A 144,179-nucleotide genomic window follows, 5' to 3' on the forward strand; every position below is an offset into this window, starting at 1 on the left:
TTAACTTGCATGTTTTAATCCTTTGGTTTTGGTTAATTAGGTCATTTTAATTCATTTTGGTATTTTTCATGCTTTTGTAGGCTTTTGGAAGAAAATGAAGTAAAACTAGGTGATTTGAGCTCAAAAGAGAAAATGAAGACAATTGGAGCTCCCTGGTACTGCGATCAATCACAAGGTACCTGTGATCGAGCCCAATACCCGAGAAGACAAAGCACAATCCAGACCAAGAGTGATTGAGCGCATGCCAAAAGAAGCTCCATCGCAGACCTACGATCGAGCGCACCTGTGTGCAGGAGAGTTATCAAGTGGCGGCTGGATTGACATTATTTCCATATTAGGGTTTTCCAATTCCAATTTGTAATAGGTCTCAAAACCCTACGAATTCCCTAGGATTACTACTTTGTCTAGGACTTATAAAGCCTATAAATAGACCCTTAAGCCTCTAGAATTGGGGGACTTGGGAAGGAGAAGAATAGGAGCTCTTCAAGTTCAAGTCTCGGGTTTTTTCTTTTCTTTTCTTTTTCTTTTATTTTATGAAGATGTTTAACATCAACTCTATGTGTAGCTAATTTACTTAGTAGGGCTAGATTGAAGCCCTAGTTATGTTAAATTAATATTTCAATATTGGCGCCTTGTGATGATCTTGTTGTGCTATTTAACTTGATTAATACATGCTTGCATGAATTCCTCATATGTGTATGCCTGATCAACATGTGCATGTGGTATGAACTAGTTAGTTAGATCAATTTGGATGACCGAGTCCTGGGTTTAACTTAAGTAACAAAAGAATCCACACCGCGATTCTTGGGTTAATCAACATGGGGAACCAGGAGTATACACCCATGCCCTAGGCCTCGTGTGTTTGTCGATTTCCATAGAACATATGCTTTTATAAAAAACAACTTAGTATATACCATGCTAAATCCTTTAGGAAAGAAAAGAGTTAGAGTATACACCCATGCCTAACTCGTTGCTTAGGAAAATTTATAGCTTAAGGAGTATACACCCATGCCCTTAGGTTAGCAAACATTAGATATGCACAACATGATCAAAGCATAGGCATATTGTTATATTAATTGAATATAATTAGTGGTAGATATCAAAGCTCTACTCTTTTTATTATTATCAACTCAATCTCTAATTTACTTAAGTTATTTTTAAACGGAAATTCAGCAATTCTCGTGGGAATGATCATGTACTTGCACCATATACTACTATGTTGACCTTGTGCACTTGCAGGTAAAACATACAATTATTTACCTATTAATTTAGGTATATTTTTTATCAACAAGTTTTTGGCGCCGTTGCCGGGGATTGTTTGATTTTGTTTGGAATTTCTTTCCTTTAATTTATTTTTGTTTTAAATTTTTCTATAGCCTTTTCCGCAGTTCTGTGGCACTGGAGGTGCGATCGATCGCCCAACCAGGGCGATCGAGCGCACCAGTACAATCGAACGCACCTCACGGTGTGATCGATCGCACATCTAGAGAGCAGCACAGAACTGCGATAATTATAGATTTGATTCTTTTCTTTTGTTTCATGCTGGGTCATTCGAGTCTGCATATTAGTAAGTTTTCTTTTTCAATTTCGTATTTATTTTCCCTTTTTAATTTTAACTTTTCGTTATTTTATTTTAATTTTCACACATGTGGGGCGGCACTCCGATACCCCATGAACTATGTTCTTTATGCCATGACCCTTATCACCATGTTCGAGAATGTCTTATAATGTGACAAAGTTCTAACAAAATTAATGGGCATAAGAACACATCGATTTCTACACTGGGGAACGACCATTATTTTGATTCCTGTTACCCATCATGGAGCCAACAGTCTAATATTTCGTGGCAAGCTCAAGCCCCTAGAATTCAAGCACCACAACTTCATGAAGAGGAGCCATCTCCATAGTTCTATGGTCAATCATATTCATGTGTTAGTCCCAGTCTGAGGCAATCCATTTTCAAGATAATAGCTCATGAAGAAGAACCATCTCCCATATATGACTGTTCATATTCCTCTCCACCTCAACAATACCAAGAAGAACCACCTCCTCCAAAAAGGTCTACCTTACAAGAAGCAGTCCAACCAGCTCAAAAGCCAGAGAAGGATGGCCTGAAGGATCTTGTATGACAATTTGTGACTTCACAGCAGCAATCAATGGCTGATTAAAAACAATTCAATACAAGGATCGATCAAGCCATCCAAAGACTAGAAGTACAAATGGAAAAATTGGCCGGGAGACGAGGGCATCTCCCATCAACTGGCGTCAACAATACCAAGAAGAAGAGTGTCAAAGTCAGTTGATGGAAAATCCTAATGGACAATGCATGGAGGAAGAGTGCACTTACCATCATGAGCAAGCAATGACCACATTAAGGAGTGAAGAAGCGGTTGAAAATCAAGGGAAAGAGAGGAAGGAGGAGCAAACTGAGGTTCTAGAGGAACCACATCGGGGAAAGGAAGAGAGCATTGAAGACTTTTTCAACATCAGCTCCTATTCCCGAATTACCAAGAGTCCAAGAGAGAAGTCATCTGGGGTTACGTGATGAGCAAATTGAGGACATCAAGATAGCGAAGCTTCCTGAGTTTTCTTCTTACTATATTCCAGTTCATGATTCCCCACCGGATGAGCAACTGTTTGAGAAAACTCAGAGTGGTCTTCCCCAATCTAGAAACACTCAGAAGCACCGTGCAGCAGAAAAGATTCATTCCCTTTGTTGCAAGAGAAGGAAAGATTGGTGCTTCAAGTTTAAAGTGCCACAGTCAGGCTAAAGACGTTAAACTTAGCGCTCATGGGAGGCACCTCATAGCATATCCTTTTATTTTGTTGTTTGATTTATATTTTGTTTTGTTTTCTTTTGTGTTTAGTATTTTTGGTGTTTTTGGTGTTTTGTCGTTTCTTTTACATTCTGTTATTGCGATTGATTGCAACCTACGTGCGATCGAGCGCAGGTCTCCACTTGTGGTTTCATTGCATTCTGTTACTGCGATCGAGCGCACCCTGAGTACGATCGAGCCCAGTAACCGACTTTTGGCTGTTGTACATTCTGTTAGTGCGATCGAATGCACCTGATTTGCGCTCGAGCGCACATCACCCACACATGCATAGCCTTGCGCAAGTACGATCGAGGGCACCATGCGTGCGATCGAGTGCACTTGGGCAACATCACATAGCTATCTTTTTATTTTATTTTGTTTAAATGTGTTTTAAGTTAATTTTTGTTTTGTTTCCTTTTACTTGTTTGTGTGTTTTCTTATTTTGCAGGGACAAGTGTGCTTTAATTCAAGTTTGGGGGTGTGCTATGAGCCATGCTTTCCAAGTCTATGTCGACCATCTCCCGGGTACATTCCTTCCTTTACTTAGACACATTGGGGACAATGTGTCATTTAAGTATGGGCACACATGTTCACACACACTTTGTCCCAATTTCATGCTGTTTGTTTTGTGTGTTGTTTGTCTCTTTGAAAAAAAAAATAAAAAAAATTATGCATGTTCATGTTTATCCTAAAATTTTAGGTAGATCTAGAAAGAATTGTGGCTTGAATTCATCAGTAAGCTTAAAATTTTGAACACATGATCTGATGAGTGAATCTGTTAGTTGATTCCTTGTTTAGGACAGTTGAAAAATCACATGTTTGATCTGATCACACAAGCACATTAGCACATAACTTGTGAGGAATGACATGAGGTCTAATATGTGTGTTTCTGCATCTTGGATGAAATTGGATGACTTATTAGATGACATCATGGCATATATAGAGATGAAAAAAAAAAAAAAAAGAGAAAAGAAGAAATAAATGATCATTGATGGCTTTTCACTGAGTAACTGGACCTCTTGCTTCAAAGCATTAGGTGTTTACATCAAAAGGTGAAAATTTTGGATTTAACCAATGTCATGGTTAGCTGGTTTTGAAGCCTTTTTGACTCGAGTTAGTAGGTCCTTAGGGGTGTCTCTATACTTAATGCCCTAAAACCACCTGGTTTGGAGTCATTGACTTAACACTCGCTACAAGGGTCAAATAGAAAGTTTAAGGGAACCAACATTGCACAACCTGACCAAAAGGAAAAAAAAAAAAAAAAATGCCAGTGTGTCATTCTAATAGGAAATTCAGTGAATTCTGAGATAAGGAGACATTGCATATTGGAAAGATTCGGAAGCCTCTTAATTTTGCACCAGTTCACTGTACACAATTTTCGAACTTGTGATGCTTTAGCATGTCCTTTGTAAGTAATTGCACTTTGAGATTCCAAGTCATTGTGAAGATGAGGTTTATTTTTTTAAAACTTGCTGATGAATAAAAATCATAATCTTGAAATGATGCTTTAACTTTTGGAATAACATGAACTGTGCATGATGTTTGTGGGTAACATTTCTGGAAAACCCTCACGAGACTTCACTCGTCCTCTAGGGAATTCCTAGAGCTTTAAAAGGCTTGTTGTATATGTTAAATACAATCGTACATCTCACGAAAGATGGATTTATCTTTTTGTTTTCTGTTTTTCCATTCTTGTTTTTTAGTTTTGTATTGCTAAGGGACTAGAAATATGTAAGTTTGGGGGTGTGATAAGTGCTAAAATATTCATATTTTCAGCCCTTAACTTGCATGTTTTAATCCTTTGGTTTTGGTTAATTAGGTCATTTTAATTCCTTTTTATATTTTTCATGCTTTTGTAGGCTTTTGGAAGAAAATGAAGTAAAACTAGGTGATTTGAGCTCAAAAGAGTAAATGAAGACAATTGGAGCTCCCTGGTACTGCGATCAATCGTAGGGTACCTGCGATCGAGCGCAATACCCGAGAAGACAAAGCACAATCCAGACCAGGAGCGATCGAGCGCATGCCAGAAGAAGCTCGATCGCAAACCTGCGATCGAGCGCACCCGTGCGCAGGAGACTTATCAAGTGGCGGCTGGATTGACATTATTTCCATATTAGGGTTTTCCAATTCCAATTTGTAATAGGTCTCAAAACCCTACGAATTCCCTAGGATTACTACTTTGTCTAGGACTTCTAAAGCCTATAAATAGACCCTTAAGCCTCTAGAATTGGGGGACTTGAGAAGGAGAAGAATAGGAGCTCTTTAAGTTCAAGTCTCGGGTTTATTCTTTTCTTTTCTTTTTCTTTTATTTTATGAAGATGTTTAACATCAATTCTATGTGTAGCTAATTTACTTAGTATGGCTAGATTGAAGCCCTAGTTATGTTAATTAATATTTCAATATTGGCGCCTTGTGATGATCTTGTTGTGCTATTTAACTTGATTAATACATGCTTGCATGAATTCCTCATATGTGTATGCATGATCAACATGTGCATGTGGTATGGACTAGTTAGTTAGATCAATTTGGATGACCGAGTCCTGGGTTTAACTTAAGTAACAAAAGAATCCACACTGCGATTCTTGGGTTAATCAACATGGGGAACCAGGAGTATACACCCATGCCCTAGGCCTCGTGTGTTTGTCGATTTCCATAGAATATATGCTTTTCTAAAGAACAACTTAGTATATACCATGCTAAATCCTTTAGGAAAGAGAAGAGTTAGAGTATACACCCATGCCTAACTCGTTGCTTAGGGAAAGCCATAGCTTAAGGAGTATGCACCCATGCCCTTAGGTTGGCAAACATTAGATATGCACAACATGATCAAAGCATAGGCATATTGTTATATTAATTGAATATAATTAGTGGTGGATATCAAAGCTCTACTCTTTTTATTATTATCAACTCAATCTCTAATTTACTTAAGGAAATTATTTTTAAACGGAAATTCAGCAGTCCTCGTGGGAATGATCATGTACTTGCACCATATACTACTATGTTGACCTTGTGCACTTGCAGGTAAAACGTACAATTATTTACCTATTAATTTATGTAGATTTTTTATCAACAAATTCATTGTCATTAAAGTAAACACAATATTTTACCTCTTTTGTGTAGCTACCATAAAATGTTAAACGATCAATAACTTCATACGTAGAAATTGCACCTTCGCATTTTAGTAAGGGTGGCAAACACATCATGAATCCCCTAAACTCCTCTTGAACTTCTTTGAACTTTTCATTTGTGTAAATAGCTTGAAGTTGATGCTCAATAGAATGAAGAGTTATAAGTAGAAACATTTTATTTAACGAACCAAAATCATCTAGACGCTCATTCTCTACCATTCTCATCAAAGCATTGTCATAATCCTCAACAAATTTCTTCAACGGAGTACTTGACCTCACATAACCATCAAAAAAGGCATTCATACTCTCACTTTGTTGTGTAGTGGACATTCCGGCTCAAAATTTACCTTTCACATATGCCGGTACCCATTGATGCCGCTCACCATATAATTGACATAACCATGCATTCTCATGGAGATTATACCTTTCAACTACTTGTTGTCATCTTGTTTGAAATTCATAACAAGTCAAAGAGTCATATACACAATTTAATAGAGCACCATTAAAGTTTTCATATTGAGAGTAAGATCCAAGCTTAGGTGGAACTTTGTTCATTATATGCCATAAACCAAATCTATGTTTGGCTCTTAAAAATACTCTCCTAATTGCAGCTTGCATAGCTCTATCTTGATCAGTTATAATCGCATTTAGAGCTCGGTCTGACATGCATTTCAACCATCTTTCGAACAACCACACAAAAGTATTGGTATTCTCATTTGATAGTAACCCACACCCAAAAAGTATGGATTGACCATGGTGATTCACTCCAACAAAAGGTGCAAATAGCATCTTGTATTTATTATTCAAGTATGTAGTGTCAAATGTTATGACATCTCCAAAAGATTCATATGCTGAACCACTTCATGCGTCTGCCCAAAACACATTTTTTAAACAGCTTTCTTCATCAAGGTCTATGACATAGAAGAAGCGGTCATTTTTTTGTTGCATTCTCATTAAATAGTTACACAATGCTTCGACATCTCCTTCTCCAAGTAACTCATTCCTTACTTTGTTAATGTAATTTCGACAATCTTTCTCTCCAAATGAAAGATTCTCATATCCACCCGCTTCAATTGCAAGAGCTTTGTAATTTTTACTCAAATGGACTCTAGTGTCATCTAGTTGTATAAGCTTTCTTTTCACACGAGAATTTAACTTATTATGCATCTAAAATATTTTGCCTTGCTTGGTCTTACTATATGAGTGTGTTCAAGCACGACACTAGACAACCTAAATCTTCCATCTTCACTTAATTTTGCATTAATCTTTGCCTTGCACCCCATTTTCTCCATTGCTTTTGGCCTAACGATGTTAGATGCTTTGCTTTTTGACTTGCCCTCATGAAGACATGCAATGGTGAAGTATCTTATCTTTCCATCATCTCCAACTGTACGAGATCTTTTTGTTACACCAAAACCTACTTGCTTGGCATATTGCTTATAATATGATAAAACATCATCTTCAGAATCAAACATTATATCAACCATCGGTTCTTCAACCATTTGATTTTCACGAATGATTATAGCTAACCCATCATTGTCCTCAGTATCATCCACATCTAACTCACATTCAATTTGCTTTCCATTTATATGATAAAAAAAAAAAAAAAAAAAAAAAAAAAAAAAAAAAAAACCAAAGTTAAAAGGAAACAATTAACTTAAGTTTAACAAATCATACAATACAAGCAAATTGTTTTTTTAACTAATCAATTGGAGGGCCAAGAGGAGGGTTCAGAGCTTCATTGTTCCTCACATTCATCATTGCACTCAGTATCAATGTCACAAATTATAGGAGATCCTAACTGGATGGAGATAAATTAACTTTTTAACTTTTGTGCTAAAAGAACCTCTCTACCAAAGAAACAAAAGTCAAACAATATGCTTTAGTTCTTCATGCTAAGCACCAAGGTTGTTAACCCTTTAACATTCTTCAATCAAGTCAATCCACAATCAAGAAAGCTAAATAATTGTCCTATACAAGAAAGCTAAATAACTGTTCTTCCATTCAAAAATCCAAGATAAAAAAAAAAATAATAATAAATAAATAAATAAAAAATTAACACTTCCATTCAAAAATTCAACAATAATTTCTTTCCTTCTCAGAAAGGACTTTTCTGTGTGAGACTTTAAGTGCTTATTGTCTTCATGGTCAGAAAAAGAAAGAATCAACTAAGAGGGGAAAAAAAAAAGGAACACTGCCAGATATGATGTATGATTCTATTATGTTGCTAATTCTTTTAAGAGGACATGGTTTAGTTATTTTCTCTTGTTTATTGCAGCTCTTTTTGAGCTTCATTGATACTAAACAGTTTTAGGGGCAAGTTCGTTTTACCTCAAACCCATTATTATTGTCTGATGATTTCACTACGGGAGATGCAACTAATAGCATTTCTCTTTCAAAAGTACAAAAAGTAATCAAACAACCAGATGTCATCAACAACCCCTAAAATATCTTTTAAAAAAAAAGGAAAATTTACCTTTACAGATGATGTGTTGCAGGTGGTGGCGTCCAGTGGTGAAGATGGTGGGCGGCACTCTTATCTGCCGGTGGTAATTTGCATAACAAAGGATATGATTGGGTGCTTGTGATGCATGCTTTTTGTAGACAATTTAGTGACCGAGAGGCAGAGAAACAAGCTGAGCATGGAAAGCTGCAGATGGGCCTTTTATACGAATGTGTAAAAACACAATTTCCACACTTTTAGTGAGTAGGTGACTTCTTGAGCATGAGCAAATTTGTAGTGCTATGTTTTGATACTGGTAAATTTTATATGAATGTGTGAAATTTTTTTACTAAATCAAGCTTTTCATGTGGTTCATATGCACCTCTTGAAATTACTTATAGCTATTGGATGGTGCTGGCCATAGGCGAGTGATTCAGGTGAATGATGGTACCTAAAACTACATATTATTGATATTGCTCCTAGTTTTGTTCTTTTCAAATTTTAGGTGATTTGTATACTTCCTAATTTTTTGCTAATGTCCTTGACCTTGGTCCATTTTCTCATCATTTCGATATGCAATGGAAATACAGTAGGAGAGTTTCTTTGGGCTATTCCGCATCAACTTGCACCCAAGTTTTGAGAAATTCGTACTAGCTTAGTGGAGAATTTGCTTTATGTGAAATATGATATTATCATTTCCCATGTAAGATACTATTGAAAACACGTGTGTATGTATGATTTTGATATTCAATTGTTGAACATGTTCTAACTAATTCCACTGCATTTGTTTTCATAATTATGGAATTGCAACAACATAGTTTTTATGAGCTAACAGTTAACAAGGCTAGGCACAAAAGTAGACCGGTAATGTTCAATTTTACAAATTTCCATTATCTTTTTGTTTTGTTTGTTTTTTTTTTTTTTTTTTTTACGCGGGGGGGGGGGGGGGGGGGTTAGGGACATGTTAGTTGGCTGGTTATTTTACCCATGTTTCATCTGCCATAACTTTTTAGGTGAAAAAGAAAAGATTAGTATTTAGCATTTCTTTTAGTTGAGTATCTTGGGAATGATAAAATTGCTCTGATATGCCTTTTTGGGGGTTTTTATATTTTCTAACTCCATCTCTCTCTCTCTCTCTCTCTTGATATTGCTTTGTGATAATTGTAATTTGATTTTTAAACTTTCACGTGCATGGGAATTAGAGTTAATCACCGTAAGATCTCTACTATTGTTCCTGGCTTTTTTTTTCATTATATATATTTTTCGGGTAGGTGGATAAGAGTTACTACAGTTGTTTGTCTATTCTTATATGGGGTGTACTGTGCTCTTATTGATGTTTTTACTTGTTTCTAGAACTTGGATGGCACTTACACGTGGACTGCAAAGTAAAATATGTCATATACATTGTTTCTTCATTTTGGATGCTCTCAAGAAATTAACCCCATTGCATTTTTCAAATTGGAAGAAACAAAAATCTTCTTGTTGTGATTCATAGCTAGAAGTTTAGGTATTGCATTAATCTCATCTATCACCAACGATTTTATAATGCTCCTTCATCAGTATTTTTTTGTTTTATTAATTTTATGTATCAGAAATTTAGATTTTAAATTTGATCTCTAACTAGGCCAATACTTGTAGAGTGTTATGTTTAGGTATTGTATTAACACTTGTTACCCTAAGCTATTCTCTCGAAGATTGAGATTTAAAATCCATCATATCAAACAATCTTAGTTAGGTAACGTAGTAACTTCATATACATCCAATGCAATGACAGGATTTACTGTGTATTAAAAGTGTTTCTCATGTTATGTATTACAAACGCACACCGGTATGTAAGATGAGTACTATTGATGGACCAATATTATTGCATGATATAATTTATTTTCAGTACATAAATTGAAAATTTCTCATATAATTGAGCAGCTAATAATTTGTCCAATAACATGTTTATGAAATCTGTAACATACAACTTACAATAGACAAATATTCCAGAATTTCTTTAAGAAATAAGTAAAATCATAGTGATTGATCAGAGAGAATCTTATTGATATGTCATTTGAGGTACCTTATTTGATTGCTCAGAAAATGAAACAAGATAAAAGAATAGAGAAATGTTGGACTTTATTTTCACATAATTTATGTTTTTATACTTATGTTTTCCTTCTTCTGCTATCATTAAAGCTATTACTTAAATTACAATACAACATTGTTCAATTATGCAATTTTAAATATATCAATGGGAATTTTATGGTAACTCTTTTTTGTTTCATTTTTTCTCCCTTTACATACTATTAGCTATAATATAAGCTAAAAAATAATAATAATAAACCATCAAACTTTTTTTTTTTGTCTTTTCTCTCTCTCTCTTTCTCTCTCTCTTTCTTGTTGTTTCCTTTTTTTTTCTCGTTACTTTTATAATTCATCAAACCCCTTATACTTTATTTTCCTACAAATAGGAGGACATTACTAATATATAAAGCCTTGCAAGGCTTTCTTCGGAGTAAGAATTCATTATTTGGCTAAAAGATACATTGATTGATGGGCTTGGAGTGTCATGCCAAATTTTCAATATTACTATTGTTCAAGAGCCACCAAACAAAGATCAACCAATTTTCGCAACTCAAGAATTTCCAGCTTCATCCACTACTTTCACCAACGACTAAATTGCAAAGTGACGAATTTTGAAACAAATTTTAGTATCAAGCAATCATGCAAGATGAAGACAAACAAAAGTATTTTTGAAAATTAAAACCTATGATAGAAAACTTGTGCTAATTGTAATTCATAATAGTTTGATTGGATCAATTAGTTGCATGCTTGGATGGTGACATACTGTTGGTAATATTTATATATAGGTTATTAGGACTGTTGAAAGAGAAATATAAAAATCGATATGCTATTATATTGATAATTCATACATGCACGCTTTTAAAGTTTTGCTATTTAAGGAAATATGATTTACTCTAAACTTCATAACTTTTTAAGGTCCACAACGCATTATAATAAAGAAACATTTGATGGAATTACAATTTTTTGTACATATAGGTTGGTTGAGATAAACACCATGAACATGCAAGGCTCCAAGCTTGAACATAGGAGCTTTGCATGTACCTTGGCATTCGGATCGAACGTTCTTTGCACTATGACCGACCGTTTGATCTCAAGCCCAAACATTTGACCATAAGCCTAAACGTTCGAACAATATTCAGAATAGGTGAAATTAGGGTTTTATGATATTCTAGCTAGTTTGTTTCTCGATTAGAACCCTGCGTATTTGCAATAGATTATGCGAGTAACGATAAACTATATTTCGTTATAGCAAGAACTCAAGATGTCTAAGGATTTGAGCGAGCGTACGAGGAATACTTATGATTACTTTCCATAAGAACATGCGATATGTTAGCAGTATTTTATGAGCATAATTACTTTCATGAAACTAAGTGAATGCCTTAATAATTGATTAATAAGATGCATTGTATGACATGGTACATTGATATGTGTGGTATAATAGCTATGAGCTTACTATATAAACTTGATTTTATGGTCAAATGTGTGTATGTTTATATGAGCCTTTGATCAAATAATTGTTCATGACTGGCGCTATAACACCCCTGCTCCAAGTGGTATGATATTGTCCACTTTGGGCCAAGCCTGCACGGTTTTATTATTGGGTTTACCCCCCAAAAGGCCTCATACCATTTAGAGAAAGTATATTCCATATAAACATATCATCTTTTCCATGCCTAGGCAATGTAGGATGTCACAATCACCCCCTCTTAGGACCTAGCGTTCTCGCTGGCGACCCTCATGGGCTTGTGCACGCTCCCCCCATTTCAAGTTGGGCTATGGCTCTGATACCACTTGTAACGACCTAGGAAAAGCGCTAGCCACATCTGCGCTATCACTCCAAAAAGACTAGTCAATTTGGAGATTTCCTAGAATTCATTATAAAGCCCACCTAGCAACTAGGCAATGTGGGACTTAGCACCCATAACTATATGTGAGCTTCTTCTCATCTTTCCAATATGGGACCCGAGTGTTGCAAATTTCCCCTCTTGAATTCCTGAAGTCCTGGTCAAGGCCACATCATGCAATGCTCCAGTACCACATGACCTGACGTTAGTAGGTGGCTCTGATACCATTTGTAACACCACACCCCAATGACACACAATATTGTCCACTTTTGGCCCCCCTCGAACCAGACTTCCCAAGAGGTCCCCCATCTTAGTACTACTCCAGCAAAAGCACGCTTAAGTGCGGAGTTCTGATGGGATCATGACCATCATGGCTTTAAAACGCATTATTGTCAATAAGGGTATAGTATACATTTAAGCACATCCCCATCTCTATACACAGGTGATGTGGGACGTCACAATCACCCCTTCTTAGGACCCAGCATTTCCTCTGGTGACCCTCATGGGATTAGCCCATTCTTGGCATTCGTCCTAGCGAGTGCCCGCTAGCGACCTTCATGGGCTTGTGTATGCTCCCCCCATCTTAGGTTGGGCAATGTCTCTAATACCATTTGTAACACCCCTGCTCCAAGTGGTATGATATTGTCCACTTTGGGCCAAGCCCGCACAGTTTTATTATTGGGTTTACCCCCCAAAAGGCCTCATACCATTTAGAGAAAGTATATTCCATATAAACATATCATCTTTTCCATGCCCAGGGAATGTGGGACGTCATAGGCGCAGCCATGTTTGATGGATAGGTCACTACATGACATACATTATTAGTAGCATGGGCCATCTGAGATTGGACTTGGTCAGGCTATTAGTGTTATGGATGGTAGCGTGCAGTATCCGAGGCACCAGTAATGTATTACAGGTCTCTCAGGACAGCACCAACCCTGCTGAGAATGGGTAATATCTCGAGTAAACCATGTATGATAGTTATGACCTATTATGATATTAATTTGTTGCATTAAAACTCATAGGCAATTGTCGCTAGAATTACACCTACATTTCTTGAAAACCAAAATTATACTTATGGGGTGTAATAACAAAGGCAACACCTAATTTTTTGTATATAAACAAGAGCGCATTTCGTACTCGATTGTGAGATTTACTTATTAAGTTTTAGACTTATGCAGTATTTGCGACTTGTCAAGTTATTTGCTTTAAAAAGGTTTTTTAAAAGGGAGAAGCCATGAGTCTGTTTTGTAGTATCAGGTTTGATTGAAACGATTGATTTTGGTTAAAAGCTCCAAACTTATGATTGATGTTAATACAAGCATACCTATAATTTTTAGATATATCATATTTGTCATTTTTCACCTTCCGCTTACATTTACTATGAGTATGTTAGACGAACAATCAATTCAGTTAGTTACTGGTTAATTGAACTGGAGGAATTGCATGTAACCCTACCAAAATGGTCAATGCCAACTTTATAGGAGTTACACTTTTGGTATATCATATTTACTGAATTATAATTTTACTTTATTTTGTTCAGAAAATTCAATATATACTTCTTTAATAATCTAGATATTAAATTTATATTATATATTAAAATTATAATGTTAACAATTATAGTAATACATAACATATGAACCAAGTACATTGCCATCCTAACTAGTGTTGGATAAAATGTCTCAATGAAAGTTTAGTTGCATTTTAGAATCCAATTGCTTTGCATTGCACTCTAGGATATTCCATTATGCATATTGAGTTATTGTGTGCATTTTAAAGCATTCACAATTATTTATGTAAATTTCTATGCAAAATAGCTAACCAAAACTCATTTTATTTAGTTTTGCTCACTACCATTTCAAAACTACATACAATCATTGATTTAAATTTGTTCTCTATTTTATTAAAATAATCATTTTTAGAATTTTTATTCATTTTAATTAAAAATTCATCTCCACCAAAAACACCAAATGGAACCCATCACCAACAACAACATCTTGAAGAAGAAAAAAAAGCCCAAAAAACAACCAAACGTTGTTTCAAGCAACAACTAAACAAAATTATCACCTAAAACAAAATTGAATCAAAATTTGTTAGAAAGAAATTTGGTGATGGAACTTTGATAAAGACAATGGTGGAATTTTGTTGCAATAATAAAAAATGGGTTCTTTCATGCATCCGAATGAGCTGGTCCACCAAGCTCGAGCTGCTGTAGCTGAATACTCTGGAGTACATGGTTGAGTGGTACTTTCTGCTTCTACTTTCGAAAAACCTATCGGGGGTAGCAGTTTGTGTAGCCGTTAAGGTGGCGCTCACTGTTGCCTGTTGTCTGGTGGGGCGAGAGTGGTTAGTGGGAGGAGTGACCTTTTTCCTGGGTTGAATTGAGGTGATGTAATGCAGGAGTTTTTTACAACTCTTTCTATTCTGATTCATTAATAATAGTGACTCATTTTTCTCAAAAAAAGAAGAAGATGATTTAAAGAACTTTGAACTTGACCATAAATAGAATGAGCAAATTCCTCACCTTAAAACCCATCCATATACTTTGCATATATTGTTATTTGTTTCCCTATTCTATCACCAGAACCAAACCTTAAATCATAAGCTATCGATCCCAATTCATTCATGAGTCCCAAAACCCATAGACTTTTCCATACTCCCCAACACTAGGTCTACCATAATTCTCATCAAAGCCTCAACCTTCCTAAATATAACTATTTGTTTTGCAGCAATGCACTCAACTTGCCACCATGATTGCGAATCAACTTCAATCGCTTCTCATTCTCCTAAGAAATCCTCAAAGAACTATGATTATTTCAAATTTCATCAACCCTAGGCCTTTTAGAGTTCCTATCACGGTCATTCGCAAACCCATTACTATAAGACGATGGTGTAGCTTCAACAAATTGGATCAACTTTTTAGTGACTTGGTCAACTTTAACCACGATGATGGATCCTCGACAAAGATGATGATGAAGGTTCGTTGGGGAGAGACAAAAATGAAAAATGGAAGAAGAAGCATTGAAGATTTGTTGTTGGTTAATCTTGAATAGAGAGAAAAATGAAAAGGAAAAAAAGCTTCATTCAAGAAAGAGGGAGGGAGAGAGTAAAAAGTTGGATTTTTTTGTGGTTTTTTAATAAAAAGTTTTTAGTAATTTATATTTTTATAAGAGTGGTTGTATTATGAAAGTAATTAATACTGGTAAAGATACATTTCTTTTAGTTTTTAAAATATTCATGGCATCACATGACATCATTCTTCTAGAATGTTCATGTCTGCTTGCCTGTCCTGACCGCTTAGGGAACATGTACTCCCTAACCTGCCTCATGTCCGGACACATATCCTTCATGTTTATGCATCATTGCTAGTGTTGTTTACTAACCTTGGCATGTCCAGACAGCTTAGGGAACACTTACTCCTTGAAGCGCTTCATGTCCGGATATCTCCATCAATGTTCGGACATTGGTCTTCCAAAATGACAATTTTTATTGACATGTCCACACACCGTATGGAACAGATTCTCCCTGGAGTGCGCCATGTCCGAATATCCAATTCACTATCTTCACTTACAAACTTAAGTACACAACTATCCAAACCTCAATTAAATAAAAGGGGAAACTTCACTAAGCCCCCCTGAACTTCCGGCCGATTTTGCAGACCCCCTTGAACTTCCAAAACTCTCATTTTGGACCTCTAAACTTCTATTTTCTTTCAAATAGGGTCCTTCTATCTATCTGAAGCGTTAAGAGCAAATGGAATGCACAGCACGTGATTTTTTAGCCTTCACTTACCCCTTTTGCCCTCACACTCACTCTCCGAAATACCTAAAATACCCTCACTCGAAAGGGGCAACATTTAACCTAAATGTTTCGAAATCAACGTTAGAAAGTTGCGAAACACTTCTAGAAGGTACTGCCCGTGCGAACCATTGTAGCTGAAGTTTGGCTGTCGATTTGCAGTGTGTTAGTTAGAAATCCCATATAAATCAGTTCGAATCTACTATAATCAAGTAAGTTTCGTTATCCTTAAAATTTAGATTTAGGGTTTGTATTCGAAATTTTTTGAAATTTATGGTTGATCAATAATTTGTGTTGGATTGTTTGTGGGGGATTTTGCATGTAACGCCTCTAGATGCGATTTTGAGTAGTATTTATTTCAAGTGGGTCATATTCTCGTCGTTTTTTAGATTCGTTGTTTTCTGACAAGGCGTTAAAAGTTGTCATATGTGTGGTCAACTTGTCGTTAGTTTTTTTTTTTTTTTTGAAAATTGTTGTTTTTCTGATCTAAGTGTGGTCCCCTAGGTTGGAGTTGTGTTGGACACATGATTTGAACGAGATGAGTTTTATTACATTGAATAAAGTGGTCAAGTGGTCCAGTTCATTACCACTTGTTTGGTTGTTGACCTTAAAAGGCACAAATGTGCTTATACATTGGCAAAGAAATGCACTTTTTGTTGAAGTTGTTGTTTACAATACAAGCTGATAAAACCAAACGGGACCACAATGCATAGTGTGTAGCATAATGTACTATGCTCTTCGGGTTTTTTCTTTTTATTTTTTTTTATTTTTTTTTATTTTTTTTTATATAACTGTTTAGGATATTACTACTTTGTTTAGGTTTTTTTTTCTTTCCCTTTTTTATCACGAGGGTTTAGTTACTAGTACTTAAACTTTAGTGGCTTGTTTAAAGTTGTATTTAGGATTTTTTTTATCAATGTCATGTGGTCTGTTTGGTGGCTGCTTTGAGCACAGGGGTAAGATGGAGAATATTGTTAGGGTTTAGGGGCAAATTTTCTAAAAAGTTGTGTATGGTTTTTAATTAAACTAAGATTAAATGTATTCTTTGATTGGGTCCAGTTATTGTCCAGCACTTGTGATTGTTGTTGTTTTTATTTTGCTGAAATTGTTTGGTGGGTTGCTTTGTAATAATGATTGATGAAAGTTACTAGTACTTAAACTTTAGTGGCTTGTTTAAAGTTGTGTTTAGGGATTTTTTTTATCAATGTCATGTGGTCTATTTGGTGGCTGCTTTGAGCACAGGGGTAAGATGGAGAATATTGTTAGGGTTTAGGGGCAAATTTTCTAAAAAGTTGTGTATGGTTTTTAATTAAACTAAGATTAAATGTATTCTTTGATTGTGTCAAGTTATTGGCCAGCACTTGTGATTGTTGTTGTTTTTATTTTGCTGAAATTATTGGTGGGTTGCTTCGTAATAATGATTGATGAAAGTTACTAGTACTTAAACTTTAGTGGCTTGTTTAAAGTTGTGCTTAGGGATTTTAATTTTATCACTGTCTTGTGGTTTGTTAAATGTCTGCTCATTGGTATATGATTATGGCAAATGTCTGCTCCTTGGTATTTTTATAACTTTCGGAGATTGTATTAATTTTTTGTGATTGGAATTGTGTATGGTATTATATTAAACCTTTGACTGTAATAAATGTAGCAAGATATGTCATGGGGTAGTTTTAACAGGCAATATATGATTAATTATGTAGGGGGCAATGTTAGTAATTACCTAGACCCGTATGATGGGAACAAATTAAAATTTTATGATATAGAATACATATGTAGGACATATGGGTATAGATATGGGGACCTTGTTTATTACAGTGTACCAGGTTTTCCATTAGGCCAAGGGTTAAGACTTCTATCATCTGATTACAATGTAACTGAAATGGTGGCAAAACATCTAGATCATGCTTTTGTAGTGTTGTATATAGCAACTCATGGTGTAGCAGATGATGTAGTTGATGGAGATGAAGAAGAAGATTTAGAGTATGAGAGGGAATTTGTGTTTAGAAATGATGCATTCTGGGATTCAGTTCTTAGTAATGATACAGATTGTCTTGATTCTGATGAGGATACCACTCATCGTAGTGAGGCCATTCCTGAGGGGGTTGGAAATGCTGAAGAGGTTGTTGAGGAGGTAGATGTGGAAGGGGGTGTTGATGATGTTTCTAGGGAGGGCAATGCTGGGGAGGGTGGGGAAGAGAGAGAAGAGAGTGATAGTAGTGGAGACATGTATGATAGTGATAAGCTAGAATCACCATATGGTAGTGGTGATGAAAGATTAGTGCACTTATCTCGTAAGGATGTAACCAAAAGAATCCCTTTTGATCATAGTGATATGAATAATCCGACATTGGTTGTAAGTAATACATTTCATAGTGCAGTGGAATTTAGAAAAGTCGTGAGACAATACAATATTAGTAGGGGGAAGGATTTGAAATTCAAGATAAATGAAAACAAGAGGATTGTGATTGTCTGCAAAGATCCAAGGTGCAACTATAGGGTGTATGGGAGGCAATTGAAGAACGAGATGACATTCCTTTTAGTGTCCATAAGGCCCAAACACACTTGCATTAGGAAGTACCAAAATCATATGGTCATTTCAACTTAGATTGCTGAGTGGTGCATGGACTCTTTTAGGGAGCAACCAAACATGCCCATAAATGTTTTGCAGAAAAAGGTGAAAGCAAAATGAAATGTGGATGTCCATGTTAGTTCTTTGTATAGGGCAAGGAAAAGAGCAAGGGAAATTATTTTTGGGAAACTGGATGAGCAGTATTATCAGTTGTGGGATTATTGCTCCATGGTTAGGAGTACTAATGTGGCCTGTTGTCTGATATTGATGGTTGAGAGACCAATGCCTCAGGTGCCATGCAAATTTCAAAGGCTTTATTTTTCATTGGCAGCCATGAAGAATGGTTTTGTGGAAGGGTGTAGGCCTGTCGTAGGTCTTGATGCATGTTTTTTAAAGGGTACGTATAAGGGGCAGATGATAGCTGCTGTGGGCAGGGATGCCAACAATAACATGTACCATATTGCAATTGTTGTTGTAGAAACTGAGACAAAAGACAGCTGGACATGGTTTCTAGAGGCGCTTGTTATAGATCTTGGCCTTAGTCGACATGGATGGACTTTTATTTCGGATCGACAGAAGGTAAAATAATAGTTATTTATTATTCATATAATTTAAATGTTTAGTGTAATGCAAGTAATTATGTTTTCAACTATTGTGCAGGGCCTCATTCCAAGCTTAAAACAAGTATGTCCGCAGTCCGAGCATTGTACATGTGTTAGACACTTGTATGCTAATTTCAGGAACTCAGGTCATAGGGGTGTGCTACTGAAGGATCTTCTTTGGCAAGCTACGGCATCCTACACAAAGCAAGAATTTTACAGAGTAATGGATGAGATAAAGAAGATGAGTAAAGATGCACATGCCTACCTGGAGAAGATTGACCCCAACACTTGGTGTAGGGGATGGTTCAATACAAATTGTAAGTCTGGCCTCTTACACAACAACACTTGTGAGAGCTTCAATTCATGGATAAAAAAATACCGTGACCAAACAATCCTAAGTATGTTGGAAGGTATTAGAAGTAAGTTGATGAGAAGGTATGTGAGGAAGAAGGAATCAATCAGTTCAATGGAGGAGGCCTTAGGGCCAAAGATTAGGAAGAAGTTAGAAAAAGAAGAGGATGGAGCTAGTAATTGTTGGTGTACATACGCCGGTCAGGGTATGTTTGAAGTTGAGTGCATGGGGAAGAAATTTGTTGTAGATGTGGATGGCAGAACCCGTGGCTGCAGGAAATGAAATGTAATTGGTATCCCATGTTCTCATGGCATTTCTGCCATTTTACACCAAGGTGAAGACCCAGCCGAATATTTGAGTGATTACTACGACAATGAGAAGTACTACAAGTTATATGACTACACTGTCTTCCTTGTGCCAAGTGAAGATCAGTGGCTTATAAGCAACCAACCAAAGATTGAGCCAGCGAAGATGAGGGAAGCTCCTGGCAGACCTAAAAAAATTAGACAAAGGGGTGCGGATGAACCAAGAAATTCTTATTCAATTAAGAAGGGGGGCCACAAGAATCAATGTGGGTACTGCATGAAGTTTGGTCACAACAAGAAATCATGTGTAGCTAGGCAGAGACAAGAGGAACGAAGGTCACGTGTCCGAGATTACTATAGAGATAATGCATCAACTTACTGGAATTTGGACATGGTAATGGTTTATTCATTGAGAATATTTATTGTTTAGTGTTTACTACATAATGTTTAATTTATTAAATTGGTTTACATATTTTGTTTTTTGATTGTTTGTGTTTGTAGTTGGATGGATCTTCAATTGCCACTTCATCTACTGGCAGGAAAAAGAGAAAAGTGAACACACCATCAAGTTCAAGCAGAGCAGGGAGATCACAATCTAGTGGATGTTCAACATCCATAAGTCAAACACTTCCATATCCTGAATCCCAGCCTGCATTTAGGCCAGCCTCACATGTTGCATCACTGCATATCTCACATACTGCATCCCAGCCTACAGCACAGCCTGTATTTAGGCTAGCCTCACCGAATGCACCACTGCATGTCTCACAGCCGGCATTTAGGCCATGTGAAGAGATTGCATTACAGCAACAGTCACAGCCTGTGGGAGTAGCAACTTCTATCAGCCAGCATGTGAGAGATGCACCTTCTGCCACCTAGTCAGTCAGAAAAGCAACACATTATGCATACAAACAGAGTGTGAGTAATTTTTCATATTTTATAAATTAAACCCTTAAAAAAAAAATTAGGGGCCTGATTGTATGTGATTAATTGCAGGCATCTACCATATTTGGGAATAAGAATAAAAGAACACTAGTGTTGGCCACAAGGAGAAGGGCGGGTGGTAGGTTGAGGGAACATGTTAGGAGTAGAAGAGAACCTACCAAGCAAAAGATTATAGTTGACTTGACTGGTAACCCTGCTGGGCCACCCCCAATTCCAGGTGGTGGACCAGTATGCGCTTGGGGGCCTCCCAAAGCTGGTGGTAGTACATTTCGTACTGCCCCACCTGATTTTGACATACAAAAGGGAAAAGGCACGGCTCTTGACCATCCACCAGGTTTTGAGGAACATGTTAGAAGAATGGATAGGGGGGAAGATAAGTCCACCAAAATAGTGAAGGACAAAGGGAAGCAGAAGATGCAGTAACCATGACATAAAGAGTCGTTTGCTGAAATTGTTTGTCTCAGTTTGTACTGTTTTATTGGTAACTACTTGTTGTGTGTTGGGGTATTTTCTAAACATTGTAATGGATTTAGGGTTGATGATGACCATGTATGTTTTGGCAACATTTTATGCAAGCTGAAGCTTGGTGTTGTGTTTAGGTTAATTTGGTGTAAATTTAGGTGTAAAATTTGTAGTGCTTGCATTGATATGAATTGTAAGTTAATTTTTATGGCCATGTATGTTTTGAATACATTTGGTGTAAATTTTGGTGTAAATCTGGTAGTGATTAACACAAGCATGATATAAATTGTAAGTTAATTTTGATGGTCATGTATGTTTTGAACACATTTGGACCAAATTTTGGTGTTTGATTGGTAGTGATTGCATTGATATGAATTATAGGTTAGTTTTGATGGCCATGTATGTTTTGAACACATTTGGACCAAATTTTGGTGTTTGATTGGTAGTGATTGCATTGATATGAATTGTAGGTTAGTTTTGATGCCCATGTATGTTTTGAACACATTTGGACCAAATTTTGGTGTTTGATTAGTAGGGATTGCATTGATATGAATTGTAGGTTAATTTTGATGCCCATGTATGTTTTCAACACATTTGGACCAAATTTTGGTGTTTGATTAATAGTGATTGCATTGATATAAATTGTAGGTTAATTTTGATGTCCATGTATGTTTTCAACACATTTTATGCAACTTTTGGATTATAATTAAATAAGGAATGGTCTTAAGTAGTTGTGATTAAATATATGTACTACTTGCATTGATTTTGATAGTTGGATTAGGTTAGAAGTTTGAACACATTTGGTATAAATTTTGGTGTAAATTTGGTAGTGCTTGACAACATGTGGATAACAATATTTAGCCAATGTTTTATTTCCCAATATTAAGGTAACACAACAGCAAGCAATAACATCAATTGGGGTCAATACCATCAATTAAGAGGACAAATCCATTTCTTCACTAGAGTCAATTGTGCCAACAAAATCCATACAAACCATAACAAATATTATAACCTAACTAATACCTAAAAAACATTACCAAAATGGTCAATTTATACAAGTCTGATACAAATAAATAAAACAAAATGTCTATCTTAGCTGCTTAACATCTACCTTGATGCAAGTCCATTAGAAAAACGGAAACACATCAATACAGCAACAAGACACCAAAAAGATGCAAGTGCAACTCGAAACTTCAGTTGCATCCAACGATACTCAGTCTCAACCCTTTGAAGTTTAACTTCAAAATTAGCAGCATCAACTTCAATTTTGGACTTGTATTCAGCAAGCTCAAGCTTGCATTTGAAGATTTCCATTGCCCTTTCGGACTTCAACTCGTTCTGCCACTCCATCAACATCGACATCACTCGATCATCGCACACACAAATTTTAGGTTCAACCAATTTAAAATAATTGCAACCATGATTTTTTTCATTCTGCATAATTACGTAAATTAGGGTCACAAAAACTATGGTTACAAAAATTAGGGTTTACCCAATTAATATAGAATTTTGGCATAACAGGGATGAGCAGAAAATTCATGTGAAAAAATAAATTCTAAAACACATCTTACCAAATAATTAATACAAGCATAAAACTTTTTGCCATGATTTTTACTTGTTGATGCAGTTTTGATAACTGTTTTGCCCCCACATTTGCAAATTGGATAGCTCGATCTTGAATCGCATACCTCACCCTCGGAGTGCTCCATATTTCACCGTCGTCACCTTGTCGGTACTGGGTAATTTTGCCGGTGGATGATAGAATCGACTTTCACCGGTACTGGGTATCGCCGTCGTGTGGGATTCTTCACCGTCGAGACGCACGTGACTCCCAGCTAGATCCTCACCTTTGTTTCTTCGACTTCCTTTCTAATCTTTTCCAATGGATGGCTGGAACCCAGTGATTTTTTTCTACAGCTTGGGTAGTGGGTCTTCGTGCTCTCTCGTTCTCGGTGGTTTCTTGCACTACTTGGGTAGTGGGTCTTCGAGCTCTCTCGTTCTCGGTGGTTTCTTGCACGGCTTGGGTAGTGGGTCTTCGAGCTCTCTCGTTCTCGGGGGTTTCTTCCACAGCTTCGGTAGTGTGCTTAATATATATGGGTACTTTGTAAGTGTAAGGGCGAGTGAGGGCGAGTGAGTGTGAGGGCAAAAGGGGTAAGTGAAGGCTAAAAAATCACTTGAAAGTCACGTGATGTGCATTCTGTTTGCTCTTAACGCTTCAGATAGACGGAAGGGCCATATTTGAGAGAAAATGGAAGTTTAGGGGGTTAAAAATGAGAGTTTTGGAAGTTCAGGGGGGGTCTGCAAAATAGGCTGGAAGTTCAGGGGGGCTTAGTGAAATTTCCCCTAAATAAAATAAAGTTTTGGACACCAAATGAACCAATATAAAAACCTAATAAATGGATTAAACTTACTTAGCAATGGACTTACACATCGACCTATAAAATTTTGGTAATTTTATAGATATTAAAGTCGAGAAAGATTATGAAGACTCTTATGATTGTTTGGGTTTTTTTGCTTGAGTCTATCCGGAAACCTCGGTCTTTGGAGTTTGGTTGACTTTTATTAGTTAGTTATTGTAACGTCTCAATAACAATGACACACAATATTGTCCGTTTTTGATTCCCCAAACTAGACTTCCCCAGAGGTCACCCATCTTGATACTACTCTCACATAAGCTTGCTTAATTGCAGAGTTATAATGGATTCATGACCATCATGACTTTAAAACCCGTTGATGTCAGGAAGGGTACGAGTATTAAATATAAACACATCCACATCTCCATATTAGGCGATGTGGGACCCACAGTTACTTTTATATTTGATGTGTCGTATGTGGCACTTTTTCACAAACAATGTAAGAGTTATATATTTAAAGTATGTAATAGCAATGTTAATATTTATTTAAATTGAGATTTATATAGAAGCTAGCTTTGGTATGTTTATTGAGATGAGTTCGTGAAGTCAACATATAAGAAAATTTTTATTAGTGATTATATTTCCACTTTGATGTTAAATGTAGTAGTAGTAGTAACGCCACATGAAAAATTAGATATTTTCTACTTGCAGCTTGTTTTCCAAGTCAGGGTGCCATACTCATGGGCCTATGGCACTTGATGCCTAGAGTACCTAAGATTTCTCTCTTTCTTATCCCTAGGATTTCTCTCTTAACTTTGAGATCTCATGGTAAGGAGAAGTATTCATAATAAAGGGGTTGAGGATCTCATTCAATAATTTAATCCAAACAAAGTGAATCCACTTTGATACTATTTTGAAATTCAAAATTTAAACCCGAACACTCACAAACAAAAATTATACAGTAACTTAAACAATGAAAATTCCGTAGCAATATATATCAAACCACTAGAAAAGCAATATATACGCATGCACACATCAACACCAATATTTTGTTATTGAAGTGGAAATTATTTGAACATTTCAAAGGTAAAACCGCTATAGGATAGCCAAACTCAAAAAATTAACATTAAAAAAGATTCAATACACATGTATAAGACAATGTGTGTGTAAACATGCACCTCACTTGTCTCATGCCCACAACACCTCTAGCTTCTCACTAGCTAATCTTTTTTCTTGATCTCCTTACTGACACATTGATAAACTTTAGGTTATTGTTGATGTAGAATAAAATCTGATTTGATCAAACCCCCCCACCCAAAAAAAAAAATCTAATATTAGCTATAACATTTATCATAATAATGAAATACACAATTATCTAAACCCATCTTCTTTATATTTTCTTCCTAAATTTTCAGCCTAACAAGAATAAGAATATTCAACAAGACTTAATTTATTGTATCAGAAATTAGAAAAAGAAAAGAAAAAGAAAAAGAAAAAGAAAAAAGAAATCATAGACACCATTGGCATTAAATCCCAGTTGAACTACTGCCCCTCCTGATGGGTAATAATGTCATTCAACCCCTTTATATTTACTATTTATATAATTTTTTCTATTCTACTATATATATATATTTGTGTTGAGGGAGGGAGCAGGATCTATCTTACCTTACTTAAAGCAGAGAGACATACAATTATAGAAAATAATTCACTCCAGTCCTGCATTGCTTAAATTGACTAACGGTAAAACTCCCATCAAACCCCTTAATCTATTCCCAGAATAAATTTTACAAAGGTTAATTTTTAAATCATATGAGAGAAAAATAAATATCAGTTAAAAAAGAAGAAGAAGAAGGGAAATGTCTGGTAAATGAACAAAAGAGGAAAGAGCAAGAAAAAGGAAAAAAAAAGCCAGAAAAGGCTGCAAAAGAAAAGATTGAAAAAAAAAAAAAAAAAATTTTAAAAAAGAAGAAGCAAGTTAACAGCCAAAATAGCACCAACAAGCAATTGATGGCGGCTATAATGAGAAAAGGAGGAAAAGAAAAAAGAAAGCGACGAAGGGTGGAAGACTAATCTGTCTGTTCGTGAGAGAGAGTGTGAGGAGACTTGGGGAAGAGAGAAAAGCAGAGAATGAGGAAAAAGAAGAGGAAAGGAAAAAATTTGGGATGATGGGCAGGGCAAGAGGGAGGGAGGGAGAAGAGAGAGAAAGAGGGTCCTCGTTTGCCACGTGGAGAGTTCTAAGTGGTGGAGTGCTTTGGGCTTCAACAACTTACAGCAACAACAACAACATCGGCATCGGCACCAAAACACACACGCACTCTCTCTCTCTCTCTCTCTCTCTCTCTGCTGCCATGTCAGAGCGTAACCCCGTCCTATGACCCCGGCGAATCCGTATTTGTATGCTTCTCTCTCTAAAATAAAAGGGCTATCTCTCTCTCTCTTCATCTCTCTATTTATTCGTTTGTCTCCTATTCGCTTTCTCTCTCTCTCTCTCTTTCTCGTATCTCTCATCTATTTTCCAAGTTTCCATACCCTAATCTCTTCCCCTCTTCCGCTCTCAATCTGAGGCCGTCTTCCTCTATATTGCTCTTTGATCCGTTTATATGATTGGTAAGCTTCTGAATTCATCTTGGTACTATGTTTTTCTCTGTTTTTTGCTCATTTCTTGGTGGGTACTTTTGTGGGTATCTGTTTGTTTGTGTAATCTCAGCTGACCCATATGTGCTTTCATGCTCATTTTGGTGGGAATGTTGTTTGATTGTTGAGTTACTGGGTTATGGGTTCGATTTTTGGTGCAAATGTTGGTGTCTTTGTAGAGTTTGGTGAATTGGGTTTTGGAGTGGGTTTGTGGAATGAGCGGTTACTTAAATGGGGGTTCTGGGTTGAGTGTGAGTTGAATGTGTGTGCATGCTGAAGTTGGCGTGATTTGATTCTTTAATTTCAGCATTATCATTCTTCTTTGTGGTGTAGATAGTAATTTGATGACTAATGGTTAACTAGATTCAACAATTGGGTTTGTTGTATGTTTGGATTTGGCAGTGTCGTGTCAGTTTAGTAGTTGGTTCTCGGCATTTTTGAACGGGTTCTTATGTGTTTTCTAGTGCTACTTGTTTTTTGGGTACGTCAGACTATAGCAGATAACTGTGAATCTTATGCTATATTGAGTCAACTTATACTTGTGCATTGGTTATTGGTTAAAGAGTTAATGAGTTTGGTTCTTTTTGTCGTGATAGGGGTATCAGAATCTGAATAAGTCTTTCTGTAATGTGTTCTAAGTAATTTTCATGGAGCTAATTTCGTGCTTCTGCTTCAGGCATGGTAAACTACAGATGAAACTCTTGTGTGAACGAGTAGTTTGAAACTTCTGTATTGTATTATGTTCAATTTAAGCTCCAATTCTTACATTCTCTTTTTTTTTTTTTTTTTTTTGAACTGATTGACTTCTGGTCCCATAGTTCACAGATTGACTTCTGGTCCCATAGTTCCATTTCCTGTAGTTTAATTGATGCTCTGCTTATGCTCAACCTGATGAAATGTGTTTCGGTTATAAAAAGTGATGTCTTTATGTGAGCGCTGTACTCTTTAGTTACCTAAAGTTAGCATCAATTTGCAATCAACCAATACTCGAGCCATTTTATTTTTTCCTTTTGTCACTAGGTTCGCAAGTCGGGCTTTGTACTCTGATGATCTGTTTATCAAATATCTGATTCCAATATTTTTTGAAGTTGAACTTTGTTGAATTACTGTTTTTAGGCTACTCGTTGTGGTTGATTATTGAGCTTTCCTCAAATTTAGTTTTTGATATAAAAGCAGTTGACTACAGGGTTTACTCTGATTGTGTCAATAGCTATTCATGCCCTTTCTTTTCTTTATTAGTGTCTCTGTTTCTTGTTAGTGTTTGTCTTAATCTTTCTGCTGTTTGCTTCTAAACCTTGCCTAATATGCAAGCAGGAACAGAGCATTTAGGCCTTGCAGCAGAATGCTGTCTAGAAGCTCTGGCATGTCAATCTTATCGTGGACTCATGATATACTTCTGTAGCTTTTAACAACCAATGTAAGGCCCAGGTTGAAAGATGAAGGAAAACGGTTCATCGACTAGTAAAATGATTAACAGAAACTGGGTCTTGAAGCGCAAACGGAGAAAGCTCCCTTGTGGACCAGTTCTATCCAATGGCAAAGAAGAAGATAGTTCTGTGGTAGCTGAATCTCCAAAGAACACTTCTTCAGCTAAACGCAGGCTGAAGAGTGAAATTAATTCTGAGCGATTTTCATCTAAGAAGAAAGGAAATGATGGAGTGAGTTATCTTTTGTGCTTTTTAGCATTTCTCCCATTTATTTTGGTCATCATCATCATTTTTTTTTTATTCATGGCAGCTTCTCTTTCAGCTAGTTTTGAAAAATCTGGGCAGTAGATTGCTTTTCTCAATTTTTCTTGTGAATGTTTTTCAACATTTTACTCTTTTTTTGGTTAAACATTTATTGAAAGGGAATTTGTTTTTCCACAAACATTGTATTCCACATGCTGGAAGTTCGAAGCCGAGTTATGTGTAATGCAATTGATCATATTGACCATAACATTGCGTAATCATATCACCCCTTTCTCCTAAATCAAAGCACTTAATAGGGACTGGTGTTGTCAAAGTTACTATCATTTAGTGATGGCTTTAATTTTTCTATGTATTCCTTTACCTCTTCCTGTATGCAAGGTTTATGTAACAATTGTTTATGTGTTTTTTCTTCAAATATCTCAACACCTGCTGGCAAAGAGTATTTTGAAAAGCATTTTTGTGGGCTTACCAAAGTTCTTTTTTGAGTTCTTGCTTGTTTTTGGATTTTCTTGATGATGCTTCCCTTACGCATTTAAAAGTTTTGAAATTTATCCTTACCAATATATTTGGAGAGTTTGTACAAAGGATTAAAACTATGTAGCTTGTTCCTTGTAGTTACAAAATTTTCCATACTGTAGAAATTTTTAATCTGATTCCAAGGTTTGCATGCTATGTATGTGGTAGTTTGGGGCTTAGATCAATTGAGAGAGGAAAGCTTAAAACATTACCGATGGTTCTACAATTTTCGTTAACAAAGACGGAGGCAACCATATTAAGCTCACTTGAAAGAAACTTAGTTTAATTCACTTGCATTCACTCGCGGAAGTTATTCCTTTATGACATTTGAGCACTTTTTTTATTATTATTTTAATCCGATGAGACAGTTGTATATAATTTAGGATACTAATCCTTGTTAATGATAGCTTCTTTTGCTTTATCTGTCCCTTATGATATTGGCAGCATGTTAAGAATTCACTAACCACTTCTGTCTTTTGCTCTACTCAATGTCTGTCTTCCAGTATTACTATGAATGCATGATCTGTGATCTTGGCGGCAACTTGTTGTGTTGTGATAGTTGTCCGCGGACATATCATCTGCAGTGCCTTAATCCACCTCTTAAGGTATGTTTAGTTAATCTATCTTTGTGCTAGCTGACTGGTGTGCTATCAAATTTATTTATTTTTCATTTCTAGTGATTCATGCGAACATGCAGTTCTTTGTAGTTTTAATTTTTTTTTTTTTTTTTTTTTTTTTTTTTTTTTGTTTTGTTTTGTTGGTTGGTATTTTTAATCACGTGAAGCGCATTCCAATGGGTAAGTGGCAATGTCCAACCTGCTGTCAGAAAATTGATCCATTAAAGCCCATAAGCCAACTCGATAGCATTTCAAAGCGAGCAAGAACAAAGATGGTCACTGGAAAATCGAAAACTGGAATTCAGTCATCTGACATGGAAAAAGTCTCCCGCATTTTTGGAAGCTCTATTATTGCAAAGAAAAGGTCCTCCAGCAAAGGAAAATCTGTCAAACTCCTTGAAAAGAAGCCTGTCTCTTCCCAAATAGATGTATCCTGTAGTACCAAGCCAAGTCATCGATCCCTTGCTTTGCTAGAGGGTAGTTCGTCATCTGTGAATGTTGATGATGAGAAGAAATCCAATTTGTCTCAAATGGAGCCCCCTGTAGACAGGAAGTCAACCTCTCCTGCTAAGGAAATTTCATCTCATTCTAAAGTTACAAATTCAGAGGCAACTGATGAAACTCCTAAGGAGAAGCCTGATTTGTCTAGTAACGATGCATCTTCAGAAAAACAACTTGTTCTTGCTACCGGTGCTGCCAAGATGGAGCATAGAAAAAGAAAGCAGAAAGTCAATGATGATAACAGTGAAAAGAAGCGTAGAACTGATAAGGGAAAATTTAGAGTTAGTACTTCTAAGAAACGTGGATGTAAAGCCAATACTTCAAGTCCTGGAAATAGTAAATCACATCAGAAGCATAAGTCTATTAACAATGGTGTTTCCACAGCATTGTCAAAGGAAGATCTTGGAGCGAAGAATTTAGATTTGCAGAGCAAAGATGAGGTATCATATATTTTTGTGTGCGAGTGTGTATATGTTATACTTTGGTTATCTATGCCTTTCCAAAAAAGGTTATGTAGATATTTCTCCTTCGAACATTAGAAAGCATGGAGAATAAAAATGCTAGTTGCTCAATGCTTTATTAAAATGTCAAATGTATTGTGCTGCAGAATCTCAGTACCGAGTGAACTTAACACTCTCTCGCTCTACTGCAGAATCTCAGTACCGAGGAACTTAACACACTCTCTCTCTCTCAGTATCTATCAAAGAGTTTTACGTTGCACAAAGATGCTTATATGTTATATGTGTTGCTTGCATTCTTCTTTCAAGAGTTTGAATCTTAGGTATAGCATATGGAAACTTTGGAGAGAACGCAATGCTTGAAACTTCGAAGGACGGTGTTAGAGTTAAAAGCCATTATGCTCAAATCTCTCTATGTTTGAATGGATGCTTAAAACTATTCTCGCTTTTTTAATTTCTTAGAATTTTTTGATTTGTGTTCTGCTTGTTCTTAGTTGGGTGTTTCTCTTGTATACTTCCTGTGTACTTGGGTTGCACCCCTTTGTGTTTTTGAATAAGATTGGTTTACTTGTAAAAAAGAACAATATGGGAATAAAACATTTGGTTGTAGTTGATGCACCTATCTGCATATTTGCAAGAAAACTTTAAGGTGGTCTCACATGGCATAGGCTTGGAATAAATAATTTTTTTTTTTTTCAATCCCTTGATTGTTGAAACAAAGGACTACTAAATTTTTGTTTTGCTGTCTCAGACATCTGAGATTCTCGCTGTCAATTTGATCTCTGATATCTGAGATTCTCTTGGTAGAACTTTGGGGATTTGTGAACCATGTGTTTGTTTTTCTTTGTTTATTTACCTTCATATCTGCTGCTTATTTCTTATTAGCATATAGAGTGAAAAATACTTATTGACAAATCCTCTCTCTGTGTATCTGTGCATGCAAGGGAAATTACAGCTTAACATTGAATTATGGTGTAATACCTTAAGATTATACAGTTTTGTGACAGGATTGATCATTGCTTGAGTCACAGTTTGTTGGCACTCCGATTACCATTTTTCTTGTTTTCCATACTGCCTCCTATATTTTGTATCAACACGATACAATTTTTTTTGATAAGTAAAATGTGATACAATTATTTAACTTGTGTTCGTGTGTATGTATGTTTCTTTAATTTGTGATTGGTGACTTTCTCATTGTTTGCTTTTTATTTTTTTATTTTTTATTTTTATAAGAATAAGGTATATCTTTACTTATCACAAAAAAAAAAAAAAAAAAAGAAGAAGAAAGAATAAGGTATATCTTTTTATCATATTTGACCTCTTTATAATCTATGATTCCATGGTAATTATTGTTATTACCAGTGTTGTTATTGTTGTCATTGTTTTTTTCAATAAGTTTTGTCATCATTTTTGTTCCAACTGCAATATTTCTGTTATATTTGTGTTTAATATGATTAGTAAATATGTTTAATTTGCCGCAGAAACTTCCTCAGGAAGCAACAAACCTAACACAAGAGTTAAATAAAACTGGTCATGTGGATGAAACAGTAATCCATGTAGAACATGTCGCTGCTGAACCTTTGCAGGTAAACAAATCTCTTTAACATAAAATTCGTGTTATTGTGTATTAATGTCATAAATATAGACTACATGCTATTTTCTGTTTAAATGTGAACATGTCTTTTGTATTTTTTATGTCTACATGCAGGTTGATCGGGTTCTGGGATGTCGAGTTCAAGGTGATTACACGGGATCTTCACGTCACTTATCTGTGGCCATTGCTGATGACCTACGCTCAGATGACTTACTAATTTCTGAAAATCAAAACAGATTATCAGAGGAAAATTCTGCTTGTGATACTGATTTAGATGTAGCAGCTGTAGAAAATCTTACTGAGGGTTCTCAGAATATTGTCAAGAGTTTTGATAGGGAAGAAAGCATGAAGAATGAATTGAAAGTGGATAAGATACATGTATACAAAAGATCTGCATCCAGAGAATGTAAAAAGGGAAACACCTTTGAGTTTTTACAAAAAGGCATCAAAGATTCAGATTCTAGTGCCATAAATGGCAATGGTCAAGATGAATCTGCTGTAAGTACAGAAGATTTGGGAAAAGCAAATGAAAAGGTGGTTACAGAGGAGAATGCTGATGTTAGTCTGAGAGATCATGATAATGGTGAAGTTCCAAAAACTTGTGAAAGGGATGTCTCTAATGAAGCCAAAGATGACAAAGAAGCGGATTTAGAAATGGGAATGAGAAGCTCTTCAGAAAACAAAATTCAGGAGCCCGCTGTGGCTGAACCTGCATGTGTTGATGGGGAGAGGATATCTTATGAGTTTTTGGTTAAGTGGGTAGGGAAGTCTAATATTCATAATAGTTGGATTTCTGAATCTGAGCTAAAAGTTCTGGCAAAGAGAAAACTAGAAAATTACAAGGCAAAATATGGGACAGCTGTAATAAATATCTGTGAGGAACGGTGGAAGCAGCCTCAGCGGGTGGTTGCGCTCCGTAATTTCAAAGATGGTAGAGGTGAAGCTTTTGTAAAATGGACTGGTCTTCCTTATGATGAATGCACTTGGGAAAGATTAGATGAACCTGTTCTTCAAAAAGCTTTGCAGCTGATTGATCTGTTTAATCAATTTGAACACCAAACATTGGAAAAAGATTCTCCTAAGGATGCTTCATCAAGGGGGAGGGGTGATTGTGAGCAAAATGAGATAGTTACTCTAACAGAGCAACCTAAGGAAATGAAAGGAGGTTCATTATTTCCCCATCAGCTTGAAGCACTCAATTGGTTGCGTAAATGCTGGCATAAGTCCAAAAATGTGATACTTGCTGATGAAATGGGGCTTGGAAAAACAGTATCTGCTTGTGCTTTTATTTCATCACTGTATGTTGAGTTTAAAGCTACTCTGCCTTGTTTAGTGTTGGTTCCACTTTCCACAATGCCTAACTGGCTTGCTGAGTTTTCATTATGGGCTCCAAACTTAAATGTTGTGGAGTATCATGGGTGTGCAAAAGCAAGAGCCATGATTCGCCAATATGAGTGGCATGCTAGTGATCCAAATGAGTTGAATAAGAAAACTGCTGCCTTTAAATTTAATGTTCTTCTAACTACATATGAAATGGTTCTTGCTGATTCCTCTCATTTGCGTGGAGTTCCTTGGGAAGTTCTTGTGGTTGATGAGGGCCACCGTCTGAAGAATTCTGGAAGTAAGCTTTTCAGCTTGCTTAATACATTCTCCTTTCAACATCGTGTACTGTTGACTGGTACGCCTCTTCAAAACAATATCGGTGAGATGTATAACTTGCTTAACTTCTTGCAGCCAGCTTCATTTCCTTCTCTATCTTCATTTGAAGAGAATTTTAATGATCTTACAACTGCGGAAAAAGTGGAAGAATTGAAGAAACTTGTTGCTCCGCATATGCTTCGAAGACTTAAAAAGGATGCAATGCAAAATATTCCCCCTAAGACTGAACGAATGGTTCCCGTTGAGTTGTCGTCCATCCAAGCAGAATACTATCGTGCAATGCTGACAAAGAACTATCAGATATTGCGGAATATTGGGAAAGGGGTTGCCCAGCAATCAATGCTAAATATTGTGATGCAGTTAAGAAAAGTCTGCAATCATCCATATCTCATACCTGGTACTGAACCTGATTCTGGATCAGTTGAATTCCTTCATGAAATGCGGATTAAAGCCTCAGCAAAGTTGACTTTGTTGCATTCTATGCTTAAGATTCTATACAAGGAAGGTCATCGAGTCCTCCTTTTCTCACAGATGACCAAGCTTCTTGATATCCTTGAAGATTATCTAACTATAGAATTTGGGCCTAAAACATATGAGAGAGTGGATGGCTCTGTTGCAGTGGCTGATCGTCAAGCAGCAATTGCACGCTTTAACCAAGATAAAAGTCGGTTTGTCTTCTTGTTATCAACACGCTCTTGTGGCCTTGGGATCAATTTGGCAACTGCTGACACTGTCATTATTTATGATTCTGACTTCAACCCGCATGCTGATATCCAAGCTATGAATCGTGCACATCGAATTGGACAGTCGAAAAGACTTTTGGTATACCGACTCGTAGTACGTGCTAGCGTTGAAGAGCGCATCTTGCAGCTTGCAAAGAAGAAGCTGATGCTCGATCAGCTTTTTGTGAATAAGTCTGGATCTCAGAAAGAAGTAGAAGATATTCTGAAATGGGGAACAGAAGAACTTTTTATTGATTCTCCCAGTACAAATGGGAAAGATGCAGGGGAAAATAATAATAATAAAGATGAGAGAGTATTAGATGTGGACAATAAGCATAGGAAGAAGGCTGGTAGTCTTGGGGATGTCTACACGGACAAATGTACAGATAGCAGCAGCAGGATTGTGTGGGATGAAAATGCTATTCTGAAATTACTTGACCGTTCAAACCTTCAGTCTGGATCAACCGATAATGCTGAAGGGGATTTGGAGAGTGATATGCTTGGCTCTGTGAAGGTGAACAATTAGTCTGATGTGTTATGTGTAAATAATTGCACTTTTTTGTTTTTGTTTTTAATGGTAACATCTTTCATCAGTTGTTACTTGGAATCATAATTTATTGATGTTGCATTGACTCAAAACCCATGGTAATTTTTTGACGGTAAGGCATTTGTTTTTTAGGGAGATTGTTGAAATAGTTTTTTATTGCCTACTCTCTCGCTCTACTCTCTTGAACTTCTGATGGGACTCCGTTTGTTTTGTAAAAAGCTTCTAATAGTTGTAGAGAAATTTATTTAAATTCTCTCTATTTTGATGTTTGTTTCTGCTTTTTGATTGCCTGCTGATTAAACTTATTGTTTTATATATTTTTGATGTTTTGAGGAAGTTCTTTATTTGGTGACTATATCGACAAGCAATACATATAATCCACCATTCTTTTTATTGTAGATTGTAAATATAATGTTTCTGATTGTTCTTTCAACCAGGCGCTCGAATGGAATGATGAATCTACAGAAGAACAAGGGGGTGCCGAATCTCCTGCTGTCATTACTGATGATATCTGTGCACAAAATTCTGAAAGGAAAGAGGATAATGTGGCAACTGGTACAGAAGAAAATGAATGGGATAGACTTTTACGTGTGAGGTAAGGAGTTTCTTCTTGTCGTCAGCCAGTTCCATAATTTTTATGCATCACTCTATTACTGCTAGTTTGTGACACATGCACTTAGTGATAAGTTGCCCCATCCACTTCTGAAATTTCTACATTGTATCCAATAGAATAAGGCCTAAAACCCAAACCGTCCAACTTTAAGCCCAAAGCCATGTTAGTTACCCGTTTAATCAAATCCCAAACCCATCCTTAGGGTTCAGTTAGTTTGGAAAACCTGCTAAGCTCGTACAACTGCCATCGCTATAAAGCAGTTTATGGCTTTTTTCACTGTTTATGAATTGGTTTTACAAAGTGTGAAGGAGATCTATTGGTTCTTGGGGGTCTCATGTGTGGGTCACGAGGAGCAGTTTATGGCTCTTCTGGCAGTTATTGAAGAGCATCGTCATCTTGAGGACTCGGCTTCTTTTACTAAATGCAGTAGGGAGGGAGCTAAGAAGATTGGAGTGCTCCATCAATTATGATACTGAAGGTGAGAGTTCAAGCCTTGAAAAAGACAATGATAGGGGCCTTTCTCGTAGAAGATTGGAGTGCTCCATCAATTATGAAGTCTAGATTACTTTCTTGGAACGTGAGAGGGTTGAATGAGGGGAGGAAATGTCTGAGGGTGAGGAACTTGCTTAGAGAATGGAAGGTGGATATTGTTTGTTTTCAAGAAACTAAGCTTGAGGTCATTTCTCGTAGTATTGTGCGAAGCTTGTGGGGATGTCTTCATGTGGACTGATGTTGCTTAGACTCTAGAGGGGCTTCAGGTGGTATTTTGATTATGTGGGGCAAAGGGTGATGGAGAAAAGCCTTAATGCTACGTTTATTGCCCTCATTTCGAAGTCTCCAAGGGCTGTTGGCCTCAAGGATTTTTGCTTAATTAGTCTTGTGGGGGGCATTTACAAAATTATTACTAAGATACTAGCAAACAGGCTTAAGATGGTGTTGGAAAAGGTTATCTCTAAGTCATAATGCATTCATAAGAGGTAGGCAAATCCTTGATCCTGTTCTTATCGCCAATGAATGCCTTGATAGTAGGTTAAGTTCTGGTGAGTTGGGTGTTATTTGCAAAATGGATCTAGAAAAGGCTTATGCCTCAATTTTTATCTTTATGTTCCTTTTTTTGTCTTTAGTGGGGCCTTTTTTGTATACTTCCTATGTGCTATAGTTGCGCCCCTCTGCACTTTTCAATGAATCACTTATTTATTAAAAAAGAAAAAAAAAGGCTTATGATCATGTCAACTGGGACTTTTGTTGTATATGCTAAGGAGGTGTGGCTTTGGGAGGAAATGGTGCTCTTAGATAGCTCATTGCATTTCTTCTGTGCATTTCTCGGTTTTGGCGAATGGCACTCCTACAAGATTGTTTAGTAGTTCATGAGGTTTGAGACAAGGGACCCTCTGTCCCCTTTGTTGTTTCTCCTTGTGATGGAGGCTTTGGGTAGAATGATTTTGTTGATGTGAGTGGGAGGTTGTTGTCTGGTTTCTTTGTGGGTAGTTTTGGTGGGTTTGTTTGCTCTCACCTTCTTTTTATTGATGATACTTTGATATTCTGTGATGCTAATTTAGATCATCTTCCTCTTTTGTGTTGCTTATTCCTTTCCTTTGCTTTGAAGTTGCTTTAGGTTTGAAGGATTAACCTGGCTAAGTTAGAATTGGTTCCTGTGGGAAATGTAGATCATGTGGAAGGGTTGGTGGGTATTCTAGGTTGTGGGGTCTCCTCTTTGCCTCTGAAGTATCTCAGCCTACCGTTGGGGGCCTCCTACAAGGCTAAACATTTGGGACAATGTTATTGAAAAGATAGAGCGACAGTTGGCTAGTTCGAAAAGAATGTACTTGTCCAAGGGTGGTAGAGTTACCCTTATTAAGAGCACACTTTCCAATTTGCCTACGTATTTTATGTATCTCTTTCCTCTCCTTGCGAGTGTTGCAAACTGTATGGCAAAGCTTCAACATGATTTCTTCTGGGGTGGGCTAGGTGAAGAGTTCAAATATCACCTGGGTAGCTGGTCTAAGGTTTGTTCGCCACTCTCGAAGGGAGGTTGGGATTTCGGAACTTGCGGTTGTTCAATTGTGCTCTCTTAGGTAAATGACTTTGGCGCTATGCACATGAGAGAGAGGCTTGGTGGAGAGTGGTGGTGGACTTTAAATTTGGCAGTTTGTGGGGTGGGTGGTGTTCTATTGAGCCATTTGGTGCATTTGGGGTGGGGTTATGGAAGAATATTACAAGGGATTCGGAAATTTTTCATGTCACACTCGGTTTGAGGTGGGAGATGGCTCCAAGATTAGATTCTGGCATGATTGGTTGTGGGGATGTAGCCCTTAAGGAAGCCTATCTAGATTTATTTGGTGTAGCCTGCACAAATGATGCCTCTATTGCAGCTCACTTGGAAGGTTTTTGGTGGTTCCAATAAGTGGAACATAAGCTTTACTAGAGCGGCTCATGATTTGAAGGTGGATGTCTTAGCCTCATTCTTCAAGGTGTTGTATTCATTTAGAGTGAGACAAGGTAGTGAAGATAAGTTGTGGTGGGTCTCCTCCAAAAAAGGTAGTTTAACGTGAGATTCTTCCATTGTTCCTTGATTTGTAGTGAAGGCTACTGTTTCCCTTGGAAGATTGTTTGGCGGATTAAGGTTCCCTTGAGGGTGGCCCTTTTCACTTGGTCGGCGGGTCTAAGTAATATCCTTACCATGGATAGCCTTAGGAAGCGGCACGTCATTGTGGTGGACAAATGTTGCATGTGTCAGAGGGATGGGGAGTCCGTGAACCATCTTCTTTTTCATTGTGACATGGCTTATGCCATTTAGATTGCCTTTTTTAGTCATTTTGGTTTGTCTTGGGTTATACCTAAATGTGTAGTCAACTTGTATGCTTGTTGGCGGACTACTAGCAATATGTGAAGTACTACTGTGTGGAAGATAGTGCCTATATGCCTTTTATGGTGTATATGGAGAGAAAGAAATGACAGATGTTTTGAAGACTGTGAGAGAACTCTGGAGGAGATTAAATTATTTTTCTTCAAAAGTTTGTATCTTTAGACAGCTGCCTAGTTTCTCACTATAACAATTAGTTATTAGTAATTTCTTTGTTCTTTTAGCTCATTCTGGTTAAGGTGCTTCCTCTTGTATATTTCTTGTATACTTAGGGGTGCCTTTACGCTTTTAATGATATTTGCCAATTACTTATAAAAAAAAGTGAAAAAAAAATCGAGGCAAACCAAATATTGGGGTGTTCAGGCTTCTCTTGTTGAATTCAACCTATGTTCAAGCTCCATTCAAGCTTAATTCAAGTTTCTAGATTTATTTCAAGCTTGGCTGAGTCTGTAAATGAGCAGCTTCTTTTTGTCTTGGGTGGCTTAATTACGTAATATTGTTCAAAAGAATCTGGTTGCTTCCACAATGGTACTTGGGGAGAACGCATTTGATGAAGTCCCTCTTGTCAAGTTTGTTTACGATTGTCTCCTTTTGCATTCTTGCAAGTTTATTTTGGATAGATGTAAATATTATTACTCATTTCACATCTTGCCTATTAACATGCCATTATTTGCCCTTTTTTAACTGCATCAAAAGTTCTAACATGCCATTGCGTTCATGATTCCTTTTGAGCTGAAACGGGAATTGTTTGAGCTTAGCTTGTGTGTGAATCAGCTTGAACATTTGACTTGAGCTTGGCTCATATTAAGTAAACAAGCTTGAACTAAGTTGAGCCCAAGTTATTCATGAATGTCTTGGTCTGTTTGGAGCCCTACATAGATGTCCGGCAATTGTATCTGATTTTCATTAATTAGAGTTAGACCGCATTTGATCCTGGATCTGAACATGATGGATATGTTCCCTTTTAAGAAAAAGAAGGAAAAGCTGGTAATCATAAATTAATAAACAGATTTATTATTTATGAAACAAGTAGGAAATAGTATTAAAGCAGAGAAGGTACCAAAGCTGGATACTATATGTAGCAGAAAAAGTTTCACCACATGAAGAATGTGCTATTAAGTACTAGTTAATCTACTAGGCTTTTATTCATGGAAAACACTGAATTTGTAAATGGTGACTAGAAGTTTTAGAACTGTTATCTTGAATTCCTTTCTGTATATTTATATGCTTTGTAGGTGGGAGAAATATCAAGTGGAGGAGGAAGCAGCCCTTGGTCGAGGGAAGCGCCAGCGAAAAGCTGTTTCTTACAGGGAAGCTTATGCTCCACACCCAAGTGAAACATTGAGTGAGGTACTTTTATTTGCTTTCGGTTTTTAAGCATGGGGGTTTTCCAAGTCTAATTAATATTTGTATGTTATCAGTGATGTTAATGAAGATGTGACTAGAATTAGAAAGGTTGTTTCCAACAATGATACATATTAATCATTCTCATAGTTTCTTAATGAAACCGTAAATCCTTGCGCAGAAGTGATTCTTACCTCGTTACTGACTGGTTGAGCTTATGCGAGCTTGCTCCTCTTTCCTTTTCTATTTTGCCATTGTGCTTATTTGTGTTGCAACAACTCCTTCGCCTCGGGAAAATTACATTTGAATCTTGTAACTATTTTAAGAAAATTAATTTGTATTCACATTCAGCCCTCGTTTTGATTTGTGTTATAATTTATGGGGATGAAAGTATCATACATTGATGTTTTTCATTCTTTCAGTTATGGATTATCACAACACCAGTATATGTTTCTGAACTTGGAAACTGCATATCACATGGAACTAGGTTTCTATTCATCCTAATTTAATGAATTTAGGTGATGTATGTGCCTGTGCTATCCACTGCAACTTCTAGTTTTTATCTCTGTTAAGCACAAACTCAAGGACAGGCTTTTTTTCAGCTTTTCTTTTATTCTCATTTTTGCTCAATCTCTCTCTCTCTCTCTCTCTCTCTCTCTCTCTCATTTGTTTTTAAAAAAAAAAAAAATGAGAACTCTCTCTCTCTCTGTGTCTCTGTGGGCACGCACCAATTTCATTTTCATTTGTTAAAAAAAAAAATGAGAACTCTCTCTAAATAAGTAATAAACTAATCTCATTAAAAGTGTAAGGCGCCTCTAAGTACACCAGAAGTATACAAAAGGAATCACCTAACTACTCGGGGCAAAACAAACAAGGGAAATTCTTCCTTTTCCATTTTACTGATATTTTGGTTTGATAGGAAGGAAAGTGTTGAGAGGTTTGTATGATGAAGGTTTAGAGAAAAGACTAAACACATTGAGGTTGATTGTCATTACAGGTCATTTTTGACATCTCTGACAGTATCATCTACATATACCACAAGGAGAATATAGCCTGCACTAGTATGTAAGTGGAATACCGAATGATTTGTTTGACATCTCTGAAGACCAAACTTCAATACCACTTCAAAAAACTTTCCAAACCATGCCCGCGGTGCTTGGGACTATATAATGCCTTTCTTAATTTACAAACATAGCCCTGAGACTCCCCCTGAGCGACAAACCCAGGTGGTTGCTCCATATGAACTTCCTCACTCAAGTCCCCATGTAGAAAGACATTTTTGACATTCAATTGAAACAATGGCTAATCAAGATTAGTAGCCATGGAAATAAGAACATGAATAGATGAAATTTTGGCTAATGGAGAAAAGGTGTCATCATAATCAATACCATACATTTGCGTATAGCCCTTAGCATCCAATCGAGCTTTCAATCTTTCAACCGAACCATCAGGATGAAACTTAACTGTGTAGACCCATTTGCAACCAACAATTTTCTTATTGGGTGGCAAGTAGGGCTGAGCGTCGGTTGGTAATGTCGGTTTCGGTAGAAAATTTTTATTTTCGCCTTTCGAACCGACAATGTCGGTAAAGTCGGTTATTTCACTGACTTATTCCGTCAAATTTTATTTTATTTCGCATTTCGAACCAAATGCGGTCGGTAAAGTCGGTGTCAGTCGAAAGTCGGTGTCGGTAATGTCGGCATGTGGAAAAGTGGCAAATTTGTCGGTAAAGTCGGTCGGTAAAGTCGGTCCGGTTAAAAAACCTCTTCCGCCTACAGAACCAAAAAATTCGGAATAAAAAAAATCATGCCGCCTATTGTCCGCCATCTAGTCGGTAGCGGTCGGTGTCGGTCGAAAATCGGTCGGAAGTCTGTTAATCGGTAATTTGCTCAGCCCTAGTGGCAAGGGAACAAGCTCCTACGTCCCATTGTGATGCAAGGCCTTCATTTTCAATTCCATAGCTTGCCTCCAACCAGAGTCGGATATTGCAACCTGCACTGTCTTAGGAATAGAAACACTAGAGAGATGGGAAATAAAGCAAGAAAGTGTAGGAGATAAAGAACTAGTGGAGACGAAGTGACTGATAAGATGTTGGGTAGTGCAAGAACGTTTACCTTTCCATAGGGCAATAGGCAAGTGGTCGGATAGATGTGGAGGCAGCGGATCTGGAGACGATAAGGATGATGATGGCAGTGCAGGAGTTGATGGTCAAAGCCGGCATTGATAAACTTGGAGTGGAGTAGGCTGGCGGTGAGGCAGCAGGACTGGAGGAGAAGGAGAGTCCGGCGCAGAGAGAAGAAGAACAGGCAGCGGAAGAGACTCGACATCAGGCTCAAGGCAAAAGTCACCCAAAGAGGTAGTAGTAGGAAAATAGGGGAGAGACTCAACAAATGTGACATCGGCACTAGTGAAGTAGCATCGAAGAATCGGACTATAGCAACAGTATCCCTTTTGGGTTGTGGAATACCCAAGGAAGGCACATTTAGTAGCATGAGGGTCAAGCTTATCAAATCCGGGACCCAAATTATGAACATAGCAGACACACTCAAAAACCTTCAATGGCAAGGAGAACGGGAATGAAGAAGGATATAAGAGAGAATGGGGAAAGGTACCATCTAAGACTGAGGAGGACATCCTATTAATTAAATAATAAGCAGTGAGGACAACATCACTCCAAAAATGTTCTTTTGGAGTTTGGGAGCATGCATATGAATTAAGAGATAACGTGTGACATCTAATCAATGATGATTTTTGCGTTCAGCCACACCATTTTGTTGTGGAGTGTGAGCACATGATGTTTGATGGATAATGGCTTTATCAGACAAATAAGAGGCAAAAGAACGAGATGTATATTCTTTAGCATTATCCGAACGCAAGATGCAGATTTTCTGAGCAAATTGAGTCTTAATCATATTGCGGAAAGTTTGGAAAATAGAAAATAACTTGGAATGATTTTTCATTAAAAATAACCATGTCATACGGGAAAAATCATCCACAAAGGTCACAAAATAGTGGAATTTATTGGCTACTATATTAATGGGACTCCTATACATCAGAATGAACCAACTTAAAAGCACTAGAAACCCTACTAACAACATGTGACGGAAACGAGACACAGTGATGCTTACTAAGTTGACAAGCTTCGCAAGGCACAAACAACTCATGACGAAGACTTGGGACTTGTTGCTTCAACGTAGAAAGAGAAGGATGACCAAGACGACAATGCCACTGAAGAGCGGAGGCCAACGACTGCAACGCACGAGAGGGAGGTGTAGGTGCTAAATCGAGATAATATAAGCCATCAACTTCATGCCCCATACCAATCATCCTCCTTGTCTTGAGATCCTGAAAAATGCACAGAGAAGGATAAAAACTAACTGAATAGTTAAGGGCTTTTGTGATTTGACTAATAGATAACAAATTAAAAGGAAAACTAGGAACATGTAGAACAAACAACAACTCAATGTCAGGACTCAAATGGGTAGTGCCTGAGCCGACCACTTTGGATAGGGAACCATTAGCTAGGGTGACACTTCTAGGTGATACAACAGGTTGATAATCAGAGAGGGAAGTAGACGAACCAGTCATATGTTCATTGGCGCCATATCGATAACCCACGGGTTGCTAGTGGAGGATAAAAGACAATGAGATGCAGTACCTGACTGAGCAAGAGTAGCAGTGGAAGAGGAAGAAGCCCGCTTATAGGCTAAGAACTGAGCATACTCATCTTTCGGAATGGAGATGAGATCATTCTCAAGAGTTGAGCTTGAACTAACAAGTGGTCCATTTGGGGCTGGAGAATCCTCATGAGAAGCAACCTGATTGGCAAACCCAAATGGTGTGCCATGTAAGTCCTAACAAAACTCCACAGAATGATTAATACAGCCACAATGAGTGCATTTGCGAGGTCCACGACCTCCAATGCGACCACTTCCTCGGAAATCACGTCCACCATGAAAGCCACTACCACCTCGACTGCCACGTCCCCCATGGGAACTACCATAACTACCACGGGCAGCAATACGATCACCATTACGTTCCGTGCTCAACAAGGAACCATGATCAAAAATAGTAGCACGCTGAAGCTGAGAAAAAACCTCAGGAAGCAATGGGAGGTCAGAACCACCCAAAATCTGCGCACGAACAGACTCATACTCAGGTTTCAAGCCGAGAAGAAACCGAACCACATTCACATCTTGACGTTGCTTTTCCATTTTCTTCAAGTCAGTGGAGAGCGGCTGATACATGTCTCTTTCCTTACAGATGGCCACAACCTTATTGTAGTACTCATCTACAGTTTGAGTACCTTGCTCAAGTCTAAAATATCGTTGACACCTCATAAATCCGAGTGATGTTCCTAGTACCATAATACATATGCTGGAGATGATCTCAAATTGCTTTAGCAGTAGGAAGATAGAGACATGAGGATCCAATGTGAGGCTTAATACTATTCAACATAAGAGACATAATCTAATTGTCGGCCTGGTCCCAAAGGCTTTTGGAGCTATTTTCCAGAGGTTGCTCGGATTCCAAGTGAGAATACAGACCTTTCCCTCTCTAGTGTACTTCCACATATTGCGACCAATAAACATAATTTTTTCCATTAAGTTTCACAAGCATCATAATAGCTGGACCCATAGAAGTAGAAGTAATTAAATCTAAAGGAAGGGCCATAATGTGGTAACAATATGCAAACATCTACATGATCTCACCAACCAACGAACTTCCAAGTAGAAATAGGCAAAAAACTCACACAAAACAGCCCCAACTCGAAGCAAAACTTTCTGACAGCAACGTATGTCAAGTAAAAACAACTCAAACCATGGCAGAATCGTGAAAATTCGTCATAAACTAACTTGAGCTGGACTGAATTTGAGCTAAATAGGTCTAAACCATAGTGAACCGGAAGGAACCGAGAGAAATTGTCAAAAAACTGACCTGAACTGGCTGGAAAATGGACTGAACCAGGCTGAACTGGCGGTAAAATAGGTCTGAACCGGACTGGACCAGGGGAAACCAAAACACGGACAGCCTTATCCCGGTTTGAGGTTGGGATATCCTTATCCCGAATACGCGACAGCAAGCACCTGGAGCCAAACACCCAGCTTCTTCTATGAAAACCGCTGGAACAGTGCCGGAGATTGCCAGACCTTGCCGATGACAACCAAACCGTGCCGGCGACACTCAGATCGTGCCGGAAAACACCCAACTACAACGAACAGAGCTGCCGGCGACAACCAAACCTTGCCGGCGAGACCCAGACCGTGCCGGAAAACACCCAACTACTATCTTCGGCCACCGCAAAGAGTATCAATCACCACAGACAGCACCTACTGACGACACCAACCAACCATCAACGACGACTTAAGACCTAGCAGTCACGAGCACACATTTGTCAACAATGACCAATCCAACCATGGAGATGACAGCGAGATCACACCATTGGCAATGGTGAACTTGGCGCCATCTCCTACCACGGGCTTGAAGTCCAGTAATTCAATTGCCTTCGATTAGTAGCAAGATGAATGGGAGACGAGAAAAGAATAGAAACGGGAAAAGAAACAAAAAAAAAAAATTGGGAAGAAAGAGAAACACAAGATATTAGGAAAATGTATAAATCCTAGGCTCTGATACCATGTTGAGAGATTTGCATGAAGAAGGTTTAGAGAGAAGAGGAGGCTCGTTCCATGTTATGTAGCGTACCTCAAACATATTATTATATAAGCTTAAAGAATACATCAATGACCAAACTACCCTCAAACCCTAATACATTCTTCTAATAGAAAGAAATGGTTGCCTAAATGGAATCAAAGGTGAGTTAGATGGAGACTTGCACTTTAATATTGTGGTTAATGATGCTCTGTACTCATGTGAACGATTCATGTCAATGACTACCATTGACATTACCGAATTTGCCACCCACTTCTTTTTAGGTTGCTTCACTTCTTAATGGTTGGATTATGATAGGCTGATATTTTTGCTGATTTCTTCTATACCTTTTCTTTTCTATGTTTGATGTACATTCTGTGCGATGTATGTAGAATTTAAATGTAGCTCATTGTTTCTTTTATGTAGAGTTTAAATGTAGCTCATTGTTTTTTATATAAAAAATAATAATAATAATAAATAAATAAAATAAAATTTATTACATATTAAATAAAAAATAGTTTAGAGTGTACTCATTGTTACTAAAGGATAGGGAATCCCTTGGTTCTGCCAGGAGATGATCTCAAGAAAATGAGCAAAAAAATTTAATGACCGATTGATTGACCCCCTTCAATCTTGTGTACATCCAAGTATGCTTTAAGAAGACTAATAGATTATCAATAGATAGAGCCTAATGGTTTGAGCTGCAAATAGCTGTGAAAGAGTCCAGATTGAATATTAGACATTGAAATGGCTATAAGAGGTGATTTACATCCATCATTAGTTTGCATTTATATTTCAATGTGTCATATTTCTGCATCTGTTACTCCTATGTAGCTCTAGTTAGACCAATAATCACTACTATGCTATTCGAGTATGAACCCCTTAATTTGATGACTATTATTGCCTCAGAACTTGCAAAAATGATAAAACCGCTTTCTGACGAAGCTAAAGCTAGACAGCCTAGACCCTTCAAGGGCTGCATGACATACCGTACAGCCACATCTCTCAAGTGATTACCTTTTCTTATTTCAGACTCCATGCCTGAAATGCAAATAAAAGAAAAAAAAAAAAAAAAAAATTAGATCAGAGATTTCATCTTATGTTTTGTCTTTCAATTGATGTGCATTGGGGTGTCTCCTACCTGCTTTTTTTTTTTTCCTTTTATTTTGTAGGGATAGATAATGATTTTTGTTAGAATGAGGAGACACCTCAGTACACTGGTGTATATTAAAGGTTCACATGAAAGTTACGATCTAAAATTCAAAAGAGGAAGAAAGTCAAGCAAAGAAGTAGGTTGCTGCCAAATACAGCATGTGCAATACCTCATGTCCACATCAATACACAAAACATGGTATTGATGTACACAATTTATAGCTTTATTGGAGATTGATCAGGCCTGATTTTGTATAATAACTATTGCATGGTCAAATGAAATTATTGGCTTTACCATGAAACAGTCTAATTGTCTGAAGTAAGATGTGGTGGAGTTCCTTTCCAGGAACATGCTTTATTTAAAATGGGGACAGCTTTTTAGTGTGCATTCCTTAGTTATCCTTATTGTTAAATCACCAATTGCCCTAAAAGCTTAAGCTCATAGAAAGAGATAAATTTAATCATTTAATGAATACTTTAACACTCTCCTTCACGTGTGGGCTCAAACTCTCTTTTTAATAGATGAGGTCTAACACGTGAAATATTAGATTTAAATAGGAGTGAACTAAGGGAGTCTGGGTTCGAACTCAGAACCTCTGGCTCTGATACTATTCTTAAATCACCATTTATCCTAAAAACTTAGTAAATTTAATTATTTAATGAATACTTTAACACTTATCCAAAGGATGCCGAGGCTGCTTTCTGGCCTCTTTATCAAGTCTGGAGTTGGTCTCATATATAGGTAAAAAATACATGAGCTTCTGCTTCTTTGAGAAGGGTCTGGGTTCAACTCTAGATGGAAACTTCTTACTAACGTGACACTCATCAGTGCATGAATGTAACAAAATTAATATTTTTCCCATGTTGGAGTATTTTTGCTATAGACAATAAAATCATAAGAGCTGTTCATGAACAGCTCGAGCTCAGCTTTATAAGTTCGCTTTAAGCTTGGTTCATTTATCAAACAAACCAAGTTTGAACAAAAATTTAGGCTTGTTTATTAAACGAACCACGCTCATATAAACTGGCTCAACTCGTTTAAGCTCATCTATTAACGCAATTCGACTTGTTTAATTCTCGTTTAAAGCTTGTAACAATATAATATATTTGTTAAGTATATTTGTGCTTACTTGACTGTAGTTCCTCCACACCATTCCATGTCAGCCTCCTCAGCCTACCATGTAGAAGGCCCTTCTTCACAAGTTATCTATTTTTGTTTTCTTAGTCCACCATCCAATGGCCTTCATCCTTCTACTCTGCCTCTGCCACCACTATCCTTGCCTTCCAATCAGCCCTCTTTCCTGTTCCCCTCAAACTCATATGAGCCTTGACTCAAGGATGAAGCTATAAACACCATCACCTGGACATGACAATCAACCCCAGCTGTGGCTTACTACCTTCCCTACTTCAACTCCCTCCAGTATGCAGCTTTCTCTTCCTCCAATGCCCTCCTTTTCACTACCTCTTCAACCCTCTCCTCGCTTTGCTCTCCCTCTACAGGTCCATCCCTTACTCCTCCTTTGTAGCATTCTCTGATCCTGTTGTGACAGTAAGGGGGAGGGAGAAAAATTGTTTAAGGAGAGCGAAGAAATTGTCGTGGGAAGAACTAGAAGGTAAAAAATGAGGTCAACATTGATGTGGCTGCCGTTTGTGACTCTTATCACAAATCTGAATTACTGCTGCCCCATTAGGGTGGTAGAGTGTGGGTAATGCTCCATCGGGTGGTGGAGTTGGCTCGTTGGAGGGGTCAGTTTGGAAGTCACCATATTATAGAAGCATGTAGGATGGTCCCTTGTGCTTAATGTGGTCTGTTTGGCAGGAATGTAATGCGCAGAACTTTGAAGATTGTGAGTGCTCAATGGTAGAGTTACAAGCTTTCATGTTCAAATTCCTCTATCATTGGACGGTGGCTCACAATTACCTTCAATTTTCTAATTTTCTAGAGTTTTTGGAATTGTGTTCTTTTTCTCCTTAGTTGGGTGTCTCTCATGTATACTCCATGTATTTGGGTTGCGCCATTTTGCTCTTTATAATGAGATTGAATTGGAAAAGAAAGTATCAGTCTCATCTGGAATGCAACCCCTCGTTGCCTTATTATTTAATCTTTGTATGAGTAGTCTCGTACTTTTGTCACTATGCCTATTCCTTTAAGAAATTGACAATCTAAGGGTTGGAAATTCTATAAACGTACAAAAGAAGGAATAGGCATAGTTCCAAAAGCACAAGAAAGGTCAAATGGCAATGCAATGGTAATAGTGTTGAGCGGTCCACTTTGTGCAAAAATATTGAAGGGTAGGATTGTATCTAATCCACGCCTCCCAAGACTCCACTTAAATAGGACCAGCACTAGGTAATGAACCAGAATTGTTTAGGGGAATCTTTTGTATCGATAGCCATATTTGGAAGTACAGGAGTATTTGTCTGTTGTTTCCGCGAACCCTAGTTAAATTCTGCATTATACACTTTTTAGTTAGTGGGAGAGTCCAAGTACTCTCTTTCTGATCCTGGAAGTGGCTCAACCTATTGATATTGGAAGAGCCAAAGATTCTTTCTGCATCATTTTTGACTTCAATGAAATTCATAGCTGTGAAGAAATCCACTGAAATAGAGATTTTTTTAAAATAGTTGGGCTCTCATGTCAATTTGAATGAGTCCTCTTTTCCACGGAGGTAAATCTTTGCATGCTAGGCAAGGGGATAGCAAATTACTAATTCTATTTCAGTCGGACTTGGTTTTCTATTACTATGAAATTCATAAATGAAGTAGTCAATAGTGAGATTATCCTTACCATTTATGTTTTTTGTAGTGATGAATCTTGTATGTGTTCCTATAAGAAAGGAATTTGTCCATTTCTATAGGTCTCAAAGGGGTGTGGAAACACATAAATCTCTTGAATGGAAATTGAAAAGGGATGTGATTCTAGTTCCTTTGGAAATGGTAAGATCTTTGGTACAAGAAGAAGAGGTTGATCTGTATAATCTTGAAAACCATTAGGAATACTGTCTTAGTATAACGTGTGCTGCCAAAAAGCCAAATACCCAAAAGAAAAATGCTGGCAATTTTGTTCTTGCATTCTGCATGATGTTTAAGAATAAGTGATTATCTAATAACGAGCACCTTATAGCTTACATATTCTTTAAGAAAACATTCCGCCATTAAGAGAAATTTGTAAATATTTGTTTTTGTAGCTCGATTGACTAATGTATTGGAAACACATCGACACACACATATAGCAACAAAAATCTATTCAACTTGTTTGCTAGTAGCTCTATTGAGAGCCATATCCTCTGATGAATCCATGGCAATCGTGTCTTTCATCGACCTCCACTTGCATTTTTTATGGAATTGAACATATTTTCTGTAATTTTTCTTAATTGAATCAGATTACTTTGATGATTGGTGCAAAGTAATTTCTTCCTCAGATTAAATTACCTGAACCATCTGGGCTCGAAATGTGTTTTTATCAATGATTTTGCAAAAAATTTAAAAATATGTGCCAGTACTTGCATCAAAGTTGCTTATTTTTCCTGCTTATGTAGAGTGCTCTAATTGGTAGTTTGTTAAAGCAGAGTGGTGGTGAAGAGGAACGAGAGCCAGAACCGGAGCCCGAGCGGGAGTATACTCCAGCAGGACGTGCTCTAAAAGCAAAATTGTAGGTTCAAATTCTTTTATACTGTGATTGATTTTGGGAAGCCTTTTCTCTCATTATGAGATTATCAGAACATTTTGAAATTTTGCTTAGTATTAATTTTTTAAAAAAAAATTTGTGATATGCTTTGTAACTTTCAATTTTTAAAATTATACATGATTCGAACAAATTTTGTCACCCTTAACTAGTTAAGTCAAGTTTGTTTTTGGATTCGTCAATTCACTCTCAGTTTCATTGAACAGTGCTAGACTTCGTGCTAGACAGAAAGAACGGCTTGCTCGAAAGAATGCAATTGAAGAATCTCGTCTTGTTGAGGGACTGGCTGGGCCTGATTCACTTCCTCAATGTCCTTCCACCAATCCCAAAGAAGGGGATGTGACTGAATCACATGAACATGTCAGAGAGGAGATTTCAGTAATTGACTTGGAGGATGAAAAATTTGTTCAGCCAGAAGATGCTTCAAAGGGCAAGATGGACTCGCCTTTAAGGCTGGGCAGAATATCAATGTACAAAATGAGTAGTCATCTGGATTTTCCGGTTAATCCACATGGTCACCCGTCTCCTGACATTTTCCTTCCAAGTCACCATTTTCAAAGCACGAACTACACAAACTCATTGCCCACCAATAACTTGTTACCAGTTCTGGGGCTATGCGCTCCCAATGCTAGTCAAGCAGAGTCATCATATCGGAGCTTGTCAAGATCAAATGGCAGACAAATTAAACCAGGAACTGGACCAGAGTTTCCCTTCAGTCTAGCTCCTTGCCCTGGGACTTCGATTGAGACAGATTTTAAAAATCACGACTCTATCTTAGAAAAAGCAAAAAAAATAGATGTTTCTGCAGAAATTTTGCAACAGCGGCTTAAGAACAGCATCCCAGATAACTGTTCCCCATATATTCCAGTACTCTCTCTCTCTCTCTCTCTCTCTCTCTCTCAGTTTGTGATTGTCGTGTAGCTATCTGCTTTTATACATGCATAATTGCGATGCTTTTTCTGTATGCAGTGCCCTCGGGCTGTCCAAGGAAAAGCTTCTGAACGTTTAGAAAGTTCTGGTTCTACTTTCTCTAATTTTCAAGAAAAGATGGCATTGCCGAGCTTACCATTTGATGAAAAAATGCTGCCTAGATTCCCGCTTTCAGCAAAGACTATGCCAACTCCACATCTTGACTACTTGCCTAGCTTATCATTGGGTAGCAAACTTGAAGCTGTTAATGGCTTTACACAAGACCTCTCAACCATATCGTTGCTGCCCAACTTAAAATTCCAGGCACAAGATGCAGGAAGATATAATCAGCAAGAGAGGGAGGTGCCTCCCACATTGGATCTGGGACAGATGCCAACCACATTTTCCTCATTTCCTGAAAACCATAGGAAGGTGCTTGAAAACATAATGATGAGGACTGGTTCTGGATCAAGCAACATGTTTAGAAAGAAATCAAAAATAGAAAGCTGGTCTGAAGATGAACTTGATTTCCTGTGGATTGGTGTTCGTAGACATGGACGGGGCAATTGGGAGGTCATGCTTAGAGACCCCAGGTTAAAATTTTCCAAGTATAAAACTACAGAAGATTTGTCAGCAAGGTGGGAGGAGGAACAACTCAAGCTCTTTGATGGGTCAGGTTTTCCAGTTCCAAAATCAACCAAGCCAACAAAGTCTACCAAATCTTCATTATTTCCAGGCATCTCTGATGGAATGATGGCCCGGGCTTTGCAAGGAAGTAGACTTGCTACGCCCCCAAAATTTCAGAGACATCTGACAGACATGAAATTGGGTTTTGGTGATCTCGCATCCAACCTGCCACATTTTGAAACATCTGATCCACTTGGTCTGCAAAATGAACAATTTGTACCTATGCCAACTTGGAATCATGAAAAATTTCGGGCAAATCTTCCTGGGGAATCTTCTGCTGGACCTTGTGAACGGCCAGGTACTTCTTCAAATGTACCCATTGACAAGCCATTTCTGCTCAATTCTTTTGGAACCAGTTGCTTGGGATCTTTAGGTTTGAATTGCCCAAGCAGCTTTGATGTGCAGAGGAAGGAGGATGAAAAGGTAACCAGTAAGTATGGGAAGTTGCCAAGTCTCCTGGATAGGTCGTTAAATATTTTGCGTGAATCCCATCACAATTTAGGAGGTGCTGAATCTGTCAGTTCAGTATTGCTACCTGATCCTAATAAAGGGCTGAATTTTTCACATTTAAAGGGAGAAGCAACTGGGAGTAGTTCTTCAAAGGACAAGCTACCCCATTGGCTGCGGGAAGCTGTGAGTGCTCCCATAAAACCCCCAGATCCCGATCTGCCACCCACTGTAGCAGCAATTGCACATTCAGTTCACTTGCTATATGGAGAAGATAAGCCAACCATCCCTCCATTTGTGATCCCAGGTCCGCCTCCTTCTGTACCAAAGGATCCAAGACGGACTCTAAAGAAGAAAAAGAAACGGCGGTCCCATTTGTCTAGGTGGGTCCCACCAGACATTGCTGGAAGCAGTCAGGATTTTCAAAGAAACCTTCAAGGTGACAATGCTACTTCGAGCTCAATTCCATTGACTCCAGCATTTGCACTGCGTCCACAATCAACCCCTGGAACTGCAGGGCTTCCTCAGATAGAGTCCGATCTGAACCTGCCTCCTCTCAATTTAAATATGATGAACCCATCATCCTCCTTGGCGCATTTACACCAGCAGAAGAAGAAAAGCATGGGATTGTCCCCCTCCCCTGAAGTGCTTCAGCTGGTAGCATCATGTGTTGCTCCAGGCCCACATATGGCATCGGTTTCTGGCATGACAAGCTCAAGCTTCATTGAAAGCAAATCTATTGATCTAGTAGGATTTCCAGACCCACAAGATGCATTTGGAAAAAAGAAGGCTAAGCAGCGATCTCCTTTAGATATGTGGGGTTCAATTCGGGGGGAGAAAGTAGACCATCCGGAAAGCGGAGATTCCAGTAAAACTCATTCAGATCCCTCTCGGACTGAACGGCCTGATGTGGATGATATATCATCTGAGGGCACTGTGTCAGATCATCCTGTGAGTGACCCTGAATCATAGCTATAAATGAGAGCGAAAAAAGTTGAACATAGGTATTCTTTCATGCTACTAAAGTTTCAGGCTCTTCACCAATGTGCACAAATTTTTGTAGGCATGATGAAGTGAGTGATGAACTAGCACATATAGGTTTATTAGGACATCTCATGTAAAGTTTCTGTAAGAGAAAATGAAATATAGTGTTGCTTGCTTTGTATTGCTTAATTCATTGCCTTTGCCCCAATCCATGAGCCTTCTTCTTCCTTCTTACGTCCGACCTGACCGATGAGACCATTATCTGCCTCATAGCTATGGCGTCGGATCCGTGGTTTGATTCAAACAAAGAAGCTGGTGCCAGACTTTGTAAGAGTTCCTCTGACTAAGATAACAATGTGGCTCACCACTGGTTTTATACTCAACAGAGCTCTAAGCAGTGAGTAGACTATCCAAGAGTTTGAAATGCTACCTGGTGCTGCTGCTGCTGGTAATTGCAGTAGATGTAAGGAAGTACAGGTGATTGAGTCCTGGAGAAGCAATTATGTAATTCTCTCTCTCTCTCTCTCTCTCTCTCTCTTGTGGATATGCATTTGTCAAGACATTTGCAAATGTAAAGAGCTGTTTTAGGGTTGAAAAATCAGTTTGGTGCTAATGTAAATTCAAAGCAAAGAGATTGCTTTACAGGTAATTCTCATTAGAACTCTTCATACTTGTCCAGACGGGGCTACATTTACTAGATCCCATGTAGTGGAAAAGTTTGTCTTCAAGTTTGTTGTGAGAACACTGAGATCCCACACTTCATGGAGACATTGAAAAAGCTATGAATTCCTTTTAGTCTTCAAGGAGAAGTGAAATATCCATCAAATCTATGTCGCCCTTCTTCATTGTTCTGCTCACAAATCTCTCACCTTCATGACTCTTGCCATTTAAAACGACAATTACTCTCTCTTTTGTTAGATTAAAAAAAGTTGGGTAATTACTTTTTCCCTCATCAATTACAATGTATTGTCAATTTCTTTCCATGAACTGTCAACCTCATTGCTCGACTCTATCATACTACTATTTTTTTTCTCAAAACTTTTATTCCGTCAGTCAAATTTGTTAAAAAATTTAAAATAACCTAAATACCCTAATTTTATAAACAAAAATTACATATAATACCCTTAAAATTAAACAAATTAAAAAATATATATATTATTAATATATTCGTACCAGTTTCAATAAAAAAAAATCAAAATTAAAAATTAAAAAACTAATCAAAATTAAAACAAAAAATAAAATATATTAAAATTAAAAAACACTTATAAATTTATTTATAAAAATAAAAAAGTAAATAAAAAAAAACGAAAAAAACAGTTAAAAAAGACTTAAACTAAAAATATATATATAAATGCAAAATCATTCAATGTGGTTGTCTAAATTAAAAATTCATCTGTGTGATATAAAAATAATAATAATTCAGAGATTATCGGGATATGCAAAAATAACAACTTAGTCTCTGTAATCAAATTCTGTCAAAATACTTGACGAATTCTATTAGTGTATCACGCCATCACCAATAAAATAGAATGATGATACATGTCATTCTTAATTAAAAGTAAATAAATATATTAAATATATAAATTATTTTTAAAGTTTAAAAACAAAAAACAAAAAAAATTGAGGGGTGGTTGGTAGCCACCCCATTGGAGGAGGGCCCCCAAACATGGCCAAGGGTGGCTCGCCACCACCCTCCAATTGACTGCGCGCCACCCACAACCACCTTGGGGTGGCCCGCATGCCACCCCTGAGGTGGGTTGGCACGGCCACCCACATGGCGTAGGGGTGGCTCATGGGCCACCCCCAGCCAGATTAGGTGGGGTGGCGGCGAGCCACCCCTGGCCACTTCTAGGGGTGGCTCATTGTACACCCCCCTATTTTTTATTTATTTTTTATTTTTTAAAAAATAAAATTATAAATTTTATATATTTATATTTTTTGTTTGAATTTTTTATTTGGAGGTATTTATATCTTTTTAATAAGATTTAACGTTTAAAATAGAATATTTCATCCAACTTAACGAGTTTGACTAATGGAATGGGGTTTTGGGAAGAAAATGGTAGTCTAATAGTGTCAGGCAGTAAGGTTGACAGTTCATGGGAGGGAATTGACAATGTGTTGTAGTTGATAGGGGCGAAAATGTAATTACCACAAAAAGTAATAAAAGGAAACGCAACGTTTGCAATTTTAAAAAGTGATTTAAAAACGCAGTTAAACATTTGACAAAATTGTAGTTTGACCTTTGAATTTACCCTCTAAATTGTACATTTTCAAAAACGCACATGTGATTTTCTATGTTCTCAAATCACAATTTTTTAAAATCGCAATCTCAAACAATCAATTTTCTACAATTTAGTTTAAAATCATACTTTTTGTTTATGAAATTGTAATGCTAAACGCACCCTTGCTTGAGCAGTTGTAAATTGAAAAAAATAAATAAATAAATAAAAGAAAATAGATATGCCAAAGAGTAATTTTATTTTATATATTCTTTTTTACTTGTTGCTGAAAAATACTATAATAAAGCAGTACTTTTGTCATGTTCACTGGCTTCTATTTTGCATCTAATAATAGAAGTACTTTTTTATTTTTATTTTATGATCTATCAAACAGTGTGTAAGTTTGTTCTGAATTATATATTGGGATCAATTATGAAGTTGTGTCATCCCTCCCATTAATATTCATATCTTTTTGTGTATATGAGTGAGATTAATTATAGATCAAGATCTCATATAAATAAATATGTAAATAGTACGGAGACATATATTAAATTTAATTTGGTCTTACTCACAGTACAACTTCTACATGTGGCTCATTATATGCCTATTCCTTCACCACATGGTTGAGGGTTGTTTTTTTTTTTTTTTCTCGATTTTATTGATTAGAATTATTAAGAATATTTTCTCTGGTGACATTTATATTTTTTATGAAATTAATTTTAATCATCTATTGAAAATTTTCTGTTTTAAAAGCCTTAAAGAATGCAAGTGAAGATTTTTTTTTTTTTTTTAATCGACAAGAATTCATTAATAATTTTTTTTTTTTTTTTTAAAAAAAAAATTGTCTATTTTCTTACTTAATTTTGGTGTATTAGTTAATGAGTAGACAAATCCAATGATTAATTGAAAATGTTACGTAAGTATTATGAAATAATTGTAAAATAAAAATATTGTTTATAACATTACTCTTTACTAATATAAGAGTCTAGATGACCGAAAAAATGAGACTCCATTAAACTTAATAAACAAATAAGGATTTAGAGATAAGGAATTGAATTTAGGTCCTGTAAAAACAAAGCTACAACATCTATGTAGTTTTTTAACGGTTTAGGTTTACTTTCGCTTTCTATTTCTTTTTCATAAAAAACTTGAAATTAAATCTGAACCGTTTTTCTTACGGCACTTGAGCCAAATCCTTCAAAATAATTATGACGGTCTACAAACTCTTTTATAACTTATTAACACGTCACTCAAATCACACGCCAACCAACACATGTTAGCATGTAGTGAAAAAAGTTGTAGATCAATCGTAAATCTACCTAGCATTACTTTTTCTTTTGCGCGCATATATATATATATATATATTCAGAAGAAAAGCTGTCTCCCTCTAAAACAAACATATATTTGCCTCCCATTAATCACGGCATTTTGTCCCCGAAATAGTACTAAGTCGTGATATGCAACATTTTTCAATAATTTCCTCCTACATGGTACCCACCTCTCTTGCACATCTCTCTCTCTCTCTCTCTCTCTCTTTCATTCAATCTGAGAAAAATTACTGTAAAAGTATCTCCCATTCTCTGGCCATTCACTCATGACTTCAACATTCCAACCACCTTAAAATACAAGTAAATCTATAAGAAATTAAGAAAAGAAAGAAGAATCCATGAATCATGATATTCAATGTATATATATATATATATATATATATTACCCATTTAATCCAACTAAAACACAAGAACAAAGAAAAAAAGAAAAAGCAAAACATGGGTACTGCTAATCATCATCGGTTTCTAGTTAGAAGCAGAGGCCACTAATGTCGGAGAAGATGTTCTTGGGTTGGCGACAAATCTGGAAGAGAAGGAGTAGAAGTGATGGTAATCTTCATCCAACAAGCTCCCGCTTCCACTGGGATCGAAGTTGAGAGAATAGCTCAGTGGATCATACCGGCACTGAAAAGAACTCTGTCGGCTCGTCGACGCACGTAGGCTTTTTTTGCTCTGTCTCTTCAGCTTCCTCAGTAGTTTCGCAAGACAACAACAATCTGACGACAAGCCATTGCCTGCTGATCGGCAAGTGGCTGACACGGCGGTATCGGTTACGGTTACAGCTGTGGTTGCAGAAGTGGTGGTGCCGCCGGATTCACCGCCGGTCTTGGTGGCGGAAGTGTTCTTTGGCCACCAAAGGAGCCACATTATTTTTTCTAGCCCTCTAGATGTGTTGGTGTATATTTGGGAAAATGAGTGAGTGGAAGCCAAAGTGTGGAGCAATCAGAGATTTGCAAGTGCTTTGCTTCTTTTGGGTATATATAGGGGAGGACCGAGGAGAGTGTTATTTTGAATATTTTCTTTTTCATTTTTTAATATTATATTCCATTATCATAATTGCTAATTATAAATAATTCATATTAACAATATTATAATTTACGAGATATGTACAAAAAATAGGTAAACAAAAAATGTACAAGTAATGTTATTTATGATCTGTTTGGGATTGCAGTTTCAGTAAATGAGATTTTAAAAATTGTGATTTTGAAATCGTAACTTTTTAAAATCGTAAAGGCGTTTAATAAAACATGTTAAAAAGTACTTTTTTTTTAATCAAATATTAAATATCAACTTTTTTTTACCAAATATTCCAAATCGTGAATTTGGTTTAAATTTGCGCCTTTTCAAATAAGCATCATTTAGTCGGCTTATAAAAATCGCATTTTTTTTTCCTATTTTAAATTAAGTGCTTTTAAATCCCAATGCCAAACGTCTTACATTTTGTGATATCTTTTAAAAACGCAGATTATTTTTGCGAAATTGCAATTCCAAACGCACCCTTAGTAGACTACAATTCGTAGGGGTGACGATTCGTGTACGCATGTCAGGTTCAAGTTATGTCAAGGCATGGGTATATAAGACTATATAACCATAACCTGACCAATTTAATTAAACAGGTTAAACCCCTCGACCCTAACTTGATCTCTAATTTTATATTGGGTTCGTATTGAGTTCATGGGTCGAGTAAAACATTGCAAATCATTATGTCACATGTCAGGTTCGAGTCGTGTCAATACATATGTATAAGCTTAGATGGACCCTAACCCAACCCATCTAATTAAATGAGTTGGACTAATTTTTTTTATAACCCTTTAATTTTGTGTCGGGTTTGCGGGTCGTGTCAAAAATTATCAGTTGTTATACAATTAAAATGTCGTGTCAGTGAAAATTATAGCTTGTGATTTTTTTTTTTTTTTTTTATGAGTATTATGGTCGTCAAATAACAGTCTATTAAATAACATTACATTACATTAAATAATAATTTCTTTAAAAAAAGTTTCACGTGTCAAGTTTCTTTTCTTTCTAATTATCAGTAGAATAGCAAAAAATTAAAGAAGAAAACTTTTCATGCAAATCCAAATGTGAACGCATGCACGTGACCAGAAAAAGCATGGAAAACCATAAAGCTCTGAAATTATGGGCTTCATATATGAGTTCAAAATTCACAATGCTCTGCTTTTCTGACCAGTCTTATTTGATAAAAGTAATTATTTCCAAATAATTAAAACTTTGGGGAAACTACTTTTTGCCCCATTAATTACAACGCATTTTGCATTTTGCATTTTGCCTCTATGAACTATCAACTGTGACACTCGACCCTATGAACTACTATTTTGTACAAAAAACCCTTATTCCATCAGTCAAAAGCCCATTTCGTCAGTCAAAAGTGTTAACTCAAACGGTCAAAGTGACAATATATTGTAATTCATGGGGGCAAAGTAACAATACGCTGTAATTCATGGAGCAAAGTGACAATGACTTGTAGTTGAGGGAGGTAAAGTGACAGGTAGACCGTCTGAGTTAACGCCTTTGACTGAGAGTTTTGGACACAAAATAGTAATTCATGGAGTCAATTGTCACAGTTGATAGTTCATAAAAAAAAAGTTATAAGGCATTGTAATTCGTGTGAACAAAAGGTAATTTTCCCTAAAACTTTTCTTCACCTTTTCTCCAATACCAACTTCAATAAATTTGTGTTAGTGACATTTTCAGTACATGTGGGAGATGCTATAGCAAAATGTCCTGAAATAAGTACATGATGAATTCACAGAATAATAATAAATTAAAAATTGAAATGGGTATTACTTATATGATCACTCTAGTTTATTGTCCGATGACAATGATGCTACTTCCAAAAAAAAAAAAAAAAAAACATTTCTGTCAAAGTTAATATAAGCCTTTTTCAACGGTATTGGCAGTTTCCTATTTTCCTCTCTGGGCAAATTTGTTAGTCATTTCAAATTACCTGGATGCATCAATTTCAAGAAGGTATATATATATAAAAGGGTATTGTTCTCATTCAAAAAAATATTGTTAATGGATTTTTTTAAATAGAAAATGTAAAAGTAGTATTTTTAATATGAAATTTAAATTTGTTTGAATAATACACCTTTCTTAAATCATAACCAAAAGATTCTTCCCACTCAACGTATGGTGTGGGTGCTAACCCAACACCTACTATTCACTTCCAAGTTATCAACACCGGAGTTTTTAGAACCAACTAAGACGGTGTCTTCGATAGTTTTATTAATTGATATTTTGTCTATAAGGTATTTTGTTAAGAGAAGAAAAATTATTTGGTGTAAATGATTATATTTTTTTTAATGTTTCAGGATGAGTATTTTTTTTTTTTTTAACAAATCTTGCATTCAAAAACATAGAGCAATTACAAGAGAGAGAGAGTGGATCTTTTTCACTACAAATTGGGATGGAAGAGAGTGGGAAAAAGGAGGTGGGAATGCAGCCCGAGTAAACTCTTGCTGTGGCCCAATATGCCGCATGATGGGCGTAAAAGTTTGTACTTCTGTAAATTTTCTTAGCCTCCCAATTAGGAAAAGCTGGATTAAGAAGAAAAAATAGTCGGTAATCACTTTCTTAATTTGCCAATCCTAAGAGATGGAGGGATGTTGCAAAGCTGAGACAACTATTAAAGAGTTCCCTTCAATTGAGAACTTCTTGAGCTTTAAAAAAACTGTCAGTGAAGTTGCAAGGAGTGCTGCTAAGGCTTCACCAAAATTGGGATAACAAGGAGGGCTAATTTAGGAGATGACTTTGATAATATAGCCATTGGAGTCTCTGCACGTTGCTGCATGAGTTGAGAAGTTGTTTCTAATGAATAAAATACCTAATTTACATGACCTGATCGATTAAAATTATTCCGTTTTATAATATATATATATATATATATATAGATATATATATATATATATATATATTTGAGAATATGAACCGGAATTAGAAAATCAAGGGCATGATGGTCAATGGGAACAGAAAAAGGCATAGGAGGAAGGAAAATGATTAGAGGCAGTGGTATCCCACTAGTGCTACTGAGAGTGTTGTACTATTATAGAGTCTGAGAGTACTCACAAATATTTTGACTCGAATGTCATCAAATGGACGGCACTGATTGGATATGGCTTATGGGTCACCCATCCATCACCTGAACCATCAACGTCAACGTTACTTATGATTCTTATTCTCCAAGAAGAAACTTGCTTTAATTGAGTTTTTTCATAATTTGGACAGATCACTCATGGCAATGCCAGTAAGGTAAGATGAAACTTCTTGTATAATACATGTGGATTAGGCACAGCAGTCGAATTATGATTCTTTTCGGTTTATTTTAACTCGATAATATTTAGTTAATTATATTAAATGTGTATTTTTGTTTTCTTAAAAAGTGAAAAGATAAAAATATCTCCTCAATATAATTAACCGAATATTATTCAGTTCAAATGAACTGGAGATGATCCTGTTCCAAATCATGTCTTTATACATAATAAATGTTAAATATTGCATCTTTATTTCACTTCTATTTTATTAGACTGGTGTGGTTGTGTTTATCCCTTTTTAATTTTTAATTTTTTAATAAAAATTGATCCAAAAGTTGATAAGAACTATTACGTCAGCTCAGAAGAATGATGAGTGACATATGAGTGTAGTATGCATAATTGCTCTAATCTAAAAGAGTATCGATCCGATCGAGCAACTAAGATATAATTTGCTATGTACAACATCAGAGTACTAGGATTGTACCATATATATGTTTCACCAGACACGCAAACATTACGGTGAAGGAGATAAAGGCACAAATACACCGTATCAAAGATGATTATGATTGTGATATAAGTGTTAATATTGTATTGTACATTTCATCAGCATGATTTTCTCTTTAACTGCTTTATGATTTCTTATGTATAAGACCATAAACTAAGTGTCTGCTAAACACATTGTTGTTCTTAATTGACAAGGGTTATCGTGACATGCATGCCTCTTAAATAATATAACTGGTCTGTGAATACATGTTTTTAACCTTAATTTTGTTTATGCCAACAACTTTCCTCAATGTTTTCTATGCACTATTATCTGTTTGACTTTTATTTTACCGATATAAATTGGGCTTATTGCATGAGTTAAGTTTTATTGGTGATGTATTAATGTTCATTCTTGTAATTGTTGTAAATAGAGAGATAATTAAGAGCAAATCGTTATGGTTAATGTATTTTTAGAGGATCAAACATTGCACTAATGATAATAGTGGGAAAAAAAAAAAAACAAAAACAAAAAGAGAGTGAGAAAAAGAAGGAAAAAAATAAAAGAGAGAAGAGAACGGAAGCGTAAATAGTGGTAAACTAAGACCACTTATGAAATTCTGCTATTATGATAATATTATGCATATATTTCGATATTATGATAATAATAGTGGCAAATTAGATTAATTACTAGTTACTTAATTTATGAGTGATATGTTAAAGTATTGATTAAATGGTTAAATTTACCTATTTCTATTAACTTAATTAAGTTTTTGAGATAAATTAATTGTGATTTAACATAGCATCAAAGACAGAAGTCATAAGTTCGAACTCTGACTTCGTTAATTCAGCTCCGTTTAATTAAAATACTACACTTATTGAGTCTTACTTATTAAAATTGAGTTTGAGCTCACACGTGAGAGAGAGTTAAAAGTACGTATTGATTAAATGATTAAATTTACCGCTTCCTACCAATTTAAATTTTTTAGATAAGTAGTGGTATAACATGCTATAATATAATATGATTTTACTCCAATGTTATTTATATTTTAGCGACTAATGTGATAAGTGTCAAGTAAACTGTTAGGTGAATTTATAAACATGGTTAGTGTCATGTTTATTGTGACAATCCACAATTTAGTGATTGATGTGGTAAATATCATGTGAATTATTTCGTCAGCTTATAAACATAGTATCATGTGGATTACTCATTTTAATAATTGACATAATAAATACTACGTACGTACATTGTGAAGTCAATTTATGAGAACCGTAGCTAATAGCAGCACTTCTCTACTTTATTTACCACATGCAGTTACTTTTGTTATTTGGTAGATAGTGAGTTAACTTTGTAGTGTTTGAAGAAGACAGCAATATAAAAGAAGTCAATGAGTGGGATCCTGCAAGTTGATGGCCATGGGAGATGCTTAAGAGGTGGGTTTTCTGAATCATCACGTGGTGGCCAGAACTACATGTTATATGCAAATGAAAAGAGACAAGTTTGGTCTTGTGGCACATGATTGAATGGATCTGTCTCACTGAGTCAGTGTCCCTGCAGAGACATTCACTTGCAGACATGAAAAATCTTTTCTTTTCTTTTTTTTTCTATCTTTTTCAAATGTCCCACTGAGTCCTATTTATTTTTGTATCAAACTATGCTTTCTCAGAACCCTGACATAGACACTAAAGATTTGGGATCAAACATTAAATCCAGTATTCAAAAATGAGCCTCAAGTTCTTGTTATATAAGAACTTGAGGCTCATTTTTGAATACTGGATTTAATGTTTGATCCCAAATCTTTAGTGTCTATGTCAGGGTTCTGAGAAAGCATAGTTTGATACAAAAATAAATAGGACTCAGTGGGACATTTGAAAAAGATAGAAAAAAAAAAGAATATATATATATATATAATTTTTTTTTTTCACTTTTTTCCTTTTTGTTTGGGGAAAATGCAGTATACTCCCCTAAAGTTTTAGGGGTTTTTCAAGTTTAATTCCGAAGTTCAAAAATTGGCAATTTACCTCCCTAAATTTTCAAAAATTGGCAATTTAAATTCTTCGTTTAATTTTTCCGTCTAAATAGACGGAAATCTATGAAATTACATCATTACCCTCAGGCTTTTTTAAAACAATTTCCGTTCAATTTAAATAAAATTAGTAACGGAAGATTTAAATTGCAAATTTTTTAAACTTCAGGGAGTAGATTATCAATGTTTAAACTTTGGAGTTAAAATTTAAAAATTTCTGAAATTTCAAGAAAGGTAAACTGCAATTTTTTCCTTTTTGTTTTTACTTTTGTCATATTGATTATTAATTATTGGTGTTCTTGGGTTATTGGTTTGACTACTCAGCTTCAGTACACCTTCTGACACTGGAGACATAGGAAATAATATGCATTAATATAAAATCACAAGTGGGTGCTGCTGTTTGCACTATTTTATACATTAATGTTTTTCCCCTTTGTTTTTTGTTTTTGCTCTGCAACTTTTGTCATATACTCCTCAATAATTCTAAAAATCTGGAGCATTTTAACAGTTTTAGTATTGACCACTTTGTGTTGTATTTAGATTTTCTTTCTTTCTTTTATATAGAGTTCCATTTTTCAGTTTAAATGACAATTAATAATTAATTAACCTGTTCTTTCTTCAAATTATTTATATATCACTGTATAAAAGAGATGTATACAATGAGTATGAAAGAATTACTCTATGAATGGAGATTAATTAGAATTGAAGAGTATCATATGTTAAAGCCTTAAAGCCCAACACCTTTACACAAAAAAAAAAAAAAAAAAAATCCTTGATTGATGAGGAAAATTTGTTGGGAAAAATAACAACCGGCTAATTTTTACATGTTCGATATGATATGGTCTAATGCCTAAATGTCACAATTTTATTAGATATGACAATGAATTATAAGTACGTGTTACAATTTCTACTAAAAATCTTAACAGCAGGTAAACGAAGGGAGCGATTCGATAATGAAGTATACTTAATTTAAGGGGTGATTGGGTTGATTTTAAACCCTAAAGAGTGATCGGATAAAAGGTTAAACCTCATAGACCTCTACATTATTTTTCCTATATAGATAAAATGCAATATATATAAAAGAGACAAGCGAATTAGGCATGTACACATTAGATAGAATAATAAAAAGAAACGGAAAATAAAACATTTGGGTTGTTGATAGGAAAAATGAAGCAAAGAGACAACAATGCTTTGAACAGTCTAAAGAATGGTATGAAGAGAGAATCATGAATTCAAAATTCACTGTCTGTAAATTAAAACATACTTGTGTAATTATTTATTAAAAAAGAAAAAAACACATTTCTCTAGAAAGAACATGGCTGTCGTGGGGTTTCATGCTTCTAAAAGATTGACAATAGTTTGCTTGTATGGCGGATTATGGTTCTACTTTATGTAGTCAAAATGGTAATGAAAGAATTAAAATATAAAAAATTTCTAAGAAATTATGTTTGACTGTGTGTAGACAGTCATCTAGCTGCTGTCCAAATTGGGTTTTGGGAAAAATATTTCTTATAAAAACTCTCTCTCTCTCTCTCTCTCTCTCATGTGAAGAAATAAAATGGGGCATTTGCATGTATATATATGATGGAGTCTACATTCCAAGCCAATCGACCACTAGTACTAGTAGAGCCTAGGAGGCCATGGTGGACCTATTTAAGGATATATAATATAAGTGTCGTCTTGTCTTGTCTCTTGGTAGATAACACTTTCACATGGGGGAGCTATAGAATGGATTGAGATTTATTAGCAATTTAGATAGATAATGTAAGAGACTTCGTATGGAATTAAGCTGTACATCTAAATATATTTTGAGTTGTCAAACCACCTATTTGGATAGGTAAGTCTCATATGAGATCGTTCACATCATTTACTTAAATTGCTAGTAATTTAAATAAGTAATTAATCTGGATCCTTATCTGCTATATAATAACACTACCATCTTTTTTGTTCTAAGCAAGAGAACAAAGAAGAACATATTCTATGGGGGGACCAAGAAGGAAAAAAAAAAAAATAGAGTTAAGAATGCCTCCTAAAAGAAGACAAAGGAGAGAGAGAGATTTTGTGAATAGAAGAGGGATCAAGTAAGATACAATGCCAATCCATATATAGAGTGGCAAAAAAAAAAAAATCACTAAAAGGTAGCCTTTTACTATTCAAGTGACACCATTTTAAAAGTGGTGTTGCTTGAACAATAACACTGTTCAAGAGACACTATTTACACACCAGAGATAGTGTCGCTTGAATAGTAATGCTATTCAGACGATACTATTTGTGCCCCAGAAGGTGTCACTTGAACTGTAATACTATTCCAACGACACTATTCACTACAAAATGTCTCGTTTGAACAATGCTACACTTCAAATGACACTAACTAATTTTTGAAAATTTGGTGCCACCTCCACCTCACCAGTGACCCGTGAGCCACCCCCACCTCATGGGTGGCCTGTGAACCAATCCAGAGGTGGCCAAAGGGTGGCCCTGGCCACCGATGGTCTGGGGTGGCTCGCGGGCCTCCCCTAAGGTACTTGTAAACAAATTTTGGAAAATGAGAAATTGTACAGTAAAAAATTTTGGAAACTGATTTTTTTTCTTTTTTCTTTATTGGAAACTCTATTAAACTGATACTTTATAGTACTTGTTATTTATTTTTATTGCCCATTTAGGAGAAAAATATTAAAACTATACCATGTAATGCGCAAAGCATCCTAATGTTTAATAGGGGTGAAAATATGATTAGTAAAATTGGCTAACCACCTAAGCGGTTAACCAGTGGTTAGTAACTACTAACAGCTTCTTAAAATTAAAGGAGAAAAAAAAAAAAAAAAAAACAAATGACATACAATGTCATTTTGGTGTTTAATGCCCTATTATATACGACGTCGTTTCTAGAGTTTTTTTTTTTTTTTTTTTTTTTACACCAAAATGACATCGTTTCATGTCTATATATATATATATATATATATATATATATATATATATAGGCGATTAGCAGTTTTTCTAAATTCTAAGACCGCTAATCGCATTACCCTAGGCGATTAGCTTTTTTTTTTAACCGTTTTTTAAAGCAGTTATGTGGTCGGTTAGGGCAGCTAATAACAGCCTGTTAGTTTAGCCCTAATGTTTAATAAATTGAAATATTGTGCCTGAATTGAGGTGTGACTTTTTAGTAATTTTTTGTTATATGTATATCATATATCTTAGAACCACCTTCTTCTTCTTCTTGAATATTTGGCATATTACTACTAGAGCCATTTGGCTGTTCCTTTCATGGTGTAATACTTGTTGGTGTCTAAGACCATATATAGTAGCTCCACGCTGGTTAGCCCAATGGGTTGATCTGCAAGGAGAAAGGACCGTTAGAGTGGTTAATTGGTGCTGGCTAGTGAAGCCCCTCCAACGCTCAAGGTAGCAGGAGAAATGTGATGATAGTGTAGAAAAAGACAACAGAAAAATAATTATAGAAAAGAAATTTATATTTTTTTATGTAATTTCAATTGTATAATAGAATGACCTATTTATTAAGTACTTATCACTTTCTGATTTGCCAACTTTAGTGTCATCGAGTAATGCTATAAGGAGGACTAGAGTCTTCCTAAATGTGACGTAACATTTAAAATCATCAATAGATCAAAATTCAATAATGATAATCCAAAATTCAATGGTGATTTTAAAAGCCACGTTACATTTGAGAGGACTCTAGTCCTCGTTATAACAATATTACTCAGTGCCATCATCATGTCTTTCTTCAAAAGTGAAAATAGCTTTAGTATGTGGGAATTTAGTTGTAGTACTATAGCCAGCCGTAAACCATGCACGGTTTTTCCTAACCGCCTTAAAAAATATTAGTACAGTTAATAACGGTCCGCCTTTTCACCCTTACGTACATACTGTGAGGCATAAGCCTTTAGGCGATTTCTTCACCCTACAATACTTCTAAAAATGATAACTAGGTATGCTTGCTTGTAAAGTTTTATTATTCTTAGCCTTACATAATTAGTCAAAAACCGATTCTCATGAAAAGGAGACACGTTTGCAAATTCCACTCCAAGTCGGGAGATATGATTGAGGTAGCATGTGGTTATATGCATGTCATGCAATTTTATAACATATGTGAAGGGAGCCATTAATTGGCTTTTTTTTTTTTTTTTGTTATTTTTTTATAATGTTTCTGGATTGTTTGTTATCTTTTATATATATATATGCTACTTAAAACTAGGGTAAATATAATATTAAAAGTGAGATCGGGTCAACATGTTGACTGCAAAGTCATGTGCCACTTCTAACATATTCTACCAAACCTCAAAATTCATGAACATGCCAAGTTAGGACATCAAGGTTTCTTTTTTTAATAAGCTGGGACATCTAGCTTCGAATTTAACTTAATTATTATATTAATACCAGAGAGAGAGAGAGAGATTTTTAAGCATGCATGTGAAAAGTGTATACTATGGTAGGACAAGGTCATATGCTTGAGACTATAACCAATATATTTTTTCTTTTCCAAAAAAGTTTTTTTTTTTTTTTTATATATAGAGAGAGAGAGAGGGGACATAATTGATCGTTAATGTCATCGAAACCATCAAAACAGCCTCTTTCTTGCATTAAAGTAACATGCCACTCCTCAATAATCCATTAGGGCATTGCTGGTTCAGAAGTCCAATTGCTTCCTATATATATATATATGATGTACCAACCAACACAGCATAGCTTATCGGGACCAAGAACAAGAACATGCACATTGACATTTTTTTAATGGGTTTGTAGCTTAAAGTACTTCTCAACTTTCCATAGACTTTTTTTTTTTTTTTTTTAGCTTCTATGTGCTTGTCCAAGGCATCCTAGGTGAATGAAACAACCTTTTTTATTTTTGGTTTTGTTCTTTTTTCTGGGCTAGGGTGAATGAAGCAAACTTAATTGGGTTCACTTCACTTTGAAAACCAAAAGCCAGGGGGTGCATGCATGAACCAAGTCCTCTTGCTTTACAAAAGAAGATTGAAAAGTTTGTAGGGAATTGTGTTAATGCATGGTCATATCAAACATGTTTCATGCCAAACCATCACTATCTTGTACTCTTGTTGTTTTTTGATCTCCTTTCTTGTCTTTCCAAATTCCAATATAGTGTTTAATTAATTTACATTCATTGTAGGATTCATGCATGTCCATCCAATTCATGAATATATGCTTTTTGGTATAGTGAATGTTGCCTTTTTATTTATTTATTTTATGAATAACCTGAATTTTATAACAAACACAACAAGCCTACAAACAGTACTCCAGAAAAAAGACTGGAACACATAATTGCTGCACAACAATACAACAACTACACTGTATATTAATGCTGTTTTCTCTTAAAATAGAGACCATCTTCCTTCTCTTCATTTGTTCTTTTGTTTTTATTTATTTTTATTTTATTTTTAAAAAAAGACAAGTGGTTATAAATGGGTCACATAGATAAAAATACTAGGAGATGGATGAAGAAAATCATTAAATGAAAAAAAATAAATAAATAGATATTAGCGATTTTACGTAGTTCGATCTACGACCTACATTCACATGATAAAACCTTAATGCTACATTTGCTCTTATTTCACTTGATCATATTACAATTAATACAAATGATCCTATTTACAGAAGAATTGATGAGATAAACCTTATTACAAGCACTCTTATAAAAGGTATGTAACGTACAATATCATTTTAATATATATTTTTTTAATATAGAAAATATATTCTCCAAGAATTGACACTTGAAAATGATTTCTTCATAAAATATGGTATTTTTCTTTTGAGTACTTGCCTCTTCTATTCTCATCAAATTCTACTTGTAAAAAAATAGCTTTTAGCTTATGAGAGTATTTCCAATGGAGGAACCAAATTTTTATGCAAAATAACTCCTCAAAACTCACTTTAACCAATTTAGCTAATGAATTTGTAAATGCCTCTTACATCTAATTAGCTATATTTTTATCTATATCATTTAAATATTATTATTATTATTATTTTTTATAAGGATTGTATTTTTCCTAAATATCCTATTTTAGATAAAAGTACAATTTGAGGGGTTTTTTTTTCCTAAATATCCTAATCTAATAAAATATCAATTTTGCTTTTTTTTTTTTTTTTTTTTCTAATCCAATGTGGAGGTTTTTTATAAATTTGATTAGTCATTTTAAATAAAAGTACAATTTTGACTCTTCTATTGAGAATGCTCTGAATAGTCGGTAATCTGAAAAACAAAAGAGAGTATAATTATTACTATTCTCATCCAGGGTGGGTTGGGTCATGAACGTTTGTTTGTATGGTGACATTATGGCCTAATCAGATTGGCCCAATTCAAAGTTGGGCCTAAGTTTCATAGTCGGTGCTTAGTCCAACAAGAGTTTTCAACCTTAAAGCCGAGCCCTTACCATATCAATTCATTCATCTCTTATTTCTCGTCTAAAAAAGATTTGCCAAACATCCCCTTAAAACTCTTCTTAAAACCCACAACAAATTTCAAAAACTAGAACACAAAACATTTTAAAAAATAATAACGTATTATTATTTTTTTTAAGGGTGCAGATTGTCCATGTACAATTTTTTCAAGTACTAATTGCTGAATACTATGTACTAAAAATAAACAGTAACAAATAAAAGATTAGGGTGGCTTTGCCGCTGCCTAATGGAAGCAATCATTATTAACCGGTCACCATGAGAACCCCAAACACATTAGGGTGGTTTTGCCGCTGCCTAATGGAAGCAACCATTGTTAACCGGTCACCATGAGAACCCCAAACACATTTAGCATCCGCACGGGGTTGCCAAATGCCAAGCATATTTGGCAGCCGTGCGGTGGTTGCTAGATTACAACCACGGTGGATGGTGATGGCCATCATAGGCTAATGCCCCGTGGAGCAACACTTTTTTTTTTTTTAAAAAAAAAAAATTATAAATAAACTTATGTTGTAAAAGAATTGTTTTTTGAATTTTGGTTTTTCAAAATCACTCAAGATTTTACTAAATTATTATTATTATTATTTTTAATAACTCAGTAGACTTTCATTAATAAATTTCATGGACAGAGCAGTTGCTCTTCGAAAACAATATCACTGATAAAAGGAGGAATCTCCTCAATCCATAACGTATCTATGACTTGTTTAATAGCCACTTGAGCTAAAACATGGGTTGCTCTATTTGCTTCCTAACTAGCATGTTGTGTTTACCAATTGGGAAAAGATTCTAGAATCACTAAGACATCATCCACAAGCTGCCCATAATTACTCGCATCCTGGCCTCGCAAATGAATAGCATCAATGACTTGTTTGGCGTCTCCCTCAAGGATAATATTTTGGAGTCCTTGGTCCCGGAAACAACTCATCCCATAGAAGGCCGCCATCGCCTCAACTGCAGTTGGTTCGACCAGTTCTAATTTGGACATATTCTTTGCTGCTTTAACCTTTCCCTCCTAATCACGTTTGATAATGCCAAAACCCAATCTTCCTATCGCTGTATTGAGAGCAAAATCCATGTTTAGTTTCCACCTGCCCACATTAGGCTTCCCACTAAATCAAATTTTCGCACAAACCTTTCTTTTTTTTTTTTTTTTTTCAAACGTGGCTCTCCATCAAATCAATTCTCAAATTTTATCTTTTCCAAAACCAAAAACTAATCACTTCTTAAAATTTTAATAAAGGTTTGTTTGGGTTTACGATTTCAAAACTTGCGATTTAAAAATAACGATTTTAAAATGTGTAATTTATAAACGCAATTAAACTTTTAGTAAAATCGCAATTTAGTATCTAAAATCGTCCGTTCTTTTTTTTTTTATTTTTTTAAAATAAAAGGACATAAACTAGCTACCGGACATAAATATAACTTCTAAAATCACACTTTTGATCGGTAAACTCGCAATGCAAAATAGACTCTAAACCAAATCTATATAGTTTTGCTATGGCGGTTTGTTGTTTTTAGGAATTAGATCAAGTAGAAGATTTAAACATGTCCAATAAGAGATATGATACACTTTTAAAATTTTTTTTTCAAAAATTTGTTCCCGAATAATATATTACAATCTCATCAAATTTATTATCTCAAAATTAACTTTTTTTTAAAAAAAAATTTAGAAAGTATTATGAAAACACACGTGTCAACGTGTCGAGATCAGAAGCTAGAGATAATTTGGACCCGACAAAAGAGGGGCTTGACCTTGCGGTTATGGTTAGCATTTAAGTGAACCAGTGGACCCAGGAGGTCTCTAGGGGCGAGTATGGTAGATGCAGAACGCGAGTGCGGCTTTGATTTCTGAAGCCCTAAGCTTCAATCGAAAAGGCTAAAACTTGTTTACTCGCTCTCCCCAAAAACTGCCAGCACCATCTGATGTTCACTAAATTTACTCTTTAATCCTCATTCTAATCCTGTAATTCTCCGAATCCCTTCCATTTTTTTTTTTTTTTTTTTTTCCAATTCTTAGTCCTAATTATAGCTTTCCTTTTTTGCTAAGAAAATTTGTTCTACTCTTTTTCTCTCTGTTATTACTTACTGGCTCTGTTCTTCAGTGGTTGTGTATTTCTTTGTTACATTTATTTTTCGAAGTGTTTTTTTTTTTTTTTTTTTTTTTTTTTTGAATTTTTTTTATTGTTAATTAGTTCTGAGAAGTGGGAATCTCACATTTTTCTTTTCTGGGTATTCTTTGTTCTCTGCTAATTTCAAATCTCATATTGTTATTCTAGTTACACGTTGCTTTGTGTAAGTGTTCGTTTGAAAGTTTCCGTTTTTATTTGTTATATGTTCTCCGAGAAGTGGATTTTGGCGTTTTACTCTTCTGGGCATTCTTTGTTGTCGGCTAATTCTTGTAATGCACTTTAATATTCTATGCAGGATCTCTTGTTTGAAAGTTCCAGTCTTGAGGGTTATATGTATCTCTGGAGTGGGTTTTTGGCATTTCATTCTTCTGAGTGTTCTTTGTTCTATTCGAATTAGCACTTGTCATATTGGTATTGCATTTCTTGTAGTTTTAAAGGATTTTGCATGAAAACTTCGTAATTTTTTTACTGTGAACTGAATATGTGAAGTGGGTGTTAGGCATTTCATTCTTCCAGGTACTTTTTGTTTGCCGCCAATTTCATTCTTGTAGTTTTGGTATTGCACTGATGTACCTTCTTTTTTTTTTTTTTAATCTGAAACTTTGAATTTTGCTGTTATAGGAATATTCGAAGTGGTTTTTTTTTTTTTTTTTTTTTTTGCATTTCCTTCTTCTGGTTTTGCTTCTTCACCAGTTTTAACTTGTGATCTTCATTATTGCACCTAACATGATGTTCCAGTTGCTTGTTAAAGTAGAACTCAGGTTTTGCATGCCAGTTACATCAATCCATTATTTTTTTGCTTTTGGTTTTAAATCATTTCCAAGTGGCAGAGGCTATAGCACATAGCCAATTTTGAAACAACCAATTTTAAGTACTAAATGTCTTCTTTTCAGTAAGCTTGATTCTTGACGAGGATGTTAGGGATTATTATTATTTTTTCTAAATATTTTAAGTTCTTTGTTCCCTAATTGCAGTGTACTATTAGTACTATTGTACAGATGATAATAATTGAACGTAATTTTCATCTTCTTGTATTATGTTGATCTGGCTCATAATACTCTTGATGATTTCAGTTGTGATCTCATCGCCCATCTCAGTGATCATCATAGCTTAGTTTTTAGGTGGATCATATCATACAGCGATTCCGACTCTCTGGTGGAGTGAAACTTTTAGAACTAGGAGTTAGCAGTGGAAGTTGTGTGAAGATGAAAAACTTTTGCGGAAATTGACAAACCCATTCAGCTGGTGTAAGGAATTGCATATAATTTATAAATTACTCAAAATAATGAATATCTAAAATAGTTTGTTGATTAAATTTGATAAATGTGCAATTTTCGGCATGACAAATAGGTTAGATCTCCTTTCAGATTTCAGAAAATAGAAGCTTTGGAAGATTTTTGAGACTAGTACACTAACCACCCCTGCGTCTGTCTGTATGTCTTCAACAGGTTGCAGGGTTATATAGTTCATTACGTTCAAGTTATAAAGAGGATTGTAAGTGTGCTACATGTGATTCTTGTTTAAGATCTACTCTAAAAAATCTGGTTTGTTAACATCTCAAAGAACTTATTTGAACTAGTTCTCTCTGTTCACTTTAGGATTGATCTGATTTTTTTTTACTATAACTAAATAGTCTTGTGCTGATCAATTGATTATCTTGGAGAAATAGGTAGATATATACTAAATGCAGCACTTGTCAGAGCTGTCTCTTAAACAGGTGAATTTTCCTTTTGTCTCTCGGAAGGTGAGGTTTTTGGGTCTTTTTTTTGTGGAGGGGGGGGGGGGGGGGGGGGGTGGGTGGTGGGGTTTGGGAGGTGGTTGTCACATTCCCCAATCCTGTTGAAGGCCAAATTTGATCTCAAATATCCAATGCAAATCCCCGTGTCTCCACCAGTTAGCTAGCTGCCAAACAGTATCTTTGAAATATGTGTAATCTTCCATGGTAGATGGACATATCAGCATACAAAGTTCCTGTGTCGCACATTACATCATGTGAGATGTGGTAATGCGTCTAATCTGCTTGCTATGTTATTACCCAATAAATGTTCTAAGAAAGGAAGAAATTCTTGATTTGGTGTAAGACCCCTATCGTTCTAGATGTGCTTCTTTGTGCAATGATATCTGAATATGCATCAAATTGTTTATTTTGGACATATGTTGGGTTTAAACATTGCCCTAGGAAGTATAAGAAGAAACATTGGACACTACTAATTGATCTGTGTCCCTATGTGAGGTTTGAATTGTTGCTGACCCATAGAACGGTCAGGCGATCGTAGATTGGCTTGATCCCAAGAATATTCATGACATTCGCAATTTTCACTGGCCCACCACCTTTTATTGTTGATTCATTAAAGGGTCTCGTACCATTCTGTGTCCCATAATAGACTGCATGAAGCAAGGTGAGTTGATGTGGGCAAGTGTTGCAACCGAGGCATTTGGGGAGATTAAAAAGAGAATGACTTCAGCCCCAGTCATGCAACTCCTAAAGTTCACGTAAGTATTCGAGGTGGAGTGCATTGCATTGGGCATTGGTATAGGTGGAGTACTTAGTGAGGAGCATCACCTGGTAGCCTATTTTAGTGAAAAACTGAATGGGGCCAAACAAAAGAATTTAACCTATGACAATATGTGGTAGTGCAAGCCTTATGCCACTGGCACCATTATTTAGTACCATAGGAGTTTGTCCTCTACTTGGACCATGAGGCCTTATGTTAGCTCAATTCCCATAAGAAACTTAATTGTAGGCATGATCGTCCAGTCGAGTTCTTGCAAGCCTAGTCATTTGTGTTGAAGCATAAGTCAGAAATTGAGAAGGTGGCAGATGCATGTAGTGGTCGAGTCACTTTACTGTGCATGATGAGTTTCAATATTATGGGTTTGAAAGACTCAAAGAGGATTATGAGTTGTGTCCTGATTTTAGAGAGGTATGCATAGCCGTAGAAGATGGACAATGCCCTATGCGGATGACACCTCCAAGATGGATATTTATTCTAAGCCAACAAACTTTGCATCTTGCAGACGTCAGTTTGAGATTTCTTAATTTGAGAGATTCACACGGTAGGCCTCTTGGGACACTTTGTTCGTAATATGATTATAGAGGAAGTGGAGCACCAGTTTTATTGGCCAAGCCTGAAAGAGTTGTTGCTAAATTGATTGGTCATTTTCGCACATGCCAATTGGCCAAGCACATATAGCAGAACATTAGCCTTTACACTCCTCTCCCTGTGCCAAACTGCCCTTGGCAGGATGTATGGGTTTTGTGCATGGCTTTCTGTGTACTTTAAAGAAGCACGATTCCATCTTTGTGGTACTGGGCCAAGATGACCCACTTCATTCCATGTGCCAAGACCTCATACGCTTCTAAAGCTGCAAAGCTCTATTTTGACGAGATTGTCAAACTATAGTCTTGGGAGGACCATAGTATCTGATAATGACGTTGGATTCATGAGTTATTTCTGGAAAATCCTTTGGCACATGGTTGGGATAAAATTGAAGTTCTCCACTTCCTTCCATCCCTAGATAGATGGCCAAACTAAAGTGGTCAATCTAATCTAGGAGATCTTTTAAGATGCCTGGTGGGTGACCACAATAGGGAGCTGGGATTGATTCTCCCAACAACCCAATTTGCTTCAAAAAGTTCTGTCAGCTGGTCTATAGGCATGAGTCCTTTTGAAGTCGTCCATGGTTATAACCTCAGAAACCTTTAGACCTTCTCCGGATGTCTCCACATGGTAGGATTATTGAGTCAGCTGAAGCATTTGCACATGTTCAGGACTTGCATAATAAGATCAATAAGTAAATTCAAGCAAGTAATGCCCAATACAAACTTCAAGCTGATTTACATAGGCATCACATTGCACTTAACATAGGAGATTATGTCATGGTCCTGATTAGACCTGAACAGTTCCCACCTAGGTCCATTTGAAAATTGCAAGCTTGTAGTGCTGGGCCATTCAAAGTGTTGCAGAGGGTTGGACCCGATGTGTATGTCATTGACATCCCACCCGACTATGGTATTAGCTCCACATTTAATGTAAACGATCTAGTTGCCTTGCTTTAGTATGGTACTGCTGATGTATATTTGGATCATGATTGTAATGCTGTAAGTTCAAGGACTTTGATTAGGTTAACACATCTAGTGATTATTTGCTCTCACTCTGTCTCAGCAAAACTGGAATTAATTTAATATATGGCTGGGTTTTCTTTATATATATATTTTTAAAATGATTCTGAATGATTGTTGTTCATTTTTTATCCACATGTTTATTTGGTTAAAATGCTCTCTTTTTTTTTTTTTTTTTTTTTTTTGCTAGTAATAAGTTTCTACTTTTTTTAAATCTTTACATATTTTATTTTGTTTGATTTGAGTAATTCTAGGTGGCCTACTTATGTCCTACAAAGAATAATGTGGCTATGATCAAATGATGATTTTAATAGCCACATCATTCTTAGTAGGACACAAGTAGGCCACCTAGAATTACTCGTTTGATTTACATATGAAATATATTAATTCTGGAGCTTTTAGATGGCTCTGGATTATTCTTTAATTTACTTCTAACAGTTGCACATTTTCTTCTTCACTTCTCAGGTACATATGTGAATAGTTTGATTTCCGAAAGAAAATAGAAATAAACGTTCTTTATGGGGATAGATCTTGAGCAGCCTTCAGGAGAATACCATATGGAAGAAAATAGGTCCAATGTGAATGTTAATATGGAGGATGGTGGAGATGAAGGGCATGATAGAGATGGATCGAACATAGTTACTCCTAGTGTTACTGGAAATGATAAGGAAAACACAGGACCAAATGTAAATGGAAGAATATCAGATGGTAGAAACAAGGGGCATGCTGGAGAAGGAATAAACTTGAATTCTTGCAAAAGCTTGGAGCCTCATGATGGAATGGAATTTGAATCTAAGGAGGAAGCTTTTTCATTCTATAAAGAATATGCCAAGTCTGTGGGATTTGCTGCTGTAATAAAGGCTAGCCGTCGATCCAGAATATCCGGAAAATTTATTGATGCAAAATTTGCATGTACTAGATATGGAAGCAAGCGAGAACGAAAAACAGATGAAACCATGGAACCTGTTCCAAATATTGACAGTGCAACAAATGTTCCTGTAAAAAGAAGACGAGGTAGAATTAATCTATCTTGGACAAAAACAGATTGCAAGGCCTGCATGCATGTTAAGAAAAGGCAAGATGGTAGATGGATTATCTGTAGTTTCATAAAGGAGCATAACCATGAAATTTTTCCAGACCAAGCCTATTATTTTCGGGGTCATAGGAATTTAGATCTAGATGGTAGTAACGTTGATGCCTTGCATGCTATCCGGGCAAGAACAAAAAAGATGTATGTTACAATGTCTAGGCAATCTGGTGGCTACAAGAAAGTTGACAAGCAGAAAGGCGGCATCACAAATCAATTAGATGGCGGAAAGCACTTGGATTTAGAAGAAGGAGATGCTCAAGTTATGCTTGAGCAGTTCATGTATATGCAAGAAGAGAATCCTAACTTCTTTTATGCAATAGATCTAAATGAAGAGCAGCGTCTGAGAAATGTTTTCTGGGTCGACGCAAAAGGCAGGCTTGATTATGGCAGTTTTGGTGATGTAGTTTTTTTTGACACCACCCATATCAAGAGTGAATACAAATTGCCGTTTGCTCCCTTTATTGGTGTGAACCATCATTTTCAGTTCCTTTCGCTTGGGTGTGCATTATTGTCCGAAGAGACTAAATCAACATATGTTTGGTTGATGCGGGCTTGGCTTAGAGCAATGGGTGGACGGGCTCCTAGAGTGATATTGTCTGACCAAGACAAAGCCCTGAAAGAAGCTATTGCAGAGGTCTTTCCTGATTCTCGTCATTGTTTTTGTTTGTGGCATATACTGAGCAAAATTAATGAGAAGCTCAGTTATGTAATAAGGCAACATGAAAATTTTATGACTAAATTTGACAAATGCATTTTTAAGTCTTGGACAGATGAACAGTTTGAAAGGAGATGGTGGAAGATGGTTGATAAATTCAATTTAAGAAATGACATATGGTTTCAATCTTTGTATGAAGATCGTGGACGATGGATACCTACATATATGAAAGACATTTTTTTGGCAGGTATGTCTACAACCCAACGATCAGAAAGCATAAACTGTTTCTTTGACAAATACATGCAAAGGAAAACTACATTGAAGGAGTTCTTAGAGCAGTATAAAGCGATTATAAGGGAAAAGTGTGAAGAGGAAGCAAAAGCAGATTTTGAAAGTTGGCATAAGCAACCAGGTTTGAAATCTCCATCACCTTTTGGGAAACAATTGGCAACTTCGTACACACATGCGATATTCAGGAAATTCCAGAATGAGGTTTTGGGAGTAGTTGCTTGTCATCCAAGAAAAGAAAGTGAAGATGGAGCAACCAAAACTTTTAGGGTTCAAGATTTTGAAGAGAATCAAGATTTTATTGTGGTGTGGAATGAAACAACGTCAGATATATCTTGCTTGTGCCGTTTATTTGAATTCAGTGGTTTCCTTTGTAGGCATGTAATGATTGTTCTGCAAATGTCTGGTGTACACAGCATTCCATCTCAGTATGTATTGAAACGTTGGACAAAAGATGCAAAGAGTAGACAAACAACAAGGGAAGTTTCAGTTGTTGAGTGTAGGGTTCAACGCTACAATGATTTATGTCAACGGGCCTTTAAGTTGGGTGATGAAGCGTCTTTATCCTCAGAGACTTACAATATTGCGTTGAAGGCACTCGAAGAAGCTTTGAGAAAGTGTGAGTGTGTAAATAACTCAATTCAGAGTGTAATAGAACCAAGCTCACCATCAATTCGTGGTCCTCAAGGAGTTGAAGAAGTGAACCAAACTAGCAGCTCTAGCAAGACAAATAAAAAAAACAGTGCATCCAAAAAACGACAGGTTAGTTAAGTTTTTGGTGGTTATTAATTTAATCTTGAAACTTTATTATGAATTTTTGTAAATGTATTTTTTATTTGAGCAGGTTTTTTTTGTAATTTTAGGTACATTCAGAGCCAGAGGTCATATCAATTGGAACCCATGACAACTGGCAACCAGTGGTTCGTAATGTCATTGTTTAGACTAGCTCATTTTATCTAAAGAAATGCAGGTTCTGGTATTAAATTTTAAAGGAGCATCTTGATGTGGGTTCCATACTTGTTGTAGGGACACACGAATTTACGAGCACACGTGCTTGATATGTCGTATGAATCGCAAGAGAGCATGCAAGACATGGTATGATGTGGTTTAAATCTACCATTATGCATGCAACAGGAAGACATTCTTGTTTTCAACACTACTCATTTGACTATGACTGTCACTTAGCATTAGAGTTTTTTCATTTGTTTCCATATATTTATTATAGGAACAACTGAACTCAAGGGCTGCCTTTGATGGCTATTTTGGCACTCAACAAATCGTGCAGGGAATGGTAAGATCCTACTTTTATTTGTTATTGGTTTATTTATTTACCTTATTATTACCATAATAGTATGGAGTTCCATCAAGGAACCATAGATAAGTATTTCCAACAGCATAACTTTTATGTTTATCAATAACTTCTTTTACCCATCTTTTGCTTCTCATAGGGACAATTAAACTCAATAGTTCCAAGTCGCGATGAATATTACAGCAACCAACATAACATGCAAGGGCTGGTAATCGATATTTGACTAATTGATTTTTTGGATATTGTTTTGTTATGTCTATAAATGCAATACCTAAATTGGGCTCTTATTTTTTGTTGTAGGGACAACTGAACTCAATTGCACCTATCCATGATGGCCATTACCTCACTCAACAAAGGTTGCATGGGATGGTATGGCGTTCTATCATGTTAGTTGTAGTTTTGTTGGCTTTTGAGTATTAATGGTTTTCGATGTTCTACGAGGCTTTTGTTTAGGTTGGGTCAGTGGCATGTTGCGCCTTTCTTGTATACTGCGTGTGTACACAGGGGCGTCTAATGCTTTTTTTAATATAATTTGCGTTACTTATTAAAAAAAAAAAAAGTTATAGTTTTGTTGGCTGATATATTTTGATGACGTGGAACACCTTCAAGATAGAGCCACATCGTGACCCAACTGTTGCGGCAACTGTTGGGTAAACTACAGATACATGATCCCGCCCGCAAGAACCGTGTATCGGTTAAGTGAGGACTTGAACAACTAATCTCGTGATATTAACCAAATGAGTCGATTATTGGTGTTGACCCATGCGGGCTTTTGTTGGCTTGATATATATGTCAAGGAAGTCATCTAAAAATAAAAGAAAGAGGACAATTCACATTTCTCTGGGCCATTTGTGTTATGGATACCTTGATATACCCCAAAGATTTTGGGGATCCTTGGATTATTAGTATTGTTGATTATCAAAACCTTGCTACTATGTGTTTAATAAATAATGATACTCTGTTTCATGCAGGGGCAGTTGCATTTCAGACCACAAACTACACAGACTTGTTTTGATGTGCAGGATAGTTTGCAAGATATGGTACTTAACATCATCATTAGGATTTTTCTAGCTTTTTGCTTTCCATGGATTTACTTAAATTATTGTTGATTACCCTTCTTGTTCCAGGACCAGTCTCACATGGGACCCTCACAGCTGCATGGCATGGCATCGAAACATATCCATGCAAAACACCTCTCTCGTTAATAGCTTTCTGATAAAGGTTGGTGATAATAATTTGTGTTATTATTATCTGCTTTATTTTTTATTTTATTTTTTTTTTGTTGGTAACTTGTCAATGAGTTTTAATGATAATATTCTGTTACTTTCACAGGTGGAGATGAATTATCTCATTGTAGAGTACAAGCCAACGACAACGAACTTTTGTTTTTTGTTTTTTGTTTTTTTCCTGCATTGACATTGGTAATTATAATGCCAGATGGACAATTCTTAATTATTTTATCCGCTTAAATATATGTGAAAATACCATAATCTAGAAACACCGATCGATCTTCTCTCAATAGGACTTAAAAAAATCTTGTGAGAAGCTCTTGCTATTAAATTCTTTGTAAGTGCCTGTAGTTGGCCGGCTGCCTTACCTAAACCAATCATTATATGGGTCCCGGCAATTGCTCTTCTATCATAGTCTACTATATATTATGAAATTAAATATTCTAGCATTTATTGCTATTTTACCGTTCATTCTAGTTTTACTATATCTCATGGAATCTGTAGGTATATGTGGGATTTTAACAATTTTACTCTTATAATGTTAAAAATATATGCAAAATGAATGAATGAATTTGGATAGTTAATATGAGAGAAGATATATGAGTTTTACTTGTTCGAGTAGGTAGTCAGACAGTTTAAAATTTATTTAAGCAGGTGAATCTCATATATATTCTCTCATATTAACTGTTCAAATTATAGTGAATCCGAATCTAATTCAAACTGCTCAACTTCCCTAATTAGCTTCTGCACATTTTTTTTCTAATGACCTGTTAGTACGATGAATCCCATAATCAAAACAAACAATTAGAAAAAAACAAATTATGTAAAATATATTTTAAAAAAAACGTACAAAAAAAATGTAAAATATGAAAGCACACTTTGTTATAGTTTCTTAAATATGGAATCAAAGAATTATCCTTTTTTTTTTTTTGAAAGAAGAATTTGGAATGATGTATATGTCGGCTTCAATTAGATAACGATTACAACCTAAGATTAGGATTAACGGTCACCATCTCCCTAACTGGCCATCAACAACTCTTGTCTCCCATCAATGAGAAAAAAAAGTTCAACAACTATCTATCAACTTTTTGGTTCAACTCCTCCCTCTCTCTCATATTTTTTCATAGCCTAGGATTAGGATTAACAGTAATCTCGATTCTGATTGGTCAGTGCTCGACCCCACACTTAAATTAACTCAAGAAGATCAAATTTTTCTGAAGGAAATTTCTTGGTGCTTGCCAGCAAGAAAATAATGATTATCTGGGCAATTTCAAACAAAGAAAAATAAAATAAAAAGGACAACATATTTCTAATCCAAAGCATTCTAAATTTCAAATTCGTACAAGAATGGCTGTTTGGATACAAGCAATGGGAGTGTATTTGGATTGGATTAGAAGGAAATTACTGTAGTTTCCACTAGTGTACTAAAGCCTTGTTTGGTTTCCAATTTCTTTTTGTTTTTGTTTTAAGCAGAAATTCATATGCAATTATGTGAAAAAAAATTCTAAGTTTTACCCCGTTGTTTTTGTTTTTCCCATGAAATCCATTAAGTACAAATTTCAAGCACTTAAAACATTAATTATAGGAGGAATGCTAGGCTTACAAAAAAATTTTACACAAAAACTTTTATAAACTGATGTGGCACAACATGATTGAATATATGATAAGTTCAAATTTTGAAAAACCTAATCATATTGTGCCACACCAGATAGTAAAAAATTTTCTGTAAAATTTGTTTGTAAGCCTAACACTCCTCTAATTATAGACAGGGCGAACCAACATAGGTTCTAATTTTTTATTTTATTTTTTTAAAAAATTCTATAGAAATACTATTTCTTATATTGTGCCCCGTCAAATGTTTAATTTTTCACCCTCATATGACATGTCTACTATTATGTCAAATATTTTTAATTTTAAACTTGGGATGCGTCTTGAACGCGCTTACTGTTTGGAAGCAAAACATCATTTTTAAAAACATACAAATACACTGATTTAATATGAAATTGAATTTAAAACTTGCCTATTTTTATTTCACATAAACACGAATGTGCACACACATAAAGAGACTATATATATATATATATATATATATCTTCGGACCCCCCAAATACAAAATCCTGATTATAAACTCCTTCTCCAGGCTTTGTTGCCTTAATGCACAAGTCATTATATTAGGTTGAATTACATGAACTTTGCAAATACTTTCTTTTTTGTTTTTTTTGTTTTTGGTTTTTCCATTATCACACCTTAATACAATAAATATTAATTTCTTAATGCAATAAATATTTACCTAACATATCTTAAGACATAGACTTATATTCTGTTGTACACACTATGCTCAAGCAAGATCCAACGAGGCAAGATTTGAGTGCTTAATTTCTTTGTTGATTGACGAAAGCACCTTTACAAATATGTTATGGCAATAATGAAGTGCTGCCATGGCCCAATCAAAAAATGAGCACATGTTAAGAATTTGTTGGGGGTAAGCATGAGAGAAGAAGAATCCATTAAGCAAAGAGAAAAAGCATGAGTAGGTGAAACCTAACGAGCTTAAAATTATGGAGTAGTTGTTGAAGAACTTCCAACTTTCTCTTATTTAATCCATAATCATTGAAGACTTGCTGTGTTTTCTTTGACTCAAACATTGCCCTGTTCAACAGCTTTTATCTATAAATACACAGGTTTTCCATGCAAGATTTATCACCCATCACCATTAAAGCAAAATATTAGATATGATGAAAGGAGTCCATTTCCTTGCAATTGTGGCTCTCTTGTCCCTCACATCCTCCCTTGTCTCTGCCTATGATCCCAGCCCTCTTCAAGACATTTGTGTAGCAATTGATGATCCCAAGTCTGCTGGTATATATATACATATATAGTTTTTACTTATATATTTATCAAGCTTATATATATATATATATATATATATATATATATATATATATATATATATATACTGACATCTTACAAACTGTTATTATGAATGTGTCACTTTCCTTTTTCTTTTAGTACTGACAAAGATTTCTTTCTTGTAGTGTTTGTGAATGGAAAATTCTGCAAGAATTTTAAGCTTGCCAATGCCGATGATTTCTTCTTCCATGGGCTTCAGATTCCTGGAAATACGGCCAATCCAGTTGGGTCGAATGTTACTACTGTGAATGTGGACCAGATTCCAGGTCTCAACACTCTAGGGATATCCGTGGTTCGCATTGACTTTGCACCATATGGCGAAAACCCTCCCCACACTCACCCTCGTGCCACTGAGATTTTAATAGTCATAGAGGGTAGTCTGTACGTTGGTTTTGTCACATCCAACCCGGAAAATCGTCTTTTCTCCAAAGTTCTAAACAAGGGAGATGTGTTTGTGTTTCCAATTGGTCTCATTCACTTCCAGTTCAACGTGGGGCACACCAATGCTGTAGCCTTTTCTGGTCTAAGCAGCCAAAATCCAGGTGTTATAACGATAGCAAACGCTGTTTTCGGATCCAATCCTCCTATCAATCCTAATGTTCTCGCCAAGGCCTTCCAACTTGACCTGAAGACTATTGAATATCTTCAGAAAACGTTCTAATTAATGGAACAACAACTAAGAAACTTATGGAACTGTTATGGCCTTCATCTTTTAGGCATGTTAGCCTCATTCCATCGTATTGATAATAGAATAAAAAGTTGCCTATGTAACTCTCTCTAGGTGGAGTTGAGGTATAATATAATATTGGTGTTTGTCGAGAACCTCTCTCTCTCTAAGTAAAACACATAAAGATATGGATGCAAGACAGAAGGGACTTGCCAACAAAATAGATCAAAACAACAAATTAAAATACTTCTCTTGTTAATTCAGTGTTTCACCGAAATAATGAAGAGAAGGGGTTGAACCAGAGTCTCACTAGCGGTGATGACTGGAGGCGGTCGGCAACGGTGACCGGAGATATGCCTAATTAAATAACAATATACTAAAATGAAGGCCAACAATATGGTGGAAAAAGTCAACTACGGGATGAAATAAAAGTCAACTATGAGCCATAAATGAGGTCAATTATAGGCCTTAAATGCAAAGAACGAACACCAGTTCTTTTTCTTTCAACTGATGTTTTTTTTTTACCAGCCACAAAATTAGAAGAGAACGAACACCCATTAATTCTACACAATAAAAGGTCTAATCAACTCCTCATTGTATTATGGAGTACATACTTACCATCATATATCGGCAAGAGATTGAGCACTACAGGAAAATAATCATAGTGAGAGACAAAACGATAAGAGAATAAAATAAAAAAAATAAAATTGAAATTCACACGATCCAAACTAGTGTTAGCCTATAGCTTTGGTAAATGAAAGAAAAGATAATACAGAAAGAATTACAGACAAAACGGAATAGAGAAAATAAACGTAAGGTCCAAAGGGCTACATTTTGCTCTTATTCCTTGATTATGTTACGATGAGAAGACTCCTATTTCTAGGAGAATTGAGGCAGACATGTACTATCAAATCAACTAAACTTGATTACCATAAAAATTTGATTACAATTAAATCTTTGAAATTAATACAATCAAATTCTTTAATATCAGATTTGATGTCACATCTAGCTAAAATAACTACAATTGATCTTCCACACCTATCTTTTTAGTTAGAAAAAAAGAAAAGAAAAGAAAAGAGCTTAAAAATATGGTCATGGAGAGACTTAGTTTTTTGAACCTCACTACAAAAAATGGGCATTTTCTGACGTGTGCTACAGTATAAAATTTTTGCCACCTCAGCAATTTCCTGATGTTTTATATATAAAATGTCAGGGAAATTTTTTCTGACATGTGAATAGTAACACGTCAGAATTTTCTGACGTGTTACTATTCACACGTCGGAAAAAATTGACGTGTAAAATACATCAACGTTGGGAGGTTTATTCATTTTCTTAAAAATAAAAATTCATAAAATTGCTGACGTGGTGGGACTTACCACGTCAGAAAAATTCTGACGTGGCGATTTTTCTGACGTGGCATAACGCCACGTCAGAATTTTCTGACGTGGTACAACGCCACGTCATCCTTTTCTGGCGTGGTGATATGCCACGTCAGACTAATTATATATATTTATATATATTGTATATAAAATTATAATTGCTTTTATATTATTATAATTGCTTTTATCAGATATTTAAATATAATTATCAGATTATTATAGCTATAATTATACCTATATATATATATATATATATATATATATATATATAGCATTCCTGACGGGCCATGTTTGGCACGTCAGGATTTACTGACATGCCAAACACGGCACGTCAGGAAAGGGACGCGTGCGCTCCGAACCGCGTGCCGCGCGTCCCATCCGGAGGCCAGCGCGCCATGCCTCTTAATTAAGAGGCCTGGCGCGCGAGTTTTGAATTTTTTTTTTTTTTTTTTTTTTTTTTTTTTCTTTTCTTTTCTTTTCTTTTCTTTTCTTTTCTTTTCCCCCAGTTGGCCAGCTGGAGGCACTTCCACTAGAACACGTACTAGTGTATGTACGTGTTCTCTCTCTCTGTTCGATCGTCTCTCTCTGTTCTCCCAATATTGCAACCTTGTATTCCTCTGTTTTTCTTTCTTCCGAGCGCCATTGCTGAACTTGGGGAATTTTTTTTTTCTTCTACCCAAAGTCTTCCTTTATTAAGCTGAGCATTTTTTTCTCTTCTCCACCGGGTACTCTCTCTCGTGTAAGCTATATATATTCACGATTGCATTGTTACAAAAAAACGCCCGCAGCGCATTTTCTGAACCCGCTGCCCGTCGTCCTCTCTAGCTACCTCCATTTTTAGCTCCTACACGAGCTCCTCACAGGTATATATATATATGTACATTCATCCTTGTACTTATTTATTTGTTTGGTTTGGATTTGGTGTTTGCATGCTAGGTTGGGTGATGTTTGTGCTAATCTCGTATAATATTTTGAATTTGATATATATATTTACATGAGGATTAATATAATGCTAGCTTCACTCCATATATATGAATTAATTTCGTTTTTGAATATATATAGCTTACTCTCTCGTTAATTACTAGTACTCCCTGCTATATATATATATATGGCCGTATATATACTCCCTGCCCATAAATTCCGAGTATTAATGTTATAAAAGAAAGATGCAAGTTAAAGGAAAGGAGATAAACCTATGAGATCAATTCATAAGGATAAGGTTTCAGCCTAAATGAACATTGATATCAAGAATTCATAACTTTCCAAATACAGTATTAAAAATTACTTTTAAGGGGGTCTATGAGTAATATACCTCATGAAAATCAATATTCCATGCATTGACGGTGATAGTAATTCTTGTGACAACCTAATTGAGGATCTATCAATTAGTGCCTTTTTTTGTTGTTGAGGAAACTATACATCTTAGCTTAAATCAGTGACTTTAGATTTTGATTTGAAAAGATGGACCACAAATAGGACTTAGAAAGAGTTATTAGTTTATGCTCAAAAGCCAAAGCTCTCGACTTCACGATTGCCATCAATTGCAAGAATATGCCGCGGTTATCTACCTAATTGAAGGAAAAAAAACAACGTACGAAAACTCATGACATCTTTTTCCACTGGAGCTCTATCACTACATGGTCAAATGGTTTAATCAACGTATCAACTATATATGCATGAGATATCTTAGTCAAGCATCCATGTGTACTAGAGCTCACACAACACCAAGGAAGAAAACTGTCCATGTATACATGTATGGACTAAATAGATAAATTAGAAGTTAGGAGCCAGTCCTATCATCTATCAATCATAAACAATAAAATAAATTTTGGTCAGTCAACACCAAATACAAAGCAAGCCTCACAAAATGCAGAAAAAAAGAAAAAGAAAAAGAATTACATCCATAATATCAAAGACCACAACTAATAGATTTATCTCATTGCTAAAGGTAATTGAAATAACACTCCAATAGTTTTTCCTGTTTTATTTTTCTTAGAGATTGTTTCTGCTTTTGATAAGTATTGTAGGATTAATCCTAAAATTATTGAATTCATTTTTTCCTATAAGATTGAACCCACCCCGGATTTATATATTTAAGATCTCTATATTTTGAGGGTTTCAAAATATAGGCTCCAATTATGTAAGGGGAAAAAAATAATAATAACTTTTACCAAGTAGACACAATTTGGGGGGGAGGGGGGGAGTGATTTGAAATTATATATATTAATCAAAGAATAGAATATTATTTTTTTTTTTTAACTTTTATCATTTAGTAAACATAGGTTGAAAAAAGCAGAATAGAGGGTAGAGATTTTACATGGCCAGATACTAATCAAACATTTCAGAATCGAAAAAACATTTTCAGTTATAATTTGTTTAATAATAAAAACCACAAGTAAATACGCTTCACACAAACAATTATATTCTTATGGAACTAGACATATATAATCTACCTTTGTTTAACCTTAGGAGACTTCAAGTCTTATTGAAACACAAAGGAAACGACATAATGACGACCACTATTAAATAACCTTAAGCTTATTTAATTAGCATTTTCCTATTATTCCAACATTGCTTAATTAAGCTTGGAAACATGTTTATCTTTTAAATGAAATGTTTATATTAATTTATAATTGCTTTTTAGGTTAGCCATAAAATTTATATGTAGTTTGTGGAAACGATATATAATTAATTGAGTAACTAGTATATGTTTAAAATTTTAAAAGTGTGATTACTTTACATATATTTGTACCTATTTAATTATTTTAAAGACTAATTCGTTTCGCAACGTATTTTGCAGGGAGACATGAGTTATAGGGGAAAGAGAAAAGCACAGCGGCAACCAACCGTACGGTTGACATCCGCCGCCCATGATTTACATTCGTCCCCCCGGGCTAATATGGAGCCAGAAGGGTATAGACCGGTACTTCCACATCATTTGGAAGAGCGCACCGATGCAGGGTGGGACGTGGGATGTGGTGATGACATTCATGTAGATCCTCAGCGTTCTGATGTTGCAGAGCCAGGCACATCCACACCGTTCACGCTTGACTTCACGACGATGAGCGATATGGGGATCGTTTCCCATGGCCATTTCCAGCGGCACCCATACCCCAGTAGCGGAGTACATGTGGATGATAGTGATGAGACACAGCCCCCGGATAGCACTGAGGGTGATGAGGATGGTGTCGCGCATGACACGCGTTCCGATGATGCCGCTACACGCCCGTTGGCGGTGGATGAGGTTCGGACGATAAGTAAGTACATGTGTTAAAATATCGGAATATGTATTTTATTTAATTTTAATATGTGGTTAGTTTAATTAAGTAACTAACTTGTTCAAATTCTTAATGTATTAGGTGTAGATCAAGATGGCATCACCCACTACCATATATTAAGTGTCAAGTCATGCCACAACCTGTGGGAGATCCTGGATGGCCAGAGGATCGTGTGCGAGTATAACCCTGCGTGGCAGCCTGTGGGACAAAGTGCTTTCAAATTTAGACGGATGACCGGAGTGTTCGTCAGGAGCAGTACTTATGTACGGATTAGCGACGAGTGGAAGAAGGTATCAGAGCGTAAGAAGGAAGATATTTGGGATGCATTGATGGTATGTTATAAGACAATTAATTATTGTATTTATGATAATGATTTATATATTCATATATTTATCTCAAATAGATGGACAATATTGTTAATGAATATATGCAGAAGCACTTCTATATCCCACCTGACTGCGATATCGCGGCCATAAAACGGGACGCTTTCCTTGATATGCGAAATAAGCATACGACTTGGAGGTATGACTTGAAGCATAGTCTTCACATCACATCGGACGATACTCCGGCGACAGTGAAGGCTAGGGAAGGAGGACAATTATCCACGTACAATAGAGAGGACGTGGATATATTATTGGAGAAATGGTGTACGACAGATAATCAAGTAAGTCACATTTTAGTGAGTTTTGTTTAGTTTTATTAAAATGAATGTGTTAGCCTAAAATATTAACAATGTTAATTGTGTAGGAATATGCTGCATATATGAAAGGAATCCGGTCGAAGAACAAGGAGCCTCACTGCACCGAATCAAAGAGCTATGCCAGGGCTACACATGAAGAAGTATGTTTTTTGATCAGATATATGTATGACTTATGTTGATTGTGTTTATGTTTTAATTTTTTACGTTTTATTTGTGTATGCAGTTCATAAATACCAGGATTCCGCCAACACGAGCGCAGTCTTACATCAACACACACGTGAAGAAGACTGGCAGATATCCAAATGACTTGGTCAAGGAAAGATGTGTACGCTACTAATAACCGATATGTTTTGGTTAATGTATATTTCTTTGTAATTTAATTTAATATTTATAATTGCTTTTGTTAATGTGTACTTTACAGGAGAGGATAAAGGAGTTGCTTCCCACTGATCCGGCTGCTACACAATCTGTCACCGAGGGCACTGTACTGTAGGCGCCCGACGATGCGTACGCACAGGGGATGGGCAATAAGCTGGAGTACGCAGGTCGGGTTCGCCAGGTTGGAGCAGGTATACTACCTGTGCGCGGTAGGATCCACTCCTACTATAGACCAGTCGCGCCACGCTCACAACCTCCCGGGAGCTCTGGTGTCCCAGAAATGATAGAAACTGCACTACAAGCTGAGCGGGAGAAGCACAAGCAGGAGATGGATGCGCTGCTAGAGACACAGCGAGAGTAGGCAATGGCGCAGCAAGCTGAACGGGAGAGGCACAGGGCGGAGATAGCTGCGCTGTTAGATGCACAGCGAGTGGAGGTTGATCAATAGGTTGCTGTGTGGCTAGCTGAGACCCGGGCTAGTATGACCACTTTGTACGAGGCACGTTTTCGTCAACTCGAGCACATGTTGCAGTCAAGGTCCTCATCCGATACGACTTGAGTTAAAGATGTAACAGAAAAAGAATCTCCAGCCCGTTTGGTGGTGAAATCGTTAGTGGGGAGTGAACCAGGTAATGCAATTTGTTTTTTTTGCTTTGGGTTTTATTGAGTATATATATGTATGTATGAATTTTATGACGTTGCAAAATGTTTTGTTCTTCATTGGTTTGGTGATACATTATGTTGGAATTAGTTTTTGTTTTTTATGCTATTAGTGTTGATAGCGACCTCGATAATGTTTGTTATTATTTCTACTACTAAACGTTAGCATTGTGTTTGTGTCTAATTTTAGAAGGAACTTATTTTCCAGTCGGAAGATATATATATAGATATTGCATTGATGATGATTTATAAGTGTACTTATTGCTTCCTGATAAGAAAGACACTTATTGCTTCTTGATTGATTGTTTTATAATCTCCAGGTATTGCGGAAAAGTTGTTGAATGAGGAAGCTATCGACCTAGATTGAGCCTTGTATGTGAGTTCGTAGTTGGTAAACATATTATATATTTTGTTATTGTTTAGTTGTGTGAAACAAAACAATATTTGCTCACAATAGTTATTGTTTGTATATGATTGACGTATTGACTGCATGTTTGTGATAGATATAATTATATCTATATGATAAATAGTAAGTTGCATTAAATGGATGTTTAGTCATACTTCGTTTAAGGTTTAATATATAGGTTAGGTCTCTTGTAACCATGTCAAGTTTGAGGTTTAATATATAGGTTGGGTCTCTTGTAACTATGTCAAGTTTGAGGTTTAATATATAGGTTGGGTCTCTTGTAACTATGTCAAGTTTGAGGTTTAATATTTCGTTCATGGTAAATCGCTAGTTTTGGTTAGACTAAGGGTTTTCGGGTTTGTCAACCGCTTACGTATGTATTGCCTGCATTTTACGATTCCGATCGAATGTTATTGTTTACTTTAATGATTTGTATGTGTTGTCTGAATTATGAGTTCCTCACTGTTGCTTTATAAGTGGTCAAAAATTATATAGGTGGATTGGAATATAAGAAGAATATATATGGCCATTTAGTATGTCAAGTTTAAGAAGTTATACATTCTTGAATCTGATTTATTAAGCTAGGTCATGGAGGAAGTTTATACTTTATTCAGTATTGTCTTACATAGGATAGAGTAGAGTAGAGTAGTTCTTTCTATTTGTAGAGTAACATCTTTCTTTGAATTTATTTCTTACCGCAGATTGTGAAGAAGCTTGTGGATGTTGTTGTCAGTATACATCAAGCTATCTGGGAAACCTTTGGAAATAGCGGTATGAGGAGGTCATGGATGTTGTTGCCAAGTATGGTTGGACATAGGACGTATTAGTTTGGTTTGATTTGATTTGATATGATTTTGATTTTGATTTTGTTTTCGATTTTGGTTTGACATATTGAATTGACTCAATGACCTATCAGTTATTCCATGCATGTCTCTATTTATTTCTGAGGAGTTGATAGATTTGAATGTCGAATTCTATTATATGTAACTGAATTTTTGGACATGTTATAATGGTTAATTTTATCATGCCATTTGTTTTTGTCCCTAGTACATCCTTAGGAAAGATGACATGAGAAAATTGATTTTTTTTGTACAAATTAAATTGAATTCAAGTAGGGAAATCTGGAGTAAATTGAATTGTATAAACTGTATATATTGAATTCTGGAATAAATTGAACTCAAGAAAGAAATTGGAAATTGCCAATTCAATTTGTACAAGAAAACGATGTTGGAACAAAAAAATTGTTTGTTGGAAAAAATAATCTGGAAACAATCCAGATTATTTGAAAATAATCAAGTGTGTTCCTGATTATTTCAAATGTGTTCCAAATTGGAAATGTTTCAGATTATGTGTTCCAGATTTTTTGATTATTCTAGTTTGATTGTTTGTTGATTATTCCAGAATATTTGCAAATGTTTCAAATAATCTGGAATTAATCTGAAAAATCTGTACACATTGAGAGAAAATAACAGTGAGAGAAAAATTTGTACACTGTAATGTTGTGTTTCCAGATTGTTTTCTCTGTTATGTTGGAACACAACATAACAGTGAGAAAAAACAATCTGGAAACAGGGATAGCAATCAGGGAAAGCAGGAAAAAAAAAAAGACCTAATTTTCTGACGTGGCAGAAATGCCACGTCAGAAATTATGCTGAGGTGTCCAACTGCACCGTCAGAATTTTTCTAACGTGGCATAAATGCAACGTCAGAAAAAATTCCTGACGTGTGAGTGGGTAAAACGTCAGAAAATTCTGACGTTTTACTCACTCACACGTCAGGAATTTTTTTTTTCCTAACATTTATGTTTCTGACAATCGACACGCGTTAGAAACGACCCGTCAAAAAAATTTTCTGACGTGTCGGACACTAGAACACGTCAGAAAATGCCTGTCATAAAAAAATGGTTTTTTTGTAGTGCCTTCAAGCAACATTTAGAAATATATCTAGTGTCCTATAGGGGATTGTCTAACCAAAAATCAAAATTGTTGGGGATATAAATTATAGGTGCAACCGACTCAATCAACCTCTACATGGAAAGCAATTAGGGTATCGGATCACAATCATCTTTATAAAGAAAACAAATCAAAATCACTATTATGATCAGATCTTTTTCACATGAAAACTATACACTCTCGTGATCAATAGTGCAACTTACAAGGAAATTCACACGAGTAATGATATTAGTAGGACTAGAGTTTTCTTAAAGTCATCCCAAATACGATGTGACATTTAAAATCACAATTGAATTTGAGATGATCATTATTGAATTTGGATCTGTTGGTGATTTTAAATGCCACATCACATTTGAGATGACTCTAATCCTACTTATATCATTACTCAATTAACACCATATTGAAATCTATGCTATCTTATTGGGAAAAGAGTATCTCGCATAAAAGGGGTACGAAGACATAATTTCTTTCTCCCACGTGTTGGGATCTTGTACATCATACGCACAATAAAGTAATCCCATGGATCACATCAAGAAAATATAGGTTCATCATGCTACAAAAAATTAAAACAAGAAAAGAGCCCCTTGAATTTTCAGCCACTCCTTGGCTATGGGCAATTTTTGTTTTATTCTCTAAAGAAGACAGCTGTTTAGGGAATTTCTGGAGCTCCCCTCAATGATTGAAGATGACCAAGAGAGTGAATGACTGAGTGCATCTTATGCCTTACAGAAACGTCTATTTGTACGCTTGAGACTGCTTGGAGAAGAGGCATAAAACTTGTCTCCAAATAGTGGGGAATGTGGTTAGGAGTTAGAGATAAAACCCTAGCTACATACATAGTTAGGGGAATGTGCTTGAGATAGCCCCTTGTCACTTAGCTACATGCATAAGGTTAGGGTTTTATCCATAGTTCATGCGGCTCTTTTAGCTATGGAATGGGCTGGATTTTATTCTCTCTTACACGGTTCTACTAGTGTCTGACACTAGCCTATATTTTAAAAATAAAACATACAACCCAAATGAATAAATAAAAGCATGTCACCATTATCAATTACATCAGCTTGAAAAGGGACTCGAAGAGAAAAATAAAAACTAGCTTCAAATAAGCTTGTAAGACTTATCATCTTATGACCTGTCACAAGTTATTATTTAATTACAATTGATTCTATTAAATAATTGTAATTGCATTCTAGTTTATATTTTTGATTTAATCAATTATTCCCTTAAATAAAGTCATAATAAACTATTACTCTTAGATTCATTACATCTTATCCTTGAATACCCAATTTAGTCACATAATTATTCTCGTACATGTGAAATCTCATTTCACCATGTACATAAATATTTTAGTAACTCTTATCAATGCAATGACAAGAGACTGTGAATAATTATTCCATTAAATCTATTTCACGGGAAAAATCTAATCATCTTTAAATAAATGAATTTTATTCCTTCTTCATATTAATGTTCCCACAGTGCTACATGTGATCACTCAACACATCGAGAATTTTGATTGCAGTAAAGGTCTCACTCCTAAATGCATATAACACCCCCAAAATTTGAACCGATTAATTCAATTCATCTTGGAAAGGTTACTGACAATACCTCATGGCCAATTAACTAGTAACTAATTGGTGGTATTACCTATTAAACGTAACAAAGTAAAATAAGTGGAAAGCAAAATACATAGTGTGAGATTTCTATAATCATGACTATCTACAAGTACCATCAATTACAAACTCAGAGTGATAAGTGCTGAATATTGCACATTCAAGCCCTTTAAACTCGCATATGTTAATTTCTTAGCGTTGTTATTTGTTTGATTTTTTTTTTTTGTTTTTATGTTTCAAGGTTTTTAATGAAAGATGCAAGAAACTCCATTGAAAATTGGGCAAAAAGCACACTTTGGATGCATTTTGGAGACCTGGGATCAAGCCCACCTCAGCTAAGCTTGAGCGCACCTGCGTTCGAGCGCGCATGCAGAAGGGATCGAGTGCATCTGCGCTCGAGTGCCCACAACACTAAGCTCAAGCACACATGCTCTCAAGTGCACTCCTCTTGGGCTTGAGCGCACACGGCTTCCAGAATTCGAGAGAAGTCCTTTTCTACCTTGGAGTAGGTTTTCAGTCTCCCACTTGGACTGAGAGACTGATCTACGGTTTTCCTAGGGTTTTTAGGGTTCTTCTACTCCCTATAAATAGACCTCTAACCATTGAAGAAAAACACACTGCTACCTAGAGCAAAAAATCAGTAAATACTTATTGGAGGCTTGAAGAGTTGAAGAGAAGTAGATCATGGCAAGAGGCCATCTCAGCAACGTCATGAGCGGCTAAAACCCCTTGTGGGGTATTGATGTTTACCCATATCCAAGCACAATAGTTTCATTGTATCTTAATTTAGAGATTTTTAGTTTATACATGTTGGTTTTATAATCTAGAGGATTGCTACTTTTTGATATTATTCTTCATGTTTAAATGCAATTGTTCTTAATTTCAAAATCAATATTGGTGAAATTCTTATCTTGCCTTAAAAAGTCTTTTACTTTTATTGAACTCAAATCATTCTTATTTTCTATGATTATGGGGATGATGATTATACAACGGGTTTAAATGACATATGATCAAGTGGGTTAAATATGTCATACCTAAGGAAGAAGGATCGTACTACACCCTAGTTTAGTGTAATTTAGGTAGATGGTCTATGCTAACCGAAGATGGGTTATACTAATCCTTTGATTGTGTGTATCTTATTAAGGAATTATATAATCCATACCTACGGAAGACGAGTTATACCGCATCTTAGTGGTTAGGTGGACGGTACATGCCAACCGAAGATGGATTAAATTTGTTCCTTAATACGATAATTTCTTTTTTATTATCATGCATAGAATGAATTTATTTGATTAAATATGGTTAACCATCGATGTACGGATAGCGGTGAAGTCAATACCCTACTCTCTCTCTCTCTCTCTCTTGCATTTAATTTTTTGCACTCTAGTCTAGAAAACCAAATCAGCAACTCTTTTCTTAAGTTACTTTTGATCTTGAAAACTTGATAACAATTCCTACGCAGTCCTTGAGGTTCGATACTCTTAATATACCCATATCCTACAAGGATTCATACTATTGCGAGTGGCAATTTATTATTGATGTATTTTGTTCTAAAAAGACCACATCATAGAGCTTCCAACAATATTCCAAGTAATTAACTAGACTTGGAAATGCGAGACATTCGCTTGGCGTCTTCACCTTAGCGAACTTTCTTACTATATACACAAGCAGCGTATTAAATCGCAAAGAACTGTGTAAGTCCATGACTTAATAAGCAAATAGTACTAGTTGAGTATACAATAAGCCTATAAGTGACATTTTATATCTTGGAATAATAAACATGAGTTTTCACAAATATACCATGTATTGTCTTCGTTATTATGCAATGTAATTTATTTTAAAGAAGTACGACCATAATTCTAGTAGCAACTACCGATATTTTGATCTAGAGAAATCATGTTATATTGGTATATATAGTAAATCATAGTTATCCTTTATATGGTATATCCAAGCCTTTAACCCATTTATGGTAGGGTTGGCGCTATCCCTTTTTCGAAGTAGGAAACTATATCAGTGCCCTGGATATCATACGCATATCGTTCATTCACTAGTAGTCGGACCTAGTCTAACATTGGGTGGCCCATGTTGCTAATGATGCACTATTGAACAACTACTGGCACATGAGCTCGGGGGTGGGCGTTGTGCCAAATACTACCTAAATTAATAGATAATAATTGGTATGTTTTAACTCGCAAGTGCACAAGATCAAAACAGTAGTATAGTGCAGCAAGTATGAGATCGTTCCCACGGAGATTGTTGATTTCGTTTAGAATTGATTAAAATATCAACTTTGTCACTCAATTGATATTATAAAAATAAATAAAGATAAAAGATTAAGAAAGGGCTTAGATATCCACCACTAATCATGCTCAAATAATATAACAATATGCCAATACTTTAATCATATTATGAATACCTAATGTTTGCCAACCTAAGGGTATGAGTGTATACTCTTTATGCTATAGATTTCCCTAAGCAATGAATTAAGCATGAATGTATACTCTAACTCTTTTCTTTCTTAAAGGATTTAGCATGGGTGTATACTAAGTTGTTTTTTAAGAAAACATAAATCTATAGAAATCGACAAACACACGGAACTTAGGGCATGGGTGTATACTCCCGGTTTTTCATGTTGATTAACCCATGAACCCGTGAGGAATTCTTTTGTCACTCTATTAAGCCCATGACTTGATCATCCAAACTGACTTAATTAACTAATACATACCACATGCATATAATGGCTAATCACACACATATGAGGAATTCAGTAAAACAGGAATTAATCAAGTTAAGCATCACAATATGATTATCACAAATGCGCCAATATTGAAATATTAAATAAACATAATTAGGGCTTCAATCTAGTCCTACTAAGTAGTTTAGTTACACATGAGTTTGATGTTACACATCTTTATAAAATAAAATAAAGAGGAAAAGAATAAACCCGAAAACTTGAACTTGAAGTGTTCAAATTCTTCTCCTTCAAATTGTGTGTCTATTCTAAAGGCTTAAGAGTCTATTTATAGGCCTTAGGAACACTCTAGAAACCCTAAAAATCGTAGCTCTTGCGTTTTAGTTCGCCTAGGATTTTGAAGGAGGGAAAAAGAGGACTTTTCGGAATAGGGCGCTGTTGCCTGTACCTCACGCACGGGTGTGCTCGTTCGCAGCTCGTGTGTGATCGATCGCAAGACTGCGATCGATCTCCTGTGTTGGGCACTCGATCGCAAATGCGACCGAGCCTGCTTCTTGTGCGCACGAGCGCAAGGCTGCACTTGTCTTGGCTTGGACCCCTCTAGTAGTGCGCTTGAGCGCAGTAACCCTGCGATCGATCGCACTATCAGAACCTTTTGCTTGACTCAAATCTTTTAGCTTTTTCTCAATTTTTGTCCTTTAAGCCCGAGACTTCCAAAATTGCTTTCTTTTCTTCCAAAAGCCTACAAAAACATAGAAAACACATAAAAGAACTAAAATAGCACAAACTAACAAAATTAAGGACTTAACAAATATAAGTTAAGGGCTAAAATATGAATATTTTAGCACTTAACAATGGGTACTGGGGGAAAGGGGTGGAAACTGGTGATACACTAAATAATTACCCTAAGCCTATTCAAGTAACCTCTACATAAAAATAATTGGAGGACTACAAGCTTGCCAAGTGGCAAGAATCCAAGGGATTATTCCATTGAGGGACAACAATTCATTAGTATATGCCACATTCCATGTTGGTCCCTTTACCTTTGGCCGTTGCTTTACCATGTCCACTTACCATATTAAAGGCCCTATAAATGAAGACAATGGTCCTTATTACTAGGCACATCTTTCTCTCCTCTCCCACATTCTCTATTTAGCCTTCCCTCAAAGAAGTCTTTATTGACTTAAGTATTGAAGGCTCCACAACCTCGAGACTGGTAGTTTCAAGTAGCTTTCTAACTTATTTTGTAGGTGGCCCGTCGCTAGTCTGAAAATATGCTTTAACACTAAAAATTTTAAAACATACGCATTCCCAAAAATCCCTAGCTGCAAATGTAATTCAAAGCTGCTCATTTGCCCTAACTAGCTTTGGTACAATTTGCCTAATGACTGGTTAGTGTAAAGTATCTCATAATCAAACAAACAGTAAGAAAAAGACGAGAATAAATTAAAGATAGAAATTATGTAAAATATAAAAGAAAAAGTACAAAAAATGTAATCTGAAACAAATGAAGAAGTCTAGTTGGGTATACTTAGTAGTTATGGTTGTTTGTTAAATAAGGAATCAAAGAATCATCCGATTTGGGGATCGATGATATGTTGGCTTCAATAAGATACAAGACTACAACCTAAAATTAGGATTAATAGTCACTGTCACCTACAGGCCCTCGACAACTCTCGTCTCCCCCAGAGAGAGAGAGAAAAAAAAAAAATTAAAAAAAAAAAAATCAACAACTCTCAACTTTTTGGTACAACTCATTTTCATCTTTTTATTTTCTATTTTTTATTATTTTATTATTTTATTATTTTTAATTTCCTTTTTCCTCTTCTTCTTTCTCACGTTGGTAATCACCTTGATTTTAAGGGGTTTATATCGATCTGCACCCTTTATTAGAACTAAAAGATAGCGAAAAGAAAAGAATAAAAAAAATGATTTATATATCCAAGTGTGGAGACTCATGAGAGAACCAAGGTTCCCATGAATACCATGATCATATATAGCTTCTTGATTAGATTTTGGTGCATGACAGAAAGGAAAAAACATATTATCTGTGCGATTTTTCAACCAAAGAAAAATTAAAAAATAATAACAAATCAATTTCTGGATAGAACACGTAAACGATATATATGTATAAGAATTACTCCACATATTTGTTGTAATCCAAGCATTCTAAATTTCAAATTCTTACAAGAAAAGTTGCTTAGATACAAGGAATTAATTGACATATTTTTTTTTTTTGACATGTCCATACAAAGGGAAGGGGAGGGAGGATTCGAACTAGTGACCTCCGCTTTATGAGGCGTGATCTACAACCGATTGAACTATCTCTTAGGGACTTAATGGACATATTTTGATTGGATTGGAAGGAAATTACAGTAATTTCCACTAGTGTATGTACCAATTAAGTCTTTTTATTACTTCCATTAGTCCATGCGATAATGTTGTAGCGCAAGAAATATTGACTCCTTCTCAAGGCTTTATTACCGTAATGCAAGGAGACTTGAACTTTTCAAAGTCTCCATTGGGAGACCTATCACACCCTAAAGCAATAATTTTTTACTGTAATGCAGAAGTCACTCTATTATGTTGAATATTACTATAGTGATGTGCCGTGTTGAAAATTGATACGTTATCAATTGATGATGTGTCAATTTTCGGCACGTCACTAAAGTCTCGGTAGTGACACCCTGATTTTTGACCTGTCACACATGTCGCTACTGACATGTTACTAAACTTTAGTGACGTGTTAAGGCCTTTAACATATCACTAATGGGTAGTCAGTAAAAATTAAGTTTTTTGTAGTGCTAGAACTTTTCAAAGTTTTTATTTATTTAATTTATTTTTTTTGTGGTTTTCCATTGGGAGACCAATCACTTTAACGCAATAAATTTTTACCTAACATAGCTTTAGACATCAACTTCCGTGAAAGGAAGATGCACTCAAAGACAAATATTGTATTAGGTGAAAAGAAAAAGAAAAGATTAAAAGAAAGTTGAATGCTTCCGTTCTCTTAAAAGAAAGTTTTTCATAAAAAAAGAAAATGTTATTGCATCTTCAGCAATCTAGATTTGAGAGCTTCCTCTGTTGATTGACCAAAGCACTTTCACAAATATGTTATGGCAATATTGAAAGTGCCATGGCCCAATCAAAAAATCAGCACTTGTCAAGAATTTCTAGAGGTAAGCGTGAGAAGAAGGAAAAAAAAAAAAAGGAACATGAGAAGAAGAAACCTAACGAGGTTAACATTATGCAGTAGTTGTTGAAGAACTTCGTACTTGTGTTATTAAATCCATAACCACTGAAGACTTCGTGTGTTTACTTTGACACAACCATTGACGAGTTCAGCAGCTGTTGTCTATAAATAGAATGTTTACCATAGAAGGTTTCTCACCCATCACCAAAGCAACATTATAGAACAGAAGTTAAGCACAGCTTAGATATGATGAAAGGAGTCCATTTCCTTGCAATTGTTGCTCTCTTGTCACTGACATCCTCTCTTGTCTCTGCCGAGGATCCCAGCCCACTTCAGGACATTTGTGTTGCAATTGATGACCCCAAATCTGCCGGTATATATATATACACTAGCATTTAGTTATTTATTTATTTATTTATCAAGCTTTCGACATATATATACTAACAAAGATTTCTTAACTTCTTGCAGTATTCGTGAATGGGAAATTCTGCAAGGATTTTAAGCTTGCCGAGGCAAACGATTTCTTCTTCGAAGGGCTTCAAAATCCTGGAAATACAGAAAATCCAGTTGGGTCGAATGTTACTACTGTGAATGTGGACCAAATACGAGGCCTTAACACTCTAGGCATATCGTTGGCTCGCATTGACTTTGCACCATATGGAGAAAATCCTCCCCACATTCACCCCCGTGGCACTGAGATTCTAGTTGTCCTAGAGGGCTCTCTGTACGTTGGTTTTGTCACATCTAACCCGGAAAATCGTCTTTTCTCCAAAGTTCTAAACAAGGGAGATGTCTTTGTGTTCCCAATTGGTCTCATTCACTTTCAATTCAACACGGGACACACCAATGCTATAGCCTTTTCTGGTCTAAGCAGCCAAAATGCTGGTGTTATCACGATAGCAAACGCTGTTTTTGGATCCAACCCTCCTATCAACCCTGATGTTCTCGCCAAGGCCTTCCAACTTGACCAGAAGATTATTGAATATCTTCAGAAAACATTCTGATGGGTCAACTAGAAAAAACTTATGAAACGGCTGAGACCTTTGTCATTCAACCATGTTTAACTCATTCCATCATAATGATCGATAATAAAATAAATGGTTGCATATATATGTAACTCTTTCTAGCTGGAGTTGAGGTATAATATAATATCTCTCTCTCTCTCCATGCCCCGCCTCTCTCTCTCTCTCTCTCTCAAAATGAATGGACTAAATTACCAAAATGCTTGTTTATAAGGTACATCGTACATGGATGCCCTAGAAAAATGAGATCAATCATGAACATTAGCCCAATTACTCCAATCAACACCTAGAAGGGTAGTTGAATAGATGTTTACAAAATAACGTGGAATTTAAAACTTTAATCATCACACAATCAATTACCAAATATTTATGAGCTCAATAAAATAATCAACACAAGCATTTGGTGACAAGGTAAAAACCTTTGTAAAAAAGAACTTTTCAAAAGTAAAACTATTTCAGAGCAGTCAAACCCCAAAACTCATCCAATATAAAAGAATTCAATTATTATTAGGATGTACTAACAAAAATTTACCGTATATAGTAGCTCCAGAACCTTTGGGTACAATTGTTTCTTTCGAGCTTCCTCTTACAATCCCGAAACACCGGTGGTTGAAGGTTTTATCTGAAAAACATGGTTGTGTGGTTCAACAAAAATCTCTCTAAGAGATGAATGCTTTAGGAACAATAAAACCTTTCTTAGCACAAAGCTCTATGGCCTAAAGGTGTGTCTATGGACGTGCATGGAGAAGCCTTTTATAGACTTGAAAAACTTTGGTCTCCAAGCACACAATCGGATCCTTCATTTGATGTAATTTTTAAGTCGGTGTTCGAAGTGAACCATAAGCAGTTTGAGCGAGCATAGGGTTATATATGTCGAAACCAAGAATTTCTATAGTGGCGTGTTCGAACTAACTTAGAACGAGACTTGGGGACGAGCTATTCTTTGAATCGTGTGCCATTGCTAGGGTTGCTCGGTGTCGCCGCTGTGTTGCAACACTTTTTGAAATTTTTATAAAAACATTTCTCAACAAAATACTTCCAAAATTTTACCAAACCAATTTTCAACTTTTTTCAAATGTGACCTCCATCAAATTAATTTTCAATTTTTACCATTTTCAAAACTCAAAAATACTTCTTAAAATTTTACCAAACTAGCCCATATTTGTATCTTTTCAAATATATAATACAAATGGACTTTATCATAAAGGGAAGCATTTCTATACTTTTTTTTTTTTCCGAATCAAATGCGGGAAAAGGTTACAAGGGAGGATCATTTCCCTTCTTTTTTCTTTTTTTTTTTTGTCGAATCAAATGCGGGAAAATGTTACAAGGGAGGATCATTTCCACTCTTGATCCGAATGAAAAAGAGAATAGAAGATTCTATGGGAATGTTTCAAAACACATGGTTAGAAGCGACTTACGTTGCAAAGCATGTACAAATAGGATTTACTCAGAAAAAAAAGCAAAAAAAGAAAAAGAAATATGTTTTGCTTAAAAAAAAAAAAGGAAGAAGAAACAGGTTTTATCACATATTCACAGTCTAAACCCTAAACATGAGCTAATGTTCTTTTGCCATACCTAGGAAATCTAAGTTTATTTTGATATAAGAGGGAATTAATTATAAATTAAATAAATTATAAAGACTAATTTTACAATTTTTTTAAAAAAATGGGTTGGATAAGATAATTTGTCATAGCAACAGTACAACATGAGGAATTAGGATTCTCTCCATTTCATTTGAATTGAAGAATGTTGAAATATTTTCAATACGTGTGTGTATATATATATATATATTATTTTGTGTCTTGAGAATATTTTAAATGGAAGGTTTTAAAGAGCATTGAATGAAAGTTGTCCCACATTGAAAAGAGTGAAGATTTTGTTGGCATTTATAAAGTCCAACAAATTTAAGTTATTAAATGAACTATGCTAGGGTACACCCTAATACATGTTATAGTATAGTACCAAGCACTAGACGCACGCGCGCTTGGTGTGGGCTATAGGGCGCTAGTGGCGCCTTGATGGTGCACTTGGCACGAAGCATCGGAGCGATCTGATCATGACCATTTATTTTTGGACGGTCAAGATCATTTGATCTAGTGGTTTGATCTAAACCGTAGTATGCTTCTTAAGTAGATCCAGTGGTTGGATCTACTGGACTGTTGATCTAACGATTGAGATTAAATAATAAGGATAATTATTTAATCTAACAGGCAAATTTAAGTACCAATTGGATTACCGGTTTACAGCAGTTTAATAGCAGTTTATTTTCGAAATTCAAAACAGCAGTTTAATTTCGAAATTTGAAATTATCTGATCTGTTTTAAGAGATAATTGATTAATCTTTGATAATATACAATTCTCTTTATATCCTTATCTGATTTTTGAAATTTAAAATAATTATTTCTTTTTATCTCTGATTGGAATAGAAAATCTGCACAGAGGTTCCTGGGCTCCATTGTATCCTAGAGAAAAATTTGCTATAACCCCTGTTGCATACCAATTTTGGTGGAGGCAAATATTTTCTTAAGGAAAGTAACATTGTAACATACTTTAGGAGCATTTTATTTTCTATATTTTTCTCTATTTGCATAACAAAGAATATCCAGTCAGTTATAGTAGATGCGTATTTTTGTTCCTTCACTTTGAAGCAGAGAGGATCCTGTTCCGTTCAAAAGTAGATGTGTCAGTAATTAAATGATGTGCAAATAAAAATTAGTTTTTGAATTAATATATTCAAAGATTAATTTTTACTTCCATATAATTTAATTATATAATAATTATAAATGATCCTACTAAATAAATAGCAGTACTCTAAAAAGAAATAGGATGGAAATTTATTTCATATCTACTTTTGAACATGTGAAAAATATTTGTATTTTTAATAATTTTATCCGATTAAAATGAAATATACCTTTCCTTTTTCTAATTGGACAAGAACTATATATATATATATATATATATATATATATATATATATATATTTCAAAGCCTAGCTATTTTCCCCTACGGCTACATTTATTTCCTCACATAATCCTCCTGCGTTGCGCTTACGTTGTCTATTTTCCCCAAACATGGCGTCAAGCGGCAACACCTTCTACGGTTTCAGATTCAGAGTGTGGCAGGGGCGCCGCCCAAGCCTACCCATCAGCGCGCACCCACACGCGGCGGGTGAGGTTGCCATCGAATTTCGCGTCACCGAGTGGCAACGAATCGAGAAATTCATCGGCGATGACGACCATCCGGTGTCCATCGTGCCAACGCGATCTCCCACCCGATTGAGAACCTTCTGGGTCCCAAAACACGCGGTTCTGTTGCGTGATGGTGGAGCTCGCATGTTGTCAGTGCTTTTGGAAGTGGGTGCCCCCGCAGAACACCGCCAAGCCGTATTGCGAGATATCTCATTGGCGGCCGCCGGCGGGACGGGAAGTGCGCCGATCGTGGTAGCCCTTGAACACATGACGGTCGTTTCTGAGGAGGTTGATGATGATGATGATGAGTCCGAGGAGGTTATGGATATACTTTTGAGGGAGTCTATGGCGGTCGATGTGGGCAGACCCATCCCGGCCGCTCGATCTGCAATCGAGCGATTGGAGAAGGTAACCTTTGAAGATGGGTTGTGGTGGATCGGAGAGTGCATAATTTGCACGGAGGAATTTGAGGGTGGGCTGGAGCTCACTCGGCTGCCGTGCTCCCATGTCTATCACGGAGGTTGCATTGTCAAGTGGCTGAAGATGAGTCGCCTCTGTCCCCTCTGCCGCTACCCATTGCCCCCTGTCCATTGAGATGGGCAAGGATTTTAATTTCTTATTTGGGGTTTCATTTTCAATTTACTTTTTATACGAATTATGACTTATTATTCAATTTTTGGCTTCTTCATGTTGGATTCCAAATTACTGGAGCAACCTAATAAAATTGTACAGTTCTCCAAAAAATTCAAGTTTAGTGTTTGTTGTTATTTGGATATATAACATTTATTTTTTTAATTGAATAGGGAAAAAGGGTTAATGGGGAGGACTTTTCTATTTTTGATTAGGATGGAAGAAAAAATGTGAGATTTTTTTAGAATGCTTCCAAAAACAAGATGGAAAGCGGCCTACGTACTTAGTAAGAATATGTGCACGAAAATTTATATTACGAGGCACTTTCAAAGCATTCCAACTTTGCAAAAAGGACAAACCTAATATAAGATCAAAAACGATATAAGAAAAATTCCAAGAGGGAAAAAGAGATGGAGTATTGGCTAAAATCACAAGAAGAGCATTACCCCCTCCAAAAAAAGAGAATCGAAGGCCCAGGATAAAGCCAACTAAGATGCAAGATGATAGAGATAAAATTTGTATTAGATAGGTTTAAGGGTTAATAGTTGAATTGGAATGAGTGTTTGTGACAAGTAACTTCTGAGTAGCTGCCAAAATAATATTTGATTATCAATGAGAGTAATGAGTTTAAAAAACTAAACTCAAGTGGCAAGGGCCTTGGTCTTGGTGGCATTCTATGGGGTCTAAAGTTCGAATCCCCTTGGGTGCAAACAATTTCTTGGGGCCAACCCGTTGACGAAACCGGAATATTACTCAATTCGTGTGGAGAGAGCGCTTTACACGAGTCCGAGGTTTACTCAAGAAAATGGGGTATACAAAGTGACACACTACCTTGGAAGAGTTTCTTGCAATAAAAAAAAAAAATAATAATAATAATAACAATAATAATAATAAGAAGAAAAAAAAACAGTATTGAGTTTAAAACCCCTGTACATGGGATAACTCTCCCAGAATAAGGGTATTAGAGTAAGGCATCATTGGGATTTGAATGTGGCAAAACAAGCTGAAAACAAAAAAGAACCAAAATTCAAGTTTTTGTGTTTGTTGTAATTTGTTGTCGAGTCTTAGGGAAAATTACAATTTGCCCATCTAAAGTTTGAGGTAATTTTCAATTCGACCTTTAATATTTTAATTTTTGCAATGCACTCTCATACACTTCCAAATTTTTGCAATTCGACCAATTTTATCCAAAAATTCCTATATTGCCCCTATTTTTTTATTTTTTATAAAAAATTAAAAAAAAAAATTCGGGGTGGCTGGCTATCTGACCATTTTTACACCCCAATATATATATATATATAAATTAGGGGCAATATAGTCATTTTGGGATAAAATTGGTCGAATTGCAAAAAATTGAAAGTTTGGGGGAATGCATTGTAAAAATTGAAATATTGGAGGTTAAATTAAAAATCACCCTACACTTTGGGGGGTAAAGTGTACCTTTCTCTGAGTCTTATTAATGATTGTCTTTGAATAATACAATGTACTTTATGTATCTTTGTTTGGTGAGGACATACTAGTGTCTTCAGTAAGTTGCAGTACTACAACAGTTGCTGTCCAAAATTTTAGTAGTTAATACTATGAACTCGGCTGGAGCATGTGAACAATTTTGGGCTGCATCTTAACTTAGGATTAGTATATATATTCTTATCTAGTAATGTCATACTCTGCTGTTTTGTTGTTCAAAGCAAATTATTTGGGAATTTTGGTTGCCCATCTTACAATTTATACCTAATTGTCACCAACATTATTCTTCTTGCTCTCTAGCTTCTGTTTTGCTTTCATGCTGATCTCTCTTGCTGTTTCTCATTTTCTGTGGAAAGGTGAAGGTGACCTTAATCAGAATTACCAAGCCATGAACTCAATTTTTACTTTTGAGATATGGGTTGGTTAATTTATAGGTGTCGAATCCAATTATATTATATCTTCATATCTTTCAGAGTAAAATTCTCTTAGTATGGTTCTATTGTCATTACTCATATCCTTTGGAAAACCATCCAACATGCCTAGCCTTGTTAATGATTGGTGTCAATATTTTGATCATATTTCTTTTATAGGAAAAAATATAAAATGGCCCTCCAAACAATCAGCCAGTTGCAAGTTGGCCTCCCAATGTTCAAAATGTAATAAAGTAGCCTCACGAAGTTCCAAAAAATGTCAAATTGGCCACTCCGTTAGTCAGCACCGTCAAATTGGATGAAAAATGCAATACGACGTCATTTTTTGAAGTTAAGTTACTAAAATGCCTTTTTAGGAAAAAAAAAAACCAATTTAAAAAAGGCTCCCCAAAACGACGTCGTTTGGGTTGAAAAAAAAAAAAATTAATTAATTAATTAAAAAAGCCCCCCCCCCCCCCCCCCCCTCCCCCCAAGAGGCCTAGGGGTGGCTCGCCACAGGGCGATGAGGGTGGCCGGCAAGCCACCCCCTAAACCACCCCTTCTAAATTTGTTTTTTTATTAATTTTCTCAAGCCAAGCGACGTCGTTTTTGGGGGCTTTTTTAAATTGATTTTTATTTTTCTTTCCAAAAAGGCATTTTAGTAACTTAACCTCAAAAGACGATGTCGTATTGCATTTTTCATCCAATTTGACGGTGCTGACTAACAGAGTGGCCAATTTGACATTTGTTGAAACTTCATGAGGCTACTTTATTACATTTTAAACATTGGGAGGCCAACTTACAACTGGTTAATAGTTTGGGGGGCCATATATATATATATATATTTTTTTTCTCTTTTATATCATCTTACAAATCAACCATTAGATTTGTAGTCTTATGTGGACTCCATATAAGTTAATGGTGGACACCACAAATCTAATAATTGATCTATTGAATTGGTAGGAAAATATATGTCAAATATGAAGAACTTATTAACCTATAACATTTCTCCATAAATAATGTAAATATAATTGAAATTGGATCTTGTTTTGAAAGCGGATGCTGACAAGACACCCATAATCACTACAAGAATTTAGGGCTTTAGGGGCGACTTGGAGTCGACCCTAAAAGTCCTAAAGTGGACGCTGTTGACAACAACGTCGACTTTTCGACCCTAAAGGTGCCGACGCTAATAGTCTGACCCTAATGATCAAATGCGTGATTTTCAGGATCCACTTAAAGTCGACCCTAATGATCACTTTTAGCGTCCACTTTATCGACCCTAAAAGTCGAAATATTTTGACCCTAAAGATGATGTAAACGAAACCCATAGTTGACCCTAATAGTCAACCATTAGCGTCCACTAAAAGTGGACGCTGATAGTTAACCATTAGCGTCCACAAAGTGGACCCTAATAGTCATAAATTTTTTTTTTTAAAAAATAACTATCAGCGTCCAAACCAAAGTGGACGCTGATAGTTAACCATTAGCGTCCACAAAGTAGACCCTAATGGTCCTAAAAAAAAATTTTAAAAAAATTAACTATCAGCGTCCAAACCAAAGTGGACGCTGATAGTTAACCATTAGCATCCACAAAGTGGACCCTAATGGTCCTAAAAAAAAATAATAATAATAATTATCAACGTCCAAATTAAAGTGGACGCTGATAGTTACCATTAGCGTCCACAAAGTGGACCCTAATGGTCCTAAAAATAAAAAATAAAAAAATCTGCGATCAATCGCACAATCGTGTGCGATCAATCGCAGTACCAGTAGGTTTTTTATATTTTGCAATTGATCGCAAAATATAAAAAACCTACTTGAAAACCCACTGGTACTGCGATCGATCGCACTCCAAGTGCGATCGATCGCAGAATCAGGAAACAAATTCATATATTCGTGGAACTTAGATTTATCTTGGCTGCCTTAGAATCCATTTTGGGCTCTATTTTATAATCATTATATGCTGGTTTAAGAGATCCATTAAACTGAAAAATGACGTGCATGTTTGGCGGTAAGGATATCTTTTCCAACGTTCATCCTTGTTCAATTCGGTAGCTTACTTGAGAAAAGACAATAAAAAGAATATGGAGAGTTAACCATAGATTATGGTTGTCTCATTCTGTTTAGGTAATACGTTTTTATTCCAATAACCTAAGCTAAGTGTTTTGGGTTAGGCAATTCTCCCACAGCTGCCCTGTATGCGTAAAAGAAATTGTAGCCGAATGAACTAACTTTCAGTTGCTTAGCATTTCCTTGGTCTAGGCAAAAATTAATAAATACGGATTTTGGCTGTGGAAAAATATGAAGATTGAGAGGAGAATATTAGCATTTCCTTGGCATTCAGTTTGCTGGAATTTTGACAGAATATTGATAGCTAGTGCAGCCAAGTGCAGGATTTACTCATGAATTTAAGGCTGGAAATTTCGAAACTCTATAAATGTTCCCCTAAAAACATTTATAAAAAGGAAATCTTACCAAGCTTAAAATACATACACAAACATATTTAGGCTTTCATAACACTAACCTTTTTATAGGGATATCCAAGTCAGCAATATAATGGAGTGTAAAACTGATAAATTCCTGCACATTTTCTATCCATCAGGACAAGGAATTGATAAATATAGTATGCTAGAAAATGTTTTGTACAGAGTTTTAGTCTACCATACAACTCTATAACCTACACCCATAGCCATTCTCACTATCCATTATTACTATAGGCTCGCAGAAGAACAACTAATAAGATGCTTTATGAGCCACAAGACCATTATGAGAAAATACATAATCGTAGTCATCAATAACTGCAAAGAGAAAATAGACACTTAATAGTATAGTCATGTACATATGAAAAATTGTGAAGTAGACAACTGCATTTGGCCCTGATTTTGAGAACTATTGAAAACCAATCAGATAATGCTTATAAAGGTTAGACTTGAAACTCATTTATAATCCATAGAAAACATAATGCTTGATTGTCAAGGTTCATGACGAATATTCACATGAAAAATACATTTGAAAGCTAAGAACCAAAGTATATTTTTAGATCATGTTGAAACAAATGGAATAATCAAACAGATTTTGGGTTCCTATCTCTTATAGCTAAGCAATTACCTTTCGAAGTTCCCGCATGAATTCTAACAGCATTGGAGTGACCACCTAGCATTTGAGTGGAAAAAGTTGCATCAAAGACAATTTCAAGCGGATACATGGAAATGTTACTTCCATGCAATAAATCTAAGAAATAACAACTTGCTTACATATATCCTATGCTGCTGTGACCATAATAATATAAACAATACAATGGAACAAAATTAGCAAGCAAAATGAATCAAAGAAGAAAATCGGTACCTTTCTTGGAGCAGTAAGGGTCCCATCCACATCAAATAAAGCAATTAAACCAGGATTCCTAATGGCCATTTCGCTCAAGATATTTTTCTGCAACACCAAATCCACAATATCACAACATCAAAATTATGTAAGACACCACCATTATACCACTAAAACTTCAATAACTAGACAACTAACCGTATCCACAATAGATGACCAAAAAACATAAGACCCAACTTATTCTAAAGCCAGCGCACCATCCCAAATAAAAAAAAAATAATTAAAAATTAAAAATTAAAAATGCATCTTCTCCACTGTCACACCACCAAAACAAGCTTTAGCCAAAAAGCGAAAAAAATTCAACACAATCACTCAAAAAACCATAGCCTCATGTATGTTTAGTGTACATAGTTTTTATTAGATGCATTCTCTTGCTAGCGGCAGCTGAAATTAGCTCACAGTACAATTACCAAATAGGAATTTCAAGAAATGGGCATTGTGCTGAAAACAGAGGAGCAAATTCTCAAAGGGACTGATTGGGAAATCAGGACTCGAGTAATGCGTGCAGGGAAATTCAAGAAATCTGAAATAAATAGGGATCTGTGTTGCAGATCGGGGCTTCAAGATAGAATTCTATGTAAATAAAGTTGTTAATCAGTTTGATTTGAAGGAGTCTCTAATGTCTTTGTAGTTTGTTGTTTGTCTGTAGAAGGTGGTCTCAGTTTGTAGCAGTAGTAAATTTGTGCGCAGTAGCAGTAGGTAGTTGTGTCTCACAGGTGGTAAGTTTGTTTTAGTAAAATGATGCTCATTCATCCAAAAACAAATTTCAACAAATGGGGTTTATACAAGAACAAAGAGAACATGGCAGAGGACAAGAAAAGGCAGAAATTTGAAGATGAAAAATCTCATAGAACAAGAACCCAAAAACTTAAATACAAAAACAGAGAAAAATAAAAATAACAGAGAGTGAGAGAGAGACTTGATGATTAGAAGACTGATGAACGGCAGTGCGGCAGATATCGCCGGCCTTCTTACCGGGGTACACGGCATCAACAGAGACTCCAAATGCCTGCAACGCTTGAAAGGGAACCATCGCCTGCAAACAAAAATCACATTGCAAGACATTAATCACATACATCAATTCAAAGGTGCGCCGGAGAGAGAGCTGTCGGAGAGAGCTTAGTGCGCCGGAGAGAGAGAGACGAGCGCCGGAGTGAGAGAGAGAGAGAGAGAGAGATCAAGAGTGAGAGTGATGAGGGAGGTGAGTGAGAGGGAGAGAGGCAGAAATTTCAGAAATTTGAGGGATGTTGGTGTTTTTGAGGTTTGGGGGGGAAAAAACACAATGTCTGAAATTTTTGGTTCCAAAATTTCAGACACCGCGCGCGCCGCTTGTTGGCGCAAAAATTGAGCATAATCAGCGGCAACAAAATTGGTCGCCGCTATTTAGGATTTTTTTTTTTTTAATTATACTTACAATATTTTTAGAATAATTAAGCACCTATATATATATTAACTAATTTAATGAGCCATTCGTAGTTTCACAGTCTGAATTAGTTCATACTTACACATGCATGGCTTAATCTTTGAGACAAGCATATGACTACTGGCAGGATCAACCAGGTACGAACTCTAATTCTCCATCACCCGTCACCACCATAGTAGGCCTCTATCCTATCATCGAAAGTTGATAGGGCAGAAATTTGAATGATGTGTCGCCGGCACGATGGCCGTGCGATCCGTCGAGTTATCATGAATCATCAGAGCAACGGGCAGAGCCCTATATATATATATTAGTAATTAAATAGTATACGTTCTATGAATAATTTAATATTTATGTGTATGTATTAGTTGACATACTAACTAGTTAGTTCATAAATTAACATATTATTTAGTTAATTAATATATATTAAGTAAATATAATTAAGTAAATGTTACTCAATACTTCTATGTATATTACTTATTTTATTATACATGTGTGTGTTATATATTAGTATTGACATACTAACTAGTAACTAGTTAGTTAATAAACTAACATATTAACTAAGTTAATATATATTAAATTACTAACTTGCTATAATTAACTATAGGTTATTTTGACAAACAAAAAAATTATATGTTACTTAGTATTTGTATGAGTATTATATATATGAATATATATTATATACATACTTGTTAGTTACTATATACTAACTTAGTATTACTATTAAGTTAAGTGGTAGATCACATGATCTAAAGATTATGTGAATTGTAATTAGAAAAAAGAAAAAAAAAAGATTATGTGAATTATTATATCATATGATCATATATATCATAAATTAAGTGATTAATATTAGAATCAACAATGTGTTTGTTTAGAGATATATGTTGTTGTTATGTTTAGAGTATTATGCTGCAGATATCATTATAAGCTAGATGTTACGTCATATGGTCTACCATTATAATTTATATGATTATATAAAATGATCAATTGATGATTAAATCATATAATTATATAATAACAAAATATACATATATAATATGACGTAAGTCAGAAGTATACAAACTCATACAAATACAACAATTACGTACTCAGAGACTTAATAACTAGTTATTTAATAAACTAACATATTAACTAAGTTAATATATTAAATTACTAACCTAGTATAATTTACTATAGGTTATTTTGACAAAAACAAATTATATGTTACTTATATATATATATATATATATATATATATATATATATATATATATATATATATATATTATATATACTTGTTCGTTAATATATACTAACTTAGTATTACTAAGTAAATTAACTATTTTCAAAAAACAATGACATGATGATGTGTATTATCACTCTAATTAGATTAGATCATAGTTAATTAGTTAATTAAGTATGCTCTAGTGTAATTAGAATGATAATACATATGAACATGATCTAATAATGTTTTTTTTGTTTTTAGAAAACTTTGTCCTATTCTTCATGAATTAAGTTTCATAATATTTAAGTATAATGTATTATCACTATAATTTATATGATTATATGACATGATCAACTGATTATTAAATCATATGATTATATAATAACAAATTATACATATATAATATGATATAAATATACAAATATATACTGATACAATAATTAAGTATCTAGAGACTTAGTTTCAATGTATGTTATAAGTCCATCTATGTTATACATTACTTTTCAAAAAGCTTTAATGGACGCTATTGAGCTTGTAGTTTAATTTTATTCTTTTTTTTAAAAAAAAAAAAATTTTAGAAGAGCTTTAGCGTCCACCAAAGTGGACGCTATTGGGCATCAATTTTATTATTATTATTATTTTTTATTTTTCTACCTACTCTTTAGGGTTGACAAAGTTGACCCTAATACTTAACTATTAAGGGCGACTTTCAAAGTCGACCCTAATACTTGGCATCAATTTTATTTTATTTTTATTTTTCTACCTACTCTTTAGCGTCCACAAAGTCGACCCTAATACTTAACTATTAGGGGCGACTTTCACAGTCGACCCTAATAATGTGTCTTCAGTGTCCACTTTTAATGGACGCTATTGGTCATCAATTTTTTTATTTTTTATTTTATTTTTATTTTCTACGTACTTTTTAGGGTTGACAAAGTCGACCCTAATACTTAACTATTAGGGGCGACTTTGAAAGTCGACCCTAATACTTGGCATCAACTTTTTTTTTTTTTTTTACCTGCTCTTTAGGGTCGACTAATACTTAACTATTGAAAGTCGCCCCTAATACTTGGAATCAATTTTATTTTTTTATTTTTTATTTTAATTTTTCTACGTACCCTTTTGTCGACCCTAATACTTAACTATTAGGGGCGACTTTGAAAGTCGACCCTAATACTTGGCATCAACGTTTTTTTTTTTTTTTTACCTGCTCTTTAGGGTCGACTTTGTCGACCCTAATACTTGGAATCAATTTTATTTTTTTATTTTTTATTTTAATTTTTCTACGTACTCTTTAGGATCGACAAAGTCGACCCTAATACTTAACTATTAGGGGCGACTTTGAAAGTCGACCCTAATACTTAACTATTAAGGGCGACTTTCAAAATTGACCCTAATACTTGGAATCAATTTTATTTTTTTATTTTTTATTTTAATTTTTCTACATACTCTTTAGGGTCGACAAAGTTGACCCTAATACTTAACTATTACGGGTGACTTTGAAAGTCGACCCTAATACTTGGCATCAACCTTCTTTTTTTTCTTTTTTTTTTTCTTTTCTACCTGCTCTTTAGGGTCGACAAAGTCGACCCTAATACTTAACTATTATGGGCGACTTTCAAAGTCGACCCTAATATTTGGAATCAATTTTATTTTTTTATTTTTTATTTTAATTTTTCTACGTACTCTTTAGGGTCGACAAAGTTGACCCTAATACTTAACTATTAGGGGTGACTTTCAAAGTCGACCCTAATACTTAACTATTATGAAAGTCGACCCTAATACTTGGCATCAATTTTTTTTTTTTTTTCTACCTACTCTTTAGGGTCGACAAAAGTCGACCCTAATACTTAACTGAAAGTCGACCCTAATCCTTGGAATCAATTTTATTTTTTTATTTTTTATTTTAATTTTTCTACGTACTCTTTAGGGTCGACAAAAGTCGACCCTAAATACTTAACTATTAGGGGCGACTTTCAAAGTCGACCCTAATACTTGGCATCAATTTTATTTTTTTATTTTTTTTCTACCTGCTCTTTAGGGTCGACAAAGTCGACCGTAATACTTAACTATTGAAAGTCGCCCCTAATACTTGGCATCAATTTTATTTGATTTTTTATTTATTTTTTTTTATTTTTCTACCTACTCTTTAGCGTCCATAAAGTCGACCCTAATACTTAACTATTAGGGGCGATTTTCAAAGTCGACCCTAATAGTGTGTCTTCAGCGTCCACTTTTAGTGGACGCTATTGGTCATCAATTTTATTTTTTAATTTTTATTTTTATTTTCTACGTATTCTTTAGGGTCGACTTTGAAAGTCGACCCTAATAATGTGTCTTCAGCGTCCACTTTTAGTGGACGCTATTGGTCATCAATTTTTTTTTTTTTTCTACGTACTCTTTAGGGTCGACTTTATTAGGGTCGACTCTCAAAGTCGACCCTAATGATCTTTTATTTGATTTTTTTTCTTTTTTTATTTTTTCCCAGCTTTTAGCGTCCACTTAAGTCGACGCTAAAAGTTTTTTTTTGGCCGCTTAAATTTTTCCCGCCCCTTGAATAATTCCCGCGTGTATATTAGGGTCGACTTATTAGCGCCCACTTGAAAGTGGACGCTAATAGTCAACCTTTCGACCCATTATTAGTGTCCACTCTCATGTGGACGCTAATACTTAACTATTAGGGGCGACTTTGAAAGTCGCCCCTAATAGTTGAGTATTAGGGGCGACTTTTTAGTCACCCCTAATAAGCCGCCCCTGATGAGTAACTTTCTTGTAGTGAATGTTAATTACTTGGCTAAATAGTGAAGTTTTCTCTGATTCTTACCAGAATGGAGATTCACTTTGTTGTTGATCAACTATCCCTCAGTAGTTGGATTAGGCCTTGTAGAATTTGGATTTTTGCTGCTTTCAGGTGGGTATTGGATTTTTTTTGGGAAAAATATAATTTAGCCCTCCAAATTATCAACCATTTTCATTTTAACTTCTTAATGTTCAAAAAGTGATAAAGTAGTCCCCCAAGTTAGGGTGGCTCGCCAGCCACCCCATAGGCCATGGGGTGGCTGGCGAGCCACCCCCATAGGCCATGGGGGTGGCTCGACGGCCTATGGGGGTGGTTGGGCGGCCACCCCTAGACCTGTGGATGTGGCTGGGCCGGTGAGCCACCGTTTTTTTTTTTTGTTGAAAACGACGTCGTTTTTGGGCATTTTTTTAATTATTTTTTTTTCAAAAGGGTATTTTAGTAATTTAACCTCAAAAAGACGTCGTTTAGCATTTTTCATCCTATTTGACGGTGTTGACTAACGGAGTGGTCAAATTACAACTTTTTGATAATTTGGGCGGCTACTTTATCACTTTTTGAATATTAAGGGGCTAAAATGAAAATGGCTGATAGTTTGAAAAGCTAAATTATATTTTTCCCAATTTTTTTTTTAATGCATTAGATGTGTGTCTAAATTACCTTCTTTCTTTTTTTTTTTCTTTTTTTTTTAATAAAAGAAAAAAGGGAAAAGAAGAAAAAGATAAAGAATAAGTTATTTGGGTATTGATTTTGCTTCATCAGGTACTTGTAACAAATGTGCAGCTGGGAGCTGAGCGAGGGATTGCTCTTCTAGTCAATATGTGAATTTCTGCCGAATAAGTAGATTGGTTTCTACATTTTGTAGGTCCAACCATATTAAGGCATTTTTTTCTTTTTTAACATGTCCTCAGAGAGAGGGAAGGGGGGGAGGAGGATTCAACTCCGGTTCATGAGCCATGATCTCCAACAAATTGAGCTACCCCTTAGGGACGTCAACCTATGTTTTTGAGTATTGTATATGACTAGAACTTATGATTCCTTTTATAGGAGTATGAATTCGATACATGCGCCTTAGCTATTTGAATCAATACTCATTCATTTTTTCTATAGACTTTAAAAGAAATTGTAATCAGAGAACAAAAACAAAATTTTTCCTCTAGACTCAAACCCTAGAGGAGAAGGAAACTTTTTCCAAGTCTCTTGAAGACTGTGGAGGCATATTGCAACCGTATTTTCTGCTATCTGGTGATTGGTGTGTGTCATGGTGGAGGATCTGGTGAAGTTATGGGGGAAGTTGTCTCTTGATGAGGGTGAAGCAATGGAGATGGCGATCCAACCACGGTCGGTGGAGAATGTAGTATCACGTGGAAAAGTCTGCCTGATAGGGAAATTGCTGACAGATCGCTATGTGGGAAAAGAGATGATCAGACGCCAGTTGATCAAGGGATGGCATCCAACGGGACACCTTACTTTTAAGGCGATGGGAGAGAACTTGTTTTTGGTGGAATTTGAGAAGGAGTGGGATAAAGTAAGGGTGTTGGAAGGGCAGCCATGAATATTCAAAGGAAATCTGTTTTCCGTCGAAGATTCCGATGGCCTATCTTCACCATCTGAAATTGTATTTGATCAGGCGGTTTTCTGGGTTAGAATGTGCAACTTTGTACACACATCCGATATTCAGGAAATTCCAGAATGAGGTTTTGGGAGTAGTTGCTTGTCATCCAAGAAAAGAAAGTGAAGATGGAGCAACCAAAACTTTTAGGGTTCAAGATTTTGAAGAGAATCAAGATTTTATTGTGGTGTGGAATGAAACAACGTCAGATATATCTTGCTTGTGCCGTTTATTTGAATTCAGTGGTTTCCTTTATAGGGGCATGTAATGATTGTTCTGCAAATGTCTGGTGTACACAGCATTCCATCTCAGTATGTATTGAAACGTTGGACAAAGGATGCAAAGAGTAGACAAACAACAAGGGAAGTTTCAGTTGTTGTTGAGTGTAGGGTTCAACGCTACAATGATTTATGTCAACGGGCCTTTAAGTTGGGTGATGAAGCATCTTTATCCCCAGCGAATTACAATATTGCGTTGAAGGCACTCGAAGAAGCTTTGAGAAAGTGTGAGTGTGTAAATAACTCAATTCAGAGTTTAATAGAACCAAGCTCACCATCAATTCGTGGTCCTCAAGGAGTTGAAGAAGTGAACCAAACTAGCAGCTCTAGCAAGACAAATAAAAAAAACAGTGCATCCAAAAAACGACAGGTTAGTTAAGTTTTTGGTGGTTATTAACTTAATCTTGAAACTTTATAATGAATTTTTGTAAATGTATTTTTTATTTGAGCAGGTCTTGTTTGTAATTTTAGGTACATTCAGAGCCAGAGGTCATATCAATTGGAACCCATGACAACTGGCAACCAGTGGTTCGTAATGTCATTGTTTAGACTAGCTCATTTTATCTAAAGAAATGCAGGTTCTGGTATTATATTTTAAAGGGACATCTTGATGTGGGTTCCGTACTTGTTGTAGGGACACACGAATTTACGAGCACACGTGCTTGATATGTCGTATGAATCGCAAGAGAGCATGCAAGACATGGTATGATGTGGTTTAAATAGCTACCATTATGCATGCAACAGGAAGACATTCCTGTTTTCAACACTACTCATTTGACTATGACGACTGTCACTTAGCATTAGAGTTTTTTCGTTGTTTCCATATATTTATTCTAGGAACAACTGAACCCAAGGGCTGCCTTCGATGGCTATTTTGGCACTCAACAAGTCGTGCAGGGAATGGTAAGATCCTACTTTTATTTGTTTATTGGTTTATTTATTTACCTTAATATTACCATAATAGTATGGAGTTCCATCAAGCACTACAAGAAACTGACTCATTAGGGGCGACTTTTGAAAGTAAAGTCGCCCCTAATAGTTAAGTATTAGCGTCCACATCCAAGTGGACGCTAATAGCCGACCCAAAAGATGAATAATAGCGTCCACTCTATAGTGGATGCTAATAACTCGACCCTAATATACTCGCGGGAAATATTCAAGAGGCGGGAAAACGATCATTAGGGTCGACTTTCAAAGTCGACCCTAATGCCTAAGTATTAGGGTCGACAAAGTCGACCCTAAAGAGTGTGTGGAGAAATTAAAAAAAAAAAAAAAAATTAATATTAATCACCAATAGCGTCCATTAAAAGTGGACGCTGAAGAGTGATCATTAGGATCGACTTTCAAAGTCGACCCTAATGCCTAAGTATTAGGGTTGACAAAGTCGACCCTAAAGAGTGTGTGGAGGAATTAAAAAAAATAAAAAAAAAATAATATTAATCACCAATAGCGTCCACTAAAAGTGGACGCTGAAGAGTGATCATTAGGGTCGATTTTCAATGCCTAAGTATTAGGGTCGACTCTAAAGAGTAGGTAGGAAAATAAAAATAAAAATAAAAATAAAATAAAATTTTGATGCCCAATAGCATCCACTAAAATTGTGTATATATCACTGCATTGTTTAAAATTTTCAAATAAAGTGACACAATATGCATCGTTAAATATAACAAAATAAAATTTTAACCATAAAAGTAAAGCTCTCCCTTTCACTTAATATTCCATATGTACAGTTGTTTCAATATATATATATATATATATATATGTTTTTTTTTTTTAAAAAAAAAAGGAAAAATTCTTCTATTTCAATTCCATCCTCCTAAAGAAAGATTTTAATTTGTATATACTTGCCATTTGGTTAGGAGTTTCATTTTGAGGATAAAGTTTTCATTCGGACTAATTTGAAGACTTCAGTTTTAAGTGGATTCCCCAAATGATTCCTAACCAAATGGGATTTAATTCCCCGAATGAAAACTTAATTCTTAATTCCCATTTCATAATTCATATTAAATTTTACATATCTAATAGTGTATATATATGATATGATGAATATATTGAAACAAAACTAAAGACAAATAAAAAGATTGAAACAATTGAAAATGAAGTTGAATTAATTCGATTGATCGTGATAGGATTAAATGATCGATCAAACATCCGATCGATCCTAATGAATTAGTTCAATTGATCGTGATAAGATCAAATGTTTGATCGACCATCCGATCGATCCTAGTGAATTAGTTCGATTTATTGTGATAGGATCAATTGATCGATCAAACACCTAATCTATCATAGTGAATTAGTTCGATTAATCATGATAGGATCAAACATTCGACCAAAAATCCGATCGATCACAGTGAATTAGTTCGATTGATCGTAATAGAATCAATTGATCGATCAAACATCTGATTGATCCTAATGAATTAATTAGATTGATAGTGATAAGATCAATTGATCGATCAAACTGAATACAATTGAAGGTTCAACCGAACATTCAATTGAACTATAAGCTTTTTATATTATCTTAGTGCATTAGTTATATTGATCTTATATTATCTTTGGATTTTGTATTGATCTTAGAATTAATTATAAGATAAATATCAACTTAATGATCTTTATCATAAAAATTTATTAAACGGAAATTATTAGTTAATATTATAATAATAAAAACATATTACAGGAGAAAATAAAGAAAAACAAAAATAAATAAAATAAATAAAAATTAAAAATTATAAGTATAATTTTTTTTTTAAAAAAAAATTTTTGAGGCTCATTAGGGGCGACTAAGGTCGCCCCTATTGAGTGCGAAAAATAAGCGCCATCCAGTGGCGGGATATCTGAAATTGGCGCTAATATTCTGAAATTTTCAGACCATTTTTTATGTTTTCTGAAAAGTTCAGACCATATTTGTTTGATCCAAATCCCTAACCCCAAAGTCCCACCCCCTTCATCACTCTCTCTCTCTCTCGATCTCTCTCACTCAGCGCACGTTTCTCTCTCCGGCAGCTCTCTCTCCGGCCCTCCTATCACTCTCCGGCGCACTCAACTCTCTTCGGTAGCTATCTCTCCGGCGTACCTCTCTCCGGTATGAACCCTGATTTGGTTTCTTGTTAATATACTTTCTAGTAGTTTGATTTATCAATTGAGTTGAGTATATTTTCTTGAGCTGAGTATTTAAGATGCCTCTATGGTTTCATTGTTAAGAGATTCAAGGACTAGTTGCTGTTCGCGTTCTCGTGGTAAGAGATTCTGTAAGTCTTGTGGAAGTCCTGGAAGTTCAAAGCGATTCTGGAAGTTCTGTATTTTTTTGAAATCTTTGGGAAATGTTTATTTAAGCATTTGGTGTCGAATTATTGTTGAATATTCACTGCTAGAAAAACGGGGTTCCAATCTTTATTATGCATCTGAATTGGAAAGGTGGGAGTGGACTTGATCTTGCATGAGACCCACCACCCAAAGAGAGTTGTTTGACTGCGCCATTTTCAGTAGTAGTTTTGCTGCTTCCAGTATTATTATGTTTTGTTCTTTGAGCCTGGGATGATGCATGATTGTAGTGGAAGTGATCACATTATAAGGGTGGGCATATTTGAGTTATTCATCATGACCCTTTATGCGCAGAAAGGCTTAGCAATTATAACACTTGTGATTAAGATGAAGGGCAAGAAAGTGATTCTCACTTTGTTATTATATAATTGCTTAATTATGTGATCTATGCAGTTAAATCTCACTTTCTTGTTCATCTTTATGGTTTTTTATTACGTAATTATTTGTTAGCTAACCAATGCCAGAGACATTCTCTTAAAACTTGTGAGCCCCAGCAGTGGTCCTGTCTCCTTGATTCAACCCAAAGCGTGCCCTTGAAAATCACCCCCAACCTCATTAATCAGTACGTGTTTATGCTTCTTTTTTGGCAGGCGGCATAAAATTCTTCTCCCCTGTTAGAATATAATCAGAATATATTCTGATTATATTCTGATAATCACCATAATTGCTGCTAATCACCATAATTGCTGATTTGATATATTTTCCCTGTATATACATTGATATTATTCTGTAATATTGTACATTAATTCCTTGATTGTAATTCCTATTTTATCTGGCCTTATTCAACTATAAATAGGCCTCATTGTATACAGTTCTAAACACACAGAAATACAATATTCAGTTTATCCCTATATTCTCTAGTATTCTATATTTTATTTTAACATGGTATCAGAGCCAAGTTTTGGCCTTGTCTAGAGAAGTAGGAAGTCAGTCCGTTCAAAGGCTTTTTCGATCTTGTTTTGGTATAATTATTGTACCAACAGGCTCAAAAAGGTCCGATCTGTCCTGTGGAGTTATCAGATCAACGTTCTGAAATTCAACGCGCTCTCACGCGCCGCCTGAAGTCTCTGTGTCACTATTCACGCGCCTCACGCGCCGCCTCCGGCCACCACGCGCCGCCCCAGTCAGCCGTTTTCTAAAAATTCCGCCAGAATCCAGATCGGAGGCTGCCGATCTACTGACCTGCAGAAAGAACGCGCCACCAGGATCTTCCACGCGCCGCCTGAAGTCTCTGTGGAATTTTGAACCACCACCAAGTTTTGTTTCCGGCCACCACGCGCAGCCCTGTCAGCCGTTTTTCAAAAACGAATCATAGATTCGTGATCGGAGGCTGCCGATCTGTCGAACCAACTGAAGCACGCGCCACCCGGAGCCGCCACGCGCCGCCACCTTGTAAGTTGTCTTGTTGAGCTCATTTCTTTTACACTACACCTGCCACACTAGATTATTTCTACCTTTTGAGCTCACACACCTACAGTACACCTAGCCACACTAGATTTCAGCCCTCTTGAACCAAGCCTATACTCCTTACTATAGACTCAGCCACACCAGATCCTAACCCTTAAAAACAAGCTTATATCCCCTATCATACACTCGACCACACCAGATTAATTCTCGCACCAGGCTCACAGAACCTACCCTACACCCAACCACACCGGATTATATCCCAAAAAAAAAAAAAAAAAAATGGCAGTGCCTCCTACCACTCTCCCAAACACCAAAGATATTACCCAACCTATCCCTACTATTCTTGATGGCTCCAATTACCCGGCTTGGTCACAAAATATGAGTAGGTGGCTCAAAGGACATTGTCTTTGGGAGTATGTTTCTGGTGAAGAACCTAAGCCTCTTGCTAGAAAAGAGGAACCTGCTGCAGCTTTCTCAACCCGCCTTCGTACATGGAAAAGTATCCATTACAGGATCATTTCTTGGTTCTCCAACACTTGTGTTGTCTCCATCAGCATGACATTTGGCAATCTTGACAATGCCAAAGATGTTTGGGATATGTTAGCTCAGCGCTACAGCACTACTGATCTTGCTCAGCGGTTTCAAATTGTGACCAAGCTTCATCACATGCGCCAGGAACCAGGTCAGAGTATTACTGATTTTTATTCACAAATGACTTGTCTTTGGAATCAATTATCATTATGTGAGCCAAAGTGGAGGGATAAGGTTGATGCCTCTGAGTACATCGCTTTTCGCGATAGCATGCGCCTAGCTGAGTTTCTTGCGGCAATTCGAGATGAGTTTGAGCATACTCGAGCTTCTCTTTTTCACCGCTCACCACTGCCATCTTTGGAGAGTGCTCTTAGTGAACTTGTTTCAGAAGAGACTCGATTCTCTACTATGAAGTTACACACCTCTGAGATGGTTATGGCTACTGCATCTCGCAATGCGCGTGCTCCCACTTCTATTCCTGCCGGGTCTTCCTCATCCAATCGGAACATCCAGTGCCACTATTGTCAGAAGTTTGGCCATAGATATAGTGAATGCAGGAAAAGACTTTCTCGTGGGAATCATCGAGCTCCTAGTCATAAGGCTGCTGCGGTCACTCATACTGATACATCAGATATGTCTTACACCGATATTGCACCCCAACCCAGTACTCTTTCTCCTGCAGAAATCGAAGCTCTCATTCATCAGGTTTTATCTAAGTCCAATCTTAATACCGCCATGTCCACCACACCAGGTAATTCCTCTTGGTATATTGATTCTGCTTGTTGTAATCACATGACACCGAATTCTTCCATATTTTCTGCAAAATCTGTGTTACCTAGGCCTACCACCATTTACACTGCTAATGGTTCCCATCTTGCTGTCAGTCACATCGGGTCTGTTTCAACTCATCAACTATCTATGTCTGATACATACTTAGTGCCTAATCTCTCGTTAAATTTTTTATCTGTTGGCCAACTTTGTGAACTTGGCTTAGAACTACATTTTTCTAACCGAGGTTGTGATGTGCAGGATCCACAGACGGGACAGCTAATTGGGACCGCCCGTAAGATTGGACGTCTGTTTGAGCTTTCATCACTCCATCTTCCTCCTGCTGTATCAGCTGCCACTCCATCTCGGTCTCCCTCTACCACCCTCAGTTTATGGCACTCTCGTTTAGGGCATGCATCTATTTCTCGTATTCGTTCTTTAGCTACAAGTGGTCAATTAGGGTCTGTTGAGTCTGAGTCATTTGATTGTGTTGCATGTCAACTTGGAAAACAAAGTGCTTTACCTTTTAATAATAGTGCATCTGTTTCTTCTGCTCCTTTTGATTTGGTGCATTCTGATGTATGGGGCCCTGCGCCTATTCCCACCATAGGTGGATCCCGCTATTTTGTCATTTTTTTTGGATGATTTTTCTCGATACACATAGCTTTATCTTTTACAAAATCGATCTGAACTTCCGAAAATTTACTTTGAATTTTAACGGATGATTCAAACCCAATTTTCTCGCAACATAAAAATTTTTCGTTCTGATAATGCTATGGAATATCGTGAATCTACCTTCCTTACTACCCTCAAACAAAATGGCACTCTTCCCCATTGCTCATGCCCAAATACTTCTCAACAAAATGGTCGTGCTGAACGTAAACACAGGCACATCTTAGACACTGTTAGGGCTTTGCTCCTATCTGCTTCTATCCCTGAACACTTTTGGGGAGAAGCCGCTCTTACCGCTGTTTATACCATTAATAGGGTCCCGTCTCCCACTACCTTAAATAGGTCCCCCTATGAACTTTTGTATGGATCTCCTCCTAATTACCAATCTCTCCGCCTCTTTGGTTGTGTCTGTTTCGTGCTACTTCCATCCCATGAACGAACAAAATTAGAACCTCGTTCTCGTCTATGTTGTTTTCTTGGGTATGGCATTGAACACAAAGGCTATCGTTGTTATGATCCTATTTCCAAACGGCTCCGCATCTCGCGGCACGTCACTTTTTGGGAACATAGGCTATTTAGTGATATGGAGTCTTTTCCTACTCGTCCCTCTAGTTCTTCTCCTATCTTCACTAATGTCTCACTTGATTTGCTCCCCGACATTACTGATCTTGATGCAGGGATGACAAGCTCTTCAGACGACATTCCGACGGTCGACCCCAATGACACTGCCCTGCCTGTTGATCCATCTACTCTTGAGCCCGCTCCCTCTATCCCTCGTCGTTCTACTCGGGTAACATCTCTTCCTTCCCATCTTCATGATTATCACTGTTATTCTGCTCTTGCTACTCTCCATGAACCTCACTCCTTCCGTGAGGCTCATGCTAACCCTCTTTGGCAGAATGCTATGTCTGAAGAACTTAATGCCCTTTCCAAAACCCATACTTGGGACTTAGTTGATTTACCTTTAGGCAAAACTGCGGTAGGGTGCAAGTGGGTTTACAAGATTAAGACAAAATCTGATGGGTCTATTGAGCGATACAAGGCACGTCTCGTGGCAAAGGGGTTCAATCAGGAGTATGGTATTGATTATGAGGAGACTTTTGCACCAGTGGCTCGCCTTACTTCTGTTCGATCACTCCTTGCTGTGGCTTCTGTGCGTCATTGGGATCTTTTTCAAATGGATGTGAAAAACGCATTTCTCAATGGTGATCTTAGTGAAGAAGTTTATATGCAGCCTCCTCCTGGGTACGATCATCCGCCACACAAGGTTTGCCGACTTCGCCGGGCGTTGTACGGTTTGAAACAGGCTCCACGGGCTTGGTTTGCCAAATTCAGCTCCACTATTGCGCAGATTGGGTTTGTTTCTAGCCCCTATGACTCTGCTCTTTTTATCCGGCGATCTGATGCTGGTCTCATTCTTCTCTTACTATATGTTGATGATATGATTATTACTGGAGATGATACTGTTGGTATTCGTAATCTTCAACAGTTTTTGAGCCAACAATTTGAGATAAAGGATTTGGGTTTTCTCAGCTACTTTCTTGGATTGGAAGTGTCTTCTGATCCAAAAGGTTACTATCTCTCTCAAGCCAAGTATGCTTCAGATCTCCTCTCACGAGCTGGCCTTACTGATTGCAAAATTGTTGATAGCCCTCTAGAGACAAATGTCAAACTCCGTGCCACTGATGGTGAGCTACTTTCTGATGTCACTCTCTATCGACAGTTAGTTGGCAGTCTCATCTATCTTACTGTGACACGACCAGATCTTGCCTATGCAGTCCACCTTGTTAGTCAGTTTATGACAGCACCACGCTCGGTTCATTATGCGGCTGTTCTTCGCATCCTTCGCTATGTGAAGGGCACCTTGTTTCATGGTTTGCATTTCTCTTCTCACTCATCATTAGACTTACATGTATATTCAGATGCTGATTGGGCAGGTGATCTCACTGATCGTCGTTCCACCACGGGTTATTGTTTCTTACTTGGTGATTCTCTCATCTCTTGGCGTAGTAAGAAACAATCAGTTGTTGCACGCTCTAGCACCGAAGCTGAGTATCGTGCTCTTGCTGACACCACTTCCGAGCTTCTCTGGCTTCGTTGGCTTTTACATGACATGGGTGTTTCTCAGACCTCTAGTTCTCCTATCTTTTGTGACAATCGAAGTGCGATTCAAATTGCGCATAATGATGTATTTCATGAACGTACTAAACACATTGAGATCGACTGTCATTTTGTGCGCCATCATCTTTTGCAGGGGACCCTCCGTCTCTGTCCCATTGCTTCCGCTGATCAGTTGGCCGATGTGTTCACCAAAGCACATCCACCTGGACGGTTCCGTGATCTTGTTTCCAAACTCAAGTTGGCATCTACATTACCACCTTGAGTTTGAGGGGGGATGTTAGAATATAATCAGAATATATTCTGATTATATTCTGATAATCACCATAATTGCTGATAATCACCATAATTGCTGTCAATCACCATAATTGCTGATTTGATATATTTTCCCTGTATATACATTGATATTATTCTGTAATATTGTACATTAATTCCTTGATTGTAATTCCTATTTTATCTGGCCTTATTCAACTATAAATAGGCCTCATTGTATACAGTTCTAAACACACAGAAATACAATATTCAGTTTATCCCTATATTCTCTAGTATTCTATATTTTATTTTAACATCCCCATTTAAAAACTCCAAAATCCATGGCTTATGCAACTAATTATTATAATAAAGATGAACATGATATTAATTTTTAGTTAGTCTTGTTAATAAGATCAAGCATATTGTAATTTTTTCAACGGTTTAAATTCATTCAAGAGGCATATATATATGCATTTTATAATTAAGATTGTTTATGGTGACGACAAACGTACACCCAAATGGTGATCATGTTGAGGTCATTGGCTTTAATGCATATGTTGTCTTGTTTGGCATGGTCTTTAAGGTTTGGGAAAAAAGTTGGTTTTGATTGGATGAAAGAGGTTATTGTGGTTGGAATTGTTTGCTAAATTTAGACTTTCTGTTGCCAAAAACAAGCTAGATCTCCCGGTTGGCTTTTTTCTTCTTGTATTTCTAATTCAACAAAAGCTAGCTCTCAAGATAAAGATAACCAGTTTTCGTGTGTGTACATATATATATCTTTACACATTCATAATTTGTAGGCTTTTTGACTTTGTCACACAGTTGCGATGTATGTAGAGCTGTTGTTCTGCTGAGGACAGCTCATGTAGCTCAATTATAGGACAAGTCATCTCCTTAACTGTACAGATCTCCAGGTGTCTTTTTTTGATTGCTTACAGCTAGCAGCAACTGTCATCAAGTCGCTTGTATATATGCTTTGCTCTTCAATTTTTTTTTTTTTTTTTTTTGAACTTCACTTTCTTCCAAACTGTACAAAGGTTTTGAAATTGCAATTTAATGTTGTTCTTATCGTTAGGATTTTGTATTAATTATCAAATCGCTAATAAGTGAAATATCTCTTATATTCATGTATACTCTTAAAACCTTTTTGAAAAAAAAATGGATGGTATGTTAGGTGAAGAGAAGTTGCTGTCAGTATTCTTATTCTTAGGACACCTTAGGAAAATACTCGACTCAAGAAAATGTATCTTAAATATTTTGGACCCTTTGGCTGCCACTGATTCTGCTGGTTGCCATCGCGACTCCATTCTATCTCTGGCTTCTGTCAAGTTGAACCAGTTACTGACTCCATTCTCAATCAATTTATGTATGCTGCGACATGCTTACAGCTGGTAGAAATATTAATCAATAAAGTTGAGACATCAGTGAGATTTCCTCCTACTTTGAGGGCATTTACATGCTCTGTTTCTGCATGGCTTAAGGTATGTATTTAATACCAATCGCTGGATTACTTATATGATTTCTATAATCTACGATCTTTATCACTGTCATGAAGACTAAGTTTACCTGTTTTTAGAGCAGAGGTTGAGGGATATTGCTCTCAAGGAGGAAATGAAGATACATGATGCTGACATTGGAACCACTCTGACCTTATTAGGGTTGACCAGTTCTTTATCAAGGTTTGTACTTGTAAAATCTCATCAGAGTTAGCAATGTGGTAATTGTTGCAGCTTGGGTTATCCTATTGGTGACTAATACTATCCATAGTTTCTCAACTTCGTGTTAAGATCTTCTTGTATCATTTTTATCTTTAAAGTTTTTATTCTCTGGGTCCAGGAGCTTACTGAATAAGAGAAATTAAAAAGAAAAAGAAAAAAGAGGAGGAATATAAACTGAAAATGGTTCAATCTTTCCAATTTGCACCACCATCTCTTCTTATCCCTTGTAAGGGCAGCCCTAAAACATCATAAATTTGTGTGTTAGACACATCATCATGTATAAGCATTTTGACTCTGTCTATAGGTCCAACATGCTTGTCACATTTCATTTTGTTTTGGGTCACTGCATTAGATATCTTGCATTTTGAGTTACATGTGACACTAATCTCAGAGTCCTTGTTCTATATTTCTCCCTGCTCTATAAGGTATTTATCAAAAATAATAATTCATTATGTAATCACATTTATGCATATGTAAGTAATTTGGTTCCCTGGGTTTGCTTGGAGTGCGATCGATCGCAAATTATTGAAAGCCCACTGGTACTGCGATCGATCGCACTCCACGTGCGATAGATCGCAAAATGTCAAACACCTTCTGGTACTGCGATTGATGGCACTCCACGTGCGATCGATCGCAAAATCTCAAAAACCTTCTGGTACTGCGATCGATCACACACGATTGTGCGATCGATCGCAGATTATTTTTTTTAAAAATTTTTTTTAGGACCATTAGGGTCCACTTTGTGGACGCTAATGGTTAACTATCAGCGTCCACTTTGAGTGGACGCTAATTGTTAACCATTACCGTCGACTATGGCTTCTGTTTACATCACCTTTAGGGTAAAAAAATTTTGACTTTTAGGGTCGATACAGTGGACGCTAAAAGTTATCATTAGGGTCGACTTTAAGTGGACGCTGATAGTTAATTTTTTTTTAAAATTTTTTAGGACCATTGGGGTTCACTTTGTGGACTCTAATGGTTAACTATCAGCGTCCACTTTGATTTGGACGTTGATAGTGAATTTTTATTTTTTATTTTTTTAGGACTATTAGGGTCCATTTTGTGGACGCTAATGGTTAACCATTAGCGTCCACTTTAAGTTGACGCTAATGGTTAACCATTAGCGTCGACTATGGTTTCCGTTTACATCACCTTTAGGGTCAAAAAATTGTGACTTTTAGGGTCGATAAAGTGGATACTAAAAGTTATCATTAGGGTCGACTTTAAGTGGACGCTGATAATCACACATTTGATCATTAGGGCCGGACTATTAGCGTCGACACCTTTAGGGTCCAAAAGTCGACGCTGTTGTCAACAGCGTCCACTTTAGGACTTTTAGGGTCGACTCAAAGTCGCCCCTAAAGACCTAAATTCTTGTAGTGAAGGAACCATAGATAAGTATTTCCAACAACATAACCTTTATGTTTATCAATAACTTCTTTTACCCATCTTTTGCTTCTCATAGGGACAATTCAACTCAATAGTTCCAAGTCGCGATGAATATTACAGCAACCAACATAACATGCAAGGGCTGGTAATCGATATTTGACTAATTGATTTTTTGGATATTGTTTTGTTATGTCTATAAATGCAATACCTAAATTGGGCTCTTATTTTTTGTTGTAGGGACAACTGAACTCAATTGCACCTATCCATGATGGCCATTACCTAACTCAACAAAGGTTGCATGGGATGGTATGGCGTTCTATCATGTTAGTTGTAGTTTTGTTGGCTTTTGAGTATTAAGGGTTTTCGATGTTGTACAAGGCTTTTGTTTCGGTTGGGTCGGTGGCATGTTGCGCCTTTCTTGTATACTGCATGTGTACACAAGGGCGTCTTATGTTTTTTTTAATATAATTTGCGTTACTCATTAAAAAGAAGAAGTTATAGTTTTGTTGGCTGATATATTTTGATGATGTAGAACACCTTAAAGGCAGAGCCACATCGTGACCCAACTGTTGCAACAATTGTTGGGTAAACTGCGGATACATGATTCTGCCCACAAGAACCGTGTATCAGTTAAGTGAGGACCCGAACAACCAATCTCGTGATATAAACCAAATGAGTCGATTATTGAAGTTGACCCTCGCGGGCTTTTGTTGGCTTGATAGATATGTCAAGGAAGTCATCTAAAAATAAAAGGAGTTCAATTCACATTTCTCTGGGCCATTTGTGTTATGGATACCTTGATATACCCAAAAGATTTTGGGGATCCTTGGATTATTAGTATTGTTGATTATCAAAACCTTGCTACTATGTGTTTAATAAATAATGATACTCTGTTTCATGCAGGGGCAGTTGCATTTCAGACCACAAACTACACAGACTTGTTTTGATGTGCAGGATAGTTTGCAAGATATGGTACTTAACATCATCATTAGGATTTTTCAAGCTTTTTGCTTTCCATGGATTTACTTAAATTATTGTTGATTACCCTTCTTGTTCCAGGACCAGTCTCACATGGGACCCTCACAGGCTCACAGCTGCATGGCATGGCATCGAAACATATCCATGCAAAACACCTCTCTCGTTAATAGCTTTCTGATAAAGGTTGGTGGTAATAATTTGTGTTATTATTATCTGCTTTATTATTATTATTTTTTTGTTGGTAACTTGTCAATGAGTTTTAATGATAATATTCTGTTACTTTCAGAGGTGGAGATGAATTATCTCATTGTAGAGTACCAGCCAACGACAACGAACTTTTGTTTTTTGTTTTTTTCCTGCATTGACATTGGTAATTATAATGCCAGATGGACAATTCTTAATTATTTTATTCGCTTAAATATATGTGAAAATACCATAATCGAGAAACACCCATCAATCTTCTCTAGATAGGACTTAAAAAATTTTGTGAGAAGCACTTGCTATTAAATTCTTTGTAAGTGCCCGAATTTGGCTGGCCGCCTTACCTAAACCAATCATCATGTCGGTCTTAGCATTTGCTCTTCTACCGTAGTCTACTATATATTATGAAATTAAATATTCTTGCATTTATTGCTACTTTACTGTTCATTCTAGTTTTACTATATCTCATGGAATCTGTAGGTACATGTGAAATTTTAACAATTTTACACTTATAATGTTAAAAATATATGTAAAATGAATGAATGAATTCGGATAGTTAATATGAGAGAAGATATATGAGTTTTACTTGTTCGAGTAGGTAGCTCATATATATTTTATCACATTAGCTGCTCAAATTATATTGAATCTCAATCTAATTCAAATCCGTTCAACTGTCTTGACTAGTTTCGGCACATTTTTCCTAATGGCCTGTTAGAACGAAGAATCCCATAATCAAAACAAACAGTAAGCAAAAAAAAAAAAAAAAAACGAATTATGTAAAATATATTCAAAAAAAAAAAAAGGAACAAAAAAAATGTAAAATATGAAAGCAAGGAAGAAGAGAACACTTTGTTATAGTTTCTTAAATAGGGAATCAAAGAATTATCCTATTTGCCTATTTGGGATGATGTATATGTCGGTTTCAATTAGATAACGATTACAACCTAAGATTAGGATTAACGGTCACTATCTCCCTAACTGGTCATCAACAACTCTTGTTTCCCATCAATGAGAAAAAAAAGTTACAACAACTATCTATCAACCTTTTGGTACAACTCCTCCCTCTCTCTCATATTTTTTCACAGATTTGGATTAACAGTAATCTCGATTCTGATTGGACGGTGCTCGACCCCACACTTAAATTATTAACTCAAGAAGATCAAATTTTTTTGAAGGAAATTGCTTTATAGATTACGTTTTCTTGGTGCTTGCCAGCAAGGAAATAATGATTATGTGGGCAATTTCAAACAAAGAAAAAATAAAATAAAAAGGACAACATATTTCTGGATAGAAAACGTGTCGTAAACGATATGTATAAGAATACACATATTTGTTTTAATCCAAAGCATTCTAAATTTCAAATTCGTACACGGCTGTTTGGATACAAGGAATGGGAGTGTATTTGGATTGGATTAGAAGGAAATTACAGTAATTTCCACTAGCGTACTAAAGCCTTGTTTGGTTTCCAATTTCTTTTTGTTTTTGTTTTAAGCAGAAATTCATATGCAGTTATGTGAAAAAAAAAAAATCAAAGTTTTACCCTGTTGTTTTTTTTTTTTTTTCCCCATGAAATCCATTAAGTACAAATCTCAAGCACTTTAACATTAATTATTGGAGGAATGCTAGGTTTACAAACAAATTTTACAGAAAAAACTTTTAAAATATGATTGGATATAAAATAAGTTCAAATTTTGAAAAACCTAATCATATTTATAAGCCTAACACTCATCTAATTATAGACACGGCGAACCAACATAGGTTCGAATTTTTTATATTATTTTAAAAAAAATTCTATAGAAATACTATTTCTTATATTGTGGCCCTGTCAAATGTTTAATTTTTCACCCTCAAATGACACGTCTACTATTATGTCAAATCTTTTTAATCTTAGACTTGGGATGCGTCTCGAACGCGCTTACTATTTGGAAGCAAAACATCACTTTAAAAAACACACAAATACACTATGATTTAATATGAAATTGAATTTAAAACTTGTGTATTTTTATTTTACATAAACACGAATGTGCACACACATAAAGAGACTATATATATCTTCGGACCCCCCAAATCCAAAATCCTGATTATAAACTCCTTCTCAAGGCTTTGTTGCCTTAATGCACAAGTCATTATATTAGGTTGAATTACATGAACTTTGCAAATACTTTCTTTCTTGTTTTTTTTTGTTTTTGGTTTTCCATTATCACACCTTAATACAATAAATATTTTTTAACGCAATAAATATTTACCTAACATATCTTAAGACATAGACTTATAATTCTGTTGTACACGCTATGCTGAAGCAAGATCATATCCAATGAGGCAAAAGATTTGAGTGCTTAATTTCTTTGTTTATTGACGAAGGCACCTTTACAAATATGTTATGGCAATAATGAAGTGCTGCCGTACGTGGCCCAATCAAAAAATGAGCACATGTCAAGAATAAGACGAATCCATTAAGCAAAGAGAAAAAGCATGAGAAGATGAAACCTAACGAGCTTAAAATTATGCATGCAGTAGTTGTTGAAGAACTTCCAACTTTCTCTTATTTAATCCATAATCACTGAAGACTTGCTGTGTTTTCTTTGACTCAAACATTGCCCTGTTCAACAGCTTTTATCCATAAATACACAGGTTTTCCATGCAAGATTTATCACCCATCACCATTAAAGCAAAATATTAGATATGATGAAAGGAGTCCATTTCCTTGCAATTGTGGCTCTCTTGTCACTCACATCCTCCCTTGTCTCTGCCTATGATCCCAGCCCTCTTCAAGACATTTGTGTAGCAATTGATGATCCCAAGTCTGCTGGTATATGTATACATATATAGTTTTTACTTATTTATTTATCAAGCTTCTGCATATATATATATAATGGTTCTGATCATGTTAAGTATTAAAGCTCATTACATTTTGCTTAGAAGCAAGACTGTTAGTTGTATGGCATCTTACAAACTGTTATTATGAATGTGTCACTTTTCTTTTTCTTTTAGTACTGACAAAGATTTCTTTCTTGCAGTGTTTGTGAATGGAAAATTCTGCAAGAATTTTAAGCTTGCCAATGCCAATGATTTCTTCTTCCAAGGGCTTCAGATTCCTAGAAATACGGCCAATCCACTTGGGTCGAATGTTACTCTTGTGACTGTGGACCTTATTCCAGGCCTCAACACTTTAGGGATATCCATAGCTCGCATTGACTATGCACCATATGGCGTAAACCCTCCCCACACTCACCCTCGTGCCTCTGAGATTCTAATAGTCATAGAGGGTACTCTGTACGTTGGTTTTGTCACATCCAACCCGGAAAACCGTCTTTTCTCCAAAGTTCTAAACAAGGGAGATGTGTTTGTGTTTCCAATTGGTCTCATTCACTTCCAGTTCAACGTGGGGCACACCAATGCTGTAGCCTTTGCTAGTCTAAGCAGCCAAAATCCAAGTGTTATGAGGATAGCAGACGCTGTTTTCGGATCCAATCCTCCTATCAATCCTGATGTTCTCGCCAAGGCCTTCCAACTTGAGCCGAAGATTATTGAATATCTTCAGAAAACGTTCTAATGGAACAACAACTAAGAAACTTATGGAATTGTTATGACCTTCCATCTTTTAGCCATGTTAGCCTCATTCCATCGTAATGATAATAGAATAAAAGGTTGCCTATGCAACTCTCTCTATGTGGAGTTGAGGTATAATATAATATTGATGTTTGTTGAGCACCTCTCTCTCTCTCTCTCTCTAAGTAAAACACAGAAAGATATGGATGCAAGACAGAAGGGACTTGCCAACAAAATAGATCAAAACAACAAAAATTAAAATACTTCTCTTGTTAATTTAGAGTTTCACCAAAATAAAGAATAGAAAGGGTTGAACCAAAGTCTCACTGGTGGTGATGACTGGAGGCGGTCGGCAACGGTGACCGGAGATATGCCTAATTAAATAAAAATATACCAAAATGAAGGCCAACAAAATGGTGAAAAATGAGGGCAACGATGAGCTTTAAATGAGAGTCAACTACGAGATGAAATAAAAGTCAACCATGAGCCATAAATGAGGTCAATTATGGGCCTTAAATGCAGAGAACGAACACCCGTTCTTTTTCTTTCAACTGATTTTTTTTTGTTTTTTTTTTGTTTTTTTTACCAGCCACAAAATTAGAAGAGAACAAACACCCATTCTACACAATAAAAGGTCTAATCAACTCCTCACTGTATTATGTAGTACATATATACTTACCATCATATATCGGCAAGAGATTGAGCACTACAGGAAAATAATCATAGTGAGAGACAAAACGATAAGAGAATAAAATAAAAAAAAAAAATTGAAATTCACACGATCCAAAACTAGTGTTAGCCTATAGCTTTGGTACATGAAATAAAAGATAATACATAAAGAATTAAAGACAAAACGGAATAGAGAAAATAAACGTATGCAGTGGCGGAGCCAGGAATTCAGTATACCAGGGGCGTCAATAAAATAATAAAATAATTTCTTTTTTGTTCTCTTTATATATTATATTTTTATTATAATATGGTAAATTCAATCAAAAGAAATTATACCACAATATATGTATCACAAAAAGCATATTTATGTGACTTCATAAATATATGCTAAATTCATATATCAGTTACCATATAGGCACTAGTACAAAAGTAAAGCAAAATACAAAATACAAAGTGCCTAAAATTGCATTCTACGAGGTCTTAGAGAAACAAAATCTTCAAGTATCAAATCTGAATCGAAGCTTTTAGCAATTTCTCTTTCAATGTAGATAAGTAAACTATCTCCAAGAAACTCATCTTCCATTTTGTTACGAAGTCTTGTTTTAACAATTTTCATTGCTGAAAATGCTCGTTCGGTAGTTGCTGTAGACACTGGAAGAGTTAAAACAAGACGAACCAATCTATCAATAAGATAATATGTTTCTGATTTTCCTGCCTCTATCAATCCTCGACATAATTCCGCAATGGAAGACAATTTTTGTAGTTTCGGATGATTAAGCATATCAACTTCAAAATGCTTCAACTGAAATCTCAAAATAATTTTTTCCTGCTCAGAAAAATCAAGAGAATAGTACTTTTCTGCAAGACTACATATATCATCAATATTAAATGATTTATAAGCATCATTTGGATCCAAAGCTGAACTAAGTGTCAAGAGTTCCATTGCCCTTTCACCAAATCTACAATCAAGCTCTTGCAATTGATAGTCTATAGCAGCATTGAATACATCAAAATGATAATAATGTTTCACCGTAATGTGATCCCGTGGAAGACGACCTCGGCCTTTAACATAACGAGCACCAAAATCTGGAATGTCTATTTCAAATTTCTTAGAGAAAGAGACTACTTTCTCAAGAAAATTATCCCAATCTTCATTTCTCAATTTTTGGAGGAGTACTTTTGTATTAGAAACTAATTGCATAGCATTCAAGATGTCTTGAGATTTTTGTTGCAAATGTTGACAAAGACAATCAGTGGTACCCATGATTTCCCTCATCAAATGTAAAATGAATATAAATCTGAATGATGTAATCATTTCATAAGCAACTTCAGCATCCCCACGTTGAGAATAAGTGGATCCTTCTTTTATAATCTTCTCAAGCACTGAACAAGCAGGATTAAACAGCCTTAGTAGGCTACAAATAGAATAAAAATGAGAACCCCAACGAGAATCACCAGCTCGTTTCAAAGTGCCAATTTGGTTAGCTCCTTTTCCAGTTTCAAGTTCCTCAATAGCTATCAAATATGCGATATCTGCTTCTTGAGCATCTTGCAAATCACGATGACGTTTACATGAAGAACTAACCACATTAATAATGAAATTCAAATTTGAGAAGAAATCATGAACAACCGTTACCTCTCAAGATGCAGCAACTAATGCTAATTGTAATCGATGTGCAAAACAATGAACATAGTATGCACAAGAACATTCATTAAGAAATAATGCTTGCAATCCTTTCCATTCACCACGCATATTGCTAGCACCATCATACCCTTGTCCACGAATACTTTGAATATCAAGACAATTTTGAGAAAGAACATCAGATATTTTATCCTTTAAAGTCAATGCAGATGTATCTTTAACTTGGACAATATCAAAGAAGCGTTCTTGTATAAAACCATCTTTGTTAACAAATCTCAAAACAATAGCCATTTGTTCTCTCTTAGACTCATCTCGTGCCTCATCAACAATAATGCAAAATTTTGAATCACCAATTTCTTCACGAATTGCATCTCGCACTCTTTTTGCCAAGACATGTAAAATATCTTTTTGGACTTGAGGTGAAGTATATTTTGCATTTTGTGGAGCATTTTCTAAAACAACCTTAGCAACATCATCGTTGAAATTGGACACAAGTTTTATCAACTCAAGAAAATTGCCGCGATTTTTAGAATCGAGACCTTCATCGTGACCTCTATAAGGACATCCTTGATATGCTAAATACCGAATAGATTCGATTGAAGTCTTCAATCGCAATCGATTGTTCAATTTTTCTTCCGAAGTTTGCTTATCTATCACCTTATCAATATGTTGAGATTGATTCTTCAAATTGTCACAACACTTAACAGCATTATTATGAGGTGAGCATGGCCCATTTCCCATGTGGACCAAAAAAGAACAATGTGTGCCATCATTAACTTTCTTCCAATTGCGAAATCCTTCAATAGTAAATGCACTACCTCCAAACCGTCCCGTTGGCTTTTTAGCAAAAAGAAAGCAGGGTAAACAATAAGCAGCATCTTTGTTCTCAGAATATTCTAACCAATCAAACATCTTAAACCAAGATGATTGAAATCTTCGGCGGTTTTTTTCAGTTCCCGAAAACGGATATCCAGAACTACTAGAAGGAATGAACCTATTCGGACCGACTTTAAGATAAGCACATCTAATTTCATCCTGTTGATTAACAGGATATTCCCATATTTGAGGACGTAACCCGGGATCATGTTGTAGAGTAGAAATGTCAAATGACTCAACTATTTGAGATTCAATTCTTGGCATCTTAGAAGGGCGTTGCTCAGGAGCTAAAGTTTGAGGATTTGATGTCGATGAAGACATTCTAGTATTTGAATCAGCATCTTTTTTCTTAAAAAATGCATCAATTGTTTTTGGCTTGCTCATAATGTAATCTAAGAATTTTCAGAAACCTGGAAAATTATTTATCTATTAGTTTTAATTCTCATACTAAACAATTCATGTCTAATGAAACATACTCTAAGTCTCTAATGATATTATAATAAAATTATTAGCATATTCCGATAGCTATTAGCCTAAAATGAATTTATAAAAAGAACAAACCTGAGATTGTCAATAATCTTCTGAAACTCGTTGATGATTGACAAAATCCCAAAATATATAAAACACACCTAACAAAAAAAATAACAATATTGTTTTTATTAGAATAAGATAAACAAAATGATGAAAATAAGAGATATATCACAATTAAAAAACTCCATAAATTTCAGTCAATCATATTAGAGTTTGCAAATTGCCCAATTAAAGATACCTAAAAATCTTTATACATTTATCTCACAATGTAATTTAGCAATTTTAAGTTCAATATTGTTCTAGTGGGGAAGGTTTCAAAGGTAGGCGATACTTTTAAAGGATAGAGGTTTTTATCTGCACATGTATTATAATGATTATTCTGCCAATAGAGTTGAGGATACATGGGTTGGATTAAAGAATGGTTCTGCATACTTTTGATCGCACGTAGAATGGTATGCTTGAAGCCAAAAAAAGAGAGTGGAAAAAGAATAAAAGATAGAAAAAAAAAACAACAATTATTCTTTCATCCCCCATTTTTTTCCTAATAGGACAAAAAACAGACTTGAGACTTATACTAATGTTCTGGGTGTTTTTGTGGGCTCTGCTTGTTCTTTGTTGCCTAAATCGTTTTGGGTGATATCATTTGAGGCTATGGATTATTGGTCTTGTTGTATGCAGGTCATGACAACATATCCCTGAATTTATATACTAAAAACAAATTAACTACTGTGAATAATATACAAAGTATCTCTTGAGTTTTATCGTTTTTATGGGTCAAATGTAAATTAATAAAAGTAAGCAAAGCTATCATGTGGTCAGAACTCAGGAGAGTAGCAAAAAATAAACAAATAAACAAACAAATTTGATGCCTTAATTATTCAAGTATCTCATGTCTCTAAGAACCAAATATATTTATAAACATAAAGCAAGTTAACTAATACTCATTACTCACAGTCGTCACAGAGTCAGTCAAAAGTGGAGTGTGGAGCCCAATTCAAGTATTGTCTAAAGAGTGTGGTCCAAACATGAAACAGCCTTCTGCCTTCCCAAGTGGCAAATTCTGAAGCTCAAGTTCCCATCTTTCCCAACTCCCAAGTCCCCACTAGGGCCACTACGGCACTACCAATGAAGCAATGACCAAGCCTTTATCCTTATCCCTTTGCTTCTCACCACTCTCACACACACACAATCAAACTTTTTTTCTCTCTGTTTCCCTTCTCCTTCTGAGTTCTAAACTACCAAAAACCAAATCACCATGTTAGACAAATCACAAATGGGTTAAACCAACAAAACCCATAAACCAAAATCAAACAAAGTTCATGAAAATCAATCAAAGAAAACAAAAAACGAAAATCAGTTTGATGGGTTATCACCGTGGGCGGCTGTGGCGTGAAAATGTCGGTGGTGCACTGGTGCGGACTCGATGGCCTGATGGGCAGTGGCGTACTGCACAGTCCAGTGAGTCTCAGTCCACGTCCACGCTTGAGCAGCACTGCAGCAGGACAAATTCAAGTTGGAGTCTGGAAGAGCTGAAGAGGGGTTTGAGATTTTTTTTTTTTTAATTTTTAATTTTTTTTTCTTTTTTTAAGTGTATAAGTGATTAGTGTCGGTGCTGCTCAGCTGTTGAGATTTTTTTATTTTTTTATTTTTTTATTTTTTGCTGCTCAGCTGTTGATCGAGACTTTTGAGATTTTTTTTATTTTTTCTATTTTTTTTATTTGCTTTTGAGATTTTTTTTATTTTTTTATTTTTTTTTTAAGTGTCGGTGCTGCTTACCTGCTGTTGAGACTTGAGAAATTTTTTTTTTTTTTCTTTTCTTTTCTTTAGTGTATAAGTGTATTGCCGTGTGTGTTGAGACTTAAGTTTTTTTTTTTTTTTTTTTTTTTTTTTTAAGGTGATAAAAATATTTTGGAGGGGCATTAAAATTTTTTACCAGGGGCTTTCTCCAATTTTGGCTTAAAATTACTCTATTTTTTTTTTCTTTTTTTTTTTTACCGGGGGCGACCGCCCCTGGGTCGCCCCCCTGTCCCTCCGCCACTGAACGTATGGCCTAAAGGGCTACATTTTGCTCTTATTCCTTGATTATGTTACGATGAGAAGACTCCTATTTCTAGGAGAATTGAGGTAGACATGTACTATCAAATCAATTAAATTTGATTACCATAAAAATCTGATTACAATTAAATCTCTGAAATTAATACAATCAAATTCTTTAATATCAGATTTGATGTCACGTCTAGCTAAAATAACTACAATTGATCTTCCACACCTATCTTTTTAGTTAGAAAAAAAAAAAAAAAAAAAAAAAGAAGCTTAAAAATATGGTCATGGAGAGACTTAGTTTTTTGAACCTTCAAGCAACATTTAGAAATATATCTAGTGTCCTATAGGGGATTGTCTAACCAAAAATCAAAATTGTTGGGGATATAAATTACGGGTGCAACCCACTCAATCAACCTCAACATGGAAAGCAATTAGGGTATCAGATCACAATCATCTTTATAAAGAAAACAAATCAAAATCACTATTATGATCAGATCTTTTTCATATGAAAACTATACACTCTCGTGATCAATAGTGCAACTTACAAGGAAATTCACACAAGTAATGATATTAGTAGGACTAGAGTCTTCTTAGAGTAATCCCAAATACGATGTGGTATTTAAAATCACAATTGAATTTGAGATGATCATTATTGAATTTGGATCTGTTGGTGATTTTTAATGCCACATCACATTTGAGATGACTCTAATCCTACTTATATCATTACTCAATTAACACCATATTGGAATCTATGCTATCTTATTGGGAAAAGAGTATCTCGCATAAAAGGGGTACGAAGACATAATTTCTTTCTCGCACGTGTTGGATCTTGTACATCATACGCACAATAAAGTAATCCCATGGATCACATCAAGAAAATATAGGTTCATCATGCTACAAAAAATTAAAACAAGAAAAGAGCCCCTTGAATTTTCAGCCACTCCTTGGCTATGGGCAATTTTTGTTTTATTCTCTAAAGAAGACAGCTGTTTAGGGAATTTCTGGAGCTCCCCTCAATGATTGAAGATGACCAAGAGAGTGAATGACTGAGTGCATCTTATGCCTTACAGAAACGTCTATTTGTACGCTTGAGACTGCTTGGAGAAGAGGCATAAAACTTGTCTCCAAATAGTGGGGAATGTGGTTAGGAGTTAGAGATAAAACCCTAGCTACATACATAGTTAGGGGAATGTGCTTGAGATAGCCCCTTGTCACTTAGCTACATGCATAAGGTTAGGGTTTTATCCGTAGTTCATGCGGCTCTTTTAGCTATGGAATGGGCTGGATTTTATTCTCTCTTACACGCTTCTACTAGTGTCTGACACTAGCCTATAGTTTAAAAATAAAACATACAACCCAAATGAATAAATAAAAGCATGTCACCATTATCAATTACATCAGGTTGAAAAGGGACTCGAAGAGAAAAATAAAAACTAGCTTGAAATAAGCTTGTAAGACTTATCATCTTATGACCTGTCACAAGTTATTATTTAATTACAATTGATTCTATTAAATAATTGTAAAATTACGTACCCTCATAGTTTGAAATAATTTTTTTGAACATTAATTTGCATTTATATTTAGACCCATATTTTGTGTAGATTATGCTTTTGCACATTATCATGACAAATAAGAAATGCATATCTATTTTGGTCGTTAATTAATGATTAGATTTTGTAAATTTAAAATACATTCGTAAATGCTAAGATATAAAAAGAAAGTAAGGAACAACTAAATGTTATAATAAACGGAAAAAAGAAAACCAACATTTAACCTAGGTAGCTACCTATAACTAATTTATTTAGGGTCCCCATATATAAAAAAATTAATTTAGGTCTTACAACTTTAGATTATGTAAATGTCATAAAAAACGAGAACAAAAAAATAGATAGCGCATAAGATAGCCACATATATTTTATCTACGGTTCCCATGTGGCATGTCAAATGTTTTTTAATTGTGGACCTTAATTTTGTTTAGGTTTTGCAATTTTAGATTATGTAGATGTTATAATTAATACTCAATGTATGTGTTTCTTTGTTAAAAATAAACAAAAATTTAAAACGATGTACTTAAAGAAAAACACAAAAAAAAGATAATAACATCTAACTAACTAACTTAAATTTATTTTATTCAGTTACGGTTCCAGTAATAAAAGCTATGGATAAGAGTTGGATGACAAAATTTAGGGGTACGAGGGAATACAGAGACGGATGTAGATCATTTGTGGACTTTGCAGTTAGGAACTGTAGAATCCCTGATGGAAAAATTCACTGCCCCTGTAAGGTGTGCCGTAATAACCAGCGCCACCCTCCGGGTTTGGTATTTGACCACTTGATAGGGGGTAAGGGAATAATGGATTGGATTATTGGATTATGTGGATTATTGATTGGATTATGTATTAGATATTGGATTATGTATTAGATATTTGATATTGTATTGGGTTTTGGATTATGTGGATTATGTATCGGAATATGTGGATTAATGGATTGGATTATTGGATTAATGGATTGGATTATGTACGTGGATTGGATTATTGGATTATGTATATGGATTATTGATTGGATTATATATGTGGATTATTGATTGGAATATTAGAATATTGGAATAAGATTTATTGTATTGGAATATTGTAATTAGGAAATATTGTAATCAGGAATTATTTCAATATATATATATATATATATATATATTTTTTTTTTGACGTGTCAAACGGGGTGACACGTCAAAAAATACCGCATAAGTTTTTGACGTGTCAGTTTTGACACATCAAAAACTTTTTGACGTGGCAAAACTGACACGTCAAAAAGTTTTTGATGTGCCAGTTTTGGCACGTCAAAACAATTTTGACGTGTTAGTTTTGCCACGTCAAAAAGTTTTTGACGTGTCAAAACTGACACGTCAAAAAAGTTTTTGATGTGGCAAAACTTACACGTCAAAAACTTTTGACGTTTCAGTTTTAGCACGTCAAAAATTATCTTTTTGATGTGCCTGTGTTTAAACGTCAAAAACTTTTGACGTGTCACTGTAGACACGTCAAAAATATGAGATTTTTGACACCCACCCTTTTAACCATTGATAAACGTCAAAAATCACACGTCTAAAGGGGTTTTTGACGTGTTAATACCATTGACACGTCAAAAACCCCTGGTCAAAAATTGTGACAATTTTTGTAGTGTGACCAGAAGATTATTGAATATCTTCAGAAAACATTCTGATGGGTCAACTAGAAAAAACTTATGAAACGGCTATGAGACCTTTGTCATTCAACCATGTTTAACTCATTCCATCATAATGATCGATAATAAAATAAATGGTTGCATATATATGTAACTCTTTCTAGCTGGAGTTGAGGTATAATATAATATTGATCTCTCTCTCTCTCCATGCCCCGCCTCTCTCTCTCTCTCTCTCAAAATGAATGGACTAAATTACCAAAATGCTTGTTTATAAGGTACATCGTACATGGATGCCCTAGAAAAATGAGATCAATCATGAACATTAGCCCAATTACTCCAATCAACACCTAGAAGGGTAGTTGAATAGATGTTTACAAAATAACGTGGAATTTAAAACTTTAATCATCACACAATCAATTACCAAATATTTATGAGCTCAATAAAATAATCAACACAAGCATTTGGTGACAAGGTAAAAACCTTTGTAAAAAAAAACTTTTCAAAAGTAAAACTATTTCAGAGCAGTCAAACCCCAATACTCATCCAATATAAAAGAATTC

At 35.7% G+C, this 144,179-nt stretch overlaps 7 protein-coding genes, 3 long non-coding RNA genes and 2 pseudogenes across 13 annotated transcripts; 9 read left to right on the plus strand and 3 right to left on the minus strand.

The window, feature by feature from the left end:
- Positions 1–7,446, minus strand: part of LOC148589782 (protein FAR1-RELATED SEQUENCE 5-like) — a 7,653-nt pseudogene extending 207 nt beyond the window's left edge.
- An 18,280-nt stretch (positions 7,447–25,726) lies between these two features.
- On the plus strand, positions 25,727–53,787 carry CHR4 (chromatin remodeling 4). Its single transcript, XM_059584502.2, has 11 exons — positions 25,727–26,292; positions 27,634–27,977; positions 29,030–29,131; positions 29,311–30,084; positions 31,584–31,688; positions 31,811–34,591; positions 35,062–35,219; positions 39,336–39,450; positions 49,815–49,897; positions 50,137–50,797; positions 50,900–53,787. Exons 2-11 carry the CDS (start codon positions 27,756–27,758, stop codon positions 52,943–52,945), a joined length of 7,047 nt encoding a protein of 2,348 aa, XP_059440485.2. The 5' UTR covers positions 25,727–26,292; positions 27,634–27,755; the 3' UTR covers positions 52,946–53,787.
- A 3,171-nt stretch (positions 53,788–56,958) lies between these two features.
- Positions 56,959–57,411, minus strand: LOC148589783 (uncharacterized). Its single transcript, XM_088512433.1, has one exon. The coding sequence runs from the start codon at positions 57,369–57,371 to the stop codon at positions 56,970–56,972; it is 402 nt and encodes a 133-aa protein (XP_088368559.1). The 5' UTR covers positions 57,372–57,411; the 3' UTR covers positions 56,959–56,969.
- Positions 57,412–71,500: 14,089 nt separating this feature from the next.
- On the plus strand, positions 71,501–80,988 carry LOC132171329 (protein FAR-RED IMPAIRED RESPONSE 1). 3 transcript variants are annotated; one of them, XM_059582618.2, is made up of 11 exons: positions 72,495–73,090; positions 73,292–73,337; positions 76,432–78,761; positions 78,863–78,919; positions 79,026–79,094; positions 79,225–79,290; positions 79,448–79,516; positions 79,609–79,677; positions 80,280–80,348; positions 80,436–80,529; positions 80,641–80,988. In XM_059582618.2, the coding sequence occupies exons 3-10, from the start codon at positions 76,485–76,487 to the stop codon at positions 80,511–80,513; spliced, it is 2,754 nt and encodes a 917-aa protein (XP_059438601.2). In that variant the 5' UTR covers positions 72,495–73,090; positions 73,292–73,337; positions 76,432–76,484; the 3' UTR covers positions 80,514–80,529; positions 80,641–80,988. The 3 variants fall into 3 exon arrangements, with proteins under 3 accessions (XP_059438600.2, XP_059438601.2, XP_059438603.2); XM_059582617.2 differs by lacking the exons at positions 72,495–73,090; positions 73,292–73,337 and adding an exon at positions 71,501–71,677; XM_059582620.2 differs by lacking the exons at positions 72,495–73,090; positions 73,292–73,337 and adding an exon at positions 73,698–73,845.
- Positions 80,989–83,251: 2,263 nt separating this feature from the next.
- Positions 83,252–84,250, plus strand: LOC132171856 (germin-like protein subfamily 1 member 17). The gene is made up of 2 exons (XM_059583268.2): positions 83,252–83,396; positions 83,573–84,250. Exons 1-2 carry the CDS (start codon positions 83,270–83,272, stop codon positions 84,106–84,108), a joined length of 663 nt encoding a protein of 220 aa, XP_059439251.2. The 5' UTR covers positions 83,252–83,269; the 3' UTR covers positions 84,109–84,250.
- Positions 84,251–100,577: 16,327 nt separating this feature from the next.
- Positions 100,578–101,488, plus strand: LOC132171371 (germin-like protein subfamily 1 member 13). The gene is made up of 2 exons (XM_059582667.1): positions 100,578–100,735; positions 100,831–101,488. Exons 1-2 carry the CDS (start codon positions 100,609–100,611, stop codon positions 101,364–101,366), a joined length of 663 nt encoding a protein of 220 aa, XP_059438650.1. The 5' UTR covers positions 100,578–100,608; the 3' UTR covers positions 101,367–101,488.
- Positions 101,489–104,418: 2,930 nt separating this feature from the next.
- On the plus strand, positions 104,419–105,248 carry LOC148589784 (uncharacterized). The gene has a single exon (XM_088512349.1). The coding sequence runs from the start codon at positions 104,459–104,461 to the stop codon at positions 105,167–105,169; it is 711 nt and encodes a 236-aa protein (XP_088368475.1). The 5' UTR covers positions 104,419–104,458; the 3' UTR covers positions 105,170–105,248.
- Positions 105,249–118,044: 12,796 nt separating this feature from the next.
- LOC148589785 (uncharacterized) lies at positions 118,045–118,484 on the plus strand. The gene is made up of 3 exons (XR_015910811.1): positions 118,045–118,150; positions 118,252–118,308; positions 118,415–118,484. It is a non-coding gene; the product is annotated as an uncharacterized LOC148589785 (long non-coding RNA).
- Positions 118,485–120,584: 2,100 nt separating this feature from the next.
- LOC132164936 (uncharacterized) lies at positions 120,585–128,895 on the plus strand. The gene is made up of 3 exons (XR_015912095.1): positions 120,585–120,859; positions 128,235–128,327; positions 128,428–128,895. It is a non-coding gene; the product is annotated as an uncharacterized LOC132164936 (long non-coding RNA).
- Positions 128,896–130,038: 1,143 nt separating this feature from the next.
- On the plus strand, positions 130,039–131,039 carry LOC132168689 (uncharacterized). The gene is made up of 4 exons (XR_009438912.2): positions 130,039–130,098; positions 130,191–130,259; positions 130,857–130,925; positions 131,013–131,039. It is a non-coding gene; the product is annotated as an uncharacterized LOC132168689 (long non-coding RNA).
- A 2,775-nt stretch (positions 131,040–133,814) lies between these two features.
- On the plus strand, positions 133,815–134,685 carry LOC132172033 (germin-like protein subfamily 1 member 13). Of its 2 annotated transcripts, none has more exons than XM_059583458.2 (2): positions 133,815–133,941; positions 134,150–134,685. In XM_059583458.2, exons 1-2 carry the CDS (start codon positions 133,815–133,817, stop codon positions 134,683–134,685), a joined length of 663 nt encoding a protein of 220 aa, XP_059439441.1. The 2 variants fall into 2 exon arrangements, with proteins under 2 accessions (XP_059439441.1, XP_088372552.1); XM_088516426.1 differs by having other exon boundaries at positions 133,818–133,933; positions 134,124–134,685.
- Positions 134,686–135,807: 1,122 nt separating this feature from the next.
- LOC132169025 (uncharacterized) lies at positions 135,808–138,189 on the minus strand (annotated as a pseudogene).
- Positions 138,190–144,179: the final 5,990 nt, after the last annotated feature.

The sequence above is a fragment of the Corylus avellana genome, chromosome 1 (assembly GCF_965113065.1).
Source record: "Corylus avellana chromosome 1, dhCorAvel1.hap1.2, whole genome shotgun sequence".
Taxonomy (NCBI): Eukaryota; Viridiplantae; Streptophyta; class Magnoliopsida; order Fagales; family Betulaceae; genus Corylus; species Corylus avellana.

What these genes read in the sequence shown, in the direction of transcription:
- LOC132171856 (XM_059583268.2), top strand. Translation starts at nt 83,270, where the DNA reads ATGATGAAAGGAGTCCATTTCCTTGCAATTGTGGCTCTCTTGTCCCTC. An exon ending in TGATGATCCCAAGTCTGCTG is followed by an intron (nt 83,397 to 83,572) that starts GTATATATATAC and finishes TCTTTCTTGTAG; the next exon opens with TGTTTGTGAATGGAAAATTC.
- LOC132171329 (XM_059582617.2), top strand. Translation starts at nt 76,485, where the DNA reads ATGGGGATAGATCTTGAGCAGCCTTCAGGAGAATACCATATGGAAGAA. An exon ending in AACAAATCGTGCAGGGAATG is followed by an intron (nt 79,291 to 79,447) that starts GTAAGATCCTAC and finishes TGCTTCTCATAG; the next exon opens with GGACAATTAAACTCAATAGT. An exon ending in AGGATAGTTTGCAAGATATG is followed by an intron (nt 80,349 to 80,435) that starts GTACTTAACATC and finishes TTCTTGTTCCAG; the next exon opens with GACCAGTCTCACATGGGACC.
- CHR4 (XM_059584502.2), top strand. Translation starts at nt 27,756, where the DNA reads ATGAAGGAAAACGGTTCATCGACTAGTAAAATGATTAACAGAAACTGG. An exon ending in AGAAGAAAGGAAATGATGGA is followed by an intron (nt 27,978 to 29,029) that starts GTGAGTTATCTT and finishes TCTGTCTTCCAG; the next exon opens with TATTACTATGAATGCATGAT. An exon ending in CAAGTGAAACATTGAGTGAG is followed by an intron (nt 39,451 to 49,814) that starts GTACTTTTATTT and finishes TTGTTAAAGCAG; the next exon opens with AGTGGTGGTGAAGAGGAACG.
- LOC132172033 (XM_088516426.1), top strand. Translation starts at nt 133,818, where the DNA reads ATGAAAGGAGTCCATTTCCTTGCAATTGTGGCTCTCTTGTCACTCACA. An exon ending in GTAGCAATTGATGATCCCAA is followed by an intron (nt 133,934 to 134,123) that starts GTCTGCTGGTAT and finishes TTTTTCTTTTAG; the next exon opens with TACTGACAAAGATTTCTTTC.
- LOC148589783 (XM_088512433.1), bottom strand. Translation starts at nt 57,371, where the DNA reads ATGTGGCTCCTTTGGTGGCCAAAGAACACTTCCGCCACCAAGACCGGC.
- LOC148589784 (XM_088512349.1), top strand. Translation starts at nt 104,459, where the DNA reads ATGGCGTCAAGCGGCAACACCTTCTACGGTTTCAGATTCAGAGTGTGG.
- LOC132171371 (XM_059582667.1), top strand. Translation starts at nt 100,609, where the DNA reads ATGATGAAAGGAGTCCATTTCCTTGCAATTGTTGCTCTCTTGTCACTG. An exon ending in TGATGACCCCAAATCTGCCG is followed by an intron (nt 100,736 to 100,830) that starts GTATATATATAT and finishes AACTTCTTGCAG; the next exon opens with TATTCGTGAATGGGAAATTC.